Raw genomic sequence first — 115,764 nt, 5'->3', positions numbered from 1 at the left:
CAAAACTACCAAAATCAATACCAACCTTCCTTTTGTGCTCATAAACCTTGTGTTAAAATTTCATAGATTTCCATTTACTTTTACTAAAGTTAGAGTGCGAAAACTAAAAGTATTCGGACGACGACGACGACGACGACGCAGACGACGACGACGACGACGACGACGACGACGACGCAGACGACGACGACGACGACGACGACGCAGACGACGACGACGACGACGACGCAGACGACGACGACGACGACGCCAACGTGATAGCAATATACGACGAAATTTTTTTCAAATTTTGCGGTCGTATAAAAAGGAACACAAACCTGGTTTTCTATAATTATATGATGTACTTTTATGTATATACTTTTATGTATATTTATGTCGGTTTTAAAAGCTCTTCAGAGCTTATATGTTTGTAATTGCTTGCTTATACCGACTCTAAATAAAGCTTTATGTCTTATGATGTACATGTCAAGGTGAAAATGACAAACCGTGACATGTCATGTAAAATATTTTCATACACCGAATATAGTAGAGCTATTGCATACAGTATTCGACCAAAACACAAATACTTTACTATAACCACTGAACCATGAAAATGAGGTCAAGGACAGATGCCAACTGCCAGTTGGAAATGTCCACCTTACAGTCATTGATGAATCCATACACCAAATATAGTAAATGTTTTGCTTAAAGATCCTTAAAGTATCTGAGAAAAGGACTTGGCCGCAAAAACTTAACCTTGTGAATTAGTTCACTGATCCAAAAAATGAGGTCAATGTCAATCGAAAACTGTCTGACAGGCATAACAAAAAACTTGCAAGAAGGGCACATACCAAATGCAGTTATCCTATAACTCATATTAAGAGAGAAATTAAGAATGACTAAAAATCTTTACTTATTTCCAAGAAGTCACTGAACCATAAAATCACTTCAAGGACAATGGACATATGCCTGTGACAAACAGAAACTCGCAGGCTCCACAAAAATAGTATAATTTAAGGTTTGACTTCATTCTACCGTCTCCTTTAAGATGGCTGTTTGGAAAATGGTTTCTTGCAAGGCCATGTGTGCCCCAAACAGAGTTCCCATGACCTTGACCTCATTATAAGAATCAGTGATCACTGTTAATGCTGTCGATAACTACATGTGGTATATGGAATGATTGTAAGGAGTACATGTCAATTTGACAGGTTTTATCTGACCTCAGCTTCATTTGCATGGTTTAAATGATCAATGCATTTGTTGGGGGTTTTTAGTCTGTTTTTCAAGTACTAATAGCAATTGGTCAGCTATACTTAGTGTATGGATCTTCGAATGATTGTAAAGGGTACATGTCAGTCTAGAAAGTTTTATCTAACCTTGACTTCATTTTCATAGTTCATTCGTCATTGTTAGTTTGGTCTGTTTTTTTTTAAATACTGTCTTAGATCCACAATATTTGGTGTATAGAAGATTGCTACGTGTATATGTTTATCTATCTAACAGGATTTTTCGACCTTGACCTCATTGTCATAGGTTTTAGAAATGTTTACAGGAAATTTTTGGTAAAAAAAAATATCAAGACTTTCAAATCAAATCAACGGTCATTAAAGCAGATCAGACTATCATTACATTGTGTGCTATCTTGTATGAATTTATGTAATACATGTATCATTGAACCTTCTATTAACGCAAAAGTGATCAGCAAGACAAGACTTACAAATAAATCTCATGTCCTAAAACTCCTCATAAGATTTATTGCTCTTGTATGATGATTTTTGCCACTGTTTAGTATTTGTTTCTATTACATTGAAAACCATAATCACTAGAAGACATCTTGAGGGTAACATTCAGTCTTCGTCGCATATAACAAGAAGAATCTAGAGGGTAACATTCAGTCTTCTACACCAATAACAAAAAGACATCTAGAGGGTAACATTCAGTCTTCTACACCAATAACAAGAAGAATCTAGAGGGTAACATTCAGTCTTCAACACCAATAACAAAAAGACATCTAGAGGGTAACATTCAGTCTTCTACACCAATAACAAAAAGACATCTAGAGGGTAACATTCAGTCTTCAACACCAATAACAAGAAGAATCTAGAGGGTTAACATTCAGTCTACAACACAAATAACCAGAAGACATCTAGAGGGTAACATTCAGTCTACAACACCAATAACAAAAAGACATCTAGAGGGTAACATTCAGTCTTCAACACCAATAACAAAAAGACATCTAGAGGGTAACATTCAGTCTTCTACACCAATAACAAAAAAACATCTAGAGGGTAACATTCAGTCTTCTACACCAATAACAAAAAGACATCTAGAGGGTAACATTCAGTCTTCTACACCAATAACAAGAAGAATCTAGAGGGTAACATTCAGTCTTCTACACCAATAACAAAAAGACATCTAGAGGGTAACATTCAGTCTTCTACACCAATAAAAAAAAGACATCTAGAGGGTAACATTCAGTCTTCTACACCAATAACAAGAAGAATCTAGAGGGTACCATTCAGTCTTCAACACCAATAACAAAAAGACATATAGAGGGTAACATTCAGTCTTCTACACCAATAACAAAAAGACATCTAGAGGGTAACATTCAGTCTTCAACACCAATAACAAAAAGACATCTAGAGGGTAACATTCAGTCTTCTACACCAATAACAAAAAGACATCTAGAGGGTAACATTCAGTCTTCTACACCAATAACAAGAAGAATCTAGAGGGTAACATTCAGTCTTCAACACCAATAACAAAAAGACATCTAGAGGGTAACATTCAGTCTTCTACACCAATAACAAAAAGACATCTAGAGGGTAACATTCAGTCTTCTACACCAATAACAAGAAGAATCTAGAGGGTAACATTCAGTCTTCAACACCAATAACAAAAAGACATCTAGAGGGTAACATTCAGTCTTCTACACCAATAACAAAAAGACATCTAGATGGTAACATTCAGTCTTTAACACCAATAACAAAAAGACATCTAGAGGGTAACATTCAGTCTTCTACACCAATAACAAAAAGACATCTAGAGGGTAACATTCAGTCTTCAACACCAATAACAAAAAGACATCTAGAGGGTAACATTCAGTCTTCATCACATATAACTAGAAGAATCTAGATGGTAATACTTAGTCTTCATCACCAATAAAGTACGAAGTTGAAGAGCATTGAGATCCAAAATTCCTAATAGTTATCAAAGGTACCAGGATTATAATTCAGTACGCCAGTCGCGCGTTTCGTCTACATAAGACTCATCAGTGATGCTCATATCAAAATATTTTAAAGCCAAACAAATACAAAGTTGAAGAGCATTGAGGATCCAAAATTCCAAAAGGTTGTGCCAAATACGGCTAAGGTAATCTATGCCTGTGATAAGAAAATCCTTAGTTTTTCGAAAAATTCAAACTTTTGTAAACAGGAAATTTATAAAAATGACCACATTATTGATATTCATGTCAACACCGAAGTGTTGCCAAATACAGCTAAGGTAATCTATGCCTGAGGTAGAAAAGCCTTAGTATTTCTAAAAAATCAATATTTTGTAAACAGTTAATTCATAAATATAACAATATCAATGATAATTCATGTCAGCACAAAAAGTGCTGACTACTGGGCTTGTGATACCCTCGGGGAAATAAATCTCCACCAGCAGTGGCATCGACCCAGTGATTGTAAATAAACTCATCATAGATTCCAGGACTAAATTTTATATATACGCCAGACGCGCGTTTCGTCTACAAAAGACTCATCAGTGACGCTCGAATCCAAAAAAGTTGAAAAAAGCCAAATAAAGTACGAAGTTGAAGAGCATTGCGATACAAAATCCCTAAAAGTGTTGCCAAATACAGCTAAGGTAATCTATGCCTGAGGTAGAAAAGCCTAAGTATTTCTAAATTCAATATTTTGTAAACAACAAATTCAGTCTTCAACACATCAAACTAGAAGAATCTAGAGGGTAAAATTCAATCTTAATCACCAATTACAAAAAGACATCTAGAGGGTAACATTCAGTCTTCATCACATATAACTAGAAGAATTTAGAGGGTTACATTAAGTTTTCATCACATATAACTAGAAGAATCTAGAGGGTAACATTCAGTCTTTAACACCAATAACCAAAAGACATCTAGAGGGTAACATTCAGTCTTCAACACCAATAACCAGAAGACATCTAGAGGGTAATATTCAGTCTTCAACTCAAATAACCAGAAGGCATCTAAAGGGTAACATTCAGTCTACAACACAAAATACCAGATGACATGATATCTATATGGAAACAGTCTTTCATAAGATATCTAGAGGGTAACATTCAGTCTTCAACACAAATAATCAGAAGACATCTACAGGGTTAACATTCAGTCTACAACACAAATAACCAGAAGACATCTAGAGGGTAACATTCAGTCTACAACACAGATAACCAGAAGACACCTAGAGGATAACATTCAGTCTTCAACACAGATAACCAGAAGACATTTAGAGGTTGCATTCAGTCTTCATCACAAATAACCAGATGACATCTAGATGGTAACATTCAGTCTACAACACAAATATCCAGAAGACATCTAGATGGTAACATTCAATCTACAACACAAATAACCAGAAGACATCTAGATGGTAACATTCAGTCTACAATACAAATAACCAGAAGACATATAGAGGGTCACATTCAGTCTACAATACAAATAACCAGAAGACATCTAGATTGTAACATTCAGTCTACAACACAAATATCCAGAAGACATCTAGATGGTAACATTCAATCTACAACACAAATAACCAGAAGACATCTAGATGGTAACATTCAGTCTACAATACAAATAACCAGAAGACATATAGAGGGTCACATTCAGTCTACAACACAAATAACCAGAAGACATCTAGAGGGTCACATTCAGTCTACAATACAAATAACCAGAAGACATCTAGATGGTAACATTCAGTCTACAACACAAATATCCAGAAGACATCTAGATGGTAACATTCAATCTACAACACAAATAACCAGAAGACATCTAGATGGTAACATTCAGTCTACAATACAAATAACCCAAAAAGAGGCGTGTTTTGAGAAACAGCTGTATTTACAAAGTGCAACCTATAGACATTTATTCAAATAGAAAACTCTCTAAAATCAGTTTTTCTCACATTAATACTCATTTATCAGAATTAAAGTCTTAAAGAAATCACTGTGTATACTCTAAGTTTTTCTTTACTATACATTTTATACCCCCTCCCCTGTTTCAATTTTTTTAAAGAATTTGAAAACAAGACTTTAATTATTGCCAGCTTACCCTATTTGCATATTTTCTGATAAAAAATTCCTAGAACCTGTTAAAAACTGTTTTGATAACATATTGAAAGCATATCAGAATATCATAAATGTAATGTTTAGCAGTCAATCATTACAACATTCAAGATTATATAAAGTATTCAATCCAGCCTCTATCTCCAGTCCACATCTTACTATATGCCTATTTGTCAATTAAAGAACACATTTTCTGCCTCAAATGGTCAATTTAGAATTCTTGTCACGACAGTATCATCTTTAACTATATATCTGACACAATTTAGCTACTATATATACTAGAAGTGTTCAAACAAAGCCATATTTGCAATAGTTGTATGTATGCAGATACCAGTCTGAGATATAAATTCACTTAAAATGTTGTAGAGATGACTGCTAACATTTGATTTTTGCATAACTTCCAAGCATAGTTATTGTTTTCTATATCAAGAACTTTAAAATCATAGCATTTACAAGTTACATTATTTGTTTTATGACCCAGGGGTAGCCAATTTTCTATGTTTCTTGCCCCTGGGGCCTCAAATTTCCTAAATAATTCTGCTGTTTCTAGCAATTTGGAATATTTAGTACATATTCAGGATAGAACACACTATTGTAAGTTTTCTTGAGATATTTTTGTTTTTCTAGCTTGTATTTATTATGCCGTGGTGACAAAAAAGCAGATTTAGGTGTTGCGGCTTACTTTTGGGTTATCGAAAGGACACAAATACCCCATAAATAATATTCAGGAAGGATCTATGAGTTTCAATGACTGCGAAGAGTAAATATAAGCACTTCTTAACAATTTAACTTACAAATATGCAAATATTATGATTTAATTTTGTATCCAGGACTTTAAGTAAACTATGCATACTGTAAACTGTGAATTTATGCTGAGTCATCATATTTAAGGCCCAGGATTATATCAATCTTCATTAAATATTTATAAAACTTCTTATTTGAGTTAATTTCTTTAAAATCTGCGAAATAAAGCAAATTTGGTTAAATTCTGAATGTTCCCCTTTTTCACCCTATATAGGTTGCATTTCTGTAAATATTGACAATGCAATTTCCCATAGGAACTCCTTTTACGGCTAAAACTGTACCACTTTTACTATGAAGTTTTAAAAAAAATCTTATCCTAGAATTGAAAGTTCATATGCACCACAATTTTTTTCAAAGGTCAAAATATAGGGCTGTGCGGCATATTTTCAACGTTTATATGCCCTGAACTTCTCACAGTTTAAACTTACACTAATTTTCTTAACTACCCTTACCTCGAATGAAAGGTTACCACAGATTTCAATGTAAACAATATGCACGTGTTTATTTACTGGTAACATTCCCAAGTTCTGTCTCTGCGATATGGAACACAGAGAGCATAACAGACACTGGGAACCAGTATGTAAACAAAATGAATTTTCTATGAATATTCAATTACTCCCCAAAAGAGGCGTGTTTTGAGAAACAGCTGTATTTACAAAGTGCAACCTACAACACAAATAACCAGATGACATCTAGATGGTTACATTCAGTCTTCAACAAAAATTACCACCAGACATCTAGAGGGTCACATTCAGTCTACAACACAGATAACCAAAAGACATCTAGAGGGTTAACATTCAGTCTACAACACAAATAACCAGAAGACATCTAGAGGGTAACATTCAGTCTTCAACACAAATAACCAGAAGACATCTAGATGGTCACATTCAGTCTACAACACCAATAACAAAAAGACATCTAGATGGTAACATTCAGTCTTCAACACAAATAACCAGAAGGCATCTAGAGGGTAACATTCAGTCTTCAACACCAATAACAAGAAGAATCTAGAGGGTTAACATTCAGTCTACAACACAAATAACCAGAAGACATCTAGAGGGTAACATTCAGTCTACAACACCAATAACAAAAAGACATCTAGAGGGAAACATTCAGTCTTCAACACCAATAACAAAAAGACATCTAGATGGTAACATTCAGTCTTCTACACCAATAACAAAAAGACATCTAGAGGGTAACATTCAGTCTTCAACACCAATAACAAAAAGACATCTAGAGGGTAACATTCAGTCTTCTACACCAATAACAAAAAGACATCTAGAGGGTAACATTCAGTCTTCTACACCAATAACAAAAAGACATCTAGAGGGTAACATTCAGTCTTCAACACCAATAACAAGAAGAATCTAGAGGGTAACATTCAGTCTTCAACACAAATAACCAGAAGACATCTAGAGGGTAACATTCAGTCTTCAACAAAAATTACCACCAGACATCTAGAGGGTCACATTCAGTCTACAACACAAATAACCAGAAGACATCTAGAGGGTAACATTCAGTCTTCAACACAAATAACCAGAAGACATCTAGAGGGTAACATTCAGTCTTCAACACAAATATCCAGAAGACACCTAGAGGGTAACATTCAGTCTACAACACACATAACCAGAAGACATCTAGATGGTAACATTCAGTCTTCAACACAAATTACCACCAGACATCTAGAGGGGAACATCAGACTGCAACACAATCTAGAGGGAAATATTCAATACCTATTAAAACATTCAACCTTTCCAAAGTCAGGAACCTGATGTTCGGTAGTTGTTGTTTGTTGATGTGGTTTATAGGTTGCATTTCTGTAAATATTGACAATGCAATTTCCCATAGGAACTCCTTTTACGGCTAAAACTGTACCACTTTTACTATGAAGTTTTGAAAAAAATCTTATCCTAAAATTAAAAGTTCATATGCACCACAATTTTTTTCAAAGGTCAAAATATAAGGCTGTGCGGCATATTTTCAACGTTTATATGCCCTGAACTTCTCACAGTTTAAACTTACACTAATTTTCTTAACTACCCCTACCTCGAATGAAAGGTTACCACAGATTTCAATGTAAACAATATGCACGTGTTTATTTACTGGTAACATTCCCAAGTTCTGTCTCTGCGATATGGAACACAGAGAGCATAACTGGGAACCAGTATGTAAACAAAATGAATTTTCTATGAATATCCAATTACTCCCCAAAAGAGGCGTGTTTTGAGAAACAGCTGTATTTACAAAGTGCAACCTACAACACAAATAACCAGATGACATCTAGATGGTTACATTCAGTCTTCAACAAAAATTACCACCAGACATCTAGAGGGTCACATTCAGTCTACAACACAGATAACCAAAAGACATCTAGAGGGTTAACATTCAGTCTACAACACAAATAACCAGAAGACATCTAGAGGGTAACATTCAGTCTTCAACACAAATAACCAGAAGACATCTAGAGGGTCACATTCAGTCTACAACACCAATAACAAAAAGACATCTAGATGGTAACATTCAGTCTTCAACACAAATAACCAGAAGACATCTAGAGGGTAACATTCAGTCTTCAACACCAATAACAAGAAGAATCTAGAGGGTTAACATTCAGTCTACAACACAAATAACCAGAAGACATCTAGAGGGTAACATTCAGTCTTCTACACCAATAACAAAAAGACATCTAGAGGGAAACATTCAGTCTTCAACACCAATAACAAAAAGACATCTAGATGGTAACATTCAGTCTTCTACACCAATAACAAAAAGACATCTAGAGGGTAACATTCAGTCTTCAACACCAATAACAAAAAGACATCTAGAGGGTAACATTCAGTCTTCTACACCAATAACAAAAAGACATCTAGAGGGTAACATTCAGTCTTCTACACCAATAACAAAAAGACATCTAGAGGGTAACATTCAGTCTTCAACACCAATAACAAGAAGAATCTAGAGGGTAACATTCAGTCTTCAACACAAATAACCAGAAGACATCTAGAGGGTAACATTCAGTCTTCAACAAAAATTACCACCAGACATCTAGAGGGTCACATTCAGTCTACAACACAAATAACCAGAAGACATCTAGAGGGTAACATTCAGTCTTCAACACAAATAACCAGAAGACATCTAGAGGGTAACATTCAGTCTTCAACACAAATATCCAGAAGACACCTAGAGGGTAACATTCAGTCTACAACACACATAACCAGAAGACATCTAGATGGTAATATTCAGTCTTCAACACAAATTACCACCAGACATCTAGAGGGGAACATCAGACTGCAACACAATCTAGAGGGAAATATTCAATACCTATTAAAACATTCAACCTTTCCAAAGTCAGGAACCTGATGTTCGGTAGTTGTTGTTTGTTGATGTGGTTTATAGGTTGCATTTCTGTAAATATTGACAATGCAATTTCCCATAGGAACTCCTTTTACGGCTAAAACTGTACCACTTTTACTATGAAGTTTTGAAAAAAATCTTATCCTAAAATTGAAAGTTCATATGCACCACAATTTTTTTCAAAGGTCAAAATATAGGGCTGTGCGGCATATTTTCAACGTTTATATGCCCTGAACTTCTCACAGTTTAAACTTACACTAATTTTCTTAACTACCCCTACCTCGAATGAAAGGTCACCACAGATTTCAATGTAAACAATATGCACGTGTTTATTTACTGGTAACATTCCCAAGTTCTGTCTCTGCGATATGGAACACAGAGAGCATAACAGACACTGGGAACCAGTATGTAAACAAAATGAATTTTCTATGAATATTCAATTACTCCCCAAAAGAGGCGTGTTTTGAGAAACAGCTGTATTTACAAAGTGCAACCTACAACACAAATAACCAGATGACATCTAGATGGTTACATTCAGTCTTCAACAAAAATTACCACCAGACATCTAGAGGGTCACATTCAGTCTACAACACAGATAACCAAAAGACATCTAGAGGGTTAACATTCAGTCTACAACACAAATAACCAGAAGACATCTAGAGGGTAACATTCAGTCTTCAACACAAATAACCAGAAGACATCTAGATGGTCACATTCAGTCTACAACACCAATAACAAAAAGACATCTAGATGGTAACATTCAGTCTTCAACACAAATAACCAGAAGGCATCTAGAGGGTAACATTCAGTCTTCAACACCAATAACAAGAAGAATCTAGAGGGTTAACATTCAGTCTACAACACAAATAACCAGAAGACATCTAGAGGGTAACATTCAGTCTACAACACCAATAACAAAAAGACATCTATAGGGAAACATTCAGTCTTCAACACCAATAACAAAAAGACATCTAGATGGTAACATTCAGTCTTCTACACCAATAACAAAAAGACATCTAGAGGGTAACATTCAGTCTTCAACACCAATAACAAAAAGACATCTAGAGGGTAACATTCAGTCTTCTACACCAATAACAAAAAGACATCTAGAGGGTAACATTCAGTCTTCTACACCAATAACAAAAAGACATCTAGAGGGTAACATTCAGTCTTCAACACCAATAACAAGAAGAATCTAGAGGGTAACATTCAGTCTTCAACACAAATAACCAGAAGACATCTAGAGGGTAACATTCAGTCTTCAACAAAAATTACCACCAGACATCTAGAGGGTCACATTCAGTCTACAACACAAATAACCAGAAGACATCTAGAGGGTAACATTCAGTCTTCAACACAAATAACCAGAAGACATCTAGAGGGTAACATTCAGTCTTCAACACAAATATCCAGAAGACACCTAGAGGGTAACATTCAGTCTACAACACACATAACCAGAAGACATCTAGATGGTAACATTCAGTCTTCAACACAAATTACCACCAGACATCTAGAGGGGAACATCAGACTGCAACACAATCTAGAGGGAAATATTCAATACCTATTAAAACATTCAACCTTTCCAAAGTCAGGAACCTGATGTTCGGTAGTTGTTGTTTGTTGATGTGGTTTATAGGTTGCATTTCTGTAAATATTGACAATGCAATTTCCCATAGGAACTCCTTTTACGGCTAAAACTGTACCACTTTTACTATGAAGTTTTGAAAAAAATCTTATCCTAAAATTAAAAGTTCATATGCACCACAATTTTTTTCAAAGGTCAAAATATAGGGCTGTGCGGCATATTTTCAACGTTTATATGCCCTGAACTTCTCACAGTTTAAACTTACACTAATTTTCTTAACTACCCCTACCTCGAATGAAAGGTTACCACAGATTTCAATGTAAACAATATGCACGTGTTTATTTACTGGTAACATTCCCAAGTTCTGTCTCTGCGATATGGAACACAGAGAGCATAACTGGGAACCAGTATGTAAACAAAATGAATTTTCTATGAATATCCAATTACTCCCCAAAAGAGGCGTGTTTTGAGAAACAGCTGTATTTACAAAGTGCAACCTACAACACAAATAACCAGATGACATCTAGATGGTTACATTCAGTCTTCAACAAAAATTACCACCAGACATCTAGAGGGTCACATTCAGTCTACAACACAGATAACCAAAAGACATCTAGAGGGTTAACATTCAGTCTACAACACAAATAACCAGAAGACATCTAGAGGGTAACATTCAGTCTTCAACACAAATAACCAGAAGACATCTAGAGGGTCACATTCAGTCTACAACACCAATAACAAAAAGACATCTAGATGGTAACATTCAGTCTTCAACACAAATAACCAGAAGACATCTAGAGGGTAACATTCAGTCTTCAACACCAATAACAAGAAGAATCTAGAGGGTTAACATTCAGTCTACAACACAAATAACCAGAAGACATCTAGAGGGTAACATTCAGTCTACAACACCAATAACAAAAAGACATCTAGAGGGAAACATTCAGTCTTCAACACCAATAACAAAAAGACATCTAGATGATAACATTCAGTCTTCTACACCAATAACAAAAAGACATCTAGAGGGTAACATTCAGTCTTCAACACCAATAACAAAAAGACATCTAGAGGGTAACATCCAGTCTTCTACACCAATAACAAAAAGACATCTAGAGGGTAACATTCAGTCTTCAACACCAATAACAAGAAGAATCTAGAGGGTAACATTCAGTCTTCAACACAAATAACCAGAAGACATCTAGAGGGTAACATTCAGTCTTCAACAAAAATTACCACCAGACATCTAGAGGGTCACATTCAGTCTACAACACAAATAACCAGAAGACATCTAGAGGGTAACATTCAGTCTTCAACACAAATAACCAGAAGACATCTAGAGGGTAACATTCAGTCTTCAACACAAATATCCAGAAGACACCTAGAGGGTAACATTCAGTCTACAACACACATAACCAGAAGACATCTAGATGGTAACATTCAGTCTTCAACACAAATTACCACCAGACATCTAGAGGGGAACATCAGACTGCAACACAATCTAGAGGGAAATATTCAATACCTATTAAAACATTCAACCTTTCCAAAGTCAGGAACCTGATGTTCGGTAGTTGTTGTTTGTTGATGTGGTTTATAGGTTGCATTTCTGTAAATATTGACAATGCAATTTCCCATAGGAACTCCTTTTACGGCTAAAACTGTACCACTTTTACTATGAAGTTTTGAAAAAAATCTTATCCTAAAATTGAAAGTTCATATGCACCACAATTTTTTTCAAAGGTCAAAATATAGGGCTGTGTGGCATATTTTCAACGTTTATATGCCCTGAACTTCTCACAGTTTAAACTTACACTAATTTTCTTAACTACCCCTACCTCGAATGAAAGGTTACCACAGATTTCAATGTAAACAATATGCACGTGTTTATTTACTGGTAACATTCCCAAGTTCTGTCTCTGCGATATGGAACACAGAGAGCATAACAGACACTGGGAACCAGTATGTAAACAAAATGAATTTTCTATGAATATTCAATTACTCCCCAAAAGAGGCGTGTTTTGAGAAACAGCTGTATTTACAAAGTGCAACCTACAACACAAATAACCAGATGACATCTAGATGGTTACATTCAGTCTTCAACAAAAATTACCACCAGACATCTAGAGGGTCACATTCAGTCTACAACACAGATAACCAAAAGACATCTAGAGGGTTAACATTCAGTCTACAACACAAATAACCAGAAGACATCTAGAGGGTAACATTCAGTCTTCAACACAAATAACCAGAAGACATCTAGAGGGTCACATTCAGTCTACAACACCAATAACAAAAAGACATCTAGATGGTAACATTCAGTCTTCAACACAAATAACCAGAAGACATCTAGAGGGTAACATTCAGTCTTCAACACCAATAACAAGAAGAATCTAGAGGGTTAACATTCAGTCTACAACACAAATAACCAGATGACATCTAGAGGGTAACATTCAGTCTACAACACCAATAACAAAAAGACATCTAGAGGGAAACATTCAGTCTTCAACACCAATAACAAAAAGACATCTAGATGGTAACATTCAGTCTTCTACACCAATAACAAAAAGACATCTAGACGGTAACATTCAGTCTTCAACACCAATAACAAAAAGACATCTAGAGGGTAACATTCAGTCTTCTACACCAATAACAAAAAGACATCTAGAGGGTAACATTCAGTCTTCTACACCAATAACAAAAAGACATCTAGAGGGTAACATTCAGTCTTCAACACCAATAACAAGAAGAATCTAGAGGGTAACATTCAGTCTTCAACACAAATAACCAGAAGACATCTAGAGGGTAACATTCAGTCTTCAACAAAAATTACCACCAGACATCTAGAGGGTCACATTCAGTCTACAACACAAATAACCAGAAGACATCTAGAGGGTAACATTCAGTCTTCAACACAAATAACCAGAAGACATCTAGAGGGTAACATTCAGTCTTCAACACAAATATCCAGAAGACACCTAGAGGGTAACATTCAGTCTACAACACACATAACAAGAAGACATCTAGATGGTAACATTCAGTCTTCAACACAAATTACCACCAGACATCTAGAGGGGAACATCAGACTGCAACACAATCTAGAGGGAAATATTCAATACCTATTAAAACATTCAACCTTTCCAAAGTCAGGAACCTGATGTTCGGTAGTTGTTGTTTGTTGATGTGGTTTATAGGTTGCATTTCTGTAAATATTGACAATGCAATTTCCCATAGGAACTCCTTTTACGGCTAAAACTGTACCACTTTTACTATGAAGTTTTGAAAAAAATCTTATCCTAAAATTGAAAGTTCATATGCACCACAATTTTTTTCAAAGGTCAAAATATAGGGCTGTGCGGCATATTTTCAACGTTTATATGCCCTGAACTTCTCACAGTTTAAACTTACACTAATTTTCTTAACTACCCCTACCTCGAATGAAAGGTTACCACAGATTTCAATGTAAACAATATGCACGTGTTTATTTACTGGTAACATTCCCAAGTTCTGTCTCTGCGATATGGAACACAGAGAGCATAACTGGGAACCAGTATGTAAACAAAATGAATTTTCTATGAATATTCAATTACTCCCCAAAAGAGGCGTGTTTTGAGAAACAGCTGTATTTACAAAGTGCAACCTAAAAGTGTTTCTCATTCCACGTTTTTTTATATATATTGGACCATTGTTTTTCCTGCTTGAATTGATTTACACTTCATTTTTGGGGCCCTTTATGGCTTTGCTGTCAGTGTGAGCCAAGGCTCTGTGTTGAAGAAGTACTTTGACCTATAATGTTTTTTCTTTTACAAATTGTGTCTTGGATGTCTCTGTTTCTGTTAAATGTATTTCTATCGGTCTTATGAGTAAAGGATGTACTTAAGTGAAATTTAAACCAGGTGCTCCGCAGGGCGCAGCTTTATACGACCGCAGAGGTCGAACCCTGAACAGTTGGGGCAAGTATGGACAAAACATTCAAGCGTGATACAGCTCTGAATTTGGATTGTGATCAAATTTTTGACATTACATGGTTTTTTTTACACAAAACAAATGTCAAGATTTTACAAATCAATAAAAGATTTCTTCTTCAAACTTTTTAAATCTAAAATTAAATAGTTGACACAGCATAGGTTTCTGACACAGAATGAATGTGGTCTAATGAACTTAAAAGTTTTTTTTTTGCCTTTCAGCAATTCACTATGCTGTTGAATATTAATCCTCTCAAAAAAATGTTTGAAGAAATTTTCTTTTTATTTATGAAATCTGAAATGAGAAAAATTTAACCCCCCCCCTTTTTTTCACATCCCCGTTTCCCTTTCTCCAAAACTGATATCAATTCAAATTTCTAATGGAGTTTGCAACAATAACTACTCTTTTAAATACATCATAAAATATTAAAATGTAAAGTAAAGTGCTTGTTATCACTGAATGGTAAATATTGGTTGGTAGTAAAAGTGAATATACATTGTTTATTGTATAAAACAATAAAAAAAACTTCATCAGCAACATTTTATATTGGCAAATTTCCAATGAAGTTATTTACATAAAGTTATTGGCAAATAAAAATAGAAAATGACATCATAGTCATGTCTGGCAAATGTCCAACATACATTATCTAAAAACATTTTAGATAAGATAAGGAAAAAAAGCTTCATCAGCAACATTTTATATTGGCAAATTTCCAATGAAGTTATTTACATAAAGTTATTGGCAAATAAAAATAGAAAATGACATCATAGTCATGTCTGGCAAATTTCCAACATATATTATCAACTACTATTCTATACAAAGAAAGATAACTCCAATTGAAAATTAATTGCTATTGCACAATATTGTGCAATTAGATATTTCTTGCTATTGTGCAATACTGTGCAATTGAAAATTTCTTGCTATTGCACAATACTTGATATGGAATCCTGATTTGGACCAACTTGAAAACTGGGCCCATAATCAAAAATCAAAGTACATATTTAGATAAAGCATATCAAATAAGCCCAAGAATTTAATTTTTGTTAAAATCAAACTTAGTTTAATTTTGGACCCTTTGGACCTTAATGTAGACCAATTTGAAAACTGGACCAAAAATTAAGAATCTACATACACAGTTAGATTTGGCATATCAAAGAACCCATTTATTCAATTTTTGATGAAATCAAACAAAGTTTAATTTTGGACCCCCATTTGGACCAACTTAAAAACTAGGCCAATAAGTACATTTTTAAATTCAGCATATCAAAGAACCCCAAGGATTCAATTTTTGTTAAAATCAAACTAAGTTTAATTTTGGACCCTTTGGACCTTAATGTAGACCAATTTGAAAACGGGACCAAAAATTAAGAATCTACATACATAGTTAGATTCGGCATATCAAAGAACCCCAATTATTCAATTTTTGATGAAATCACACAAAGTTCAATTTTGGACCCTTTGGGCCCCTTATTCCTAAACTGTTAGGACCAAAACTCCCAAAATCAAACCCAACCTTCCTTTTATGGTCATAAACCTTGTGTTTAAATTTCATAGATTTCTATTTACTTATACTAAAGTTATGGTGCAGAAACCAAAAATAATGCTTATTTGGGCCCCTTTTTGGCCCCTAATTCATAAACTGTTGTGACCTCAACTCCAAAAATCAATCCCAACCTTCCTTTTGTGGTCATAAACCTTGTGTTACAATTTCATTGATTTCTATTTACTTACCCTAAAGTTATTGTGCGAAAACCAAGAATAATGCTTATTTGGGCCCTTTTTTGGCCCTTAATTCCTAAACTGTTGGAACCAAAACTCCCAAAATCAATCCCAACCTTCCTTTTGTGGTCATAAACCTTGTGTCAAAATTTCATAGATTTCTATTCACTTAAACTAAAGTTATAGTGCGAAAACCGAGAAAATGCATATTTGGGCCCTTTTTGGCCCCCAATTCCTAAAATGTTGGGACCAAAACTCCCAAAATCAATCCCAACCTTCCTTTTGTGGTCATAAACCTTGTGTTAAAATTTCATTGATTTCTATTCACTTTTACTAAAGTTAGAGTGCGAAAACTAAAAGTATTCGGACGACGACGACAACGTGATAGCAATATACGACGAAAAATTTTTCAAATTTTGCGGTCGTATAAAAAATATTAAATTTATAAAAGCTGCAAGTATCGATTGGTTTAATAAAGAGCTCCTATTTAAGATATTTTTTTTAACTCAGATTTTACCTCATAAACGTATTGGTATTTGGGTCTCAAATCCAAAAAAAAGGAGCTCAAACATCTGTGTATTGCTGTTTGATCAAATTTATTTTGGGTTCATTATTTTTCACATAAATCAATCCGTTTGTTTTCTTGTTGAATTATTTTAAATTTGTCATTTCAAGGCCTTTTATAGCAGACTGTGCAGTATAGGTTTTAAACATTGTTGAAGGTCATTTGGTGCCCTATAGTTGTTAATTTATGTTTCATTTAGTCTCTTGTCGAGAGTTGACTCATTGGCAATCATACCACATCTTCTTTTTTTATATTCAACAATAGATTATATTTGTAATTTTATTTCAAGTAATTTTAACAAAAGTCTTTGCACTGTAATCCTGTCCTTGACAACATCTCCCTGTCATCACCACGGCAACTAAGGAATTGGGCCTCACATGTTTCAACACCTTTGACATCCTTTTGTCTTGTTTACGTAATAAATGCTGGAAATAAATGCATATAAAAGTATGAAATCTTTGGATGATAGGGATGCCATTATCAGTAGGCTAGAAATACGGACTACTGTAAATAATTGAGATTTTTTTTATTAGTGTGAAAAATGAGACAGGGGTTATTATCACAATAATTTAAACTTGCAATTTTTTTTAATGAATTAAACAGGATTTTTATCAATATCTCAAAATAAAAATTGCAATTGAGTCTAAAAAGACAAAATCACAAAAATGAATGAATTTAGGGTATATTTGGGCTTTTGCCTGTTTTGATTTGATTGTCACTGATGAGTCTTTTGTGGACAAACTGCTTGTTTGGTGTACACAATTTTTATCATGGTTCTTCAGATGAGTTTGAATACTATCCCCATAAGTGTCAATTGATTTGTAGAATGATATCATCATTAGTAAATCTTACTTTTGACCTACCATTAACATCAAACAAATTAATTCATAAAATAATCTGCATTACAGTTTTTTTTAAAGACAATCATCATTGCAAATGACATTACCTGTGAGCTTGGAGAGTTGGCTGAAGACCTTGTGACATGACAGCCTATTTAAAAAAAACTGTCACCTGTGACAATTTAAAAAAATTCAAAATCTTACTTAAGGGTGGATGTACTTGGTTGAAATTAAATGAATAAAGAATTTAAAATTAATCCTTTAAGCAGGAAGAGCATTAGTCAGGATCAAAATAAGCTAAAACTATTGATAGGTCATAGAGCTCCTTTTCGAGAAATTTTATTTTTAAAATATGGTGGACATTTGCATTGATATTACTTGGGTCTCAAATGAATAGAAAGATAAAGAAGCTGCTTAAACTTTGGTAAATGACCTTTGGTAAATGACCTTTGGTAAATGACCTTTGGTAAATGACCTTTGGTAAATAACCTTTGGTAAATGACCTTTGGTAAATGACCTTTGGTAAATGACCTTTGGCCTTCGACTGTTGTCTGCTCTATGGTCGGGTTGTTGTCGTTTTGACACATTCCCCATTTCCTTTCTCAATTTTATTTGATGAGCTGATAAGTCTTATATGAAAATATAAATGGGTGTTATGGGGCAAAATATTTTACCTTGTATTGTAGGGAAAAAATCAAGAAGTCTGCACATCTGACACAACATCAAAACCTAACCTAAGTACATCCCTAAATATGTTTGAAATGGAATTGTAATCATGGGCATAAACAAAACAGCAAATATAAACATACCATTTTTTCTTCCTCATCATTACTATCAAGCATCTCTTTGTATGAAGGGAAGTTCAAATAAACAAAGTCGTGGAACTGTACCAATGATTTCCCTGTAGATTTTGTATCTCTATCACAATTCGTAGGAACAGCTGTCATTGTGTCGTCCTTAAACTGCTCCAATGTTTCAGCTTTGTCAATCAACCCAGCTGAAATAACATTTAAAAATGTATTAGTCTTTTATTTTTTATTCAATTTGTTATCATGGCAGGTATACCCTTATATCATTGTATATCAAAATTGAAACTTGGAAAATTTATTTCTAGCCTGACCCATAAAAATTTCAAAAATAGTTCCCTATTTAAAATAAATTAATTCACAACAGGTAATGATCATATCTGATGTGCAGTAGGCAGTGGCAACTACTTCACTCATGATAGCATGTGTACATGTACAATACACTAACACAATATTCTGATCAAAGCTGAACAGTCTGCTCTTCCTGACAAACACCTAACGCTATTTACAAATCTTTCCTGGTTGACCCGAGAATATGTCCAGCTTTTATGAAAGATATATATGTGAGTACACAATTTTGTCCAAAACAACTGGCCTTTAAGTGAAACTGTGATTTGTTGACAAGTAAAATTTGAAGAAAATTTCTGGTTTCTAAACCACACTTTGACTAGCCCCATTAGACAAGCAGAGATGGTGAAAGCACCAGACATTAGTCCCGCCATTGACATACAATTTGGAAGACCTGCTTCTATTTCATCAGTCAGGACACCCAGACTGACAGCTTTTGGCACAGACTGAACCTCTAGATATCTTTCTAAATTTCTGAGTAAAAAGGCTGCTATCTCTTTGATTAAACCCTACATCTCTGTTTATTGCCTGTAAAATATGTATTTTTGTAATTTGGAATGAATATATATGACCAAAAAATGAATGCATATCTTTACCAACAACATTCACACTTAATTATATATAATGAAGATTTTTGTTTTACTATTTTTATCTCTAGATCTACAATTTTAAAATTTGATCCATGTACTTTTTATTTTTTTAATCTTCTCATATACTGTGGATTCATTTATTTTTGTAGGTTTCAATTTTTCGTGGATTGCTCAAAAAATGCATTTTCGTGATATTTGATTTTGTGATTTTGGCAATTTCTGCATACGAACTTGTAATTCATTTAATTTTGTGGTTGACCTATATACACTTGGTATAAAAAGAATAATAATGAATCCACAGTTGTCAAAATGACATTGGTTTGGTTGACAACATCAAATCATCAGCCTTACCCATTTTATTTTGCTTCTTTATCAGAGCAAACAGACTTTCATACAGATGACTACCAGCCTGCTGAAAGAATGCTTTCCTTTGTTGAATGAGATCAAGTCCTGATTTTCTCTCAGCCTGACAAGATTTACATAAAGTGTCAGCCTCTGTTTCATCACAAGTACAATGTTCAGACTCCATTTTGTTTTTACTTATTTCTTCATCACTATGAACTGACTCCATTTTCTTTTTACTTTCTTCTCCAGCACTAGTTTTTAACTCCATTTTGTTTTTACTTTCTCCTCCATCACTACAACTGTCTTTGTCTCCTTTTTCCAATTTTGTTATGTCTTTGTCATTGCTATCTTCACATTTTTCAGTCTTTATTTCCACATGATCTGTATTTTCATCATCAACCTTATCCTCTGATACCCTTTTCTTTTCTGCTTTCACTTCTTCCTTCCCCTCTGATGTTTTCTCTTCTGTTTTCACTTCTTCCTTTCCATCTGATACACTTTTCTCTTCTGTTTTCACCTCTACCTTCTGTGGAAATATAACTCCTCCATTGACCACGTCGCCAAAGTTTAGTGCTGAAAATATTAATTAATGTAAGACTCCATAGATTAATTGCATTACGTTTCTGCTTGACATCAAAATCAACAACAAATGGAAGTTTTTAACGACCTTGACTGGCTATACAGCCCTTGCACGGTCGGTGTCAAAATCATGGAGAATTGGGTGAATTTTATATATACAGTGTAACCTGCCTAATCCCACACCTAAGTATTCCAACATCCTGCTTTAACCGATCCATTTTCATGGTACCAAAATATGTTTATCCTTGCAGAAAAAACCTGAGTATTCTGACACCCTGCTTAACCTGACATTTTTTTCTGGTCCCCCAGTGTGTGTTGGATAAGACAGGTTACACTGTAATACTGATTGTTTAATTAGAGATATTCTACAGAAACTAATGAAAGGGGAGCTTTATTTTAGGACATGATTTGTTTTTCACTTCCGGTTGTTTTGTCTATATTGAGTATTAAGCAAAAGTGTGGGGGATTTTTGAAGTCCCTTTCAAATAACTTTCCACATCCATTTTAATGGAAGATAGACTAGACGATAAAATCCTCTGTATAATTAGAACCCTGACCCATACCTTGTATGACTAGTACCCATAACTGGTAACATTAAAAGAATTATTTTTCGACCGAGACCTTAGAATTTCTCAATTTTCATATATATTAAGGAATGTATCTCCATTCATGAAAACCTTGGATTCCTTGATTGGTTTTCACTATTCTTTTTGTCTTTATTGGTTAATAAGCTCTTCATTTATTTAGTTTTTGATTTTCAATTATTTCAGCCTTTAGAATCACTGAAAAAGTAAAATCACAAAAATACTGATCTCTAAGGAAAATTCAAAACGGAAAGTCCCTAATCAAACAGCAAAATCAAATGATAAAACACATCAAACGAAAGGAGACATTTATTGTCAAAATGCCCATCTGGTTTATTAAAATTGTTACTGTAATTTTTATTTCATCTGATCTCTTATTGAACTTACAATGTTTAAGTTTGAGTTGAACCAGCTCCATTGTGGTAATAGCATCTTCTACAGAGGAATGACCTTGGTCACTACTCTGAATATCTTTACTAGAAATAGAAGAAACATGCTTTGAATATTGTTTTTAGCAATGTAAATATTGGATTTGTTCTCATACAGTATGTTCATACATCCTCATATTAATTAATCAAAATCAAACAAAACATTATTGTTATACACATATGTACATTCACGTCTGTTCAATCTGTTGATACCTTTATTTTGGCATTGTGCAAGGTCATGTTTTTCTTGACAGTCAATGAACTCTTGAATACACTAAATCCATTGGATGTTTGAATATGTACTGAATGATAATAGAATCTTAAATATATGATTGTTTTACTTTTTCGATTTATAAAGGGGACATTAATCAAAACTTATATAGTGATGCCACTCAACTTGGAACTTGACCAGTACAAAAAAAAATTAAGCGTTGTTTACAAATTCATAACATTGGCATCCTAAGAGTGTGAAAACGGCAAATTCAGCAATTTTTCCATTTATAAAGGTACATAACTCAAGAACTGTGACACCACCCAAATTTGAACTTTATCTGTGCTGGGTGGTTATAAGCATTGCATACAAGTTTATAGCTTATAAGTTAGAGGGCAGAAGCGTAAAATTCTGCAATTTTTCCATTTACCATAATTCAATTTTAAAAAGAATAAGTAAGACGGTTTTACATAGCAAGCTAAAAGAATGGAACAGGACAAAAGATCGTCATCACCAATAGTTACCCTAAGAAGTGAGCGGCTAGCCTACGCAGACTAGTTTTCTGTGATCTGTGACCAGACAGGTTATATATCACACTTGTATCTATCACATATGGATGGAACAACTAAAACAGAAAAAAGTAGCATCATAAATCATTGCACTAGCACAAAAAGTGTAAGCAGTCATAAATTCATACCCTTTACCCCAAGTTGTACAGATATTACTGTGTGAATCCACTAAAATTAATCGGATTGAAAAATAAATTTGAGATACATTATGTTATAATGACTGTAAGATTCTATGAAAGTATGAATGTAAAATTGAGAATGGAAATGGGGAATGTGTCAAAGAGACAACAACCCGACCAAATAAAAAACAACAGCAGAGGGTCACCAACAGGTCTTCAATGTAGCGAGAAATTCCCGCATCCGGAGGCGTCCCTCAGCTGGCCCCTAAACAAATATATACTAGTTCAGTGATAATGAACGCCATACTAATTTCCAAATTGTACACAAGAAACTAAAATTAAAATAATACAAGACTAACAAAGGCCAGAGGCTCCTGACTTGGGACAGGCGCAAAAATGCGGCGGGGTTAAACATGTTTTTGAGATCTCAACCCTCCCCCTATACCTCTAACCAATGTAGTAAAGTAAACGCATAACAATACGCACATTAAAATTCAGTTCAAGAGAAATCCGAGTCTGATGTCAGAAGGTGTAACCAAAGAAAATAAACAAAATGACAATAATACATAAATAACAACAGACTACTAGCAGTTAACTGACATGCCAGCTCCAGACTTCAATTAAACTGACTGAAAGATTATGATTTCATCATATGAACATCAGGCACAATCCTTCCCGTTAGGGGTTTAGTATCATACCATCATAACATATATGAGAAGAACATAACCCGTGTCATGCCAACAACTGTTTTTAGAATAAATGTGTTTAGTTCCGATGCAAAGACCTTATCAGTGACTCAATATTAACGCCAAAATATGCAATCTTTAATGACTTGACAACAGTATCGTAATTATATCCCTTCTTAATAAGTCTATTCAAAGGTTTTGTAAGTTTCTGAGGTGAATACTGACACCTTTGTGCTTTATAAAGAATATTACCATAAAAAATTGGATGTGAAATACCTGAACGTATTAGAAGTCTGCATGTTGAGCTATATTTACGAATGATGTCTTTATACCGATGATAAAATTTAGTAAATGTTTTGACTAGTTTGTGATATCGAAAACCCTGGTGTAATAATTTTTCAGTAATACATAAATTTCTCTCGTTAAAATCTAAAACATTGTTACATACACGAGCGAATCGTACAAGTTGAGATATATAAACACCGTAAGATGGTGACAAGGGAACGTCGCCATCTAAAAACGGATAATTAACGATAGGAAATGAAAAATCATCCCTTTTATCATAAATTTTAGTATTCAGCTTTCCATTAGTGATATAGATATCAAGATCGAGAAAAGGGCAGTGGTCATTGTTAGTATTAGCTTTATTTAAAGTAAGTTCAACAGGATAAATTTCATTAATATACATACTGAAGTCGTCATTATTGAGAGCCAAAATATCATCCAAATATCTAAAAGTATTATTAAATTTGTTTATCAGATGTTGTTTCGAAGGGTCTTTGCTTATTTTTGTCATAAATTGTAACTCATAACAATACAAAAACAGGTCCGCAATAAGTGGTGCACAGTTAGTCCCCATTGGAATTCCGATAATCTGACGATATACGGAATCCCCAAAGCGAACAAAAATGTTATCTAGTAAAAATTCAAGGGCATATATAGTATCAAAGCATGTCCAATTAACATAGTTTTTTTGTTTATTGCTACTAAAAAATGACCTAAAAGAGTTTGAACATATATATTCACATTCTGATTTTTTGAATGCCCATTTAATTAGGTGTGTGAATTTTTTCTTAATGAGAATGTGAGGCAATGTGGTATACAGGGTAGAAAAATCAAAACTTTGAACAGATTCAAAATCACCAATATAAGCATGCAATTTATCAAGTACTTCCAACGAGTTCTTGACACTCCAAAAGTAATTTATTCCACTATTTTCGAAGGCCTTATTTGAACAATTTATTATCAGGTTTTTAATTGTACCAAGTGTGCTGGTAAGAAGAATAGACAATTTAGTAGTTGAACAATGGCTTGAAGACGAAATAAATCTATATTTGTAAGGGGTTTTGTGTAGCTTCGGAAGCCAATACATAGTTGGGACTTTCATTGTATTTGGCTCTGCTTGTAAAGCAGTGGCTAAAAGTTTATGTTTGTTACAGATTTCGTTTTCTGAAAATAGAGTCAGTTGGAATGTTGGTGAATTGGTGATTTCCTTTTTCAGAACCTCAATGTAAAATTTACGTCAAACAATAATAATATTATTAGCAGCTTTATCTGCCGGGACAAAAACAAATTCCTTGGCTAGTTCTTTTAGTTTATGTTTGATACGAGAAATAGGTTTATTGTGGTTATTGTTTATAGTAAAATGTTCTTTAAAATGTTGAATACGTATATCAACTATATTCATTACTGAATTAAAAAAAGAGTCCAAAGATTTTTTGTCAGCTTTTTCCCGTTTTATCCATTTTATACAGTAAGTATGGAGTGAGTCGTGGATGATATTACGACACTCATTCCAATTAATAATTGACGGGGGACGATATTTAGGTCCTTTACTGAGGAATGATTTTAACTCTCGGTCTTGAACGATGTTAAGATCTCCTGTTATAACATGGGAAATGGGTCCATAAATATATTCGGAATTACTGCAATTACATGAAGTAGGTGTATTTTCACTGATATTAACATCTTTACACAATTGACTATAATTAAACACAAATTTCCGGGTAGATTTCTTGTAAATATAACAAATAAGAGGTAGCTCAGTATTGTCAAAATATCCAGGAATTTGTTCTTTAACAGAATGGTCGTTAAATATACCGGCAATATTTACAAAATCAAAGCCTTTATTGACATACTTAATTTTAATAAAATGTTTTTTATGATCTTCAGGGCGATCAATTTTGGGAAATAATTTAGAATAACAATATGCCATAATAATTTGAACAATTTCATACTTAGGACTGCTATATGAAATCGTGTTGCAATCCTCCAAAATTTTATTTAACTTATTAACCGGTAACGAACAGAGTTTTGTTAACAGATAATGTCTGCCGTTGTTTTTTGAAATAGAAATTAGGTCCGAAATATTGGTATGATTGGCCCGAAATTTTCTTTGATTGCGATTTGTTCTACGACCGTGAGAACGTTTTTTACGAACAGTTTTAGAAACTATATCCAAAATGTTAACGGAATTGGTTCTAGATATATTACCAATTCCCATGATATTATCATTTAGACCGAGAGGGTAAACTGTCTGTAATTTTTTAATCCAATTTAACTCAATTATTTTCCGTGATCGTACAAACTTTGAATGCGATTCACCAGGCTGCTTATTTACTACTTCTAAAGGTTGAACTGCTAAATATTTAAAAGGATGGTTGTGCTTCTTAAGGTGTTGGTAAATGATACTTTTGAATTTATTGGGTCTTTTAAAACGATACAGATGTTCTTGAGTGCGTTTAGATAAATATCGTCCAGTTTCTCCTACGTACTGAGTACCTGTTGAGGAGGAGTTGTGGTTTAGGATTGAATGGTGTTTAAAGATCACATTTTGTATATAGGTACATAGATAAATAAAGAGAGTGAGATAGGTGGTTATATGTCTTTTTCAATCATTCACAATGTGATATTTGAGCACATATAACAATTTTTGTCCTTTAGAGGTTTAATGTGGTACCTAAAACTACAGGGAGATAACTCTGTAAAATCAGCTAAATGTTTTAATCACATTGTACTGTTAAGGAAATATTAAGCTTTTCAATGATCAAAATTGGTTTTTGTCAAACTACTATATATATCCAATGAAATTTTCAGAGAAAGTGACGATTTTCCATACATTAATGACTTAATGCCCCACATCCACATATCTTCCTGTTGAACAGATATGACTATGGTACGATAAGTCAGATACATACCTTGAGAGCCGCTAAATCCCCTTTAAGTGATTGTCCACATACAATAGCATCAACAGGTAAAGTTTTATGAAGAAACCTTTGAACAGTCTTCAGTCTTGTTTTCACTGGATCTAATATAGCTTTGGTAACACCGCTGTACCTGTAATTATACATTATCATGATTATGATTCATGATTGAATAATGTAAATAGAAACATTGCATCATATACTGTAAATTCAGAAATTATTGCAATGTTTTTATTATTGCGAAAAATGCAACAGGTTTATAATTGCATAAATTGTAATAATTAAAACTGGCATTTTTAATTTTTTTTATATGAATCAAATAGGATATTTCTGAATACCCGGAATTGCAAAAATTAATATTGCATTTTAGTCCAAAATGACAAAATTGCAAGTACCATTTGTATAAACTTGAAGATTATAAAAAAACGTTTTTTTTCTATAGTGAACATTGATTGGTTAAATATTTCTCAGTGTGTTTGAATTTGTTTGTCAGCTTTTTGGTCATGAATGTTTGTCTCTAATATTTATTTAACTGTGCATTTGTATTCAGATATCGCAGATCAAATTTATTCGTTCATTGTGTAATCATACGTTTTTTGATTGAGTTAAGTCTGCCAATTGATATTTTATCGTATGTTTTTCTATGTTGTGATGTTATGCTATTGTTTCGGAAAAAGGGAGAAGGTTTTAGACCGTTGGTTTTCCTGTTTGAATGGTTTTATACTAGTAATTTTGGGGCCCTTTATAGCTTGTTGTTCGGTGTGAGCCAAGGCTCCCGTGTTGAAGGCCGTACTTTAACCTATAATGATTTACTTTTTTAAATTGTTATTTGGATGGAGAGTTGTCTCATTGGCACTCACACCACATCTGCCTTTATCTAAGTAATAAATGCACACAATAATTTCTGAATTTACAGTAGTTTAACCTCGAATATAATTTTTTTGTTAATTAAACAAGAGGCACACCTGTATCACTCATATGATGAAAACATAGCCAGTAATTCTACGTTCAAAATCTAATGCATTCTGGGTAAAAATTTTAAAAGCGTACACAAAAAGGTTGTGATTGGTTTAGAATGTTCTCAACAATGGAAATCCATCCAATGGCGTAAAGTTATTTTCATTTTGGTGTGTGAACAATGAGATTACCCAGAATGCATTAGATTCTGAAACGGCCAGCAATTAAAGTTAAATTAATTTTAACTTAAAATATTGCCTAGATGTTCTAATGGCAGCATTTTTGCCTCTAGTGCTTGAGGTTTCGAGTTCAAACCCTGGCTCGATTAAACTGAAGACTTGAAAATTGGTAGTTGATGCTTCTCCAATAAGCATGTATCATTAAGGAGTTAGAGAAATGCATGTTTGGCTAAGTGTCTAAGTGAGGTAAAATGCTAAACGTTAAACAGTCATCCATCATCATCATCTCTTTATGTAAACCTTATACAGACCCTCTGTTTTTAAAGTGAAAGTAAATTTACCTTGTGACATAATCTGTAATTGGATTATAAGGTTTAACAAAGCTATCATAAACAACTTCCAACTTCTCATTAACAACAGATACTCTCGTCAGTTCATACTTCTTTGCTGTAGTCACACACTGTAATAAAAAAAGTCACTAAAATTAAACACAGAAACTTAAACAATCACTGAAATAACAATAGATACTCTCATCAGTTCATACTTCTTTGCTGTAGTCACACACTGTAATAAACAAAGTCACTAAAATTAAACACTGAAACTTAAACAGTCACTTAAATAACAACAGATACTCTCATCAGTTCATACTTCTTTGCTGTAGTCACACACTGTAATAAACAAAGTCACTAAAATCAAACACAGAAACTTAAACAGTCACTTAAATAACAATAGATACTCTCATCAGTTCATACTTCTTTGCTGTAGTCACACACTGTAATAAACAAAGTCACTAAAATTAAACACTGAAACTTAAACAGTCACTGAAATAACAACAGATACTCTCGTCAGTTCATACTTCTTTGCTGTAGTCACACACTGTAATAAACAAAGTCACTAAAATTAAACACAGAAACTTAAACAGTCACTTAAATAACAACAGATACTCTCATCAGTTCATACTTCTTTGCTGTAGTCACACACTGTAATAAACAAAGTCACTAAAATTAAACACAGAAACTTAAACAGTCACTTAAATAACAATAGATACTCTCATCAGTTCATACTTCTTTGCTGTAGTCACACACTGTAATAAACAAAGTCACTAAAATTAAACACTGAAACTTAAACAGTCACTTAAATAACAACAGATACTCTCATCAGTTCATACTTCTTTGCTGTAGTCACACACTGTAATAAACAAGACACTAAAATTAAACACTGAAACTTAAACAGTCACTAAAATTAAACACTGAAACTTAAACAGTCACTGAAATAACAACAGATACTCTCGTCAGTTCATTCTTCTTTGCTGTAGTCACACACTGTAATAAACAAAGTCACTAAAATTAAACACTGAAACTTAAACAGTCACTTAAATAACAACAGATACTCTCATCAGTTCATACTTCTTTGCTGTAGTCACACACTGTAATAAACAAAGTCACTAAAATTAAACACTGAAACTTAAACAGTCACTTAAATAACAACAGATACTCTCATCAGTTCATACTTCTTTGCTGTAGTCACACACTGTAATAAACAAAGACACTAAAATTAAACACTGAAACTTAAACAGTCACTAAAATTAAACACTGAAACTTAAACAGTCACTGAAATAACAACAGATACTCTCGTCAGTTCATACTTCTTTGCTGTAGTCACACACTGTAATAAACAAAGTCACTAAAATTAAACACTGAAACTTAAACAGTCACTGAAATAACAACAGATACTCTCGTCAGTTCATACTTATTTGCTGTAGTCACACACTAATAATCAAAGTCACTAAAATTAAACACTGAAACTTAAACAGTCACTAAAATAACCACAGATACTCTCTTCAGTTCATACTTCTTTGCTGTAGTCACACACTGTAATAAACAAAGTCACTAAAATTAAACACTGACACTTAAACAGTCACTAAAATAACAACAGATACTCTCGTCAGTTCATACTTCTTTGCAGTGGTCACACACTGTAATAAACAAAGACACTGAAACTTAAACAGTCACTAAAATAACAACAAATACTCTTGTCAGTTCATACTTCTTTGCTGTAGTCACACACTGTAATAAACAAATTCACTAAAATTAAACACTGAAACTTAAACAGTCACTAAAATAACAAGAGATACTCTCGTCAGTTCATACTTCTTTGCTGTAGTCACACACTGTAATAAACAAAGTCACTAAAATTAAACACTGAAACTTAAACAGTCACTAAAATAACAACAGATACTCTCGTCAGTTCATACTTCTTTGCTGTAGTCACACACTGTAATAAACAAAGTCACTAAAATTAAACACTGAAACTTAAACAGTCACTAAAATAACAACAGATACTCTCATCAGTTCATACTTCTTTGCTGTAGTCACACACTGTAATAAACAAAGACACTAAAATTAAACACTGAAACTTAAACAGTAACTGAAATAACAACAGATACTCTCGTCAGTTCATACTTCTTTGCTGTAGTCACACAATGTAATAAACAGTCACTGAAATAACAGTCGTTAAAACAGTAAACACTGAAATTAAGAAAGTCATTGATATGAAACCAAAACACAGACATTCACTGAATAAATACCATGAATACACAGGTACTAACAATGTCAACAAAATTATAAAAAGGAATAAACACCAGCTTAATTTATTCTTATTCAAAATAAAATTCAAATATAATTTACTCCTTCATCACTACGTCCCTTTGGAACAAATTCTGTAATATTTGTTCACTTTATAAATTATATTATGAACTTCCAGGAACTTCTACTTCAGGACCTATGTACTTACCATTTCACAATCTATAGCAAACATAGGACTCTGGTTGGATACTGTGGAATAACCTTCTTTGGAAAACGCATACTTTTTATAGCCACCTAAAAAAAAAAAATCCATTTATCAATCGAACAAACAAACAAAAATTCTTTGTACGGTAGTTTAAATTCACGAAATTACTTGTTACTTCTGATCTTAACAAGTGTATCTGAGAATTTGTGAATTTTCCACTTCTACCCATTATACATGTTATATGTGCCAGAAAAAAATAATCATTCACATGCCTGGCTTATTTATTCCCAGAGAAAAAAACATAAATGCATGTGTTTTCTTGCTAAGCATATGAATTTTCCACTACTACTCGTTATATATGCATGAAAAAAATAATCATTCACCTGCCTGACATATATTCCCATAGAAAAACATAAATGCATGGGTTGTCATTAGCATATACCCAAATCAGTGCAAATATTACATCTCATTATTGTTAGGCTGCTGACTAATATCAAAATTATTCTGTGGTACTTGTAACTTGAAAAAAGTGTGACAATATTTGAAGTTCATTTAGCACCTTTAAAATATTGCCACAAGTTTTAATGTGCTAGTATAGTACAAAGTCATTTAATGATGTACCAATCAGTGGTCATTTCTTCCTAATCATGCTATATGTCTAGGAAATCAAAATATATTTAAAGACATTTGGTCAACTAGATGTGCAAGTGATTCACAACTCACATGACTTATCATGAGTGCTGTAGAAACACTTATTTTCACGAGGTTAAAATTTCTATGTTTAGTCACTATATAAGATTTTATGGGGATTTAATTTTGCGGTTTCCAATAAATAGAAGTGTTATTATATGGTGAATTAATATTCATGGGAGTTTTAATTTCTTTAATATTCTTTCCACAAAATAAAAATAAAAAAATCTTCCAAAACCATGAAAACAATTTCTGCATTTACAGTATCTATGATAAAGGTATTTAATTTGACTTTTACATGTCTATTTTTGTTAACATATGTTGTCAGTTTGCTGTTTTATTGACATACTTAAATACGTTATAGTTACCATGGTAAATAGGAAGTGGGAAGTCTTCCAATATCATCTGTGGTAGACTGAGCAGCAGACTTGTTCTGGAGAACGAATCATTCTCATGAAGATCTCCTGGATCTATGCCAATACCAGTATTGAGAAAACTGCTAGCCAGTTGTTTTTGGTCATGTGACATGTTCATTTCAGCAGCATTAGACAACTTCTTGTCCATATCAGTTTCTGGTGAGTCTGTTTTACTGGCATCTGACGATGTATATTTCTGTATGCTAGTTAATTCTTTATTTTTATTGTGTTTTTCCATTTCAGGTAAATTGTTACTGGATTTGTTCTGCAAGTCTGTACTGTAGCCAGGTGGTCGGGTGAATTTGTTTATCAAGTTTTTTGTCTGTTTTGGTATTACACCTAGAAAAATTAAAAAATAGATTACATTCTTTCATTATATATACTTATATACAGTGGATTTATTTATTTATCGTTGGTACCAATCTTTGAAAAATTAGGAATATTGTATATAATTTCTTTTCAATGGTTTTTCTTACATTACCATAGCTTTCATATATTTTCCCAATCAGCAAAGATTTTACATAGTGAAAATTAAATCTGTCCATTTTTTTCATCAAATCGTGAAAAAAACATGATATATGGTAAAATATAATTGATTAGTTAACAATGCTATTGGAGAGTTTTTGCAATGAATCTTATTCCTTACATGTATGTATTTCTTCTATGGAGAAGGTGGTAGTGCACAAAACTGATGATATAATTATTGTTCATGGACCGGGGAAAATTGCTGGAATATTTCAATTTTTTTTTTTGTAAATGTCGCAACATATAAACAATGAGGAGCAAGTGCGGAGAGCTAATTTTAATTTTAATTAAATTGTTACAAGCCTTTAAGAAGGTTTTATTTTGATGAATATTCAACTTTGCTTTCACTTTTTATGTACAACATGCTTGAAATGAGTACAAGTACCAATAAAATAATAATGATTCATAGAATTTGAATAAAATTAATTAGTTTTCGGTTGTTTTGGTGATGGGTATAAATACCTTTTGACTGAACTAAATTTTAATACATTTAACCTAGTATTCTGTACCATCACAAACACTATGAAATTATTTAATTTTAGGGGATAGACATTGGTTCGGGAGATAACTCTTTAAATCTGTTATGTGTTTCTTAAAGCCAAGTTTTATCATTGTATTTTAAGCACTTACCTAAAACAGATCGGAAATAATCTATGTAACCTAGAAGCTTAAAATATATTTATGAAAATGGTTGACACAAACGTACTGATGATTATAAGAGTTGTTTTCCTTGACAAAGGTCTACCTCCTTAAATGATGCAGGGATCAAGACAAAAAAGTTTGTTTTTTATGTCCACCAACTGCAGGTTAAAAAGTATTGAGAGTTTTTCTTCCTTTGGGATTTAATAGAAGTATAGTTAGTATACATACCATTTATTTTCCTTATTTCTCTGTTACTTATAGGAACATTAAACAAATCCTCACTGACTGTACTTCCATACTGTTCTGGGGAAATCATATCCGCTGACTAAAACACAAAGAACAAGACATGAGGATGCTTCTTGAATTCAAAAGCCAAAAATAAGTTTTATTTTGAGATCATGTCGTATATATCAAAACATGAGGCCAGGCTTTATCTAAATAGATATTTCAGTAAATATATATCAAATAAAGTTGCTGATGAGAGTTAAAATCTTTTTGAATAAAATTTCAATTTTAGGTGAAACATGTGTATTTCTACATTTCTATGTTTTTGTGACTGACAAGTGATAAAAAGTCCAGGCCTAGGTATATCATCCATTTATCAGTAGAACTTAAAAAATAACTTTAAAAGGATAGATTACTTTACAAAAATGCTTTAAGAATTTTTGATTTACTGATGACAAAAAAATGACTCTCTCCTCCTTTACAGCTTAATTTTCTCTATAAAACATGCTTAAGTACTCTATGTTTCGTTAAGTACCAATTGAGGAGATTTGGGTAAATGTCAAGGAGACACCAAAAACAAAAAATACACGAAAATAAACATTTATAGGTCAATATGAAAGGTAAAGAAATCCTTAACACAAACATATATTGCTTGATAAAATTGAGAATGGAAATGGGGAACGTGTCAAAGAGACAACAACAGGACCAAAGAGCAGAAAACAGGCAAAGGCCACCAATGGGTCTTCAATACAGCGAGAAAAACCCTCAACGGAGGTGTGCTTTAGCTCACTCCAAATATATATTACCATATCAAACAGTGTATTAAGTCTTGTGAAGCAGTCTGGATATGTCTGGTATTCATGACTGCTTACAGAATCTAATACAATGACAACAACGCTGGTAACCTTCCCTACTCTGAGCAACCTACACCATCTGAAACAGAAACATATCAGTAAATTGTTTTTCATTTAATCTGCAAACCAGGTGCTCCGCAGGGCACAGCTTTATACGGCCGCAGAGGTCGATCCCTGAACAGTTGGGGCAGGTATGGACAAAACATTTAAGCGTGATACAGCTCTGAATTTGGATATTGATCAAATTTTTGACATTATATGGGTTTTATACACAAAACAAATGTCAAGATTTTACAAATCAATTAAAGATTTCTTCTTCAAACTTATTTAAATCTAATATTAAATAGTTGACACAGCATAGGTTTCTGACACAGAATGAATGTGGTCTAATGAACTTAAAATTATTTTTGCCTTTGAGCAATTCACTATGCTGTTGAATATTAATCCTGTCAAAAAAATGTTTGAAGAAATTTTCTTTTTATTTATGAAATCTGAAATGAGAACAAGTATGGACACAACTTTTAAGTTTGATACAGCTATAAATGTGGATTGTGATTAAATAGTTGACACAACATAGGTTTATGTCACATTATGAATTTGGTTTAACCCCTTCGCCGACGAGTCCCGGTTTACCGGGATTCACGCTTCAGACAGCTGACGATGAGTCCCGTTTTACCGGGATCGGAATACCTCTTTTATGTTTCCCGCTCAAACAGTGCAAACGTGGGTTATCTTTCTTTGATGGATAACCCGGATGGAAGTGTAAACATGCCGGTTCCGTTTGTTGAAAACCGTGTCAAAATCAGAGGAAATTTACGGAATTTACGAGAATTTGAAATGAGGGAACATTTTTTTTGAAAGAATATGGAAGAATTGAAGCCAAACTAGTATACTTTTTTGACATAAAATGTCGTTTTATGTACAAAACAGTTGGAATGGACATCGATCAGTGTGAGGAATTTGTACAGCCTCATAAAATTTTTCAAAATTTTGCCGTTTTGGGTTAAAAAATTACGATTTGGGGTGAAAGAGTCGAATTTTGAGAATTTCACCTTGATAATGACGAAAATTTGAAAATTTTGATATTTTATGAAGAAAAAATTGTCAAAACATGAACAAAACTGTGAACATGGTCTTAGTGAATAAAATAAATACACAAATAACTATAAACAAGTTTTTATTGACATTTATTATGAATATTTCCAACTTGAGTAATAGTAGCCAGGGACGCCATCGTCTCAGAGTAGCTTCTGTCTGGGCAGCAATCGGTGAAAGGGTTAAGAAAAGATAAGGAAAAAAAGCTTCATCAGCAACATTTTATATTGGCAAATTTCCAATGAAGTTATTTACATAAAGTTATTGGCAAATAAAAATAGAAAATGACATTATAGTCATGTCTGGCAAATTTCCAACATATATTATCAACTACTATTCTATACAAAGAAAGATAACTCCAATTGAAAATTAATTGCTATTGCACAATATTGTGCAATTAGATATTTCTTGCTATTGTGCAATACTGTGCAATTGAATATTTCTGGCTATTGCACAATACTTGATATGGAATCCTGATTTGGACCAACTTGAAAACTGGGCCTATAATCAAAAATCAAAGTACATGTTTAGATAAATAAAGCATATCAAATAAGCCCAAGAATTTAATTTTTGTTAAAATCAAACTTAGTTTAATTTTGGACCCTTTGGACCTTAATGTAGACCAATTTGAAAACTGGACCAAAAATTAAGAATCTACATACACAGTTAGATTTGGCATATCAAAGAACCCATCTATTCAATTTTTGATGAAATCAAACAAAGTTTAATTTTGGACCCCCATTTGGACCAACTTGAAAACTAGGCCAATAATTAAAAATCTAAGTACATTTTCAAATTCAGCATATCAAAGAACTTCAAGGATTCAATTTTTGTTAAAATCAAACTAAGTTTAATTTTGGACCCTTTGGACCTTAATGTAGACCAATTTGAAAACGGGACCAAAAATTAAGAATCTACATACATAGTTAGATTCGGCATATCAAAGAACCCCAATTATTCAATTTTTGATGAAATCACACAAAGTTCAATTTTGGACCCTTTGGGCCCCTTATTCCTAAACTGTTGGGACCAAAACTCCCAAAATCAAACCCAACCTTCCTTTTGTGGTCATAAACCTTGTGTTTAAATTTCATTGATTTCTATTTACTTATACTAAAGTTATTGTGCGAAAACCAAGAATAATGCTTATTTAGGCCCTTTTTTGGCCCTTAATTCCTAATCTGTTGGAACCAAAACTCCCAAAATCAATCCCAACCGTCCTTTTGTGGTCATAAACCTTGTGTCAAAATTTCATAGATTTCTATTCACTTAAACTAAAGTTATAGTGCGAAAACCAAGAAAATGCTTATTTGGGCCCTTTTTGGCCCCTAATTCCTAAAATGTTGGGACCAAAACTCCCAAAATCAATCCCAACCTTCCTTTTGTGGTCATAAACCTTGTGTTAAAATTTCATTGATTTCTATTCACTTTTACTAAAGTTAGAGTGCGAAAACTAAAAGTATTCGGACGACGACGACGAAGACGCCAACGTGATAGCAATATACGACCAAAAAATTTTGCGGTCGTATAAAAACTAAACAATATGTATCATAACAGCACTGGTTTCTTTCCCTAATCTAACTATTCTTCACAATCTAAAAAGGTAAGAAATCAGTTTTTTATATCCCATAATCTGTTAAACCATAAATTAATTACAGTAATATTATTATAACACTAGCATGACTAGTTGCCTTTCCTACTCTAATTAACCTACAGTAATATTCAAGTTTAATACTTTTAATAATCTGCTCAAACTAATAAATAAGCAAGTAAATGGAAAAAATAATGACATATGTAACATATTTAACATATTTATGCAAATTTAAATACAGAGATGTCCAATTAAGGGACACAACTCTGGGTACACAATAAAACCTAAAGTAAAGTTCAGTATGTATATACATTACAGCAGAATGCATTGAGTGTGTAAGTAAAGGTAATAACATTGGTAAACTTGCTTGCTAGCCGAACAGTGAAGTAATTGTTTGGTTAGGTGAACCCCTGTTCTTTAAGAGTAGACTAGTCCGACAGATAACCAATCTATAATGATGGAAATTTTTACTGACCTTGACTTGCCATACAGCCCTCACATGGTCAGTAACCAATCTATCTGTTTATAGGACTAAACTACACTAAATGGAGGGTAGTATACCTAACCTTATAATCATTTTATGGTTCAGCTAACAAGCAAGCTAACCGAATATTCTACCTCTACCTACACACTCCATGCATTCTGCTGTAAACTAGATACAACTATCTTGCAGTTACCTAGGTTTGTAGGTGGACACATTTCCCTGTGCAGCATAAAGTAGTAAATGTTGTAGATCCAAGAGGAACAAAGGTGGCATCTCCTTGAAAGTTAAATCTTGTGACACCTGTCGACTGTGTTGCATTTGTAGTTCATCTAGCAGTAAAAATACTTTAGGCTTCTCCTTTAAAAATAAAAAATCTGGTTTAATGTGATTGTTTGTTTCAATTTCATACTTTATTTGGCCTTTATAACTTTTTAGATTCTAGCGTCACTGATGAGTTGACAAAACATACACCTGGCATAAAAATTTTAAGCCTGGAATCTATGATGAATTTATTTGTTTTAACTGACCAACTTGTTCAGGGCCTTTAAAAGCCCAACATATAGTATGGGTTTTTCTCATTGTTGAAGGCCGTACAGTTGTCTATAATTGCCTACATCCACTTCATTTGATCTTTGTCTCATCATTGCTCATTGGTAATCATCATGATCATAATTTATCTCCTTATCTTTATATAGCTATTAAAATCATGAAAATGTAACTCAAATTCTAATATTAGATTTTTAGGAGTAAATATACATAATATATATCTATATATGTTATTGTGCTTTCCAGAACATGTATTTCTAAGAAATCTCTCTAAACAAAAATCAGACTCAGAAATAAAGGTTTCTTAAATCTTTATTACATGTGATCAAACAATAAATATCTTTCTAATTATCATATGATTATACATTTGTAATATAAAAATAATCAGTCGGGAGATATAATTATAATTTCCACATAAAAGCTACATACCATACTAGCTTTCTGTCTGTCTCTCAGAAGTTTTCTGAAGCGAACTAGATCATCCATTGTCTTTGTTTCAGTCTGATTTTGTTCTGTAAGTTTGGATTTCTTTGCTTTACTATCTTCATCTTCAGAATCTTCATTTTGTTTTGTTACCTGTGAATAAAAATATTTCTGTTTGAAGGTTCATGACTGATTCCGCCAAATGTCCCTAAAACTGAAATTAAGGCTATTCATTTTTATTGAGCCCTGCAACTTGTACGCAATAGCGGGACATAGAGATCCTTCATTCCATCGTTGGCGTTGTTGTCGTCCTACAAATGACGTCCTATCGGTGGCATCCACAAAATGACAAATATTCACTCTGTGGTTAAAGTTTTTGAAATTTAAATAACTTTCTTCAACTATCCTGGATATCTACCAAACTTGCACAGAAGCTTATTTGGGATTTTAAGATATATGCCAAAATCATTAAAAATCATTTTATTTACTTTTAATTGATCTTATACTCAGGCATTTTTGCAGTGTTCTCCCCAGAAATTTTGGATAGCATCACATTTTGCGTACAAAAAAATAACTGTATTTTTTTTTAATGTTGTTTGTCGTGTCGCGTTGATGCTCTATTTCCTTTATATATATGTTTTAGTTTATATTGTTCAATTCATAACTGAGAATACAATTAAACTATAACCACAAAACAGTTGTTTCAGTTTATGTCTTCTTTATTCATTTATAGTTACAGAATTATTTTTTTCCTCTTGTGCCAAATAAAAATAAATATGTGGTTTCAGTTACCCAACAATAAGTCAAATGAATGAATGGTTCATTATAGTGCAAACTGTATATATACAAAACTAAATTATCTAGTACACAAAATTAACTACTTTTTATATTATATTAAGTAAAGATAAAGTAGCAAAAGAAGCAAAAAAAAATCAATTTAAAAACTTTTTTTTATCATGTTTATGAAATTCATTGTTTCATGCCACTCAATGAATTAGTCCCAGTTGTTTCTTATCTTTACATCAAAATCATATGTATTTTTAACAAAGTTATCTAACAAATAGTCTGTTAATGCGTAGTTTTCTCTCTTGGTTTAATTTTTCTGTCTACTGTCCATCTGTTGTCATTATCGTGAAAATGCGGATTTTTGTCATATCTGGTCCGGTTTAGATCCGTAGTTTACACAAAAATGTGCAATGGCGGCCGTAGTAAAATTTACGAAAATGAGTCCGAGAATAAACATTGTTTGACAAGAGATTGTGAATGAATAAGACGCTTTTAATGAATTAAATGGATTAAACATAAACTTAAGCCAATTATGATAACTTTTTAAAGAAGTATTAAACTTATTTTAGCTCTAAACCAAAATTCTCGCTCTCGTATTACCGGAAGAGAAAGAAAGTAATTTTTGGAGAGTTGCACAAATAAACGACCTTTTTTAAAAAAATAAAAATCGTTTCAATCTTTGAAATTTCGTAATACAAAACGTAGATTTTGAATTGTTTTGTGATTGTATTTTTCCATGTCGATATTGGTAATGGCAGACACGTGGTATTAGTCATGTCACAAGTGTCAGCTTGGGATATTCGCATCCAAACAGTTATCACCCTGAGGGCAATTAACACCTAGCTATTTAATCTCTTAATTGCCTTTAGTGTCCGATTTAAAGGGATTACAATTAAAGGTGATATAATTTATATGATCATAATCGATAATAGATGAAAGTTCAAAATTGAGGACAAGTAAAATAGCATCTTCAAAACAATTATAGCGTCGCGGGTATAATTATAGCTTCGTGGGAATTATTATAGCATCACGGTGAAAAAATATAGCGTCGCGGTACCGCGACGCTAAAACGGCCTGGGGAGAACACCGATTTTTGTAGGCTATAATGCAGTAGTGATACATGAGGGTCCTAATGAAGAATAACTGTAAAAAAATCTTGCCAAATGATGTTAACAGTAATTTTTGGTGCATGATGATAAAATGTTTATAGGATAAAAATGGACAGATTTAGACAAATCTCCTTTAATTTTGTCCAAAAATAACGGTAACGATAATTATTTTAGACCAATTCACGATAAGGATATTTTGAAAAAAATCATGGTAAAATTTTAACCATTTTGAAGCTAATGGTAAAAAATGACAGTTTGACGCCTGATGGTAAAGGGCATTCCTACCATCATACATTAAGATAAGAATAACAGTACTGTAGTTGAAGAGTTGTCATCTTCAATTGGTGTTTTGATGGTTGCAAAAGCAGTTTTAATGTCAAGTACAGTGAAGTCACCGGTGTCAACATCGTAACGCAAATAAAATTGTTCTTGTTATTGTTTTAGCATTCGGAAGGGACAAAAAAGAATAAAATTGATAAGTTCCAGATTGAAATAATAACTGCAATCCCGTGATTTACAATATTTGGCCAATGTCCATTAAAAAAAAATACAGCATCAGATAAAATTTGTTTTACCTAAGTCAAATTTTTATCAGATTGAAATAATTTTTTCTCTGCATACTTGGCCATTTGGCAGTGTGCTTGGTTTGAATTTAGCTACCTTTCGTAGCAGCAAATTTTTCCTCCATTCAAAATAAGCTATTTTTGGAAGGCATGCACGAAATCACCGGACATTGGAGGAACTCTCAGAACAGGGGTTTCCCCAATTTTGGACACACATTACACAAAATCTTGATGGTGAAACCCTACAAACTGATAATTTTATGAAATAAAAGTATGTTATGAATGTATTCACACAATATTATCCAATTATTGGTTTTATCAGTTGAATGAAGTGAAGTCATAAGTCTTAGGTGCGCAGACACACCGGACTGCACCGTAATGATCAAGACAGTAAAATGGATAATATATAAATGATAGAGGGGGGGGTCTCTATAATTTATTTGGACTCTGGGATCAGGTGTTTTTTAGCTCAGGATTTCGGAATTGATTCATTTCAGGAATTCTTTTTAAAAATTTCAGGAAGTCTCGAATTGAATGTCTTTAAATTCTGGACCTCTTCATGTTTTTAAGCTAGTCATTTCGGGATCAGGACCCAACCTTAGTCCAAATAATAATTTATTACATCTTGAAAGGCTAGTATATTTTTTTTCTTTGACAGCTTACACCAACGCAGTAAGCATCAAAGCAAAACAAATGGACTAGACCCCTCCTACCGACCCACCCCCCAAATGATAAATGGTATTTTTTTAAACAGTCAAAACTCACAATCGCCAATTGACAGGGGCAACTCTTCAACTACTGTCCTGACAGAAGTCAATATTCTTTAACTCATGTATTGCAAGATCTAACTAACTGAACTAATCACAGAGAGCTTTTGACTGTTTTATCATCACTCACATCAGGACGTTTTTCTATCATTTTGTTGTTGTATCATGTGTAAAATTTGCCCCTCAACAGCTCAACATCAGCCCTGAGTATTTTTTTGTTTTAACAACAAACAAATGTAAGAATTTACCTCGTCTACTTCATTAGCAAGCTGAAGAAAAGCTTTTGCTTTTCTTTTCTTTGACTCAACTCTTTTTTCTTTCTTAGACATGTTAGAAATCTTGCAAGTTTCCATGCTGCAATTTCTTTTGGTATTTAGATGAACCTTGTTTCAATGTTAAATACATGCTTGAATTTGTCTATTTTCGTCCCTAAATTGTAATATCTATTATTCGTCCCTAAACTACTGATTTGGTTATTCGTCCCTAAATTTGTAATTGTTTTTAAAAATGGCTAGAAAGGGTCCGTATTACACTTATCAATTCAAAATTTCAAAAAGTTTTCAAATTTTGGATTTTTGATCAAAATTTTAAAATATCAAAATTCCCAATTGAATAAAAAAAAATATTTTTTGAAAATTTCACCAAATAATTAAGATTTATCAATTTATAAACTTTGTTTTAAAATCTAATAGATTAGATATTTAAGCAAGCTCAGGGACTTTCTATACTAGAAAGTCCCTGGCAAGCTTTAAAAATACTATAAAACTGAACGTACAGTTTTAATCATTTGGCATTTGGCATTTTGAAATTTGATTTTTTTAAAATTTTTGATTAAGATATAGGAAAAGGGGAAAGGACTAAAAAATGGAAAAAGAATTGAATGAAACGAAATGAAAATTACCAAAAACCAATCAAAACAAAAACAATATTTTCTGAAAAACAAAATATTTAAGGAATGACTATGAAGAAATAACATAAAAAATTTGGTGCACACTGAATAACGCGAGCTATTAGCGAGTTATTTAACAGTGTGCACCACATTTTTTATGTTATTTCGAATCAATAGACAGAAATAATATTACAGTCATTTCTTATAATTTAATTCTAAATTCCATTTTAAACCGTAGAAAACCATGAAAAAATGTTGATGACGTCACGGCCACATGACTAAGTTATGTCTATGGGCTGATAACAAAATAACGTCGGCCAATCAGAAGACGCATTACATCCAAAATTAAATTATAATAAAATATATAAATCAAGAGGCTGACTTGTGACCTATCAAGTAACTTATCAACAGGTTTGTAATATTAACATGACCAATACGACAGGTGCCTTATGTGGAGCAGGATCTGCTTATCCTTACGGAGCACCCGAGATCACCCCCAGTTTTTGTGGGGTTTGTGTTGCTCAGTCTTTAGTTTTCTATGTTGTGTTTTGTGTACTATTGTTTCTCAATTGATCTTTTTTTAACCATGTTATCTGTTTATTAGTTTGAATGTCCCTCTTTTGTTTGATCTACTGGGCGAAAAGAAAAAAATATTATTCCTTTTCTCCCTTTCCAATATTTTAATAAAAAAATAACAAAAAACTTAAATTTCAAAAAGCGAAGTAATCAAAACAACGTTCAGTTTAGTATTTTAAAAGTTTGCCTAAATAATTCAAACTTTTAGATTTTAAAATAAAGTTTATAATTTTAAAATTTTGTTTCTGGGGCGGATCCAGCCATTTTAAAAAGGGGGGATTCCTAACCCAGGACAAAGGGGGGTTCCAATTGCATGTCCCCATTCAAATGCATTGATCGTCCCAAAAAAAAGGGGGGGTTCCAACCCCCGGAACCCCCCCTCTGGATCCGCGCCTGTGTTTATATAGTCAAGGACATATAACTAACATATCTAATATACGTCCTTGCTTTAGTGAAATTTTCAAAATAATAAAAAAAAAAATGAAATTTTTATATTTTAAAACTTTGATATTAAAAAAAAATCCTAAAACCTAAAATTTTAAAACTTTTTGATGAATTTTAAACTGATAAGTGTTTCACGGACAGGACAGCAACTTTTCGCTTAATTGAAATCTTATTATTCTCGTAATCTCAAGTTGAGAGAAATTTGAAACTCATTTATTATTTTAATAGAATACATTAACTTGTTTCTATTGAGAAAATTGGGTAGTCCGAATCATTTAGGTCGAGAGAACGTTATTTTCAAACACTGACATGACATTGATGGGCACATTGCTGTAAGCGTACAAAAGACAAAGATTATCAGCGGCAATTTCAAAACAAAGCATGAAAACAACTAAACAACTTGCAAGGTTGAAAAATAATTGATTTCTTTTTCAAATCATTCAAAACTATGAGATAAAGTTACTACTTTTATATAACAAAACAATTTAACACCCACAACAAAGTGTAAATTATAGGAGACATCTGTCATGTCTTTGGCCGGGTGGACTCAAATAGTCGTATAAATTTAAATAGCAGTCTACCAGTCATTATAAAAATCACCATAAAGTATATTAATGATTGTCTTTTATTAAGAACATCTGTATAACTTTTTTTTAATATGCAACCTAATTTTTGTTTGGGTTCTTTTTTTAATTGTTCATGAACATTAACAATGTGTTAACTGTTGATATTTATAGCATTTTTCTTCTTCGCTATGAATACCACTGTCACTCTAATATAATTATAATCAATTTGACTATTGTCTGTTTATTGTCTTAATTTTGTATGCCATAACCATTTAATGTAAATGTGTTTGTGCGAATAAAATTTTGTCTATTGTCTATATATATATTGTCTATAAATTTTTTGTATGTTTGATCCTTAAAAAAACGTTGGCCTTGTCCTTGATAGTACAAGATTGGATAATGAAAACTTAAATTGTTTGTATCTTTCTGTATGGGTACATTACCCAGGTCAAGAATTTTTGGTAGAAATATGTTCACTGAAAGAACTCGTGGGTTAGTCCAGCGTTAGCGGGGTGTCATATTAAAATAAATTCTTGCCAAATCGATACCCTGTTACAGTGTATAGTCAAATCGACATCTGATGTTCTCATTTCGGCACCCATGTTGAATATACTTTAATATCTTTTTTTGTGAAAAAATAGATCCTGTTTATCCGTATTTTATAAATTAACAGGTTTGGAACAAACCCTCTATACAGTGTTTATGCATTTATAGAGGGATAATAGTTCTATAGAGGGATAAAATTATCTCTCTATAGAGGGATATTTTTGTTTTAGACTGGATTTAAAGCAGAGTATGGCATATTGGCATTCTCTACTTATTAAGGCAGTAACCTGCAACATTTGATGCACCAATTGATGTACTTAGTTAAATATGCACATGACCAGTTTACTGCTAAACTGACTGAATATACAAACTATTGTTCACCATGATTGAGGCCGGCAAACTATACCCTCTATACATGCTATAAAAGTATAAACACCATGTAGAGGGTTTGTTCCCAACATGATAAATGGACTTAGTTTTTCTGCCAGTTAACTATACATTCACTCTGTCATGTGTGTGGTTTAATTTTTAAATATATTTATAACTTTCTTAAAATATCCGGGATTTCTACAAAACTTGAACAGAAGCTTGTTTATCATGTTTATGATCAAAAGCTTGTATCTACATGTAGAAGAAAATTATGTAAAAAAATATTTCCTGTTTTTCTGTATACATGTACATTACTTATATTAACCTTTATTTAATACATTCATAAACCATCTTGGATTTTTATCAAACTCGGACAGAAGCTTCTTACAATCAAAAAATAGTCTTAGAGAAAAAGTTCATATGATTGTAAAGTATTCTTATACATGTTATAGGCTTGAGATGACAATTCTTTATAAACAATTCAAAAAGATAAGGCCAATGGCCTATTTTATGATTTATATTAAAAGCAATTATGGAAGACAGAAACCACTGGATTAGAGGCTTCTGAGTTTGGACAAAAGCCATGTTATATATGCATGATATGTGTACATTTGTATACCTGTATGTATTTATGTTCATTCAATTAGAATTGATGATGTGCAGTCAGGGGACTTACTTAAATAAGTGATTTTCTAAATCACTGATTCAAGTAACATTATTTCCATAAACATGATAAAGGTTGGAAGTTAGAGTTGTCTTTCTTTAATAATCACCTATATATTTAAGTAGTACAAATTAATCACTTGAAGAAGTGATTTAATTTTATTGTAGCTTTAAATATAGAATACTAATGATCCAGGGACTAATTATGTTTCTAAAATTACCAGAACCAACATCTGTGTTGATAGGATGACCAGGTCATTTCAGGTGATGACCTTGTACTGAATCTAGGATAATGACATAAAAATCACTTGTTTAAGTATCAAACCTCAATTTCCTTCCCAAAAAATCACTTCTTTAAGTATCATTCTTTTAATAACCCCACTAATTTCAACACCCCCGAACAGTGAAATTTTTATCGTGAACAGTAGAATTTTATTACATAATCTGAAAGATGAAACATTGAACTTCACAGGAAAAATACTCCCACTGCTGGGAAAAATCTTTTAAGAAAGTATCAGTTCATTATGTAAAGCCATTATTATAGCATTTTTTCAACTAAAATAGAATTTTCAGCTGAATGATAGCATCAAAGGCATAAACCTTGCTACTTAAAAGAAGCAAAAAGTTCATTTTTTTTTTTAATTTTACTATTAATTAAAAGATATTATTTAAACCTATGTGTTTAAAATTTTGAAAAAACTACATAATCCTAATTTGTGACAAAACCTCGAATTTCAGTAAGTCCCCTGACTGATGTGTGTTCCTTGTTAAATTCATATACACATGACATGTTAACATGAAAACCTTTGTCTACCATGAGAGGCAAATAACTTATTCAACTGTCAGACCATTGCCAAATTATATAATAATCATGTTTAGGAAGTTCTATATTTTATCTTATTTTATTTTGCAGAGAATTAGGATTACTACGAAAAAGAAGTATAAATTCCAGTACCAGTAGGAAACCATCAACAGGTAAGAATACAATTGGCTGTTTCAGAATCTAATTCATCCTGGGTACTGTAATGTTTTCAAAAGTGTACAAAACATCATGATTGGTTAAAATGTCTTTAACAATGGAAATTCAACGGATGAAGTGACGTTATTTTCATTTTGGGGTACAAACAAAGAAATTACCCAAATTCAAGTTTTTGTGAAATTTTTATTTTTTTGTCAAACATGTCAAAGGGTCAAAGTAAATATTTTGTCATAATTTATGAAAATTTCTAGCTTGTCCACTCTGCCCACCCATAGGAGTGGGCATGCAATTTCTTTTGTTTAAATGTTTCTATCATGTCTATTATGATTTGTAATAACCATTATTTTTCTATTTTTTCATGTTTTTAGACCAAACATTTCCATATTTAGTGGTATTGGATTTTGAATCAACATGTTGGCAAGATGGTAAATTTAGAACTCAGGAAATCAGTAAGTAAACATCTGGTAAACTGCATTAATTAGTATGGCGTTCATTATCACTGAACTAGTATATATTTGTTTAGGGGCCAGTTGAAGGACGCCTCAGGGTGCGTGAATTTCTCGCTACATTGAAGACCTGTTGGTGACCTTCTGCTGCTGTTTTTTTCTATGGTCGGGTTGTTGTCTCTTTGGCACATTCCCCATTTCCATTCTCAATTTTATTAAAACTATAGTTTTAAAAATAATAATAAACATCAACGATTTATCAAAATTTAATTTGTGGAAAACAAAGAAAACCACTCAAAGGCGTGTCCAAGAGGACATCTAAGTGAACTGTGCATTAAATCAATAGTTTTACGAATACGGTTATTAAAAACATGAACCAAAAAATTATCAAAATTAAATAATTTACGGCAAACAAAGAAAACCACTCAAAGGCATGTGCATGACCCATGAGGACATCTAAGTGAACTGTGCATTAAAACAAGTTTTACAAATAATTAAAAACATCAACCAAGAACTTATCAAAATTTAATTTGTGGAAAACAAAGAAAACCTCTCAAAGGCGTGTGCATGAGGACATCTAAGTGAACTGTGCATTAAATCAATAGTTTTACGAATACGGTAATTAAAAACATGAACCAAAAAATTATCAAAATTAAATTTACTGCAAACAAAGAAAAGCACTCAAAGGCGCATGCATGAGGACAACTAACAGCATTCAAGCAATGGTGACAACTTACTTGTTACATACATGTAGTAAGCAAAATGAAGTACAAATAATGTACCTACATGTATGCAATTTATTCTTTGGCCACAACAGCATGCATTCTGAATGAATGAGTCATGATACATCAGTGAGCTCTCATATAGGAAAAAAACAATTTGAAAAATAGTTTATATGAAATTTAAATTATAATTTATGTCAAATTGACTATTCTGACTTTTGGACTATAAAATGCTTGGAATATTTATCTATTCAGATTGTTGGGTTATTTTACAAATATGCCTTGTATTTCCTTCAAACATGTCAAAAGAGCTGTAGTAATGTTGCGATGTTTCTTATAAACAGCTTATGTCTTGCGTCATGATATTTGCTTTGAAGAAATAAAAGAGCTATAGTTATACTTAGTATTTATTTTATTAGGCTAAAGTTCTACTTTATAGTCTATAGACCTGTAGTTATGCTTTATTTTTCCTATAAAAATATATAGAACTACTTTATAAGTGCTTGCTAATGATATTTTTTATACATTTGTACATCAACTATATATATATATATATAGCTATTCAGTCTTTTTGTCTATAATTATGCTTGGTACATGGAGCTTATCAGGGGCGTATCTAGGATTTTTATAAGGGGGGGGGGGGCGAAATTTTAAAGGGACCTCTTTGGGGCTAAAAAACATAAAATAAGTGTAAAATGCACATTTTAAACAGTTCCTAATTTGGGCATGTATATTTTATAGTTGCTGTATAAAGTGTAAGGGTTGGACATTTTTGATGCTGTATTCTCCCCCATAAAATGATAGTATGGATTCAAAGCTATGTACTGCTATATTACATGTGGGACTTGTCAGTAAAAATAGACATGGAAAATTATCGTTTGTTGTATGTTAGAATAACCTCACAGATTACAGGTTTCTTGTTGTAAACCAGATATAGGCCGGGCTATTCAATGAAATATACAATGCGATCGACACGATTTAAGAAAGACAAACAAGCAATTTTTATCCAAATGTTTGGTTGATATGTTTCACCCAACAAAAGGTGTAAGTTCGGTAAGGGCCATATTTAGCCCCAATTATAAAGTTCATAGTTACAAGACAATAAATGTTTTAAGTTGCCTTAAATACATGTGAGAAAGTTAAACAGAACTGTATTTCTCAAAGTTTAATTCTAACAAGTGGATTTTTTACATCCCAAAAAGGTCAAGATAAGGGATTTTGGTGAAATTTGACAAAATCAGCTGGATTTCAACCAAATTAAGGACCAGTAAACATTGAGCGCAGGCGTCGACAAACTTAATATTGAAATGTCTTCACAAACATTATTTAAAAAGATCTTTGTTGTCGACGTTTGCGCTCTATGTTTCCTGTCCAATAATCTATGGAGATTTACCCATTTTCATTGATTTTTTCGTGAAAAATCAATGAGTACAACTTGTGACGTTATAATGAAACACACAAATGTAAATTGTTCAACAGAATGGCTTATTTCCTATCAAGTCACTGTGTAATCAATAAATCCGAATTTGAAATTTACGCTAAAATAGGGGGCCATTTTAGACCTTACCAAACAAACTCCTTAAGGGAAGTGAGGGGTTCTAAATTAAGAAAAGGCTACGAATGAGTCAAAAATGACAACGAGTTTATAACTGACGGTCGACAAATGGATACATAAAGGAAACACCCAGCAGCCGGTTACAGGCCACAGACCACAATTAATTCGTCTATCATTTCTTTATAACATTTTGCATCATTAAAAAAATTTCACCATGCTCTTTTGTCAAATTTTGTGTGTGTGTAATGTATAGTCCTAGTCAAAATATATATTTAAAATTCAGAAAGATTGAACCAATCACTTTTACAAATTTAGCCAATACACATCCATAATCCTATTGACAAGTCAAGAGATGTTCCGAAAACTGTAAATATTACCTTTTTGCACTTGGCCTAATCACTCATTCCATATCAAAATCAGTTTAAATACAACATCCAAAAATTTATTTCACCTCTCTTTTTTCATTTCCATCCAAAAAAAATTAAGAAATGAGTGAGGAAGGGAAAGAAAAAAAATTAAGGAAAAATACACTTTAATTAAAAGGAACTATATTCGTGGACAACGAAAAGTGGGGTCATTAATTGTGGTCTTGGGCCTATAAGGGGCCTAAAACTTGACATGATTTAAGCTTAGTATATTGTTAATCAGTTTACAAAGTTTCAAAGCCATATGATACCAAATAAAAAAAAATGTGGCATTTTTTATATCTGAATTTTGGGTACTGAATTATGGCGTTGAATTAGAAGAATTTCAACTATTAAACTTGTGCTTCTAAAAACCAAACGATACCAAAACTAACACTTTTTAATGTCTCTATGTATAAGTTAACATCTATTTAAAGCAACAGAAAGCATACTTCATGTATCAGACTTATGAAAAATGGCCAGAAGTTAATTTTACATGAGCCTGTGCCAAAAAATAGAGGTTTTCAAATAAAGTGAGGCCTTATATCAAATGTAATATTTTTCACTTAATACCACAATTTTCTGAAGTTGCTAATTTATCAAAAACTCTTTAACATGTTATAAATGTACTTTTAATGGAAATATAAGTTTCAAATAGCATAACACATGTGGATAAAATGGTCTTTAGCAATGTCATGCTTAAAAAAACTGGGTTGTCAATTTAGGCCGTTCCCCACCAGGGGTTAAAAATTCCACTAGCCCGACGCCCGGGACTAGATCAATTACGCCTTGGGCAGTTAAAATGTGTAACCCGATATGCCCGACGGACTAGTAACACAAAATTCTTGACGTTTCCAATATAGAAAGTGGAAAATCCCTTCATCACTATTCTATGTTAGCCAATCCGATTCAATTATGTCATCCGGGATTCCAAGAATTTGAACTGGTTTGTACAGGTCCTGTTGTACATATTTTAAAAATAGAAAAACAACTCTGGCTGCTCGGTATCGTATGTTGATTGCAATTCTAGTACTTTAAATATTGATTTCTCATACCATGGCCTGGGGTATTGTACATTGCTGATGCCGAGATTTTCAATTAACGGTATTTTGGGGTATGATGTATTGATCGGTATTGACCTGTCTTGTCGCACAGCTCTTGAGCACGAAACCATGCAACAAAATATTTCTTAATATTTTAATACGGGAACCCCAGGAACTTTATCCATTTCAAAACAAAAAACTGTAGATGAAGGGGGTAATGAGACTGACAATTCATCCCCCCAAAAAATGCCAAATACGACCGGGAAAAGTGGAAATGTTTTTCATGATAGTGTCTAATAATTAACGGTACCAATTTTGTTGCACCAGATGCGCATTTCGACAATACATGTCTCTTCAGTGATGCTCGTGGCCAAAATATTTGAAATCCAAAGCTTATATAAAAGATGAAGAGCTATAATCCAAAAGGTCCAAAAAGTATAGCCAAATCCGTGAAAGGAATCAGATCTTTGCATGAGGGAGATACATTCCTTAATTTTTAATAATTTATAATATTTTGTAACAGCAAATTTTAATAACACAAAAAATTCGTATGTTCATGCCAGTAACGAAGTACTGGCTACTGGGCTGGTGATACCCTCGGGGACTAATAGTCCACCAGCAGAGGCATCGACCCAGTGGTAGTAATAAAATTAACGGTACCAATTTTGTTGCACCAGATGCGCATTTCGACAATACATGTCTCTTCGGTGATGCTCGTGGCCAAATTATTTGAAATCCAAAGCTTATATAAAAGATGAAGAGCTATAATCCAAAAGGTCCAAAAAGTAAGACAGGAAGCCTGCCAAGTCTTTATCGCGAGATTCACACATTTTCATGCTAATTTGGAAGCATTTGCCTTTGATCTATTGTTTTGTATTTGATCTTTACAATTTGGCCAAAAACTCACGCATTTACCATATTTACTACCTGTAAAAAAAGTTGACAGAACTAGGACACAATGATTCCTCTGGCAAGGTTGGCTGTTGGTGATGAAAAAAACAGACGATGCTCTGTAAAAATTGCCGTTAATTGCCCCAAGCACGCAAATAAAAAGTCTGCTTTGAATGTGGGAACAACTAAATTAGGTTAAGCACCAACAGAATAAATAGCAGATTAACAAAAAATATGAAATACAGTGTATAACATGTATAATGTCTTCTTCAAAACAAAGGACACACATTTTGTATTAGGCAGCAAACTCTTGATTTTTACGGCATACTAGGGCTAGCAGGTCAGTTTTGATGGACTAGCAGTTCTTCCAACAGGGCTAGTGAAATCCTGCTGCCAACAAGTCTTGGGCTAGTTAGCTGTTACAAAAATTTTTAACCCCTGCCCACATTTGCAAATTAAAAAGCATATAAATGATATGGGAGAATGAGATATGCTTCTTTTTGCTTAAATCTGTGCTTAGATATGATAAAACATGGAGCCTGGATGTAACAGGACTGTCACTTTCAACTATATATGTAGACAGTATGGTCTGATGCAAAGTTTATTAACTTTACTGTTTAAAACCTGAATGAAATTTCAGCCTCAAGAGGCCAATATTTTAACCACTAGCTATCCAACAGAAGAAAATAAAGGTAGTCTGTGAAACAGAAATGATTAAACAACCAGTAATAAGTGTTTTTGATATAGATTCAGTGCAATCTGTTTAGGAATAAAACTTTAAAGTGCATAGAACTTCACATTTTACCTTCTGCGTATACTGACTGTTAGACTTAGACTATTAAAACAGCACATTTTGCACTCTTTTTATGTTTTTATCTACTTTTTATGTTGTTCAGAGTTCACAAATGAGTAAAACAACCGAAATAAATACCACAAACACAAATAGATATCAGAAAAAACCTGTCCGAGAGAAATTAAGTATGCTGTGTTTGCAAAAATATTGAAAAAAGTGAAAAAGCTACTTTTTGGGCATTTAACCTGAAAAGTGACTTTTTCACAAAATTTCTATCAAATGAAAGTGAAAATCATTTCTTCTCATGTAGTTTGACAAATTTATACCAATAGATCATTCAGAGAAGATGTCAAAGAAAAAATTCAAAATTTGCTGAAATGCACTTCTTAGGCCACAGACCACAATTAATTCCTCTATCATTTCTTTATAACATTTTGCATCATTAAAAAAATTTCACCATGCACTTTTGTCAAATTTTTTGTGTGTGTAATGTATAGTTCTAGTCAAAATATATATTTAAAATTCAGAAAGATTGAACCAATCACTTTTACAAATTTAGCCAATACACATCCATACCCCTATTGACAAGTCAAGAGATGTTCCGAAAACTGTAAATATTACCTTTTTGCACTTGGCCTAATCACTCATTCCATATCAAACAAAAATACACTTTAATTAAAAGGAACTATATTCGTGGACAACGAAAAGTGGGGTCATTAATTGTCGTCTTGGGCCTGCAGTTTGGTCTTAAAAAAAGTATTTTATATATCAGTTTGGCGAAACATACATTCCAGTCACACATGCAAACCCCCGCCCAAAAAAAATATGCCTGTTTTTTTATTCATCATGTTTATTTAATGCTAAATAATTCTGTTGGAAATTTTCGTTTCTTATAGCAAAAAAGTGGACAAGATTATTGTTTTCAATCCAGATACGGCCAGAATTTTTGTTTTAAAAAGCAAAACCCAGAGTCAGATTATTTCTTTCAAATATCTCAGACTGCCATCTCAAACAAATGGTTCGTACCTTAGACTTTAAATCTATCTAGAACTTTTTATCATGAAAGTGTAATAGAGTACAACTTTCTGTCTCATGGATTTTGAAATAGAAGTCAATACGTTTTTTCTCAATCCTGTTTCGCTTCGAAGATATGATTTTCATCCTCAGTCTATCCATGTGTTACTGTAATTCGAATTTCAAAATGACAAAGTGACGTTTTTACGGCAAACTGGTCAACTCCACCATGTAGCGAATCACATGAGTTTGACATAATCAGTAAATACCAGCAAAAAATATCATTGTAAGTAAAGAATTGTCGCATAAAAAATAAATACACAGGAAATGGCAAAGTTCTTGAAATCTTGTCTGATTAATCAGTTTATAAAAATAAAAAAATAAAAAAAGTCCAAGCAAAGGCGGGGGCTAATGCCCTCTACACCCCCCTCTGGATCCACCACTGCTTATAAAGTTATGCTTGGTATTTCCTTTACATAATATTGAACTTTTGTTATGTTTGGTATTTCCTATTTAGAGCTATTATGTTTAGTATATATGCTTGGTATTTTTTTTTTTTTATATAAATAACTGTCATGTGACTGCAAAACTATGGTTGATATTCATGATATTACCTATCAACAACTGTAGCCATCTATGCTTGGTATTTTTCAGTCGAGTTTCCTGCAGTATTACTGAACACTTCCACAGGAAAGATAGAAAGTGAATTTCAGTTTTATGTACAACCACAAGAGTCACCAAACCTTAGTGAATTCTGTAAACAGCTGACAGGTATAACACAGGTATGTCTTAACTAGGTTCCAGGATGGCTGACTTAGAGACTAACAACCAGGGGGTCTAGGTGGAGGTCACAATTAGATTTACAGATCACACCATGCTGTCCAATCACATTCTTTGGTCACACTAATCATTGGCAGTACAAAACAAAAACCCTACAGCTTAAAATATTAAACAGATATGATATAGAGTTTTACTTTGTATTTAAGTATTTTCACAACTTAAAAATCGTAAAAGTTTTATACAGGAAATCCTTGTTTAGGTGGAGAGGGCTTACATAGGCTATGCCTGTTGCCCAATCCAATTCAATTTATTAGAATAAAATATTGTTTAAAATAAACTTGCAGGTCTTTGTTTGATTTAGTTGTATGTTTTTGGGTTTTTTTTTACATCACATTTTATCAAGTTGTACTAAAAATTATTATCATACTTGACTTTTTATACTAATGTATGCAATGTATATGTTTGCATTTTGTTTGATTTCTCATGATGAGGGCCTCAGGGAAGATTAGTTATATAGCTAACTGTGTAACCCTCTTAAAATAAAGTATTGTTGTTGTTGTTGTTTAGATTATTTTGTTTGGTTGTACATCATTATGTATATATATATCTAAATTTTCTATGATTGGATGTAAGAAGATGTGGTATGAGTACCAATGAGACAACTCTCCATCCAAGTCACAATTTGTAATTTTAACTAAACCATTATAGGTAAAAGTACGGTCTTTAACTTAGAGCCTTGGCTCACACCAAACGCAAGCTATGAAAGGCCCCAAAACCATTCAAACCATAATCTCTATAAAAAACGAGATACACTTATGAACCACGTCAACAAACAACAACTACTGAACATCAGATTCGAATTCTTGACTAAGTGCAAACAAATGCAATATATATGGAAGTTTTTAACGACCTTGACTGGCTATATAGCCCTTGCACGGTCAGAGCCAACAAATGCAGCTGGTTTAAAAGTTTTAATACGTATCAATCTTTGCCCTTATCTGAAACAATAGTGGAACATTACAACATAAAAAAGACACACTGTATGTTTACACAATTTTGGCTGCTAGATTCCAATGATTGTCATGTTAATCAATTATGCCTGATTGTGTAGCTCACAGAATTTGTCAATATAACCGAACAATATCCAACAATCATATAAGTGGGAGGTTTATAGTTTTAAAAAAGTTTGACCGCTTGGATTTAATTTTAGATTGGAACAAACCTCTCATTGTTGTTAAATAGCGTCTGTCACAGTATCCAAGGTAAACGATCTGTGTACACAGATGCTTGAAATTAAGGGCCGTAATAAAATGCATCAATGACACCAAGTGTATGTGTACGAGTTATTCCCCTTACCCCAGGTCTACCACCTTAAGATAGCTATTAAACCAGGTTTAACCCTCCATTTACCACCTTGAAAATGTCTGTGTCAGGATAATGAAGAATTTGGCAAAACAAATGTTCGGTTTTGTCAGTTTATATAAACATACTCTTTTTGAATTTACCATTGAATTTGTTATTTTTGATATTTTATATTTTACAGGATCAGGTAGACAATGGTATTCCATTAAATCTATGTGTCAGGAAATTTGTGCGCTGGTTGGACTCTCTTAAAGAGAAAAAAGGTGTGGTGTTTACCCAACCATCAACAGAAACAGAAAAATGTTACCTAGCAACAATAGTCACATGGTCAGGTAAGAAAGATGATTTGTTTACACAACTATCAAAGTGAATAATACAGCTGTTATTTAACATCAATAGTTATATATATAATAAGATAGAACTTTAGACTGGAAAAAGGAAGTTGGCTTGTCATGTTTTGGGATTTTTATCAGATTTTCGGAATCCTCTGGTGTTATCCATTTGAATGCCTTAAAATAATTTGCCCGTTGACCCCCATTTTTCTATTTATAAATCTTTTACATGTATAATCATGATAATGATAAGTCTTATAAAATTTTAATTGTTTTTTAATAGTTTTTGAGAACTTAAACTTGTCAATGATAAAGCTATGAAAAGTCGAGAGAATTTTTTTTCTTTGGTACCAATTTTTCATAGATTAATGAAAACTATGAATTTTTTTTAATTCGTTCTGAAATCATTGGTCAAAATAACCAATTACCACAAATGTAAAGATTTTAATGTTTAAATTGCCTTCAAGATATTGAATGCATAGACATAACTTGATAACTGCCTTCAATTAAGAATTGAATGCTTCTTTTTTGTAACTTCATTGGGGTGTAAAAGCCTTGACCGAAGTACATTTTGTATGAAGCACGGAAGTGCTTCATTTTAATAATGTGCGCACGGTCAATGATTTTACAACACTATGAAGTTACAAAAAGAAGCATTCAATACTTATAAATAATTTTTAGCTCACCTGGCCTGAAGGGCCAATTGAGCTTTTCCCATCACTTGGCGTCCACGTCGTCCGTCGTCCATCGTCCGTCGTCGTTAACTTTTACAAAAATCTTCTCCTCTGAAACTACTGGGCCAAAGGAGTATGTCGATAAGGTCCTAAAATGGCCCCCTTTTTTAGCGTAAATTTCAAATTCAGATTTATTTATCAATATCACGATAAATTATAGCTAATACATTGACTAGATAGGATATAAGCCATTTTATTGAAAATTTCACGTTTCTGCGTTTCATTATGACGTCACAAGTTGTACTCATATTGATTTTTCACGAAAAAATCAATGAAAATGGGTAAATTTCCATAGATTATTGGACAGGAAACATAGAGCGCATACGTCGACAACAAAGATCTTTTAAAATAATGTGTGTGAAGACATTTCAAATGTCTTATCTGAATATTAAGCTTGTCGACGCCTGCGCTCTATGTTTCCTGGTCCTTTATTTGGTTGAAATCCAGCTGATTTTGTCAAATTTCACAAAAATCCCTTATCTTGACCTTTTTGGGATGTAAAAATCAACGTGTTAGAATTAAACTTTGACAAAAACAGTTCTGTTTAACTTTCTCACATGTCTTTAAGGCAACATAAAGCATTAATTGTCTTGTAACGATGAACTTTATAATTGGGGCCAAATATGGCCCTTACCGAACTTACTCCTTTAACCAAACTTGGTCACAATCATCATTGGGGTATCTAGTTTAAAAAATGTGTCCGATGACCGGCCATCCAACCAAGATGGCCGCCACGGCTAAATATAGAACATAGGGGTAAAATGCAGTTTTTATGCCCCACCTACGATAGTAGAGGGGCATTATGTTTTCTGGTCTGTGGCTCCGTTCGTTCGTTCGTCCTGCTTCAGGTTAAAGTTTTTGGTCAAGGTAGTTTTTGATGAAGCTGAAGTCCAATCAACTTATAAATTGGTACACTTGTTGCTTATGATATGATCTTTCTAATTTTAAAGCCAAATTATACTTTTGACCCCAATTTCACGGTCCATTGGACATAGAAAATGAAAGAGGGAGTTTCAGGTTAAAGTTTTTGGTCAAGGTAGTTTTTGATGAAGCTGAAGTCCAATCAACTTATGACTTGGTACACTTGTTGCTTATGATATGATCTTTCTAATTTTAAAGCCAAACTAGACTTTTGACCCCAATTTCACGGTCCATTGAACATAGAAAATGAAAGTGGGAGTTTCAGGTTAAAGTTTTTGGTCAAGGTAGTTTTTGATGAAGCTGAAGTCCTATCAACTTGAAACTTAGTACACTTGTTGCTTATGGTATGATCTTTCTAATTTTAAAGCCAAATTAGACTTTTGACCCCAATTTCACGGTCCACTTAATATAGAAAATGAAAATGGAAGTTTCAGGTTAAAGTTTTTGGTCAAGGTAGTTTTTGGGATACGATTGCTTTCAAGCAATCTGTAGACTTATACCGGTGGCTCAGAGCAATTTCCCTCACGTCAACCGTTTTATTCTAAACATTTAGGAACATCTCTGATTCTTATGATTGTCTTGCTTTAAAAGGTAAAAACAAACAAAGGGATTGAACTTAATCAACTTTCCTATAATGTTCTTTTCATAATCTTCATGTTTGATAATTCCCTTGACTTCGATGCGTGTTTTTAACAACACGGAAAATCAGAATTAAGCAGTATTTATATTTAGTGTAGTTATAAATTTAGAAACACGTCAGGGAATTCCCAGTTTTGATAAAATGCACGAGTTCTCTGCATACCGATAAATCTATTTCTGTCATATTAGAACTGAAGTGGAGTTTTTCTTATATATATGTTACCGTTATGAAACTGATATTTGAGATTGTACTTTCATAAAGAAATTGAGAACCATCTAGGTCGTTTAATAAGCATTTGGAATATATCTTGCCACAGGGTTTGATTTGGAAATTATGCGCATGCGTATAGTTTTCTTGACTTAAAGGGGTTTTAGATTGAATGGTTGCTCTGGATTCCCCACTCAATTAATTAATTTATAACTCATGGGACCTTTTCTATGTATGTCTGCTATTGAGGGTTATTGTTGTTGCATAATTTTAAATCATATGCATCATTTAGATTAAAATAAATATATTCCACATCGTAGAACACCCCTTCAGGCGAAATGGAGTCTTCCATATTGTCGTTTCAAGTTGTCTCCCTTCCGGCAGTAACTTCCGTGAATTCTGAATATAAACAAGATGTCGAGTATTAGCTCGTTCTGTCAATAAACATCGTATTATATTAAAAACAAATGCAATTTAAACCGATAAATGTGTACGGAAAGGAGCCATGATGACTGACCCAAGGGAAATTAAATTTTAAAGAGTTAGGAATGGGGTTCCTCCTAGAATTAACGTAGGAAAAAAGGTGATAAGATACAAATTGAAATCTACATCTACATCATACGACAATAATCCATCAGCACATTGATGACTATATGTCGGTGCATCGCTAACAGACACTTAATAAAATATAATAACCAATGAGTGAAATAAAATACCTTCTCTGACATCTCTCACTCTGAGTCAGTCAGTGACTGCTGTGGAAAGTAAACTTGGTATTGATAGTACAAAAATAAAACACAATAGACCTAATTAAATTGTTCATACACTTTTATCCGGGTTTGGCTATTTTGTAACTATTTTACATGTCTGTTTGTCATTTGAATTAGTTTTGAAAATATTATCCAGCTACATGCATACATGGGTCAATGAAACAATGCCAATCATATCCCTCAGAGCAATCTGCTCTTTGATTGATAAAATTGAAGTCAAATTAACTTGAAACTTAGTACACATGTTCCCTATAGTATAATCCTTCTAATTTTAATGCCAAATTAGATTTTTACCCTATTTCACGGTCCATGGAACATGGAAAATGATTGAGTGGGGCATCCATGTACTTTGGACACATTCTTGTTGGCTTATAACTCAAAAACCAAAGCATTTAGAGCAAATCTGACATGGGGGTAAAATTGTTTATCAGGTCAAGATCTATCTGCCCTGAAATTTTCAGATTAATCTGGCAACCCGTTGTTGGGTTGCTGCCCCTGAATTGATAATTTTATGGAAATTTTGCTGTTTTTGGTTATTATCTTGATTATTATTATAGATAGAGATAAACTGTAAACAGCAATAATGTTCAGCAAAGTAAGATTTACAAATAAGTCAACATGACCCAAATGGTCAGTTGACCCCTTTAGGAGTTATTGCCCTTTATAGTCAATTTTTAACCACTTTTCGTAAATCTTAGTAATCTTTTACAAAAATCTTCTCCTCTGAAACCACTGGGCTAAATTAATCCAAACTTAACCACAATCATTTTTGGGGTATGTAGTTCAAAAAATGTGTCCAGTGACCCGGCCATCCAATCAAGATGGCCGTCACGGCTAAATATAGAACATAGGGGTAAAATGCAGTTTTTGGCTTATAACTCAAAAGTCAAAGCATTTATAGCAAATATGACGTTGGTAAAATTGTTTATCATGTCAAGATCTATCTGCCCTGAAATTTTCAGATGGATCCGATAACCGGTTGTTGGGTTGCTGCCCCTAAATTGGTAATTTTAAGGAAATTTTGCAGTTTTTAGCTCACCTGGCCGAAAGGCCAAGTGAGCTTTTCTCATCACTTGCCGTCCGGCGTCCGTCGTCGTCGTCCGTCGTCGTCGTCTTGTGTTAACTTTTACAAAAATCTTCTCCTCTGAAACTACTGGGCCAAATTTAACCAAACTTGGCCACAATCATCATTGGGGTATCTAGTTTAAAAAAATAGAACATAGGGGTAAAATGCAGTTTTTGGCATATAACTCAAAAACCAAAGCATTTAGAGCAAATCTGACATGGGTAAAATTGTTTATCAGGTCAAGATCTATCTGTCCTGAAATTTTCAGATGAATCGGATAACCCATTGTTAGGTTGCTGCCCCTGAATTGGTAATTTTAAGGAAATTTTGCTGTTTTTGGTTATTATCTTGAATAATATTATAGATAGAGATAAACTGTAAACAGCAATAATATTCAGCAAAGTAAGATCTACAAATAAGTCAAACATGACCAAAATGGTTAGCGAACCCCTTAAGGAGTTATTGTCCTTTATAGTAAATATTGAACAACTTTTCGTCATTTTTGTAACTTGTACAAAAATCTTCTTTTCTAAAACTATGGGCCAAATTTAACAAAACTTGGCCACAATCATTACTAGGGTATCTGTTTTAAAAAAGAGTCTAATGACCCCGCCTACCAACCAAAATGGCCGACATCAGTAAATACAGTAACGTGAGCAACACAGGCTCTTGAGAGCCTCTAGTTATATTTCATTTAAGAAATAATTCATGGAAGCCATAGATTGTTGGAAATTTACACATGGCATGGATAAAATTAACAAATATCACGGCCCAGGCCATGTGTAAATTTCCAACAATCTATAGCTTCCATGAATTATTTCGATTCTAATAGGACAAATATGGTCATTAAAAAAACTGAAGCTAGGGTGGGTATGCTGTGTGTGTGGCTGTTCTTTTTAATCCCTGTTAGATAAAGCTCAAATATTTTTATAAATATTTAGCTTGCGTAGGTTATTTCGTGAATAACTGCTAGAAATGTTTTTTTTTAATTCTTTAATTTCTCAAACCCAACAATTGCCATTTTTAATTTACATATTTTCTCATAAGCTTCCGTCAAATCCAAAGTTGACATTTTGTAACTAAGGAGCTGCCATGCTGACTTGCTGAAATGAGTAAATATGCGAATAATGCAATAGAATAGAAAATAAAACAAAACCTATGAACCTGAAAAATCAGTTTTAATACAATATCATACGAATTCCGATGGTTCACGTAACAGAAAACTTTCAACTTTAGCGGTTTCATTTGTATGACGTCATGTTTTGAAACGACTTAAATGCGCCAAAAAGATTAAAAGACTTTCCAGCTCTTGTACATTACTTCTTTTTATTATGCATACGAATTTGAATATAAGTTATTTCTTCTTTTTTTAATTGCACTTTTTAAAACAATAAAATCGGCAAAGGGTCTGCAAATAGGTTCCAATACATGTATATTTACCTGGGTAGTATATTGTAAAAGCCATTATGTGTATATCTATGAGTCTGCGCTAAGTATATTTTATCGAGAATTTTATTACAGTGTTGTTTACAAAGCTAAAGAAGCACGTCATATTAGAATTTTGTATTAAGTATATGATCAAGTTCATTTATGGAAAAATATAATAAATCCTATATTGGAAAAAAAATATGATTTATATCCGCGAGCCCCCCTAAGTTATTGGGATGGAACTCAGGATTATCAAACTATAATGGGAAGGCACTTTAATTACAGGAAAAGGATAATGAATCAAAAACAAGTGCAAAATGGCAATCAATAAAGAAACCCAATCTCAATGAAATGATCAAAATTATTTCTGTAAGTATACACATGGAAAAAAGTATTGCAACACCTTGATTTTTTAAAACTTGAAAAGTCAGTCTCTTATTTTGGATGGAATATGATAAAATATTTGTAAAATAATATTGAAACGTAGTTAATGATAACATTGGATTTAAAACGAACCAAAAATGTATGGAAAAAAAAAGTTTTATCTTTCCAAAATTTTTGTAACAAAATGAAGTGTTTTTTGTACAAAAATATGCATTTTACAACTTTTACTGTAGTCAAACTTTACAATGTCAGACATTTCAAAATTAATCTTTAGATGATTGTTTACATCATGGCTGATCGTTATACGCCAACGAATTAGTACTTTGTGCGCAGCCTCCATTCAAACGGATAACCGCATCTTAACGTCTTCTGATTCCTGCCTTAAGTCGACTAATGTGTTGCTAAGCTAGCAGCAACCATTCTTGACGAAGGGTATTGTTTATTTCTTGACTTGTTTAAACTGGGGTGTCCTTTCATGCACTTTACACCCAATAGTGTCCCATACATGCTCGATATGGTTCAAATTCGGCCTACGATTGGGTCAAGGAAGATAAACCGAATTCCATTGGAACAATGGATCTTCCTCCACGACGCTAATTTCCAACTTTGGCGAGCTCTGCACTGTATTGGATACGGGCATCTGTGTGTCTGTTCGTAGACAAAGGTCCCCGAAATTGTATTATCGCACGATAACCAGTAGCGATGAGCCGATCTCGAACAGTTATTGTTTAAAGGCTCCTGTATGGTCATCATTCTATTTTAAGGATTGTATTGTTTACAATGGGTTTCCTTCTGACCAACCTTCATTATGCTTTATTTTCCCTAGCAGATGTTATAGGGGGTCTTCTTGACCTCGGAAGGTCTTTAACATCGTTTCTTGCCTGGTTTTTATTCTCAAAACGACTTATAGTGGAATGGTGATGACCAACAATACGTGCAATTGTCACAGCGACATACCTGCTTCCTCATACTGGATATCTGTCATCTTGCTGCAGTTGTGAGTTGTGGATAGCCAATTACAAGGTGTCAATAGCATAAATTTATAAACTTGGTTATTTTAAGTGTTGAAAACAATGAGGATAAAAACATCTGTTTTAGTGTTTACGAGTACAGTAGCTGCATGTGCAGATAAGAACTGATAGAGTCGATATTTATTGATTAAACTCAGGTGATATGTAAATAATGTTTAACTTGTTCTATTTCAACAAATTATTTAACAAAAAAATAAAAAGTGTTTTTTTCAATTTGAATTTCAATTTGGTGTTGCAATACTTTTTTCCATGTGTATAGATTAAAAAGAATAACCAATTATGGGATTTGTTTTTGCCAAAACTTTGAAAAACTGCAAACAGCAAAATGATCAGCAACCAAAACAAGCATTTACACACATATCAACAGTATCTCTCACATTCAAACTTCATACCAAATATAACCACTAAGTAATATTAGGACATTTAATATTGAAATAACTGAATAGACAGTAACCTAACCACACAATAAAAACAAACATCAACACATTTGTCTTCTTTAACTCTCACATTCAAACTTCACACCAAATATCAGCTCTTAGGAGTATAAGGATATTTGATGTTGACATTTTAAATTAGACCATAACCCACACCACAACAAACACATACGTCTTCACACATAACCCACACCACAACAAACACATACGTCTTCACACATAACCCACACCACAACAAACACATACGTCTTCACACTTGTGTATATTTCCTATCACATTTAAATTTCATACATTTTATACCATTACAAAGGAATATAAGAATATGTGTTGTTGACATTAAAAAGACAAAACTCAACATAAGAATAAAAACATACATCTTCACACTTGCCTACATTTCCTCTTACATTCAAACTTCACACCAAATACCACTACCATTACAAAAGAATATAAGGATATGTGTTGTTGACATTAAAAAGACAAAACTCAACATAAGAATAAAAACATACATCTTCACACTTGCTTATATTTCCTCTCACATTCAAATTTCACACCAAATACCACTACCATTACAAAAGAATATAAGGATATGTGTTGTTGACATTAATTAGACAGAAACCCAACATAAGAATAAAAACACACATCTTCACACTTGCTTATATTTCCTCTCACATTCAAACTTCACATTAAATACCACTACCATTACAAAAGAATATATGGATATGTGTTGTTGACATTAATTAGACAGAAACCCAACATAAGAATAAAAACATACATCTTCACACTTGCCTATATTTCCTCTCACATTCAAACTTCACATTAAATACCATAACAAAGAAATATAGGTTGCACTTTGTAAATACAGCTGTTTCTCCAACCATGCCTTTTTTGGGGAGATATGTAATATTCATAGATAATTCGATTTGTTGACATACTTGTTCCCAGATATGATCTATATGTTTCATCTCAGAAAGACACAACTTGGGACTGTTACCAGTATTAAAACATACTATTGCCAAAAAAAATAAAATTCTGAAATGGGCTAAAAGTAAAGGTAGGGGTGGTACACAATTTTAGTTTAAATTTAAAATCAAACAAGTTCAGGGCATTTAAATATTGAAAATATGCCACACAGCCCTATGCTTTGACCTTTGAATAAAATAGTAGTGCATATCAACGTTCTATTCCATGAAATTATTTTTTACGAACCTTTTAGCTGCAAAGGGAGTTCCTTATGGTAAAGTGCATTGGCTTTATTACAGAAATGCAATAATATGTGTTGTTGATATTAATTAGACGGTAACCTAACAGTAAAATAAAACATGCATCTTCACACTTGCTTTTGTTTTCTCTCACATTTAAATTTCACACTGAATACCATTAATAAGAAATATAAGGATATGTGTGTTCACATTAATTAGACAGTAACCCAACAATTCAACAAAAACAAACATCTACACACATGTCAACATGATCTCTCAAATTTATCTCTAATAAGGAATATAAATATATTTGATGTTGGCATCAATTAGACCATAATGTTAACCCAACAAAACAACAAAAACTAACATCTACTTTACTTATTACTCATTCAAATTTCACACTCAATATCACCACTTAGGAATATAAGGATATTTGATGTTGACATTTTAAAATTAGACAGTAACCCAACAACACAATAAAAACAAGTATCTACACATATTACCTAATACTCATTCAAACTTCACACCAAGTATCACTGCTTAGGAGTATAAGGATATGTGATGCTTATAACAATTAGACAGTAACCCAACAACACAACAAAAACAAATATCTACCCACATGTCTACATGATAACTCTCACATTCATACTTCACACTATAAATATTACCACTGTTTTTAGATTTGTTACTTACATAGGAAACAATATTCATGTGATATCTCAGTAAATATGTTATTCACATGACAAATTAAATTTGTTCAAGTATCTGCCATTGTAATCACAAATAAAACCTGAAGACTCATTATGTTTAAAACAGATACACTGTGGATACTCCAGTCCATCCTCCTTACTAATCAGTACTTTACTATCCTGTCCATCTTTTGATATTACTATAATTCTATGAGAGTTACAGTCTGCTGCAATAATGTTACCATAAGTATCTATACAAAGTCCACGTGGTCCTATTAAATCCTGTTTATACTCCCAGATCTGTTTACCTGAATCATCAACACAGTATACTGCTTTACCTTTATAGTCACTATAGATAACTCTTTTATCACAGTACACAAGATGTTCCAGGTATGATTCACTCTGAACTTGTATTGACTTCAGTGTATTTCCTTCCAAGTCTATAATACGGATTTCATCTTTACTCAAACCTACAGTCAGAGAATTATTTGAAAATAATAAACCTATGCATACTTTTCCTAATTTGATAACTTTGGTAACTGTTTCATTATCCATGTTGAAGATCTTAATGGCTCTCTCACTGTAATAAGTTATGGCAATAGTGTCCTCATTGATCTGTGTAACACCCCAGGCTTCACCAGGTATAGGTAACTGTTTCTGAAGTTTGCCATCAGAACTAAATAGGTTAACTTTACCAAACTCTTCTACTAATATAACTCTTCCATCAATCAGACAAATCATGTCACTAATACGCTTCTTTATGTTGTTCTCTATCTTTGTCTCAATATTCATTGTCATGTTGTTTATGTTGGATTGTTCTTGTGATTTTACTTGTGCTTTCCTCCTCAAACTTGTTTCTCTATTCAAGTTTATTTCTGTCTTAACAACTGAAACTTCTCCAACTGATTCTATTGAAACTAATTTGCCTATTATGTTTTCTATCTCATCATTTTGCTTCATTTTTATGTCAACTTCTTTGGTCCTCTCATCATTTTCTAGATCTTCAATATATCGCTGACATTGATGTACTTGTTGTTCAATCTTATGTACACCTAGAAAGGATTGCAGTTTTGAAGTATTTGTTGTTACTGTTTGTAAATGTTCTTTCATCTCCTTCAAGTTTTGCCTTTTCCCTTCAATTTCTGAGATGAAATCAGTTGCTTTTGATCTTTCTTGATTCCAGATGATATCAGTTTCTTGACATAACTTCTCCTCAAGGTGATCTAAATGTTTGTTTATTTCCTTTCTAATCTCATTAATTGATTTCTTTATGGCTATGCAATGATTTTCTCCTGTTTTAATGTTTTTTGATTTGCTGGTCACTAATTGGTCAAGAATAGATAAAAAATAGTTAATGTCTTTCTCTACAGATTCTTTGGAGTTTTCAATTTTGGTTTTCTCCACTACGCTAGCTAAACTTGTTATTCCATTACATTTTGAATGGCTAGTGGAAATACATACATCACAGGATGGCATTAAATGACTTGGACAGTACAAGCTGAGCGGTTGATTATGTTTGTTGCACTCCATTTTGATCCCTCAGTCAAGGAAGGTTTATCACTTTTGATATCAATATCACATGATGATTCTGTTTTGTTCTAATTTCTTAAAAACTGTAATAGAAGATAAAAACTTCATCAGCAAGAAAAGATCAGCAAATAAGGCAGCATAACTGAAATCAATTAACGACTCCTTTATAAATAAACTCATCATAGATACCAGGACTAAATTTAGTATATACGCCAGACGCGCGTTTCGTCTACAATAGACTCATCAGTGACGCTCGAATCCAAAAAAGTTAAAAAGGCCAAAAAAAGAACGAAGTTGAAGAGCATTGAGGACCAAAATTCCTAAAAGTTTTGCCAAATACAAAAAAGTATAAATAATAAATAAAGTTATTGCCCTTTAAGGTAAGGTTTGCGTACACAGGGAGATAACTCGAATTCAAATAATTGAAAAAAGGAGGGACCCGCCATTTTGAATTGCTTTGATTGACCAATGTTAGATAACTACAATATTATCAAAAAGAAAACAACACCTACCTCAAAATCGCCGTTTTGATGTAATTTTATCAAAATTTGAATCGTACAAGTAACGTTATGACCTTCAGTTTGTTAGTTTTCATTTATATGACGTCACCTTAAGCCATAACGTCTTTGTGCAAAAACCATTCATGAAGTTTCGCGGAATTTTATTTTATTTCATAATTGTACATTTTGAAGCCCCCGCCGTAGTAAAGGGGGTATTAAGTTTTATCCTTGTCTGTTTGTACGTCCATCCGAACGTACGTACCATATAAAATTGGTTTCCGTTCTCTAACTTTAGTTAGCATCAACAAACTGATATAAAACTTATGCACAATGCATTTTACCACAAAAACACAGAATAAATTTGAATTTTGATGTCGTCACTTTTACAGTTCTAGATTTATGAGGGGTCGGACAGGGGATACATTTCTCCTTTCTCCCATCCCCTTTCTCTTGTCTCCCGACGTAAAACCTTAAACAAAATGTATGGGAAGCTCATTTCAATAGAAATCGATCTCCTTTCACAAGATAGAAGTGATGTTTATTCTGCTCCAAGAACGCTGTCTCTTTCATTGAATTTGTAAGTCTGATGCACGCCGTTTCCGATTTTTATAAAGTATAAATACAATTTATAGAAACGCAGGATTGAGTGAAAAACGTCACATTTTTGTGACACTTTTAGTCAATTTCGTTTAAAATGGTTGGAACTTACATAATGCGCCATGTGTTTTACTTACAGAGGATGCATATATATATTCTCAGATATTTTTATTGCATAATTTTTACGGAATGACAGAATGTTGAACTTGGTCTTTTTAAATGTACAGTTAGCAGATTTGTCCCAAAATACGCACACATTACCCACACGTTTCATACATCATTCAAAATATAACTGTGTTATTTTATCAATCACTTTTACAACTGAAGGAATGTTTCTTATAGTATTTTTTTTATGGATGCATTAGACACAACTATTGTATTGTGTCGTCCTGAACATGCCTGATCTATTTGCCACTGGACATTTTACAACCTCTTATCAAACAAACGTCTATGTATATCAGTCAAATTTGAATCAATTTTATCTTAAAACAAGGATGGTAACATGTGTCTTTACACATGCACGTATGCACTATAAAATCCAGGAAATTGTTAGTTTTTAGTCTTTCACTGTATATATGAGATCATAATGAAGTAGTGACAACGCTCGGCCTGAGTATTTTTTTGAGGTCGTTTCTGAATTTTTCGTTTCTGTTCTCTACCTTTAGTTGCTTCGACCAAATGTTATAAAATTTATACGTAATGCTTTATAATGTTTTATGTTTATGCAAAAGGGGGCATCATCAGTGTCCCATGGACACATTCCCCATTTATTCCAAGCTCTAACGTTTTATTTTACATTACTGTGGTTGAAGAGTAGCCACAATCAATTTTGATTTGACGGTTGCAAATTTCCGTTTTACTGGCTCCCCTACGCGTCGATGGTAAAACAGCATTTGCGAACATCAAATCACAAATTGACGGGGGGGGACTCCTCAACTACAGTGCCGTTACTCCTGGGAACTTCATTGAAGTGATTTTAATTTATTGAAAGTATGTGGAAGATTTTCATATTCATGATATTACGGATCTACATAACTACATTTCTTATTTTAAATATGAACAATACATATACGACTGTCATTTGTATTCCCAGGCCATTGGCTGTTTCGTCTTTTATCATGTATAGGAGCATGTAGTTTGATTGTTTGGTCAAAGACCCCAAATCTGAACATCATGTGTAACAATTGGACAAATCATACCAGTAATCTATCTTTCTCCTGCAATGCTTTCCATGCTAAGTCATACATATTTGATCATATTTCATATTATTTGAATAACATTTGTAGATGTCTAGATTTAAATGAATGGAATAAACATGGCTTCTGTAAATGATTTTACTAGTCAAAACTGATGTCTTTTCATCCATTTCCTCCATACAAACAATTTACCAGACATGGGCAATAAAGCAATTTTAATTACTTTTAATGGCAATTTGAATGCTTTCCTAGATTCAAAATATTACAGTTTGAAGCACTGAACGAATATAAGTGTTTCCTTCAAAACCAGTGTCTTGTACATTTTCTACATGTATTAATACACAAGTATGACCAAAGCTAAACACCTCCCCTTCCGACTGATAGGTGGGCATAAAAGTTAAGGGTCGACATGAAAAGTTCAATGCAGGATAAAAAAAAACTTAATTCACATAGTTTGTTCGCTGACACCCCCTTCCCCCCTCTAAACTTAATTTGGGAAAAATTGATTGACCAATATGGATATATGTAAAATCCATGTCAAATTAACAAAACTTGCAGCAACTTTTATCCCCCACCCCTAAACTATTTGAATTAACTTATTAAGTTTTTTATCCTACATTGATATTTTGATGTCATCCCTAAAATAATCACTGTTTTCTCTCATTGATTATGGTCAATCTCAAAAAGTTACAAGACAAAAAGATTCTTTGTTAAAAGATGCTTTAAAGATGACTTTCTTCTTTGCAGATCAACAAACAAAAAATATTTTTTTGTTTTACAGAAATGATAAGATGAACGCATAACGCCCATTACCGTAAAAACGAGTTCGGGGACATATCAATTTTATTAGCTCATTATAATGCAAATAGTTAAATGGTTATGTTCACAGTTTTTTACAAAAACGGTGGACCCGGAAAAGGGATATTTTTGGCTTTTGTTACCATGGCAACGGGTTTTTTTTAACCCAAAAATTGAAAAATCTTGTTTTTAGGAACTTTTATATGATTTTTTTTTTATTAAAATTTATTATTAATGAATGGACCACAATTATTTATACATGTTTTATTCAGTTTTATTTTTTTTATAGTCACTCCCATACATTATTATTTCAGAAGAATTCAAATACAATTTTCCCTAAAAATCGTCAAAAATTGGAATTTTGAGCTTTTCACCTGAAAAAACGGGACGGGCGATGTTCGATTTTTTTTCATTAAATGATTGGGTACTCCTCCCTGAACAAAATGATGTATCATATTGGTACAATTTCACTAAGAAAAAAATCCAGGTTTCATGCAAACCTTACCTTAAGGTAACACGATACCTAATGGCATATCTCCCGATTTCCAAACTTTTTGGCACACATGTTCTTTGAATCGAGTTACATCGGAATATGTAATAAAAAATGGGGGTCGCCATTTTTGTTTTCTTGGTATTTTCATAGGAAAACGTCAATTTTGGCGACCAATTTACATAGGTATATAGGGGAAATGCCTATTTACCGGCTTACCTTTATTGATTTTCCAATGGATGGCTATGTTCTTATATACGGAGAACAACAAAAAACTAACATAATATCCAGGATTGCATACTGAACCCATACACGTATAGAAAATCATATGTTACCATCCTTGTTTTTGAGATAAATGGCTTCCAAGTTGATTGATACCCTTAGAATTTGACCGAAAACGTGTGACGTTATTGAATACAGAATGTAACGTTATTCCTACTCAGAGATATGGAAAACAAAATATGTGTCGGGATCTGAATGGTGTTTATTTTATTTTCATTTCCCATGTCGGGTTTCGTAAATTTCCTAGTAATGCAATATAAAATTCTACTGATATAATTTATTTCGTCCTGCACATGGAAATTTCACTCACATGAATTAACATTAATCTCGTCTGATTTTCACACCAAACGAGCATATACTTGAAACTTGCTTGAACTGGTTGGTTCCACATGAATCTTATGATAATAATTCATGAATAAATCACCGGAATTTGGTACACATTAAATTCACGTAAATTTTTAAAATAAGATTATTCAAATAATATCTTTATTCTAAAATTTAATAAAAATCATGAAAAATACCTTCATATTTTTGTAAAGTTCACGTGAAAATAACATGAAAATTTGTACGTGTGATTCATTTGAATTACTGAGTTTTTAACTCCATCCTTTAAGACAATGGTGGTATCATTGCTTCATCCATGCAGAAATAGAGTTTTATCTGGCCTTTGTTAGCCTTGTATTATTTTAATTTTAGTTTCTTGTGTACAATTTGGAAATTAGTATGGCGTTCATTATCACTGAACTAGTATATATTTGTTTAGGGGCCAGCTGAAGGACGCCTCCGGTTGCGGGAATTTCTCGCTACATTGAAGACCTGTTGGTGACCTTCTGCTGTTGTTCTTTTCTATGGTCGGGTTGTTGTCTCTTTGGCACATTCCCCATTTCCATTCTCAATTTTATCAATATATGTTTTCTTTATATTTGTATGTTTACAAATAAAGTCTCATGTTACCCCACTTCCATAATGAGTAAGCGGTAACGTAGATAGTTCTTTGTGCGTAATGTTCGTAAACTTTGTCGATTTCTTTGAAAAAATTAGAGTCAATGATCTAAATTTTAACAACTAAAGTTTCAAGTGACAGTTGTAAATTGTAGGATTGATTGCTGGTTGCTTAACGTCCAGTGGCAAATATTTTATGCATGTTCAGGACGAGAACAAGTTAACAATAATTAATTCATCCCGCACAGCCAAATGGACGCCCCACTTTGGAAGCATTTTCATGCCGGTCGGAATAAGACCAAGTGACCATATTTCTATCTCTAGTCACCCTTGGGGTGTAAATTGTACTTTGTCAGAAATATAAACAAAATATGAAAATTATATTCATCGTGTTTCTTAAGCCGTAGTACAAATACATTTTATATAAACTTTATATCCTACAGTAGGATATAAAGTTTATATAAAATGTATTTGTACTAGCTTAAGAAACACAATGAATATAATTTTCGTATTTTGTTTATATTTCTGACAATGTACATAATTTTCATATTTTGTTTATATTATATTATAAACAAAATATGAAAATTATGTACATTGTGAGAAATATAAAATGTATTTTTACTCACTACGAAATAAGTGGAAAACTCGGTGAGTTTCGCTTTTCATCGCGTTTCTTAAGCTAGTACAAATACATTTTATATTACAATGTACACATATATATATATATATAGTGTATTTATCCACACAAAGAAATACACACAGTTCTTTTTTACATGTATATAGATTCACATGAAAGTTGCATATTTGTTCTAAAAAATACTTTTAAGACTGGGAAAGTCCTCGGGCTTTTCCCGACGCCTAGTATTTAAGCAATATGCCCCTCAGGGCATAGAAAGGCAACTATGTGTTAATTCTTTCTAGTCGTTTTGTGTCCGAACTTGTACATGTACATTATTTCCAACTCTTATAATCACACACAAACAAAAAAAACCACACTACCATTGAATACCCATGCAAGCGTAAATTAAAACGAATATAAAATCTAAATGATTTCAAGATCTAGCTATTTCAGTCTCTTTCTGCCGTTTGAATAATAATTAGTCAGTCGTTTGCTTGTAAATTTCGAGAGAAAAATTTGTAACGAAACCAGTCTGATAAGAGCCAGTCCCGATTATCAACTTGCGTTTGTAGACGCAAGTGGATACTTGGGGCTGGCTTTAATCAGACTGTAACAAGACCTGATTTTTTTTTGATTTTTTTTGCCGAATCAAGTTCCCATGTATTTCTTCATTCCGATGTTGCTGTCTATCCTGTGTATCATTAATCTATAGGATTACAAATCTAGCACTTTATTTTTAAGCAAATGTTTCCGAAACTATATCGGATTTACTACTCTGTACAAACCAATGAATTTCAGAGACTGTTTACACTGGAACACAGAGAAAGTTGTTCGCAAAATTACCAAGTTAAACCATTTCTTTACATTCCATACTAACAAACTCTTTTCTGTATGAGTTTCAAAGTCTGCTTGCATTGTGCATGTTGTGCTTTTTTGCCTAATTCTATCCGTATTCTCATTAAAATAAATGTCCTTTTTCCATTTTGCCCGAGCGGTGTTTTAAACGACCATTTTAACAAGAATTAATAGATGTACAATTGCCTGTGTTTTTTACACATCATACTAAGTTTCTATAGATTAGATTTCTATTTTCAAAACAAATGATGGGGATACAGCGTGCATCATGAATAAGTATTTATTGCAAAAATAAACCAAGAATAAATTAAATAAAGTGATAAAACTCAGACTATTATGCATAAGATCATATATAGATAAATCGTGCAGATGCTTAAATTTAAATATTAAAGAAACAGAATATCTAAAAGTTAAGTAATACATTTTTAATGATTTAATAATGAGTAGTAGAATTGCCGGAAAACAATAAAGCAAATAAGTTAACCGTTATATATTGCATCAAAACTCTGGGCACTCTGCATCTAGAAAAAGTTACCGTTAAAAATGTCACATACTATTCAAATTTTTTTTTTTTTATTTAAATTTTTTTGTGATTGCAAAACCTGCTGCATTGGCTTGTATGAGGGGGGGGGGGAAAGGACCTTTATCGGGACTCTGGGATCGTGTGTTATTAAGCTCTGAATTTCGGGATTGACCCTTTCGGGACTCCGGGAATTTTTTTTTCTCGAATTTCGGGAACCCAGGATTTCGTGTTTTTAAGCCCAGGATTTCGGGATCAGGTGTTTTTTAGCCCGGGATTTCGGGATCAGGACCCCTCCTATCCCTTCTCTTGTATGTGTGAACGTTATTCGATAACGTCAGGAATGGTAACTCGTGGCGTAACGTCATTCGGTATCGTGTTACCTTAATGACGGTTTTCCCAATTTTTAAATATCATCTTGAAAACTGTATACATCGTTTAGATAGAAATTTAAAAAGCACAAATGACTAGCAAGACAATGCCATAATGGCTGAAATTAACAGTGGACTCTTTATATTAGTTATTGCCCTTAAATGATAATTTGTAACATTTTTGATAATTTTGTGACTATTATCTTGAAAACCTAAGTGAATAGAAAGAAAGGTTTTCTGAAAAGGAAAAAATTATCATCAGGATAAAGATATATAAAAATGGTTACATTACTTTAAATGTCAGTGATTTCTTAATAGAGTTAGTTCCCTTTGGTGATTGCTTTAAGTAAAAAGTGATCAAGTTAAAAATGCAGACGAGCAACACAGGGTCTTAAGAGCTGCTACTTTAGACTTAAAAGCTTTTTGAAAACCTTGACCTCAATCTACGAACAAAATGTTTCAAGTTTGGTATTGAATCTCTGGACACAAAACATTTTGCTAAAGTGGCCACAAAAAAAAAAAAGACACTAAAACTTAAAGAGCACAATTGAGGAGTCACAACTTAGTAAATTTTTATGTGAAGTACCAAAAAGAAAATATTTTGTTTTGATACTAATATTACAACTATATATATTTCTATGTGCAATACATAGTATCTTTGTCTAAATGAAAAGAAAATGCATTAAAGTCTTATGGTCGATTCTTACCCTTTGTGAAACTTCTCTTTAAACAAGTTTTTTTCACTCATTATCCTCATACACTTTTCTGTACAGTACATGTATATGACTTTTATAATCATAATGCAGGATTGAAATGTACTTACTGGCCTTTGTTAGTCTTGTATTATTTTAATTTTAGTTTCTTGTGTACAATTTGGAAATTAGTATGGCGTTCATTATCACTGGACTAGTATATATTTGTTTAGGGGCCAGCTGAAGGACGCCTTCGGGTGCGGGAATTTCTCGCTACATTGGAGACCTGTTGGTGACCTTCTGCTGTTGTTTTTTATTTGGTCCGGTTGTTGTCTTTGACACATTTCCCATTTCCATTCTCAATTTTATGATATAAAAAAAAATCAAATGATATAACAGTTCTGTTTGACCTAACTCATGCTAACTGTCTCTCAAGTCTCTGAGAAATTCTCAAACATCAAGAAATTTAAAGAAGGATTAATTTGTCAACTGTTAGTAACCAATATTCCCTTAGAATTTAGTAATTGCAGTATTAGGAGATGTTTTTTTTTCATAAATGCAAAATGAGCTTACTATTTATCAAAGACACAATAACTTAGTTGCAAGCAGCTATGTGTCACTTGACACCTTGCACATTTATATAAACTGCCTCCATTTTAAAGCTTTTTATATGTAAAATATATTTGAAAAGTAATACAGAATTTTGGCATACATAAATTTATGTATTTGATGAAAACATATAAGTGAAGATTTATCAATAAAAATACAATAAATTTAAAACACTTAATGTTATCTTGATGATGATTTGACTTTCAATAATCAATAATTTTCTAATTAATACCTCTTGTTTTGAGTCAATACCACTTCATCTGTTAACATTTGATTTTTGCTTTCATTTTGTGTCTCCTTTAAAACTCAATGTCTTCCTACCAGGAAGTTAATTGATACATGTTTATACCTGCTCTAAGTAACCAGTACACATTTAAATGACTGATTTTACCTGTGAATATGATACATAATTATTAGTTAGGACTGTTCAGGAGAGTATTTACTTCAGTTAGTTGTATTTAAAAAGTTGACACTGTATATAAAATGCTGGCCAATAATTTAACTTCGGAAGCAAGAAATTATTAAGCCTGTTGTTTTCAATATTTAATCTTTGATCAAATTAGCTGATATCATGTCCCAAGTTTAGGCATTAGAAATACATGTTTAATCTAAAGTTTAAAGACAAAAAAAAAAAAATACAGAAAGAGATGTCATATGTCACTTCTTTTCATTTGTTTGTCATATTAAATATATTTTATATTTCCAAATATAATTCCTTACATTATACATGTGTTTAATGGGAGGTTACTCTAATTCATTTATCAGAATATTTTAGATAACTTTTGTGGTTATTTACATATATTTTAGTTTTGTTTCACATAAAGGGTTGATAGGGCAACATAACTTTTTTCTGTCACAATGTTCTCAGATTACATTTCTCTTATTTTACATGATCAGTTCTACTACATGATGAGCAATTTGAAAAAAAACACTAAAAATTATAAGACAATGAATATACATTAAAAACCATTAAGATCTGTAATTTATTTTACATAAAACATATTTGCTGTCTTCTGACATTTAAAAGCCATATTCCCCTTTTGGGTAAGGTTAATCAAATTTGATACAAGTAAAAACACATGAAGTGTTTCCATTTGGAATTAATTGAAAAATCTGCATGGTTGATTTCTTATTGAAAAATCTAGCAGAACAATTTGGTTTTTTTTAGCTCACCTGGCCGAAAGGTGATATTCCGTCGTCGTCCTGCGTTAACTTTTACAAAAATCTTCTCCTCTGAACTACTGGGCCAAATTTAACCAAACTTGGCCACAATCATTATTGGGGTATCTAGTTTAAAAAATGTGTCCGGTGACCCGGCCAACCAACCAAGATGGCCACCATGGCTAAAAATAGAACATAGGGGTAAAATGCAGTTTTTGGCTTATAACTCAAAAACCAAAGCATTTAGAGCAAATCTGACATGGGGTAAAATTGTTAATCAGGTCAAGATCTATCTGCCCTCAAATTTTCAGATGAATCCGACAACCCGTTATTGGGTTGCTGCCCCTGAACTGGTAATTTTAGGTAATTTTTGCTGTTTTTGGTTATTATCTTGAATATTATTATAGATAGAGATAAACTGTAAACAGCAATAATGTTCAGCAAAGTAAGATTTACAAATAAGTCAACATGACGGAAATGGTCAGTTGACCCCTTTAGGAGTTATTGCCCTTTATAGTCAATTTTTAACCATTTTTCGTAAATCTTAGTAATCTTTTACAAAAATCTTCTCCTCTGAAACTACTGGGCCAAACTAATCCAAACTTGGCCACAATCATCTTTGGGATATCTAGTTTAAAAAATGTGTGGCGTGACCTGGTCAACCAACCAAGAAGGCCGCCATGGCTAAAAATAGAACATAGGGGTAAAATGCAGATTTTTGCTTATAACTCAAAAACCAAAGCATTTAGAGCAAATCTGACGCAGAAAAAGTGTTTATCAGGTCAAGATCTATCTGTCCTGAAATTTTCAGATGAATCGGACAACCTGTTGTTGGGTTGCTGCCCCTGAATTGGTAATTTTAAGGAAATTTTGCTGTTTTTGGTTATTATCTTGAATATTATTATAGATAGAGATAAACTGTAAACAGCAATAATGTTCAGCAAAGTAAGATTTACAAATAAGTCAGCATGACCAAAATGGTCAGTTGACCCCTTTAGGAGTTATTGCCCTTTATAGTCAATTTTTAACCATTTTTTCGTAAATCTTAGTAATCTTTTACAAAAATCTTCTTCTCTGAAACTACTGGGCCAAATTAAACTAAACTTGGCCACAGTCATCATTGGGGTAACTTGTTTAAAAAATGTGTGACGTGACCTGGCCATACAACCAAAATGGCTGCCACGGCTAATAATAGAACATAGGGGTAAAATGCAGTTTTTGGCTTATAACTCAAAAACCGAAGCATGAAGAGAAAATCTGCCACAGTTTAATTGTTTATCAGGTCAAGATCTATCTGCCCTGATGTTTTCACATGGATCGGATAACCCGTTGTTAGGTTACTGTCCTGAATTGGTAATTTTAAGGAAATTTTGCCGTTTTTTGTTATTATCTTGAATATTATAATAGATAGAGATAAACTGTATACAGCAATAACGTTCAGCAAAATAAGATCTACAAATAAGTTTAAATGACCAAAATAGTCAATTGATCCCTTAAGGAGTTATTGCCCTTTATAGTTAATTTTAAGTTTTTGTTAATTTTTAGAAAATATTTTCCACTGTAATTACTGGGCCAAGTTCATTATAGATAGAGATAATTGTAGCAACAAGAATGTTCAGTAAAGTAAGGTCTACAAACACATCACTATCACCAAAACACAATTATGTCATGAATTTATCCGTGTCCATTGTTTAATATGCACAAGACCAAGGTGAGCGACACAGGCTCTTTAGAGCCTCTAGTTTGTAACTTGTACAAAAATCTTCTTCTCTGAAACTACTGGGCCAAATTTAAACTAACTTGGCCACAATCATAATTGTGATATATAGTTTAAAAAATGTGTCCGATGACCTCGCCTACCAAACCCCATAAGGAGTTATTGTCCTTTATAGTCAATATTGAACAACTTTTCGTCATTTTTGTAACTTGTACAAAAATCTTCTTTTCTAAAACTATGGGCCAAATTTAACAAAACTTGGCCACAATCATTACTAGGGTATCTGTTTTAAAAAAGAGTCTAATGACCCCGCCTAACAACCAAAATGGCCAACATCAGTAAATACAGTAACATGTGAGCAACACAGGCTCTTGAGAGCCTCTAGTTATATTTCATTTAAGAAATAATTCATGGAAGTCATAGATTGTTGGAAATTTACACATGGCATGGATAAAATTAACGAATATCACGGCCCAGGCCATGTGTAAATTTCCAACAATCTATAGCTTCCATGAATTATTTCGATTCTAATAGGACAAATATGGTCATTAAAAAAACTGAAGCTAGGGTGGGTATGCTGTGTGTGTGGCTGTTCTTTTTAATCCCTGTTAGATAAAGCTCAAATATTTGTATAAATATGTAGCTTGCGTAGGTTATTTCGTTAATAACTGCTAGAAATGGTTTTTTTTAATTCTTTAAATTCTCAAACCCAACAATTGCCATTTTTAATTTACATATTTTCTCATAAGCTTCCGTCATATCCAAAGTTGACATTTTGTAACTAAGGAGCCGCCATGCTGACTTGCTGAAATGAGTAAATATGCGAATAATGCAATAGAATAGAAAATAAAACAAAACCTATGAACCTGAAAAATCAGTTTTAATACAATAGCATACGAATTCCAATGGTTCACATAACAGAAAACTTTCAACATTAGCAGTTTCATTTGTATGACGTCATGTTTTGAAATGACTTAAATGCGCCAAAAAGATTAAAAGACTTTCGAGCTCTTGTGCATTACTTCTTTTTATTATGCATACGAATTTGAATAAAAGTTATTTCGTCTTTTTTTAATTGCACTTTTTAAAACAATAAAATCGGCAAAGGGTCTGCAAATAGGTTCCAATACATGTATATTTACCTGGGTAGTATATTGTAAAAGCCATTATGTGTATATCTATGAGTCTGCGCTAAGTATATTTTATTGAGAATTTTATCACAGTGTTGTTTACAAAGCTAAAGAAGCACGTCATATTAGAATATTGTATTAAGTATATGATCAAGTTCATTTATGGAAAAATATAATGAAATCCTATATTGGAAAAAAAATGATTTATATCCGCGAGCCCCCCTAAGTTATTGGGATGGCGCTCAGGATTAACAAACTATAATGGGAAGGCACTTTAATTACAGGAAGAGATTATGAATCAAAAAAAGTGCAAAATGGCAATCAATAAAGAAACCCAATCTCAATGAAATGATCAAAAATTATTTCTGTAAATAGATTAAAAAAAATAACCAATTATGGGATTTGTTTTTGCCAAAACTTTGAAAAACTGCAAACAGCAAAATGATCAGCAACCAAAACAAGCATTTACACACATATCAACAGTATCTCTCACATTCGAACTTCATACCAAATATAACCACTAAGTAATATCAGGACATTTAATATTGAAATAACTGAATAGACAGTAACCTAACCACACAATAAAAACAAACATCAACACATTTGTCTTCTTTACCTCTCACATTCAAACTTCATACCAAATATAATCACCAAGTAATATAAGGACATTTAATATTGAAATAACTGAATAGACAGTAACCTAACCACACAATAAAAACAAACATCAACACATTTGTCTTCTTTACCTCTCACATTCAAACTTCACACCAAATATTAGCTCTTAGGAATATAAGGATATTTGATGTTGACATTTTAAATTAGACCATAACCCACACCACAACAAACACATACTTGGTCTTCACACTTGTGTATATTTCCTATCACATTTAAATTTCATACATTTTATACCATTACAAAGGAATATAAGAATATGTGTTGTTGACATTAAAAAGACAAAACTCAACATAAGAATAAAAACATACATACATCTTCACACTTGCTTATATTTCCTCTCACATTCAAACTTCACACCAAATACCACTACCATTACAAAAGAATATAAGGATATGTGTTGTTGACATTAAAAAGACAAAACTCAACATAAGAATAAAAACATACATCTTCACACTTGCCTATATTTCCTCTCACATTTAAACTTCACATTAAATACCATAACAAAGAAATATAGGTTGCACTTTGTAAATACAGCTGTTTCTCCAACCATGCCTTTTTTGGGGAGATCTATAATATTCATAGATAATTTGATTTGTTGACATACTTGTTCCCAGATATGATATATATGTTTCATCTCAGAAAGACACAACTTGGGACTGTTACCAGTATTAGAACATACTATTGCAAAAAAAAAATAATTCTGAAATGGGCTAAAAGTAAAGGTAGGGTGGTACACAATTTTAGTTTAAATTTAAAATCAAATAAGTTCAGGGCATTTAAATATTGAAAATATGCTACACAGCCCTATGCTTTGAGCTTTGAATAAAATAGTAGTGCATATCAACGTTCTATTCCATGAAATTATTTATTACGAACCTGCAAGGTAAAACTGTCACAGTTTTAGCTGCAAAGGGAGTTCCTTGTGGTAAAGTGCATTGGCTTTATTACAGAAATGCAAGGATATGTGTTGTTGATATTAATTAGATGGTAACCCAACAGTAAAATAAAACATGCATCTTCACACTTGCTTTAATTTCCTCTCACATTTAAATTTCACACTGAATACCATTAATAAGAAATATAATGATATGTGTGTTCACATTAATTAGACAGTAACCTAACAACTCAACAAAAACAAACATGTACACACATGTCAACATGATCTCTCACATTTGTCACTGCTAAGGAATATAAAAATATTTGATGTTGGCATTAATTAGACCATAATGTTAACCCAACAATACAACAAAAACTAACATCTACTTTACTTATACTCATTCAAATTTCACACTCAATATCACCACTTAGGAATATCAGGATATGTGTTGCGAACATTAATTAGACAGTAACCCAACAACACAACAAAAACAAATATCTACCCACATGTCAACATGATAACTCTCACTTTCTTTTTCATTCTATAAATATTACCACTGTTTTAGATTTGTTACTTACATAGAAAACAATATTCATGTGATATCTCAGTAAATATGTTATTCACATGACAAATTAAATTTGGCCAAGAATCTGCCAGTGCTATCACAAATAAAACCTGAAGACTCATTATGTTTAAAACAGATAAACATTGGAAACCCCAGTCCATCCTCCTTACTAATCAGTACTTTACTATCCTGTCCATCTTTTGATATTACTATAATTCTATGAGAGTCACTGTCTGCTGCAATAATGTTACCATAAGTATCTATACAAAGTCCACGTGGTCCTATTAAATCCTGTTTATACTCCCAGATTTGTTTACCTGATTCATCAACACAGTATACTGCTTTACCTATTGAGTCACTATAGATTACTCTTTTGTTACAGTAAACAAGATTATACAGGATTGATTTACTCTGAACTTGTATTGACTTCAGTGTATTTCCTTCCAAGTCTATAATACGGATTTCTTCCTTCCTTAAACCTACAGCCAGGGAATTATTTGAAAATGATAAACCAAAGCATGCTTTTCCTAATTTGATATCTTTGGTAACTGTTTCATTATCCATGTTGAAGATCTTAATGGCTCTCTCACTAGGATAAGTTATGGCAATAGTGTCCTCATTGATCTGTGTCACACTGAAGGCTCCACCAGGTATAGGTAACTGTTTCTGAAGTTTGCCATCAGAACTAAGTAGGTTAACTTTACCATCCAATTCCACTACTATAAATCTTCCATCAATCAGACAAATCATGTCACAAATAGTCTTCTCTATGTTGATCTTTATCTTTGTCTCAATATTCATTGTCATGTTGTTTATGTTGGATTGTTCTTGTGATTTTACTTGTGCTTTCCTCCTCAAACTTGTTTCTCTATTCAAGTTTATTTCTGTCTTAACAACTGACACTTCTCCAACTGATTCTATTGAAACTAATTTGCCTATTATGTTTTCTATCTCATCATTTTGCTTCATTTTTATGTCAACTTCTTTGGTCCTCTCATCATTTTCTAGATCTTCAATATAACGTTGACATTGATGTACCTGTTGTTCAATCTTATGTACACCTAGAAAGGATTGCAATTTTGAAGTATTTGTTGTTACTGTTTGTAAATGTTCTTTCATCTCCTTCAAGTTTTCCCTTTTCCCTTCAATTTCTGAGATGAAATCAGTTGCTTTTGATCTTTCTTGATTCAAGATGATATCGGTTTCTTGGCATAACTTCTTCTCTAGGTGGTCCAAATGTTTGTTCATTTCCTTTCTAATCTCATTAATTGATTTCTTTACGCCTATGCAATGATTTTCTCCTGTTTTAATGGTTTTTGATTTGCTGGTCACTAATTGGTCAAGAATAGATAAAAAATAGTTAATGTCTTTCTCTACAGATTCTTTGGAGTTTTCAATTTTGGTTTTATCCACCACGCTAGCTAAACTTGTTATTCCATTACATTTTGAATGGCTAGTGGAAATACATACATCACAGGATGGCATTAAATGACTTGGACAGTACAAGCTGAGCGGTTGATTATGTTTGTTGCACTCCATTTTGATCCCTCAGTCAAGGAAGGTTTATCACTTTTGATATCAATATCACATGATGATTCTGTTTTGTTCTAATTTCTTAAAAACTGTAATAGAAGATAAAAACTTCATCAGCAAGAAAAGATCAGCAAATAAGGCAGCATAACTGAAATCAATTAACTCATCATAGATACCTGGACTAAATTTAGTATATACGCCAGACGCGCGTTTCGTCTACAATAGACTCATCAGTGACGCTCGAATCCAAAAAAGTTAAAAAGGCCAAAAAAAGAACGAAGTTGAAGAGCATTGAGGACCAAAAGTCCTAAAAGTTTTGCCAAATACAAAAAAGTATAAATAATAAATAAAGTTATTGCCCTTTAATGACAGTTTTCCCAATTTTTAAATATCATCTTGAAAACTGTATACATCGTTTAGATAGAAATTTAAAAAGCACAAATGACTAGCAAGACAATTCCATAATGGCTGAAATCAACAGTGGACTCTTTATATTAGTTATTGCCCTTAAAGGATAATTTGTAACATTTTTGATAATTTTGTGACTATTATCTTGAAAACCTAAGTGAATAGAAAGAAAGGTTTTCTGAAAAGGAAAAAATTATCATCAGGATTAAGATATATAAATTGGTTACAATTACTTTAAATGTCAGTTATTTCTTAATAGAGTTAGTTCCCTTTGGTGATTGCTTTAAGTAAAAAGTGATCAAGTTAAAAATGCAGACGAGCAACACAGGGTCTTAAGAGCTGCTACTTTAGACTTAAAAGCTTTTGGAAAACCTTGACCTCAATCTACGAACAAAATGTTTCAAGTTTGGTATTGAATCTCTCGACACAAAACATTTTGATAAAGTGGCCACAAACAAAAAGACACTAAAACTTAAAGGAGTCACAACTTAGTAAATTTTTACGTGAAATACCAAAAAGAAAATATTTTGTTTTGATACTAATATTACAACTATATATATTTCTATGTGCAATACATAGTATCTTTGTCTAAATGAAAAGAAAATGCATTAAAGTCTTATGGTCGATTCTTACCCTTTGTGAAACTTCTCTTTAAACAAGTTTTTTTCACTCATTATCCTCATACACTTTTCTGTACAGTACATGTATATGACTTTCATAATCATAATGCAGGATTGAAATGTACTTATGATATAAAAAAAATCATATGATATAACAGTTCTGTTTGACGTAACTCATGCTAACTGTCTCTCAAGTCTCTGAGAAATTCTCAAACATCAAGAAATTCAAAGAAGGATTAATTTGTCAACTGTTAGTAACCAATATTCCCTTAGAATTTAGTAATTGCAGTATTAGGAGATGTTGTTTTTTTTCATAAATGCAAAATGAGCTCACTATTTATCAAAGACACAATAACTTAGTTGCAAGCAGCTATGTGTCACTTGACACCTTGCACATTTATATAAACTGCCTCCATTTTAAAGCTTTTTATATGTAAAATATATTTGAAAAGTAATACAGAATTTTGGCATACATAAATTTATGTATTTGATGAAAACATATAAGTGAAGATATATCAATAAAAATACAATAAATTTAAAACACTTAATGTTATCTTGATGATGATTTGACTTTCAATAATCAATAATTTTCTAATTAATACCTCTTGTTTTGAGTCAATACCACTTCATCTGTTAACATTTGATTTTTGCTTTCATTTTGTGTCTCCTTTAAAACTCAATGTCTTCCTACCAGGAAGTTAATTGATACATGTTTATACCTGATCTAAGTAACCAGTACACATTTAAATGACTGATTATACCTGTGAATATGATACATAATAATGAGTTAGGACTGTTCAGGTGAATATTTACTTCAGTTAGTTGTATTTAAAAAGTTGACACTGTATATAAAATGCTGGCCAATAATTTAACTTCGGAAGCAAGAAATTATTAAGCCTGTTGTTTTCAATATTTAATCTTTGATCAAATTTGCTGATATCATGTATCAAGTTTAGGCATTAGAAATACATGTTTAATCTTAAGTTTAAAGACCAAAAAAAAAAAAAAAAAAAAATACAGAAAGAGATGTCATATGTCACTTCTTTTCATTTGTTTGTCATATTAAATATATTTTATATTTCCAAATATAATTCCTTACATTATACATGTGTTTAATGGGAGGTTACTCTAATTCATTTATCAGAATATTTTAGATAACTTTTGTGGTTATTTACATATATTTAAGTTTTGTTTCACATAAAGGGTAGATAGGGCAACATAACTTTTTTCTGTCACAATGTTCTCAGATTACATTTCTCTTATTTTACATAATCAATTCTACTACATGATGAGCAATTTGAAAAAAAACCACTAAAAATTATAAGACAATGAATATACATTAAAAACCATTAAGATCTGTAATTTATTTTACATAAAGCATATTTGCTGTCTTCTGACATTTAAAAGCCATATTCCCCTTTTGGGTAAGGTTAATCAAATTTGATACAAGTAAAAACACATGAAGTGTTTCCATTTGGAATTAATTGACAAATCTGCATGGTTGATTTCTAGCAGAACAATTTGTTTCCTTTAAGCTCACTTGGCGTCCGGCGTCGTCGTCCGTCGTCGTCCTGCGTTAACTTTTACAAATATCTTCTCCTCTGAACTACTGTCCCAAATTTAACCAAACTTGGCCACAATCATCATTGGGGTATCTAGTTTAAAAAATGTGTCCGGTGACCCGGCCAACTAACCAAGATGGCCGCCATGGCTAAAAATAGAACATAGGGGTAAAATGCAGTTTTTGGCTTATAACTCAAAAACCAAAGCATTTAGAGCAAATCTGACGGGGGTAATATAGTTCATCAGGTCAAGATCTATCTGCCCTGAAATTTTCAGATGAATTGGACATTCCGTTGTTGGGTTGCTGCCCCTGAAATTGTAATTTTTAGGAAGTTTTGCTGTTTTTGGTTATCTTGAATATTATTATAGATAGAGATAAACTGTAAACAGCAATAATGTTCAGCAAAGTAAGATCTACAAATAAGTCAACATGACCAAAATGGTCAGTTGACCACTTTAGGAGTTATTGCCCTTTATAGTAAATTTTTAACCATTTTTCGTAAATCTTAGTAATCTTTTAGAACAATCTTCTTCTCTGAAACTACTGGGCCAAATTTAACCAAACTTAGCCATAATCATCATTGGGGTATCTAGTTAAAAAAATGTGTCCGGTAACTCGGCCAATAAACCAAGATGGCTGCCATGGCTAAAAATAAAACATGGGTGTTACACTGCAGTTTTTGGCTTATAACTCAAAAACCAAAGCATTAAGAGCAAATCTGACAGGAAGTAAAATTGTTGATCAGGTCACGATCTATCTGCCCTGGTATTTTCAGATGAATGGGATAATCAGTTGTTAGGTTGCTGCCCCTGAATTGGTAATTTTGAGGAAATTTTGCTGTTTTTAGCTCACCTGGCCAAAAGGCCAAGTGAGCTTTTCTCATCACTTGGCGTCCGGCGGCGTCCATCGTCGTCGTCCGGCGTCGTCCTGCGTTAATTTTTACAAAAATCTTCTCCTCTGAAACTACTGGGCCAAATTTAACCAAACTTGGCCACAATCATCATTGGGGTATCTAGTTTAAAAATGTGTCCGGTGCCCCGCCCAACAAACCAAGATGGCCGCCATGGCTAAAAATAGAACATAGGGGTAAAATGCAGTTTTTGGCTTATAACTCAAAAACCAAAGCATTTAGAGCAAATCTGACGTGGGGGTAATATTGTTCATCAGGTCAAGATCTATCTGTCCTGAAATTTGCAGATGAATCAGACATTTTGTTGTTGGGTTGCTGCCCCTGAAATGGTAATTTTAAGGAAATTTTGCTGTTTTTGGTTTTTATCTTGAATATTATTATAGATAGAGATAAACTGTAAACAGCAATAATGTTCAGCAAAGTAAGATCTACAAATAAGTCAACATGACCAAAATGGTCAGTTGACCACTTTAGGAGTTATTGCCCTTTATAGTCAATTTTTAACCATTTTTCGTGAATCTTAGTAATCTTTTAGAAAAATCTTCTCCTCTGAAACTACTTGGCCAAATTTAACCAAACTTGGCCATAATCATTATTGGGGTATCTAGTTTAAAAAATTGTGTCCGGTGACCTGGCCAACCAACCAAGATGGCCACCATGGCTAAAAATAGAACATAGGGGTAAAATGCAGTTTTTGGCTTATAACTTAAAAACCAAAGCATTTAGAGCAAATCTGACAGGAAGTAAAATTGTTGATCAGGTCACGATCTATCTGCCCTGGAATTTTTAGATGAATCGGATAATCGGTTGTTGGGTTGCTGCCCCTGAAATGGTAATTTTAAGGAAATTTTGCTGTTTTTGGTTATTATCTTGAATATTATTATAGATAGAGATAAACTGTAAACAGCAGTAATGTTCAGCAAAGTAAGATCTACAAATAAGTCAGCATGACCAAAATGGTCAGTTGACCACTTTAGGAGTTATTGCCTTTATTGTCAATTTTTAACCATTTTTCGTAAATCTTAGTAATCTTTTAGAAAAATCTTCTACTCTGAAACTACTGGGCCAAATTTAACCAAACTTAGCCATAATCATCATTGGGGTATTTAGTTAAAAAAATGTGTCCAGTAACTCGGCCAACAAACCAAGATGGCCGCCATGGCTAAAAATAGAACATAGGGGTAAAATGCAGTTTTTGGCTTATAACTCAAAAACCAAAGCATTAAGAGCAAATCTGACAGGAAGTAAAATTGTTGATCAGGTCACGATCTATCTGCCCTGGAATTTTCAGATGAATCGGATAATCTGTTGTTAGGTTGCTGCCCCTGAATTGGTAATTTTGAGGAAATTTTGCTGTTTTTTTGTTATCATCTTGAATATTATTATAGATCGAGATAAACTGTAAACAGCAATAATATACAGCAAAGTAAGAACTAAAAATAAGTCAGTATGACCAAAATAGTCAATTGACCCTCTAAGGAGTTATTGCCCTTCATAGTCAATTTTTAACAATTTTCTATGTTATGCAGTTAAGCTGCATTATGCGAGCACCCTAGATTTGTGTTCTACCCAATAAATGCTGAAATACTTGCCATTGTTATTATCTAGCTCGCTACTATGTTATATATAACTAATTGAACACTTTTTTAATACTTTTTATTCTGGATTACAAAAAAATATGACCAGAAAAACGTTAAATGATCGTCGATTTATCCAAAAGTTTTGAAGTTACACATAGGAAGTAGTGCCTATTAAGAATCCTTGTGTAGTTCATTATGACTTGTGCTTTTGGCCAAGATGTCAAAGAACAATTGTATGAAATATTTAATCGCCGAAAATCTCTTAAGACAAGTAGTTTAGATTTCCCAAATGGCAAAAGTCGTAGGAATATTGTTTGTCATCAATACGTAGGTAGTCTATTATATAACATTATAATAAGTTCAACTGTTCATGCTGTTGGCGGCAATTTCAAATTAGAAAAAAGAAATTTTCGTATCTTTTCAATTTGGAGGCAGGTGTGCAAATTAGCGGTGGTCCGAGGTCCGCGACCTTCCACTTTTGCAATCGGAATTTCGACTAGGATAGTTGGTTTCTAGCTACGCCCGACATAGTCACCTTCCACTTTAAAGAAAATAAGAATTAACTTTGCAAACCTTTTCACCATGTTCACCAAACCAAAGTCTCCAATTAAACGAGCTAAAAACTTATTTTTATCATTATTATTCATGACAGCGATGTTCATTTTGTTCAACCGCTAGCTTTATACAGAAAATCGCCGACAAATATTGTATAAATTCGAGTAAAATCGTATCTGATTGACAAAAACAACATTGTAAATGTTCCAGACCATATGAGTATTTGGACCGTACGCGTACGGTCCGGACCGTATACGTATACTCGTACGGTCCGACCATACGCGTACGGTCGGACCGTATGAGTATACGCGTACGGTCCAGCTGATGTTTTGGGATCATATTGGTTAAATTTAAACAAATATTTATCAAAATCGTTATTTTTTTATTCTAAGTTTACTTCCGATAATTCAATTTTAATTAGCATACTTGGCTTCAATATATGAATTACTGACATGCTAAATACAGGAGATTAACAGATTAAATAAACGTGATTTTTTAAAATAGTATGATATGATCTTTTTAATTTTAATGCCAAATTAGAGGGTTTACCCCAATTTCACGGTCCACTGAACATAGAAAATGATTGTACGAGTGGGGCATTCGTGTACTGGGGACACATTCTTGTTTAAAATAGTTATAACATTATTTTGTTTTATTTCAATTACTATTGAACTTTTTACATTAATTTGAGATGTAAGCTATGTTGATCTGTTATATACATTTGTATCTGATAAACGTGACCAACTTCTTAATATTAGTCAGACCGTACGCGTACGGTCCGACCGTATGCGTATTTTGAAAATATACGCATACGGTCCAGACCGTACGCGTACGGTCCAAATACTCATACGGTCTGGAACATAAACACATAACAATGGCGGCCGTGAAGACAAAATTTTACAATATCGGATCCGATTCCGGAAGCGGATAAGGGTAATTCCGGGTTTGGCGATCCAAGCAGGTGAAAACATACATCTATGCATGGTAAATGAATATGAACACTAGAATTGTAAACCAAAAGATGCAAAAGAAAGAAAAAGCAGAAAAATATTTTATACAGAAACTCAAAATTCTTTTTGACAAGTTTTAATTTAAAAATCCAATACAATGTGACAACTGGGAACAGTATATCTAACAATATGCATGTTCATGGTCACAGTCTAAATTTTCTTTATCAGTGATAAATGATAATAATGCATGTGAGATGCTTTTAAGGTGTAAACATTTTACTGCAATTTCGAAGGGTTATTTTTTATCTCATTTTTGAAGGGTCAATTAAAGTAGCTGAAAGTTTCTTTCTTTATTTTTATAAATAATGCAACTTTATTATATATACCTGAATGTAAGTAAATCATATGATATATAGGTGGCATCCTTTGGGCCACTCTACCCCCTCCTGTGTAATAACTTGGAAACAGTCGAGCTCCCCACCCCTAAACCATATGAGGGGCAGATCCAGGATTTTAGGTTAGGAGGGGCGCAAACTTCAATTTTCTCAGAGCAGAGCGAGGCTAAAAAAAATTTGATGTAAAATTATCGGAATATTCATTATTAAGCTGAGAACAATCCCCCGACTGAATTCGCCCCTGCATATATTCAAGTATAGGACAATATAATAAATAAAATGAAATATAGGGGGAGTCCCTGGAGTTTCCCCACCCTCTCCTGTTTGAGAACTTGGAAACGGTCGAGATCCACACCCCTTTTCATGTTTGTGACAATATGAAAAATCAAATGAAATATAGGAAGAGTCGTTGGGGTTCACCCCAACCCTCCTGTTTTAGAAATTAAAAATGGTCGAGATCCCCACCCCTAAACCATATATATTCATGTATGGGACAATATAACAAATAAAATAAAATGTAGGGGAAGTCTCTAGGGTCACCCTACCCCCAGAGGCGGTTCCAGAAATTTGTGTAAGTGGGGGCCCACTGACTGACCTAAGAGGTTGCCCGATCCAGTCACGCTTCAGTGATTTCCTATATAAGCAACCAATTTTTTTCCCAAAAAGGGGGGGTGGCCCCACCCCCCCCTAAATCATCTGCCTACCCCTACCTGTTTGAGAACTTGAAAACCGTTGAGATCTCCACCCCTAAATTATATATATTCATATGTATGGGACAAAATAACAAATCATTTACATTTACTATGGGCAAGTCAGTCAGACCTCACCTTTGATCCCTGTTGTAGTGAACATTTGTCTGATTCGTGTCTCATAACTTTTGTACTACAGAACACAAATTCAGTTTTCTTTCCAGGAAAACCAGTCCATTTATACTATTACATGTTCATACTAAGTCAACTTGAACTTCTAGCAGTCAAATAAAACCAAGATTAACTACCAAGTAGAACAACTGCAATCATTGGGAACTTGTACCACTGCAGACTCACCATAAAAAATATACATTGCTATATGCATTGCTTTTGAAACCTTGATAACATATAAATTATTTGCCTTAATAAATAAATCATTAGATAAACATAAATGTACTATATATGAATGTTTAATGTTGAGGCAACTTTGCCACAGTTTTCATAATTACGGTTGCCTTGGTTTTTGGTTAACTGCCTTCAGCGCTTACAGCGCTTTGATTTAATATTCACATAGACCCAAGGTGAGCGACACAGGCTCTTTAGAGCCTCTAGTTATAGATAGAGATAAACTGTAAACAGCCATTATGTTCAGCAAAGTAAGATTTACAAATAAGTCAACATGACCGAAATGGTCAATTGACCCCTAAGGAGTTATTGTCCTTAATAGTCAATTTTCAACAATTTTTATAAAATTTGTAAATTTTTACTAACATTTTCCACTGAAACTACTGGGCCAAGTTCATTATAGATAGAGATAATTGTAAGCAGCAAGGATGTTCAGTAAAGTAAGATGTACAAACACATCACCATCACCAAAATACAATTTTGTCATGAATCCATCTGCTTCCTTTGTTTAATAGCCACATAGACCAAGGTGAGCGACACAGGCTCTTTAGAGCCTCTAGTTTGTTATTTTCTTGAATATTATTATAGATAGAGATAAACTGTAAACAACAATAATGTTCAGCAAAGTAAGACCTAAAAATAAGTCAACATGACCAAAATGGTCAATTGACCCCCTAAGGAGTTATTGTCCTTTATAGTCAATTTTTAACAATTTTCATAAAATTTGTAAATTTTTACTAACATTTTCCACTGAAACTACTGGACCAAGATCATTATAGATAGAGATTATTGTAAGCAGCAAGAATGTTCAGTAAAGTAAGATCTACAAACACACCAAAACACAATTTTGTCATGAATCCATCTGTGTGTCCTTCGTTTATGATATGCACATAGACCAAGGTGAGCGACACAGGCTCTTTAGAGCCTATAGTTTTTAGCTAGGATCATGAAAACACGATTTTTATCAAGTTTTTATACAATTTACACATGCACTTTATTGTGGGACCTCGTTTTATCATGAATGATAAATTTCATTGTGTGATTAAGTTGATTAAGTAATAACGCAAGATTGCAGTTAGCCAATCAGAATAACGTATTATAATGAAACATACATGTACACCTAATGTAATTATATAGTTTTAATAGTTTAACAAAAAAAAGGCATTATAAAATATTGTTGTTTTTATTTTTAACTAATTATTGACCAGAATAAACTTAATCCTGTTTTCTCCTTTCAGATTGGGATTTAGGTGTATGTTTATATAATGAATTCAGAAGGAAACAGATAGGCAGACCATGTCAACTTAATAGTTGGATAGATCTCAGAGCTACCTACAGGGTTTGTTTATTTGAAAAAGAGAGTGTAACTTTGTTTGTCTTTGTGATATATACAGGAAAATGAAACAGACTGTTTTAAAAATTAAAAGAAAAGGGTCAGAAATTGTTTTTACCATGCATTAGCTTTTCCAAAATTCCAGGCCTATATTATATTTATTTTGCTAATTTAACTGGCCCTTCAATGAACGACTTCAACAAACTACAACCACTGAACAACAGGTTCAATATATGTATAGTTTCTGCTACTCCATTGAGTGAAATGCAATGTTTCACTTCTCGATCAGTTGAATTTTTTATTTAATGAAAAAATATAAATTGAAAAACATTTAAACACATACAAATTTGAATAAATATGTCATAGACAAATGGAGAAATTTTGTATGTTATTAAACAGATTGTTTTGATTTTTATGAATTTCTGATATGACAATGTCAGAGGAGTTATGGAATGTTATGAAGGCACATTATTTTCATAATACATGGGTGATGGGTATCAGAGCTACTTTTTACACTATAATATAGTATTAATGAATGGGTGTTTTTATAATGGCCCTGTTATATGTCCATGGTCTGTAATAATGGTCGAGAAAGTCTGTAATGGCCCGAGGCAACGTCAAAAAACAGAGCCATTACAGAAAAAACAGGGCCATTACAGAAAAACAGGGCCATTAAAGAAAATATGTAATTTTTTAATAAATAGTCATTTTTGGCAATAATGTACTTATAGTCCAGTCGATTTGTGCAGATTTTAAGCAAAATTGCTCACAATGTGGTAAAAGCATAAAATTTTGCATAGTTGTAGTAAAGGTGATGGAGAACATTTTCAGCTATGGACCCACTCTGGAAATTGACATTTGCGGGAGTGGCGGCCATTTTAAAAATGGCGGACGTTGAATTTGAAAAAAATACTTAAAAAATTCATGAAAATTTTATTACTCAAGTTATTGTCTTCAAACTTGGAAAATAAAGTGATAGTACGTATTTGAGTAGAACAACATTCAGTTTTGTTGATAAACATTAGTTATACGCCTAAAGAGATGTGTTCGATTTGAAAAAAATCTGATTTTTTTTAAACCAAAATAGGTTGACCTTCAAAATCGAAGTCGATGAAAATAAACATTTGTTTAGTATTGTTAATCTGAAAAAAATTTAATAAGCCTCCATTGGCATAATGTCAGTATAATTTGTGTCATATCATACAATAATGAATGTCATAACGAACTCAATTGCTCATATGTTCTCAATGACATCATAAAAATCACAAAATAAATGAGTAGCAAAAGTTTTGTCAATTGATATAATAGCAATCCCTGTCTTTCAATCCCTATCACATTGTCCGCCACATTTACACAGAGCAGTACAACTTAATGATGCCTTTACACATTTACATCGACCTCTGCAACCGTTTTCACTTTTACATCCACATTTTATAAGTTCAGCACAAGACTCTGACGCTTGTTGAAGCGATGTCCAGAATGGTTCCCATAGCCCTTCTTTGTTTCGCTTCCAACCCCAGATGGAAGGCGATGGTGATTCTTGGAGTTTAACAAGAGCTTGTCCCCAACAAAATCCTGCTTGGTAAGCAGCTCTCTTTATGTGTTGGTGTAATGCGGCAGAGCTTGGAGGAATGTTTTCTGTAGATCGTCCTTTTCTCGTGAATAGATCTTTTCTTGCCGCATCTACACCCAAGCACTCGCTAGTCCTGTCATACATTAAAACGACAAAACGCTCAATGTTTAAAACAGCTTCGTTAACACAGTCTTCATTTGGTTTATCACTCAATAGTTTGAAATCTTCAGTCACTGCATTAAAGGATAACCATGTGTCCCATGCAGTTTTCTTTCCACGATTCGAAAATGATGAAACTTGGTCACAACCACTAAATGCGTGGAAGAACAGACGTGCATTGGACTTAGAAGGCCCCATAAATAGAGCTATTTCATGAACAGGGATGTACCTGAAGTTTTTTCCAACTCCAAATGCCACCCATAAGGACGTTATGTTCAACTTGTGCACTGCTGACACTGCAATTACAACAACGTCGGTGTCAACGGTTCTAATCATAATTTTCTGAATTCCACTTTTCACCGCATCTGCAACATGTAACAATATACGAGTGTCCGCCTCTTCATGATTGCACGGTGATAGGTTGCCTTTATTATTATCTGGTTTGTTGCAAACAACTTCGCTTCCCTTTGTTGAAACTACTGTCGTCTGAACACTTGGAGTAAGCGTCAATAGCTGTTCCGCTAGATAGGCAAATAACTCTGTCTTGTTGTCGTCAATTCTTAGAAATGACTCCCAATTACCAGGAATAGTAGAATCTGCCTGCACACGTCTTCTGATACCTTTTCCTCGCTTGCCACGAGTTGATGCCTTCAAGCTGTCCTGACGGTATTCATCCCATATAACATCTATCCGACTGCATGACTTCAAATAATTATTAATATGAGGAAGGAAAACTTGCTTAGAGTAATCCTCAAAGGTTTTGCAAAACCTAGGCTTCAGTATATTAACAATAACAGCTCCGTCTAAAATAATGGCATCTACATCAGGAATCTCAGTAACAATTACGCATATTTTCTCTAATGGCACTAACAAATCAGACTTGGAACCAAGTCTCAACTGACCAAACTGGGACAGTGAAGGTGGGTAAGCTTGGTTCTCATGACGAAAAAACTCATCCAGATCACTATCACGAACCTGGCAAGACACATACAACTGGGAAAATAAAGAGCAATTCTGCTTTAAGGAGCTAATTTGTCTTTTTTCCTTTGATTCACTTCTCAATTCCTGGCGACTGAAGAGGTGTAATTTATTTTGTTTAATTGGATCGGATAGTGGTGTTGTCCTCTTGTCAAGACGTTCCCTCACGTACTCATGGTACTTATCATTCCCTATTTGTTCAATATTTCTAACTGTATTTGCAACTTTTGGATCTACTATGTCACGTGTGTCCAATACTAAAAGATCTTCTGATTCCTCCAAAAACGGATTTCCCATTTCCTCTATTGTAGCTGTCAATGCTATAACTTGTTTCACAAAAGCCTTCTGCTTACTTTCAACCTGTTCATGGTGTCTAACATTTGGACCTTTACTTTGTTCATGCTTAATCAGTTCTTGTGATAACTCGAATTCATTGACCGCACGAGCCATTTCTGGACCACACACTATCCATCGAAGAAGTTGAGATGCATTCTCTGTTAGTCCAATAACTCCACCTTCACCTTTTACTAGCTTGTTGTTCTGTTCATGAGCATGATCAATGGCTATGGCAGAGAATGTGCTGTGCGTTTTGTGAACAACGAAATGTCCGCTCTCAAATTCTGTAGCAATACTGGGTGCTATTGTGTCCAATGCAAACATATCCCGAACATGAATAGGAAGACATCGAGCGTAATTAGGGTGATCTAACGCGAAAAACCAAGGTATCAACATAGTGAGAGAGTCTTTGTTCTGGGTGAAATTCCCTTCACGGAGAGATCGAACAAATATAAGAATGATCAGTTCCAGCTTCAAGGTAAGTGACCAGAAATGAAACAAAGGGCTCTCAATTTCTCTCCTTTCTTTCCACTCTTCGAAGCTGATAGTGTTTTCCGCTTGATCATCAACTGTGTCTAAATATTGTCTGTAGGCTTTATGCATTAGCATATGTAAGGAACAAGCAGTCACTTGATGTGCATGTCGAGTTCGGGTCACATGGGATGCTTTGAGGAATGATTCTGCTGTTCCAGCAGATGCAACGTTTGACTGGCTCAAAGCATTCACCCATCCACTATTTTGTAGCCAATCTCCAATTGTTCTCAAAGCAGCAATTTCAATATGTAGACCACCAAACATTATCACAATATGATTTTCCCCATATCTTGCAGGCCAATTCCACTGAATGTTTTTAGCAAGGGCATACAGAGGTTGATCACATGCCATGACTGGTATTTGTCCTGGGTTCAAGAAAGACACACACTCTTTAATAATTGTCATCGAGTGGCGAATCATTGCAGTGGACTTGGCTTCCTCCTGAAACAATGGCAAAACTGAACTAATGTCTAAAGGTGGTAATTCAACTGCATGAGTCTGAGAAAGATTTGCATGAAATGCAGACCATGTCACATTCTTGGTATCTGTGTCATCATCTTCTATCTTCTGACGTACATGATTAAGCCATCTGCAAATCAGAAATATTAAATACATGCATATTTTGAATCCTTCGAAGATTTCAATATGTGTCTTGTATGCTGCAAAATGTTGCCATCATGTATGATAATATAAATATTTAGAATGTGTTCTGCATGTCTATAGCATAGGCGTGAACGGTAAGTATAAGCAGATCGATGGGAGCAACCATTTGTATTTTTGTGGGGGCTATATGACCAATTCTCCTGGTATAAACCAACCATCAATGTAGACATAAAACCAATACTTGCACCAAATAACCAAGTATAATCAATACTTGTACCAAATATCCAAGTATAACCAATACTTGTACTAAATATCCAAGTACACATATACACTGAATAAACACGCCATAAAAGGCTATAATAAATACCAAAGACTTTGTAAAGTGGATAGTCGCACGACAACGCCGATGCTCTATATTTAATAAGAAATAAACTCAATTCATACATATATATCTACACATATAATATATAATTCAAACATCAGTATCAAACAAAAAGTCTCCAAATAAAAAGCTTAATAAACTTTAACCAGAATTAAAATTTACCAAGAAAATTCGACTGCTCAGATTGACGATGTCGTGCTGAATGATTACATAGGCAATAAAATACCGCGAAAATAATTTTGAAGCGGGAAAACATTACGCCCTCTATGCTACATATGATGAAACACCCAGGAGAAATTAATTTCATTCTAATGCACTGCCCGTTTAAACGAATGAAATTATAATTCTCCTGGTATAAACCAACCATCAATGTAGACATAAAACCAATACTTGCACCAAATAACCAAGTATAATCAATACTTGTACCAAATATCCAAGTATAACCAATACTTGTACTAAATATCCAAGTACACATATACACTGAATAAACACGCCATAAAAGGCTATAATAAATACCAAAGACTTTGTAAAGTGGATAGTCGCACGACAACGCCGATGCTGAACCCAAAGAACGGGAAGCTATTTATTACTATGTATGGAAAATTATAGTCCAAAATGTAAATAAAACAAAAAAGATATTCATTTCCCAAATTCTGAGAAACAATCCTATGTTCTGATAAATCGTCTTTCACATAGCCATCCTTTGAAGTGTCCGAATTCCAACGTCCATGACGTTTAAAAAGTCTATCTGAAAAACCAAACCTTGCAGCGGTAATAGCACCAGAAGATACTATATAATCCCTATGCGTTTATATCGGGAACAAATGGAGAAAATTCATCAAAGTTCCCTCATCCTTATATAGCTTAAAGGCTTATTTGTTGAACGAAAACAAAAAATTCTTTCACTTGTGACAAATTCCTGAATGAATACAAATTTTAATCAGATTAAATGCCACTGCATGCATATATAATTCCAAATTAAGACTGGGCGCAAAGTTGTGACGTTCTTCACAATAATAAACCAGTTTCCATCTCTGTAAATATCCGTTTTTTCCGATAAAAATTGAAATGTGTGTTGACTTGCAATTAATTTAATAATAACTCCAATTCAACAATTCTGATACACGCATAAAGCCTAGATATCCCAATATACACGCACAAATGGTACGTTGTGTAAAACGATTATATGCACAAAATAACTTATTATACGCATCCTATAATAACTCATCGGCTCTTCCTTCCACATTTGTGAGCCTAATTTCTTTTTAATATCCTCAAACACATATTTCTCTAATTGAGAATCTGTTGGAGAATCTTCACCAATAATCGAGTGCTCCCCTTTATACTATAGTATGCATCACATACAGGACTAGACAAAGCAATATCGTTTCTGAACACCTGGAAAACACATACATGTATTTAATAACATAATTTTAAATTGATACGTGGTTCCTTCCACGTTTTGACATAGTTCATCAATACAATACATAATAATACCAATAAAATGAAAAAATACAATATAGCACATCCAATAAAAATGACCCCAATACATGAAAACTATCACCAAGTTAATACTAGTTAATTTCAAAATGAAAACTATCACCAAGTTAATACTAGTTAATGTAATGTCACCCTAAACTCCATTCTAATAGCCAACACCCTAAATGGTAAATCAATATACCAAAGGCCGGCCGATTTGCTCCCTCTACCAGGTAAAAAATTAGCTTTGTTAGTAGGTAGGTAATGTAAACCCAACACCTGATCAATAAATATATCTCCTTTGGGACATAAAAACGGCTAGTAAAACGCCGATCTCCACAAAGGTAAAATAATAGTACTATATGCCTTGTACATGTATACATAAGGACTTTCAATTATAGGCAAACTGGGGGAACATACCACCCATTTATACCTTCTGATCAATTAATCTATCTCATTTGATGATCTTTGGTATATAAAAACGGCTAGTAATACGCCGATCTCCACAAAGGTAAAATAATAGTAAAATATGCCTTACACTGCTGCATGTATACATAAGGACTTCCAAGTATCTTCCAATAATAGGCAAACGGGGGAACATACCACCCATTTAAACCTTGCCAATAGACAGTGAATGCATCAATACACATTGAATGTACATTCCAATACCTGGAGTAAAATACAGGTAATTGATGGTTATGATCACTAACAAACCAATTAATTTCATGAGGACCCAAACAGGGAATCCAAATATTCAAAAATATGTACTGCATAACGGCAGTCATCAGTATTTATGATAAGATTTATATAGTCTGCAATTTCATTCTTTGCCCTAGGTATCCATTTAACCTCTAAGAACAAGTGTGCTTCAAACAAGTCACAAAAATGGCATATGCAATATCTTGCAAATAAAGCTTCATACTGCCCTTATATGAACAATGGACACAAAGTTTTGGTTACCCGTAAACCATTAATCGTTTTAACTTTATCTCTCATAAAATCTGTCAAAGAAGCCATATTCATTTAAGTAAGTTCTTTCCAAGTAGAACTATGGTGTACATCGTATTCATGACACATACCATGAGCAATATTCTTAGGATTTTCTACTGAACATCCACCATATCCAGTTCCACTGGTATCACAATAAACATAGTGTGACACGAAAAATTGGATACAAAATGTAAGAATTAACACATATAAGATTTACCAGCCAGAGTATAAGCTGCTCTTTACTTTGAACTGAAAGTCCATTATTAGATTCGAAAAATAGTCTGATTTAACATCAATACTAATGATTCAATCATTCCTATGACATATATACGAAATTGATATAATCTGACCAACGGAAGCTACAGTTCTATAAAATAACCTAAATATCCTGAAGATACTATACTTGTTTTATGGTATCAAACAGTTATGACAGTCTCTCAACTGGTATGCTTTGGATAGCTTTGTCTGTATCAATGAAATAACCAAATATATCAATGTATAACTGGGAGACCATATGGACACAACCACTTTGGTCAATAAGGTCTTGTTTAACTCATGTGACAATATCTGTACACACGCTAATATCAGAATCGGTGCCAAATACATAATCTATATACATAACAATTTCTTTTCATTCACCTCAATGTAATAATGGTCAAGTAACTTTAGTAAATATATAATAAGCAGAACTTTATCCAAAAAGGGGGAACGAAAATAAAAATATATGAACTTTCATCCAAGGATTTGTAGTATCAACTATTATACCTTGTCATATGTCCAGTAAATTTAATCAGAATGCAGATCGTATATGCCTATATGGTGATAAGCTGAATGTCAAACTTAAAACAATAAAATTCTGTTTAATTAGATTGCATAGCTACCAAGATATCTTCAAATTATACAAAGGTGTTGTCCATAGATGTAAATTGACATGACCTATATCTAAAATTAAAACTTTCATTGCCATTGTTTAGAACAGAGGTAGCAAGTGAATTAGCAAACCAATGGTTTATCATCAGTACATTCAATAATAATGTCCTCTAAACAAAAAATCTTCAATAGCTTCTAAAACAAAATCACTGTATGTTGTTTTGTAAACAAAACGGACAACCGTGGTGTAGTATAAAATGTATTTTATAAGCGTGTAAAATGGTATCGGTAATGAAATCATGACAACCAATGTTATACCAAAAATCAATATGTCTCTATAATCTATCTCTGACGATAATTTTAGACTGACCTGTTCATATTCAAAATAGTCGTGTGTGAGAAAGTGTGCACTCGATTGACTACCAATAGAAATATTTAAATACTCATCTTATATAAATAATTCCGTATTTGGCCTATCGACAGCTTTCCTGTTGAATAGGCATAATTCCTCAAATATTGGTTATCCATAATCATAGCAGGCTCCTTCCTGAAACTTAGACTGACTTCCGCTCGTGCTGGACATGTTGCAATAAAACGGGAAAAGGCATATACAACCGGATTGAGGTTCTCGAAAGGGCTGCTGTTGAAATTTTAATTGTTGTTTACTAGTGCTGAAAATTTCTTGTGCAGGAGTAATGTAATCAAGTAATGGAGAATTTGGGTCCATTGTCAAATTCAAGATAGGCAGTGTACCAAGAAAATTCGACTGCTCAGATTGACGATGTCGTGCTGAATGATTACATAGGCAATAAAATACCGCGAAAATAATTTTGAAGCGGGAAAACATTACGCCCTCTATATATGCTACATATGATGAAACACCCAGGAGAAATTAATTTCATTCTAATGCACTGCCCGTTTAAACGAATGAAATTATAATTATCTTATCCTATTATGTTCAGTCTAAAAAATTGTAAACTTTAAATAATCAAAATAGAGGGTTAGTCCTGTATAAATTATTTAAATTGGCATCTAGTCAATAAAAAACAAATGGTTGTTCCCTTCAAGTGGTTATTATGGTTTTGACTACAATACATATGTTTGTATTCAATAAGAGATGATTATGATGGAAGGTTAGTGAATGAGTAAATGCTGTGCAAGAAGTTGAAGCGTAGAAGTAGCTGTAATCGAAATATAACATATATATACATACTTGTTGTTTATAGTTATTATTATATGAATATATGTACAAGCATTGCTCTCGCCGTGTTCTGATATACAAGTAGTTACTATTAAATTATGATACTTATGATTATGATCTTTGTATATGAAATACCTATACTCTAATTGCTGTGCACCAGAGAAGAAACCACATTCACTGAACAGCAGGCTATCTACAGATGGAATAGCTGTTGGCTCTTTAGGCAGTACAACTGGTGGAACTACTGAGTATCTTTCTGGTAACGGTTTTATAGTGTCTCGTTTCACATTTTCACTTATAGATGTCATTGCTCTAACTGTACCATAATTGTCCTGACTCGGGTGTTGGAAAAGAGAAATGGCAGTTCCATGCAAAGAACCCTTAGCCAAAGTGGAACTAGGATTATGATCAATGTTATCAACTGCTGCTGTCGTGAATACATCGCAACGTAGTTTAGCAGGACAGACTACATCATCGTCTTTGAACATCTCGCAAATAGAATTCCCCATAGCTGTTGATATATTCATCACTCTGTCATACGAGATACTGAGTCCTAAATTGTATAGTTTATCTACAAGGTCTCTTTTTCTCGTTTCTGCATGAATGACCATACCCAAATATATGGGTAGCGGAGGCTCTCTGTCTGAGGTGTGATATGTTGCAGCTGTACTCTTTCGTCGTGAATACCAAATACAAATATAGCAATATAAGAATGATTTGATAAGCTAAATTTAAATATATATATCAGTTCATTAGTTTAAATGCAAATGATAAAATAAAATACAACAGCAAAAAAAAAAAAAAAATTGAAATTTTTGTTTTCAAAATGGCCACCATTCAAAATGGCCGCCAATAATTCAATACCTGATGTCCTCAGATTATAGTCCTTATCATAAGTGATAAATATACCAAGTTTCATACCAAAAGGTAAAGTCAATTGTTTTTTACAAATTTTATTCTTATTCTATCATAAATTTTCAGGTAGCCATTTTAAAATGGCCGTCCAAAGCCGCCATTTTGATTTTTAGAAATGGGTCCATAGCTATAAATGTTGATAATGACCTAAACTAAAACTCTGCAAAGTTTGATGCTTTTACCACCTTCTGAGCAATTGTTTCACAAATCGATCGGACTATTAGTTGGTTAATAATGCACTATAATTTTCAATTACAATTGTGTCGGTGGCGGGTGCTGACAAAAACTGCCTTCCACCCCCCCCCCCCCCCCCCCCCTACATTTTTTTCTGGAATAGCCCTTATTGAGTTTTTGCAAAAAAAAAGTAATTTCTATTTCTTTACAGAAGTTTTATAGCAGAAAACCAAATGGTTTAAATGGTGCATTGAAGGATTTAGGTATAGATTTTGAAGGAAGAGAGCATTCTGGTTAGTGGTTTGTATGATTGAATCACATCTGTAGTAATAATTTTAGTAATATATACACTCAATACTACTCAGTATTAACTGGCTCAATCCTAGAAAGACTTAAATGATACATTTTCAGTTAAAGAAAAATCAGTATACAACCAGTATCCACAACATAATAGAACTGAACAAATATCCAATATGAAACATAACTAGACAAATAATCACTACAAATCAGAACACAACATATATCCACTACATGTTAGAATTCCACAAATATACCCTTCACATCAGATCTCAACTAATATCCACTACACATCAGATCTCAAATATAAATCCCCTTCACATCAGATCTCAACTAATATCCACTACACATCAGATCTCAAATATAAATCCCCTTCACATCCGATCTCAACTAATATCCACTATACATCAAATCACAACAAATATTTAATACACATCAGCAGTGATCAGATCTTAACAAATATTGTCTACACATCAGGTCTCAACTAATATCGTCTACACATCAGATCTCAAATAATATCCACTACACATCAGATCACAACTAATATCCACTACACATAAGATCTCAACAAATATCCACTAAACATCAGATCTCACCAAATATCCACTACACATCAGATCTTAACAAATATATATATCCACTAAACATCAGATCTCACCAAATATCCACTGCACATCAGATCTTAACAAATATCCGCTACACATCAGATCTCAACAAATATCCACTACACATCAGATCTCAACAAATATCCACTACACATCAGATCCCAACAAATATATATCCACTATAAATCAAATCTCAACAAATATATATATCCACTACACATCAGATCTCACCAAATATCCACTGCACATCAGATCTTAACAAATATCCACTACACATCAGATCTCAACAAATATCCACTACACATCAGATCCCAACAAATATATATCCACTATAAATCAAATCTCAACAAATATATATATCCACTACACATCAGATCTCACCAAATATCCACTACACATCAGATCTTAACAAATATCCGCTACACATCAGATCTCAACAAATATCCACTACACATCAGATCTCACCAAATATCCACTACACATCAAATCACAACAAATATCCAATACACATCAGATCTCAACAAATATCCACTACACATCAGATCTCAACAAATATCCACTTCACATCAGATCTCAACTAATATCCACTACAGATCAGATCTCAACAAATATCCACCATACATCAAATCTCAACAAATATTCAATACACATCAGATCTCAACAAATATCCACTACACATCTAATCTCAACAAATATTCAATACACATCAGATCTCAACAAATATCCACTACACATCAGATCTCAACAAATATCCACTTCACATCAGATCTCAACTAATATCCACTACAGATCAGATCTCAACAAATATCCACCATACATCAAATCTCAACAAATATTCAATACACATCAGATCTCAACAAATATCCACTACACATCTAATCTCAACAAATATTCAATACACATCAGATCTCAACAAATATCCACTACACATCAGATCTCAACGAATATCCCACTACACATCAGATCTCAACTTATATCCATTACACATCAGATCTCAACTTATATCCACTACACATCAGATCTCAACAAATATATATCCACTATACATCAGATCTCAACAAATATATATCCACTATACATCAGATCTCAACAAATATATATCCACTATATATCAAATCTCAACAAATATATATCCACTATACATCAAATCTCAACAAATATCCACTACACATCAGATCTCAACAAATACATATCCACCACTATACATCAAATCTCAACAAATATCCATTACACATCAGAACTCACTAAATATCCACTACACATCAGATCTCAACAAATATCCACTACTGATCATAATTAAACAAATAACATCAACAAAAAAGATTCCAACACATATCCCCATCAAAGCAGAACTCAACAACTATCCACTACAAATAAAAAATCAACAACTATCCACTACAAATCAAAAATTAACAACTATCCACTACAAATCAGATCATAATCTTTTATGAAGAATTGTTACTTTGAATTTTCTGTATCAGGAATTTTTATTATATTTTAGGTCTTCATGATTCCAGAAACACAGCAATACTGGCATACAGAATGATACAAGATGGCTGTATACTAAATATAACCAAAACACTGAAGGGGGTATGACAAGTAAATGTCTACATTTTATATGAATATTATAATTTTAAGCTGTAGCTTGTCTATAGATGTCTGTTTGTCTGTTGTACCTCTTTTTTCCTTTTGTAACTACACATGGAGATCACTTTTTATGCCCCACCTACGATAGTAGAGGGGCATTATGTTTTCTGGTCTGTGCCTCCGTTCGTCTGTCCGTTCGTTTGTCCGTCTGTGCGTCCATTCGCTTCAGGTTAAAGTTTTTGGTCAAGGTAGTTTTTGAAGAAGTTGAAGTTCAATCAACTTGAAACTTAGTACACATGTTCCCCATGATATGATCGTTTTAATTTTAATGCCAAATTATAGTTTTGACCCCAATTTCATGGTCCACTGAACATAGAAAATGATAGTGCGAAGTTCAGATTAAAGTTTTTGGTCAAGGTAGTTTTTGATGAAGTTAAAGTTACATCAACTTGAAACTTAGTACACATGTTCCCTATCATATGATCTTTCTAATTTTAATTCCAAATTAAAGTTTTGACCCCAATTTCACGGTCCACTGAACATAGAAAATGATTGTGCAAGTGGGGCATCCATGTACTATGATATTTTTTTTTTAGGTTTTCAAACCCAATAGCAAAACATAGACTAATTTATTTGGGGGTAATATATGAAAACAGCCGGCTGCAATGGCCTTCTTTCAAAAAGACTCATATTTTTCCATCACTTAGTAATATAAGTTTTGATGATTCTGAGGACTGGAAAAAAACACCTGTGCATATTTTGTTTGTTACATAATTAACCAGATCATTAAGTTATACGTGTGTTCTTATAAGATAAGATAAGATAACATCCATCTTACTAATCAATGAATTTGTTACATTTTTTTGCAGTCAATATTTAGGTACAATTTGTGGTTATAGATCTAAAATCTTTAGTATAAACCTTGTGAAACCATTAAAACTACCTCAAAATCATAAGATGAATAATTTAATTTTGTTCTGTTTTTCTGTATAAGTGGACAAAGCTAGGCTGGTCTCAGAACCCTTGGCAATTTTTTTAAAGGCCTCACATTTCAAGTGTTATTTAATTTATCTGTTATCATGTGATTTGAAAAAGTTGATGCAAAATTCTCACATTTTTAAATAATTTACTCAATAGGAAGAAAATTTTCTAATTCAAAGCTTGTACATGTATTGTTAAGGTATATATTTTAATTGTGTTTTAAATTTTTCCACCTCTTTGTTTTTTAGTCAAATATTCCTGGTGGAGATAAATACCTCCAAATAAAGCAAACAACACCCAACAAACATAAGATTTACCAAAGGAAACAACAAACGCCATCAAAAAGTCCTTTACATAAACGGCAAAAACAGACAGACATTGCAGATTATGAATTATGTTTTGATGACCATTTGGATCATGCCATAGCTAGCAGTCAGGAATTGGACAATATTCTTACTAGTGTTGCAACAGAAACTCCAGAACGTAAGAGAAAGAGCAGAATTCCTTTAGCAAATTCTTGCTCACCAAAAATGTTGATAAGTGAAATATCACCTATTCATTGTTCAAAATTAACAAAGAAATCACCTTCCCATCAAAAGTTGACTAAGGTGAAGGCTAAACGAATTATTCCAGGAAAATTTAATCCTTCACAAATCTATGTTGATCCAGAAATTGATACAAATGCATTTACTAACAGTCGTAATGCTGCTGGAATCAATAGACTGACAGAATTTAGTGTAAATGTACCTCTTCCAAAAAGAGTTCCAACAACTAAAAAACATATATCACCTTTAAAAATCACTGAAGCATATCCACAAATCCCTAATTTGTCACCAATGAAACAATCTTGTCTGAGACCACAAAATAGTGTCATAAGGAGCAACAGCATTCGAATGGTCAGAAAAGGAACACCCCCAAAACAGTGCAATCAAAAACCAGAGGACAGTTATAGGAATAGCAACAATACAGTTCAAATTGCTGTGCAAAAATTTTATTCATCTCCTCGAAAAAGTGTGGAAGAAAATTCCAGTGGATCTGAGACACCATTGCCTCAACAAACAGTTCAGTCTTGTAAATTAACTAAAACGCCTTATATTTTACCTCTGAAATCAAAAACTGATATAACTCCACAAACTTCTACATTATTCCCTGTGTTTAAAACACCATCACCCCCGTCTGAGGCACTCAAAACACCGTTAGTTAAAGCATCATATTCCAATACATCCAAAAGAAATGTAAAAGAAGTTACAATGACTTCTTCTAGAACTTTGTCAGAATATTCTGATTCTTTGAAAACACCTTTAAATACTCAAGTAATTTGTAGAAATCAAGTTTCATTGTCATCATTATCATCATCGACATTTAAAACCCCATCCAGTACTTTAGGAACATTCAAGACACCGTTCAGTGGACAAACTAACAATTCTGTGAACTCGTCAGGAATGAAGGGGACACCACCCCTATGTAAATGTGGTAAAAGATCAAAGAGAAGGATGGCACAGACACCTGGTCCAAATATGGGACGATTTTTCTTCTGCTGTGGGACGTCTGGATATAACCGTGCCGGTAATCGGAATGGGTGTGGCTTCTTCAAGTGGGAAAACCCTACTACAATCAATGGAAGAAGTCTGAGTTTTACCCAAAATGGAACTCTGTCTAAACCATTTGTACCGGTCTTTAGTTCCATGAAATCTAGTCAGAAAAAGAGCTTAGGAGTGAGATCAAATTCTATTTCATCTTTCAGGTAGACTGGTTTACACCATCGACGAAGATGACCATGATAATGTTAACCCTGTAATTGTCGACTCTGAATGCTCAACTACTGGTGACTGTCCACAAATGGATATTAGCGACACAGACGAAATTGATGAATCGTGTCCATTAATTTCTAACGAAGACGATACAAAAGTACATCCTCTGTCAAACGGCTGTCTATTAAAAGGTTTCATGGATGTTGCTGAACTTTTCAAGCAATTGTCATCGTTTACATACGAAGAAGCATATAATAACATTCCCGGTGGAATTAAGAACAACGTATTCTTCGCTTTAAAAAATTCAGACAACATCGAAAGAAGAAAAAGGGGAGCTATCAGTAATTTTTCTGACGACTGTGGAGTGTACGATGGTCCAAAAGGTTCAACCAGTAAGACATACTATGTAACAGACCCAAATGGAGTGGCAAAATTTGTTCAAAAAAGGAAAGATACATTCGGTGTTATCAAAACTGAGAAAGGTAAAAAGAACTTTATTCCACTCGAAAATCAACCGGCGCCAGATGAAGTTGTTGAGCTAATTAGGAACTATTCCACTTCCAAGAAAGATTCATCGTACAAAAGGCGTGTTTCTTGGATAGGTGGTGACACCAATCCTATAGCAATAGTAGAGTATATTGGAATATTTCCAGGTTTGTCGGCACATGGTAATACCAAAAAAGATACTGAATATCTTCGCACACCAGCAACTGTTATGACTGAGATGTCAGATCTACTGCAAAAAGAAACGCCTTTGAATGTTTATAACAAACTGACATTGAAACATGACGAATTGAGTGGACCAACAAGTAGGAGACAGGTTCATGATAAGAAGTACAGAGATAAAAAGAATCAACGAAAAAACGATTGTGGACAATATATGAGTAGAGGTAATATTGCAGACCACATCAATGAAATAGACAAAAAACTGTCCGAACAAGATTCGATAGTTAAGTCCATCATAAGAAACCACGGGAAAGCCCCTTGTCTAATTATGTACACTGAACAGCAGTTAGAAGACATTAAAACATTGTGCTGTTCTGGTCAATCTATTGTTGGGATCGACAAAACATTTAACTTATGCGACATGCACGTGACCGCGTTATGCTTTAAACAAACCGCAGTAAATATGGAATCAACTTCAGAGCACCCAATTTTTCTTGGACCAGTATTTATCCATGACAATAGTGACTTTGAATGCTTCACTAATTTCTTCAATCACCTAAAAGTTAAACTCCGCGGCATTGACACTTCAAAACTTGTCTTTGGGACTGACGAGGAAGTAGGTCTGATAAACGCAGTTAAAGAAGCATTTCCTCAATCTAGAACCATTTTATGTACACGTCATTTAAGACAAAACGCCAAACAGAAATTAATAGACGACGCTGTCAATAAGAAAGATCGAGATGTTATTTTGGACTCAATCTTTGGAAACTCAGGACTTTTAACCGCTGATGATGTAATTTGCTTTGAAGCCAAAAGTGATGAAATAAGTAAGAAGACCATGGAATCAACAAACACCTTCAACAGATACTTTGAAAACCGGTTAAAAAATAACAATGTCAATGAGTCAATCATAAATTCATTCATTAGAATTAATGAAATAGCATCAACACAGTTCAAATGCAGAATGATCACAATTAGATATTGCAAATGCACCAGATCACAAATAACGAAATTCTACAACACAAAATCCTCAGTGAGCAAACAGTACTACAGTACTTTGCTTTCAAGTCGAGTTATCTACCTTACAAATTATAACGTCCGCCATATTGTTTTCAACAAGGAATTTGCATATAAGTAACAAGACATAAAAATCTATTTTCTGAAGATTGCGTGTACTTTTATTAATTATGAACGCCATAAACCTTAATTATTGTATGCTGTTACACTTATTTAAGCAAAAAAACACATATAAAACCATAAAAAATCTTGTTCTCGGGATATATAATCTTGTTTTCGGGATATTATGTTGTTCTCGTAGTTCTCGGGAAATCGTGGTACCCCGTGTTGCTTGGTCTTTAGTTTTGTATGTTGTGTCTTTTGTACTATAATTCGTCTGTTTATTTTCGAACTATGAGTTTGACTGTCCCTCTGGTATCTTTCGCCCCTCTTTTATTTGAAGGTGAAAGACCTGGATGCTTCATACTTAGTACTTTGTATATAGATGCCTTATGTTACGAAGTTTTGGTCTCATAAGTCCATTGTCCTTGACCTCATTTTCATGGTTCAGTGACCACTTGAAAAAAGTTCAGATTTGTTTGTTATGTTAATTTCATTCTTATTATGAGTAATAGGATAACTATATTTAGTATGTGCGTACCGTGCAAGGTTCTCATGCCCACCAGGCAGTTTTCATTTGACCTCTACATCATTTCATGGATCAGTGAACAAGGTTAAGTTTTGGTGGTCAAGTCAGTTTCTAAAAAAACTATAAACAATGGGTCAACTATATGTGGTGTGTTGAATGGTTGTAAGGTGGCTGTACGTGTATTTCTCGTTTTGTTTATCTGACCGTGACCTCATTTTCTTGGATCATGTTAAGTTTATGTGATACTTGTAGTAAAGCTATATATTGTAAACTATCAACAAAAAAACAATGGTTAGTAAAGAAGGCGATACATTTCAGTGTGTGGACTTTTTCGTTGTATTGTTTTGATGGTACCCGCATTGATATATTGCCTCAATCATCTCCATCTTTAATGTGGATTAAATCCTCAAAGAGGGAATTCAAAAAAAGTTTCCTGTATCATGCCTACTTCACAATATATGAACAATGAGAGACTGTAGTATACAACGTTATCAAATATTTTATTTTTAATATATTATTTTTTTATAAATAATTTCTTGCCCTATTATAAAATAAATTAAATAAATTAATAAATAAATATATATATAAAAATATTGATATGGACAATCCAGTAACAAGCAATAAACATCAAACATCTTACAACTTTGAAGTACTAGTAATAGTTTTTTCAAATTACACTTGTAGTCTCTGTTTGTCTCTCTCTCTCTCTCACTCTCGTTCTCTTTGACATTTCCTTTCACCTGAAAGTCTTTATTTTACTGCTCTCACTCCTAAAAGCCTTGTACATGTATATTAAATACCCTATAACCGTGTCAATGCTTCCATTTTTTTCTAAGCCAACATGAGACAGTTAATTTTGTACATCAGACCCCAAAAAGAGTCTTTGTTAAGTAAGAGACAGCTTAGGTTATATATCAAACTCCAAGAGAAGAGTCTCTGCACAGTTAGAGACAGTTCCATTTATATGTATCAAAACTCCAAAGGGAGAGTCTGCAAAGTAGGAGACAGTTTGGGTTATACATCAAACTCCAAAAGAGTCTTTCCAAAGTAAAACACAGTTAAGTTTATATATCAAACTCTAAAAGAGTCTTTTGAAAGTCTACTAAAGAATATTTCTTGTCAACAACTGTTCGTATACAGCCGTAGACCTCCATGGGAACAGGAAGTTTCATTGATTTAAGCTTCTCACTCTGTGTTTCCGTCACAAGTATAACATCGTCACAAATGTCGCCTTCAGCACTATCAGTTGAGGTTTCTTTCTCGCCACCAAAAATGTGCACTCCATCAGAATTTACAAAAACCCCGAAATTTCTCCTGGAAAAGTCTTTTATGATACTTATGATTTTTGAACCGTCGTTAGGACTGAATGAAATAAGTTCTCCCTGTGGACTGATAATTTGAATACGATTATTCACGGATATTGCTCTCGTATATTTACACGGATGAGGAAGAGTTCCTATTTGGTAGCTGGTTTTTGTTTTTGTTTCAAAACACTGGATTGCTGCAGTTTCTTGTGCAAATCCTAGCCAGCCACCAAAAACATATAAGTTGTCACCAATAGCCGCTGCTGATGTGGCATCAACTCCGTGTTGTAGTTCGCCTACTTTCTTCCAGGTTTCGATTCCCATATCATATTCTTCGATACAGCTCATAGTTCCAAAGTTGTATCCGCCAATTACGTACAGCGAGTTCTTCACCGCCACCATAGCATGGCGGTACCGACCTTTGCATAGTTTTGACCTTTCTCTCCATTGTGAAAATTTTGACGAATATCTAAGACATGTTTCCATGGTTTTTGTTCCACCGGTAACGAATATGTCATCACCGAATGAACATACGGCGAAATCTTCGCCTATGTCATATGGAAGAGCGTGGTTGTGCAAAGATACCCATTTCTTTTCCTTTATATCGTAACCAATGAACTCCAATGATGTTTCGCCACCTTTTCTATAACGCCGACCAAGTACGGTGATCAGATGAGTTTTATTGGAAACACATCTGAATTCGTCCTTGACATTCGTTAGTGTCTGTCTTCTTGCTGGCATGGCATGATACTTTATAGCATTTTTCACTGCACTTACACAGCTTTTAAATTCGGTAACCAATGGATTTGTGTCTAACTCGTCCAGAACATAATCTATACTGACTTGTGTTAATCTCAGATGCTGGAATATTTCTGGAAGATCATGTTTTCGGCTACATTCGTCAAATCTTATCCACTTAAACACTGCCTCACACACGACGTCCTCGTCTATAACTTTTAATCCGTCATCTTTGATAATTTCAATCAAGTCATTTTTTTCAAGAAGAAGAAATTCTTCATTCTCGCAGACTTCCACAAAATTACTCAAAATACAAGGATAGCTCTTTTCTTTCAATTTCTGGTAATTCAAATGTCGTGCGAGCGCCCAAAGTCCTACACAATTTTCATTGTTAATATTTCCCGCCATGAAGCGTTCACATTGTTTCTGAAGGGTGTCGATTTGTAACATTGACGCCGTTCTGATGATGTCTTCGGCTGTTTCTTGTGTAATTATATCCTTATTGCAGTATACGAATGCAAGAACATCTTTAAAAGTGTTTGCCTTTATATCGTGCAAATAAATTTCGTCCATTTCGGACTCTTTCATGTTTGATGAAAACATGGCATCAAAATATCTGGAGGCAGCAGAGAGTATTATCCTGTGACATGGAAACGACTGGTTTTCTACCATAATGGTAATATCTGTGAAGCGTTGCTCTTCATATAACGTTCTTATTCGACTGAAAATGTCCAGATAAATTACAGGTTCTGTTTCCATGGCGATTGTTCTTTTCTGAAAATATAAACATTTCAGATTTAATATTTTGCCTTTATGCAAGAAGATGATGATGATATATATGTTTGTGATTAACGTCCAGTGGCAAATGTATTGAGTTTATATCAGGACGCTTTGAATTCACTAGAAATGTGATGCATGTATGGGGGTACATGAGATATCTTACAATTTTTGGTTGGGTTCGTGTTGCTAAGTCTTAAATTTCATATGTTGTGTCTTGTATACTGCTGTTTTTCTTTTCGTGTTTTTCATTTATTGTTGTTGTTATGCCATGACATTGTCAGTTTGGTTTCGAATTATGAATTGAATATCAGTTTGGTATCTTAAATTCGCCTCTCTTTTTTAAATGTGATATGAATATGAAGTGAACTCTTCTTTGCACTAGATCGACACACTGAGCCGTATATTTTTAACATTTAAATTTCACAAGATGACAGTCCGCAGAAAGACAATGTCATCCAGTGTTTCATCACTTACCGACCATATTTTTATTCAGACTATATATAACTGCTTATCGGAGTATTAGAAAATACCAATTTTCAAATCTTTGATTGCATGACCCACAACCTCCCACTCTACAACAAAACTACAGAAGCGGTTGTGTTATAATTGTCAAAAAGTGTTTAATTTTTTTTTTTTTTTTTTTTTTTTTTTTTTTTTTTATGGTATCAATAAAGTGTTTAATGTTGGATTATGCACACATAACAGTAGTACTTTCTTAGACTCAAGTTACGCCGTTACTTATACACGTTTATATATTGACACGCAGAGATTTAATATCAAACAATTGTTGTTTTATCCTTTTCAATTAGAAAGGAGGTGAAGACATTTTTCTTTCGCACCACTTGAAACCGAGCAACGATTTATTCGACAATTACTATATAATATTTGATTACACATGCCTGTAGAAATAAATTTTGGTTTGTCTCCCGCGACAAAATGTATGGCTTATTTTACCCGAGCGTCCGGATCCCAAATAGGGTATATGGTGTGTCCGATTAACTCCTCTTCTTATACAATTTACAAGCAAAACTTGTATATTGTATATGGTATATATATGACATATATAATTTACTTATGGTCAGGATTTTGATTTTCAAATTTACCACAAATAATGGGGTTGCTGAACTTTGTCATATCAATAAAATTGAGAATGGAAATGGTGAATGTGCCCAAGAGACAACAACACGACCATAGAGCAGACAACAGCAGAATTAAGGTCACCAACAGGTCTTCAATGCAACGAGAAATTCTCGCACCCGGAGGCGTCCTTCAGCTGGCCCCTAAACAAATATATACTAGTCCAGTGATAATGAACACCATACTAAACTCCAAATTGTACACAAGAAACTAAAAGTTAAAATAATACAAGACTAACAAAGGCCAGAGGCTCCTGACTTGGGACAGGCGCAAAAATGCGGCGGAGTTAAACATGTTTGTGAGATCTCAACCCTCCCCCTATACCTCTAGCCAATGCAGAAAAGTAAACGCATAACAATACGCACATTAAAATTCAGTTCAAGAGAAGTCCGAGTCTGATGTCAGAAGATGTAACCAAAGAAAATAAACAAAATGACAACAATACATAAATAACATCAGACTACTAGTAGTTAACTGACATGCCAGCTCCAGACTTTAATTAAACTGATTGAAAAATTATGTCTTCATCATATGAATATATCAGGCACAATCCTTCCCGTGAGGGGTTTAGTATCATACCATCATAACATATATGAGAAGAACATAACCAACAACTGGTTTATTAATAATAAATGTGTTTAGTTCCGATGCAAAGAACCTATAAGTGAATCAATATTAACGCCAAAATATGCAATCAGTATCGTAACTATATCCCTTCTTAATAAATCTATTTAAAGGTTTTTTTGGTATGTAACACAATATACAAGTATAGTTTGTCCGTCTATAACTCCTATACAGATTTCAAACTAGATTGTATCCCTATATTATAAGGGGATTAAATTTTGATACCTCTTTAAATTTTCCGCAAATGATATAGGTTGTTAACCTTTTCGTAGTACAAGGCATAAAGAGTACACGACTAGACATCGCAAAGAGTCCTTCGTCATCACTATTCTAAAGCCAGCGGCGTAATCATGCATTTCTTATCTTCATTTTAAGCCGGGAGATAGCTTTAAATATCATGTTTACAATATTGATGACAAGAACCGGTTTTTCTTTCCCTAAGCAAAATGATACAAAAAACGGAAGTATTTTAAAAAGATATGTTATACATAACTTCCAGATTATGTCAGGGGTCGATGTATTTGCTAAATAATGTCAAGGAACTGTATATTTAAATATACATATTTAATATACAATTCCTTGATAATGCATGTTACATGTATACGTGTGTGGTGTAAAATTTATAACAGTCAGTGTGTATCGCATTACAATTAAAAGCTCCCACAAAATAAACTAGAAAAGGCAGTGGCGGATTTAGGGGGGGGGGTCGGTGGATGGAACCCCCTTTTTTGGACGATCAATGCATTCAAATGGGGATATAGTTGGAACACCCTCCTCTCCTTTTCTCCTGGATTGGAAACCTCCTTTTAAACATGGCTGTATCCGCCCCTAAAAGGTTAGTTTTAAGATGCAGCTATAGTGCTGACCTCATTGAAAATAGGCTGTAAAATAATATGGTAAAATGAAGAAGCTTCCGTTAGAAATTGATGTTATAAAATTGAGAATGGAAACGGGGAATGTTGCAAAGAGACAAAAACCCGACCAAAGCGCAAAAAAAAAATACCAAAGGCCACCATAGGGTCTTTAACACCTATAACTTTCAAAGCTTAAATTTGTCAGTCTGACTACCTTTATTTACATAATTTCTAAGATGTCATCAGTTTAAAATGTGTTTGTTATTTCTGCGTTTTAATTCAACCTTTGTTGATAGTGACTGAGGTTTCTATGTATTAAAAATCATGAATAGAATTTCCTCTTCTCTCGATCAGTTCAACGTTGTTAAGTATAAGTCACCTTCAGACAAATAAGGGATAAGGAGAAAGAATAAAGATGT

At 33.2% G+C, this 115,764-nt stretch overlaps 5 protein-coding genes and 1 long non-coding RNA gene across 9 annotated transcripts; 1 reads left to right on the top strand and 5 right to left on the bottom strand.

Moving 5' to 3' along the window:
• Positions 1-17,553: 17,553 nt before the first annotated feature.
• On the bottom strand, positions 17,554-41,633 carry LOC139488696 (uncharacterized). Its single transcript, XM_071274509.1, has 14 exons — positions 41,486-41,633; positions 38,019-38,165; positions 37,237-37,400; positions 33,826-33,952; positions 33,023-33,119; positions 31,580-31,966; positions 30,525-30,610; positions 28,073-28,191; positions 26,590-26,728; positions 22,543-22,643; positions 21,767-21,855; positions 20,223-20,789; positions 18,937-19,124; positions 17,554-17,713 (listed from the first exon to the last, which is right to left on the bottom strand). Exons 1-14 carry the CDS (start codon positions 41,588-41,590, stop codon positions 17,573-17,575), a joined length of 2,457 nt encoding a protein of 818 aa, XP_071130610.1. The 5' UTR covers positions 41,591-41,633; the 3' UTR covers positions 17,554-17,572.
• Positions 41,634-43,455: 1,822 nt separating this feature from the next.
• On the top strand, positions 43,456-106,230 carry LOC139488695 (ERI1 exoribonuclease 2-like). The gene is made up of 9 exons (XM_071274508.1): positions 43,456-43,553; positions 46,204-46,265; positions 46,638-46,718; positions 53,792-53,919; positions 55,461-55,611; positions 92,088-92,188; positions 102,588-102,669; positions 104,780-104,877; positions 106,095-106,230. Exons 1-8 carry the CDS (start codon positions 43,528-43,530, stop codon positions 104,872-104,874), a joined length of 726 nt encoding a protein of 241 aa, XP_071130609.1. The 5' UTR covers positions 43,456-43,527; the 3' UTR covers positions 104,875-104,877; positions 106,095-106,230.
• On the bottom strand, positions 63,203-75,559 carry LOC139488692 (centromere-associated protein E-like). Of its 2 annotated transcripts, XR_011656063.1 has the most exons (3): positions 75,348-75,559; positions 63,864-66,727; positions 63,203-63,602 (listed from the first exon to the last, which is right to left on the bottom strand). XR_011656063.1 is itself a non-coding variant. In XM_071274505.1 (2 exons), the coding sequence occupies exon 2, from the start codon at positions 66,642-66,644 to the stop codon at positions 65,157-65,159; it is 1,488 nt and encodes a 495-aa protein (XP_071130606.1). In that variant the 5' UTR covers positions 66,645-66,727; positions 75,348-75,559; the 3' UTR covers positions 63,203-65,156. The 2 variants fall into 2 exon arrangements, 1 of the variants encoding a protein (XP_071130606.1); XM_071274505.1 differs by having other exon boundaries at positions 63,203-66,727.
• On the bottom strand, positions 63,203-84,564 carry LOC139488694 (uncharacterized). Of its 3 annotated transcripts, none has more exons than XR_011656065.1 (3): positions 84,404-84,564; positions 79,948-82,862; positions 63,203-63,481 (listed from the first exon to the last, which is right to left on the bottom strand). XR_011656065.1 is itself a non-coding variant. In XM_071274507.1 (2 exons), the coding sequence occupies exon 2, from the start codon at positions 82,777-82,779 to the stop codon at positions 81,292-81,294; it is 1,488 nt and encodes a 495-aa protein (XP_071130608.1). In that variant the 5' UTR covers positions 82,780-82,862; positions 84,404-84,564; the 3' UTR covers positions 78,666-81,291. The 3 variants fall into 3 exon arrangements, 1 of the variants encoding a protein (XP_071130608.1); XR_011656064.1 differs by having other exon boundaries at positions 63,203-64,012; positions 80,125-82,862; XM_071274507.1 differs by lacking the exon at positions 63,203-63,481 and having other exon boundaries at positions 78,666-82,862.
• Positions 96,740-100,935, bottom strand: LOC139488691 (uncharacterized). The gene is made up of 2 exons (XR_011656062.1): positions 98,765-100,935; positions 96,740-98,145 (listed from the first exon to the last, which is right to left on the bottom strand). It is a non-coding gene; the product is annotated as an uncharacterized lncRNA (long non-coding RNA).
• A 4,470-nt stretch (positions 106,231-110,700) lies between the features above and the next one.
• LOC139488690 (kelch-like protein 24a) lies at positions 110,701-112,724 on the bottom strand. Its single transcript, XM_071274504.1, has one exon. The coding sequence runs from the start codon at positions 112,707-112,709 to the stop codon at positions 110,973-110,975; it is 1,737 nt and encodes a 578-aa protein (XP_071130605.1). The 5' UTR covers positions 112,710-112,724; the 3' UTR covers positions 110,701-110,972.
• Positions 112,725-115,764: the final 3,040 nt, after the last annotated feature.

Source organism: Mytilus edulis, chromosome 9, assembly GCF_963676685.1.
Source record: "Mytilus edulis chromosome 9, xbMytEdul2.2, whole genome shotgun sequence".
In the NCBI taxonomy this organism is placed as follows: domain Eukaryota; kingdom Metazoa; phylum Mollusca; class Bivalvia; order Mytilida; family Mytilidae; genus Mytilus; species Mytilus edulis.
This window is presented reverse-complemented; position numbering and strand designations above follow the sequence as displayed.

Excerpts from the sequence above, each read along its gene's own strand:
- LOC139488696 (XM_071274509.1), bottom strand. The coding sequence starts at position 41,590 with ATGGAAACTTGCAAGATTTCTAACATGTCTAAGAAAGAAAAAAGAGTT. Across the intron at positions 33,120-33,825 it reads TTAATACACTGTTTGATATG|TCAGCGGATATGATTTCCCC; the intron begins GTAATATATATT and ends TTTGTGTTTTAG. Across the intron at positions 19,125-20,222 it reads AAAGAAGCAAAATAAAATGG|CTGGGTTGATTGACAAAGCT; the intron begins GTAAGGCTGATG and ends ATGTTATTTCAG.
- LOC139488695 (XM_071274508.1), top strand. The coding sequence starts at position 43,528 with ATGAAAACAACTAAACAACTTGCAAG. Across the intron at positions 43,554-46,203 it reads ACAACTAAACAACTTGCAAG|AGAATTAGGATTACTACGAA; the intron begins GTTGAAAAATAA and ends TTTATTTTGCAG. Across the intron at positions 92,189-102,587 it reads ATCTCAGAGCTACCTACAGG|AAGTTTTATAGCAGAAAACC; the intron begins GTTTGTTTATTT and ends ATTTCTTTACAG.
- LOC139488692 (XM_071274505.1), bottom strand. The coding sequence starts at position 66,644 with ATGGAGTGCAACAAACATAATCAACCGCTCAGCTTGTACTGTCCAAGT.
- LOC139488694 (XM_071274507.1), bottom strand. The coding sequence starts at position 82,779 with ATGGAGTGCAACAAACATAATCAACCGCTCAGCTTGTACTGTCCAAGT.
- LOC139488690 (XM_071274504.1), bottom strand. The coding sequence starts at position 112,709 with ATGGAAACAGAACCTGTAATTTATCTGGACATTTTCAGTCGAATAAGA.